The sequence below is a fragment of the Danio rerio genome, chromosome 5 (genome assembly GCF_049306965.1).
Source record: "Danio rerio strain Tuebingen ecotype United States chromosome 5, GRCz12tu, whole genome shotgun sequence".
Classification (NCBI taxonomy): domain Eukaryota; kingdom Metazoa; phylum Chordata; class Actinopteri; order Cypriniformes; family Danionidae; genus Danio; species Danio rerio.
In genome coordinates this window covers 9,728,424-9,870,877 of record NC_133180.1, presented here as the reverse complement: position 1 = coordinate 9,870,877, position 142,454 = coordinate 9,728,424, and the positions used below count along the sequence as shown (strand labels likewise).

General features: G+C 36.3%; 8 protein-coding genes and 2 long non-coding RNA genes across 17 annotated transcripts; 4 read left to right on the top strand and 6 right to left on the bottom strand.

Moving 5' to 3' along the window:
- Positions 1-9,705: 9,705 nt before the first annotated feature.
- rchy1 (ring finger and CHY zinc finger domain containing 1) lies at positions 9,706-23,689 on the bottom strand. Its single transcript, NM_212600.2, has 8 exons — positions 23,627-23,689; positions 21,805-21,924; positions 19,932-20,047; positions 17,440-17,518; positions 17,257-17,360; positions 16,957-16,986; positions 13,904-14,024; positions 9,706-9,983 (listed from the first exon to the last, which is right to left on the bottom strand). The coding sequence occupies exons 1-8, from the start codon at positions 23,678-23,680 to the stop codon at positions 9,813-9,815; spliced, it is 795 nt and encodes a 264-aa protein (NP_997765.2). The 5' UTR covers positions 23,681-23,689; the 3' UTR covers positions 9,706-9,812.
- Positions 23,690-34,264: 10,575 nt separating this feature from the next.
- pimr123 (Pim proto-oncogene, serine/threonine kinase, related 123) lies at positions 34,265-43,608 on the bottom strand. The gene is made up of 7 exons (XM_068218211.2): positions 43,205-43,608; positions 38,481-40,034; positions 36,908-37,050; positions 36,253-36,631; positions 35,506-35,682; positions 35,305-35,393; positions 34,265-34,781 (listed from the first exon to the last, which is right to left on the bottom strand). Exons 1-7 carry the CDS (start codon positions 43,344-43,346, stop codon positions 34,764-34,766), a joined length of 2,502 nt encoding a protein of 833 aa, XP_068074312.2. The 5' UTR covers positions 43,347-43,608; the 3' UTR covers positions 34,265-34,763.
- A 61-nt stretch (positions 43,609-43,669) lies between these two features.
- On the top strand, positions 43,670-64,266 carry LOC141385751 (uncharacterized). 3 transcript variants are annotated; one of them, XR_012406698.1, is made up of 6 exons: positions 43,670-43,863; positions 44,871-44,938; positions 46,838-46,960; positions 47,234-47,341; positions 54,157-54,233; positions 63,774-64,266. It is a non-coding gene; the product is annotated as an uncharacterized lncRNA (long non-coding RNA). The 3 variants fall into 3 exon arrangements; XR_012406697.1 differs by lacking the exon at positions 46,838-46,960; XR_012406699.1 differs by lacking the exons at positions 46,838-46,960; positions 54,157-54,233.
- Positions 56,139-65,768, bottom strand: pimr122 (Pim proto-oncogene, serine/threonine kinase, related 122). Its single transcript, XM_073951954.1, has 7 exons — positions 65,366-65,768; positions 60,359-61,870; positions 58,786-58,928; positions 58,123-58,501; positions 57,378-57,554; positions 57,177-57,265; positions 56,139-56,653 (listed from the first exon to the last, which is right to left on the bottom strand). The coding sequence occupies exons 1-7, from the start codon at positions 65,505-65,507 to the stop codon at positions 56,636-56,638; spliced, it is 2,460 nt and encodes an 819-aa protein (XP_073808055.1). The 5' UTR covers positions 65,508-65,768; the 3' UTR covers positions 56,139-56,635.
- Positions 65,769-65,829: 61 nt separating this feature from the next.
- On the top strand, positions 65,830-93,028 carry kcnv2b (potassium channel, subfamily V, member 2b). 3 transcript variants are annotated; one of them, XM_073950826.1, is made up of 5 exons: positions 65,830-66,024; positions 67,057-67,124; positions 70,346-70,401; positions 80,799-82,388; positions 92,456-93,028. In XM_073950826.1, exons 4-5 carry the CDS (start codon positions 81,093-81,095, stop codon positions 92,741-92,743), a joined length of 1,584 nt encoding a protein of 527 aa, XP_073806927.1. In that variant the 5' UTR covers positions 65,830-66,024; positions 67,057-67,124; positions 70,346-70,401; positions 80,799-81,092; the 3' UTR covers positions 92,744-93,028. The 3 variants fall into 3 exon arrangements, 2 of the variants coding, with proteins under 2 accessions (XP_073806927.1, NP_001122212.1); XR_012406043.1 differs by lacking the exons at positions 65,830-66,024; positions 67,057-67,124; positions 70,346-70,401; positions 92,456-93,028 and adding exons at positions 82,731-82,782; positions 83,921-85,777 and having other exon boundaries at positions 80,799-82,672; NM_001128740.1 differs by lacking the exons at positions 65,830-66,024; positions 67,057-67,124; positions 70,346-70,401 and having other exon boundaries at positions 81,068-82,388; positions 92,456-92,850.
- LOC141385752 (uncharacterized) lies at positions 86,212-93,101 on the bottom strand. The gene is made up of 3 exons (XR_012406700.1): positions 90,557-93,101; positions 88,697-89,750; positions 86,212-86,341 (listed from the first exon to the last, which is right to left on the bottom strand). It is a non-coding gene; the product is annotated as an uncharacterized lncRNA (long non-coding RNA).
- Positions 93,102-93,294: 193 nt separating this feature from the next.
- idua (alpha-L-iduronidase) lies at positions 93,295-123,780 on the bottom strand. 3 transcript variants are annotated; one of them, XR_012406683.1, is made up of 16 exons: positions 123,454-123,780; positions 121,644-121,784; positions 119,968-120,050; positions 116,992-117,099; positions 116,780-116,875; positions 114,329-114,531; positions 111,894-112,073; positions 111,560-111,776; positions 108,842-109,039; positions 108,640-108,761; positions 106,382-106,507; positions 104,036-104,112; positions 103,853-103,953; positions 103,459-103,564; positions 97,716-98,161; positions 93,295-93,600 (listed from the first exon to the last, which is right to left on the bottom strand). XR_012406683.1 is itself a non-coding variant. In XM_001923654.9 (15 exons), exons 1-14 carry the CDS (start codon positions 123,612-123,614, stop codon positions 103,464-103,466), a joined length of 1,914 nt encoding a protein of 637 aa, XP_001923689.3. In that variant the 5' UTR covers positions 123,615-123,780; the 3' UTR covers positions 96,618-98,161; positions 103,459-103,463. The 3 variants fall into 3 exon arrangements, 2 of the variants coding, with proteins under 2 accessions (XP_001923689.3, XP_073808047.1); XM_001923654.9 differs by lacking the exon at positions 93,295-93,600 and having other exon boundaries at positions 96,618-98,161; XM_073951946.1 differs by lacking the exon at positions 93,295-93,600 and having other exon boundaries at positions 97,325-98,161; positions 103,468-103,564.
- Positions 97,804-100,842, top strand: atp5meb (ATP synthase membrane subunit eb). Its single transcript, NM_001098481.1, is given in 4 exon segments — positions 97,804-97,908; positions 98,127-98,181; positions 100,294-100,392; positions 100,486-100,842. Coding segments are annotated over 4 exon segments (216 nt in total). The 5' UTR covers positions 97,804-97,872; the 3' UTR covers positions 100,512-100,842.
- A 2,542-nt stretch (positions 123,781-126,322) lies between the features above and the next one.
- si:ch211-155m12.1 lies at positions 126,323-133,567 on the bottom strand. Its single transcript, NM_001089416.1, has 4 exons — positions 133,257-133,567; positions 131,109-131,175; positions 130,969-131,025; positions 126,323-127,632 (listed from the first exon to the last, which is right to left on the bottom strand). Exons 2-4 carry the CDS (start codon positions 131,160-131,162, stop codon positions 126,955-126,957), a joined length of 789 nt encoding a protein of 262 aa, NP_001082885.1. The 5' UTR covers positions 131,163-131,175; positions 133,257-133,567; the 3' UTR covers positions 126,323-126,954.
- Positions 133,568-133,870: 303 nt separating this feature from the next.
- LOC100002472 (uncharacterized) lies at positions 133,871-140,843 on the top strand. 2 transcript variants are annotated; one of them, XM_021474007.3, is made up of 4 exons: positions 137,536-137,793; positions 137,872-137,947; positions 138,023-138,067; positions 140,289-140,843. In XM_021474007.3, exons 2-4 carry the CDS (start codon positions 137,885-137,887, stop codon positions 140,643-140,645), a joined length of 465 nt encoding a protein of 154 aa, XP_021329682.1. In that variant the 5' UTR covers positions 137,536-137,793; positions 137,872-137,884; the 3' UTR covers positions 140,646-140,843. The 2 variants fall into 2 exon arrangements, with proteins under 2 accessions (XP_073808046.1, XP_021329682.1); XM_073951945.1 differs by lacking the exons at positions 137,536-137,793; positions 137,872-137,947 and adding an exon at positions 133,871-134,546 and having other exon boundaries at positions 140,289-140,839.
- Positions 140,844-142,454: the final 1,611 nt, after the last annotated feature.

The following is a 142,454-nucleotide window of genomic DNA, read 5'->3' as shown; positions in this document are numbered from 1 at the left end:
GGGATCGACGATATTTATACTTGTTAACTTCCGGCCGCAGCTATCTCCCTTCTAGCCACAACAGTATTTGGCTTCTGTACTTGCGCTGCAGAAAAAGAGATAAAGCCGAAGTCTGGATGACAAAAATAACCATTACTGGCAGAACTGTCTTCAGTCTTTTGTTTGTGGTGTTTTATTCACTGTGCTGATTAAAAATAAAGCAGTGTTTGCGTCTGACTGGAATCTCCACTGTAGGCTGTTTCTGTGGCTCGTCTGATCCTGTTTTCGCCACACACTGATGAATGTGTTGTCTTATAAAAGCATCTGAGGCTTTTATGATTAATTCATCCTTCACACCATGACAAAAAAACAAACAAATGGAAGGTTGAGCCTCTGGGTGTGCTTTCAATTAAACCGGGGTCAAATTGATGCAAACAAAACATGTTTACTGGAATTAACCAATAAACGGCTTGTTGACCGTTGGCTCTCTCCGGTGGAGGTCTGACTTCTGTCTCAAACACAGCAAACCAAATGCCAAATTACAGAGAAAACAGCACATAAACATCTCAACGATCTAACACCAAGCGTAAATTTGTCCATGTGTGGGGAAAAATGAATTCTCATATAAATATAGCAGTGCTGTTTCACTTCCAGCATCAGACCGTAGCCTACTGCCTACTTGAAAAAATCAGACTGTTCCTGAGGAGTTTGAACAAGCAAGGTAAAAAATATGTTTAAAAGCAAAACAATTTTAAAAAGCGCATCTACTGTTAATCTTACTGTCCATTGTTGGTTGTTTTGTTATTGAGATGAGCAACTGTTCTTCTTTAACAGAGAGAGAAGTTCAATAAAAGATGGATGGTTTGAGACCAGCACTGTTTGGATTGTTTTTAGTGTCTTTCTCCAATTCTAAACCGGTAAGAACACTTCATATTCACATCCAGCCTACCTTCACAAAAACCTTTTGTTTTATTAAATAGTTCATTCAATTTTGTTGTTTTTGTTCTTATTTTAGTTTAATTAAAAATACTTTCTTTGTGTAAAACAAAGGCTAAAAACTCAATCTTATAAAGCAGACCCTATTAACTGTTTTAAATTGTTCAAGAAGCCTTGCATACTTTATAGTCAGCTTGATGAATCGACAGATGAATTTGCCATTTTTGTATGTTTTGTTAGTTAAATTGATGAACATTTTCATGAAATATTCCATTTGAAAAACAGGTCTTGAATGGCTTATTTGAACCTTTTAAAGGTTTTATCTAATTGCTGCTTAATAACATGGCCAAATGGATGATTTTCACGTTTTATTCTTCATTTTTAATGATGTTTTATCATTTAAATATGGAGGAACATATATTTTGAGTGTCATTTGTAGTTTTCTATTTTTATTTGAACTTTATAATGGGGTAACTTGTTTATATAAATTATGGCTGATTTTATTAGAGGTTTTTGCTCTTATTTTAGTTATATCAAAAATACTTTTTGTGCAAAACAAATGCTAAAATTCGTCCTAAATCATACAAAGCAGACCCTATTAAACGTTTGAAATTGTTCAAGAAGCCTTGCATACTTTATAATCAGCTTGATGAATCGACAGATGAATTTGCCATTTTTGTATATCAATTTATTTCGGCTTAATTGCTACTTAATAATAGGGGCTGAACAGATTAACTTTTTTGTTGCTTAAATGATTTTTTATAAATAGGAATGGAAAAAAAAAACATGAATTTATTGATGTTATTATAGTTAAATTGGCCTTGAATGGCTTATGTGAACCTTTTTAAGTTTTTATTTAATTGCTGCTTAATATGGTTGATTTTCAAATTTTATTTTTGATGTTTAATAATGTTTTATCATTTAACATCTATTTTAGTTTGAACTTTTATAATGGGGTAACTTGTTTATATAAATTATAGCTGATTTATTTAGTTTTTTTTTTTTTAATTGCAGCATCATAATGGTACCCCATAACAGACAAATTTGCAGTTTTATTTATTTATTTATTTTAGACCGCTTCATTCAAATGGGGTTTAAAGTTAATTTTATTTAATTTTATTTATTTAAATTTAGTTTATAAACAAGTTGAACAAATAAACTCGAAGGCTCTTTTTTGAATTTTCTTATTTTATTTATTGATTCTTTCATTCATTCATTTTCTGTTCGGCTTAGACCCTTTATTAATGAACCGCCAACTTATCCAGCATATGTTTTACGCAGCCAATGCCCTTCCAGCTGCAACCCATCTCAAGGAAACATCCATACACACTCATTCACACACATACACCACTGACAATTTAGCTTTCCCAATTCACCTGTACCGCATGTCTTTGGACTGTAGAGGTAACCGGAGCACCTAGGGGAAACCCATGAAAACATGGGGAGAACATGCAAACTCCACACAGAAACCAGCGACCTTCTTGCTGTAAGATGACAGCCCTTATTTTATTTAATTGTTACTTTATAATGAGGATTAGGGCAGCTCAGTGGTTAGCACTGTTGCCTCACAAAAAGAAAGGTGCTGGTTCGAGTCCAGGATGGGCCAGTTGGGATTTCTGAGTAGTGTGTGTCTGTGTGTGTATAAATGTGAGAGAGTATGGGTGTCCCCTAGTACTGGGTTGTGGCTGGAATGACATCCGCTGCATAAATAATTCAGTGCATCGGGAAAGTATTCATAGCGCTTCACTTTTCCCACATTTTTACAAGTTACATAAAGAATAATGTGGAAAAAAGAGTTTTTGAAATTGTTGCAAATTTATTAATAATAAAAAAAGCTGAGAAATGACATGTACAGAAGTTTTCACAGCCTTTGCTCAATACTTTGTTGATGCACCTTTGGCAGCGATTACAGCCTCAAGTCTTTTTGAATATGATGCCTTAAGCTTGGCACACCTGTTTTTGGGAATTTTTGCCCATTCCTCTTTACAGCACCTCTCAAACTCTATCATGGTTGATGAACTGTCGCCCCAGTCTGAGGTCAGGAGCACTCTGGAGCAGGTTTTTTTATTCAGGATGTCTCTGTACATTTCATCTTTCCCTCTTTCCTGACTAGTCTTCCAGTTCCTGCTGCTGAAAAACACCCTCACAGCATGATGCTGCCGCCACCATGCTTCACTGTAGAGATGGTGTTAGCCTGGTGATGAGCGAAGCCTGGTTTTCTCCAAACATAAAGCCTGGCATTCACTCCAAAGAGTTAAATTTTAGTCTCATCAGAGCAGAGAATTCTGTTTCTTATGGTTTGAGAGTCCTTCAGATGCCTTTTTGCAAATTCCAGTCATGGAGTGTCTTCCGTTTGGCCACTCTACAATACAGGCCTGATTGGTGGATTGCTGCACAGATGGTTGTCCTTCTGTAAGGTTCTCCTCTCTCCACAGAAGAACGATCACCTCTCTGACAATCCCTTCTCACCTGATCACTCAGCTTAGATGGTCCGCCAGTTCTCGGAAGAGTCCTGGTGGTTCCACACATCTTCCACTTACGGTTGATGGAGGCCGCTGTGCTCATTGGAACTCTCAGAGCAGCTGAAAATTTTCTGTAACCTTCCCCAGACTTGTGCCTCAAGACAATCCTGTCTCGGAGGTCTACGGGCAATTCCTTTGTCGTCATGCTTGGTTTGTGCTTTGACATGCACTGTCAACCCTGGGATCTTATATAGACAGGTGTGTGCCTTTTTAAATCATGTCCAATCAACTGAATTGACCACAGGTGAACTCCAATTAAGCTGCTGAAACATCTCAAGAATGATCAGTGGAAACAGAATGTACCTGAGCTCAATTTAGAGCTTCACGGCAAAGGCTGTAAATACTGATGTACATGTGATTTCTTTTTTAACTGTGATAAATTTGCGACACTTTCAAAAACTCTTTTTTCACATTGTCATTATGGGGTATTGTGTGTTGAATCTTAAGGAAATAAATTAATTTAATGTATTTTGAAATAAGACTGTAACACAAACAAATGTGGAAAAAGTGAAGCGCTATGAATACTTTCGGATGCACTGTATAATGGAGTTATTCATTTATCTAATGTACAATAATTAAACATTTAAATATATTTTTTTAATCATTTATACCAGATCAATTTGGCTTTTTTATTAGCACATGTAAAAGTGGGATAATATTTGACTTTCATTTCGAATAGTTTTATCACATCATTTACATAATTGATCCATCTGTTCATTGACATTAGTTTTATTTTCCTTTAACCTGAAATTTCAGCATCACTATGTCTACAATCAGTAGTGTATTAGCAGCACTACTACAGTTATTAACACTCAGTAATGCTTTACATATAAAAAAAACCCAAAACTGCACCTGAATCCTGTTCAGCATCCACCTCTTACTCCTAAACACATTTTGCAGTTGGACCACCTGACATTATCCAGTCAATCGTCTGAATCAAACGACTCCAGCTCTTCAGAGGAGATCTCCATCCCAAACCAATCAGTGGAGCCTCTGGAGCTGCACACCGGGATCCCTGACATCCTGGAGGATCCTCAGAACCAGACCAGCCCACAACGAGCACAACATCTATCCGCCATCCCACTGCTGGATGCCCTGAACAGCAGCAGCAGCAGCAGCGTCGTGTCTCTTCATCCAGAGGTGACTGTGGATCCGGGTGTCCAGCGGGTGGTGTTTCCAGACCTCAGCACTCCAGAGCCACGCTGCTACACACTGCCCATCACCACCGCCCCGCCAAAACCTGCCCGAGGAGACAGCATTTAATTCAAGAGGAAACTGAGCCTGAAAACATGGGGTTGTTGCAGATTTACCTTGATATTGGAGAAAAGCTTGTATCATCTCTTCACTGCTCTTCAGTATTGCAGAATTACACAACCTTCAGCATTTTCAATTGGTTTAATTACTATTGTTATTAATATTAATAGAGAAAAAGTGTGTTAAGCCTCATATTGCTTTCTAAATCTGTATATTACACTCTTAGAACAACTAAATGTACAAAACCTGACCTATAAGGACCCCTTTTTTCTTTCAAACCCTGCCTAAAGAGACGGCATTTAAATAAACAGTAAACTGAGCGCTAAAAACAGAGGCTTTGTTGCAGATTTGCTTTGACACTGAAGAAAAGCTTGAATCATCCTCACTGTTCTTAAGTAGAGTTGAATTATCTTAACTCTCATAATGCTCTCTAAATCTGTATATTACACTCTCAGAAAACAAAATGGGCACATTTTTGTTCTTTTTTCTGCAAGGCAGCATTTAGTTCAAGAAACAGAGCGCTGAAAACATGGGTTTAGTTGCAGATTTACCCTGATATTGCAGAAAAGCGGGCATCATCTTCACTGTTCTTTGGTACAGTTGAATAATCTTCAGTTTCACAAACGTTGAGCTGTTGCATTCGTTAACATTGGTTTAAATCAGTGGTGCTCAACCCTGTTCCTGGAGATCGACCTTCCTGCAAAGTTCAGCTCCAACTCTGATCAGTCACACCTGAACCAATTAATTAGGACCTGAACAGCACTTGATAATTACAGGCAGGTGTGTTTGATATGGGTTGCAACTGAAATCTGCAGGAAGGTCGATCTCCAGGAACAGGGTTGGTCACGCCTGGTTTAAATGTTATTGTTACTAGTGAGAAAAAGTGTGCACTCCAAATCTGTTTATTACACTCTCAGAAAAACAAAATGGCCAAAATTATTTATTTTTCCTGCAAGACAGCATTTAGTTCAAGTAACAGAGTGCTGAAAACATGGGTTTTGTTGCAGGTTTACCTTGATTTTAGAGAAAAACTTGTATCATCTCTTTACTGTTCTTCAGTATTGTAGAATTACACAATATTCAGCTTTTGCAATTGGTTTAAGTATTATTGTTATTAATATTAGTAGAAGTGTGCTAACTCTAATAATGCTTTCTAAATCTGCGTATTACACCCTTAGAACAAACAGAATGTCCTTTCGAAACTTGCCTGAGACAGCATTAAAATAAACAGTAAACTGAGCTCTAAAAACAGAGGCTTTTTATGTCTTCCAAAACCTGCCTGAAAGTCAACTTTTAATTTAACAAGAAATGAGCGCTAAAACATGAGCTTTGTTGCAGATTTACCCTGCTATTAGGGCAAAGTTTGTATCATATTAAACTCTCTTCAGTAGTTCACAATATATTGCATTATTGTCATTTTCAAGATATTGGCATGGTAACGCAGACGGGTGATAAATTACATTGATTTTATGTATTGGTTGATTATCTAAATTGGACCAGGATTGATCAGGCCTTATTATCTTTATCCCCACTTCCCCACTAGTTGCTGTTCTGCTATTGGCAGTAGCCCAAAGCTGAACCCAGAGCTGAAAATAAACATTATTGGCAGCAATCGAGACAACAACAACAGCCAATCAGAGTCAGAATATCTGCTCAGGTTTTTTCAGTGTTTGCACATTGATGCAGTTTTTTAGTCTAAATTAGTTCTAAAGAAGATTTTACCCCTTTATTATAATGTAATAAAATAAATGATTAAAAAACAAAACTAATAAAAACTGCATTTATTTCTAGGAAAATGTTATACCGTTAAAAAAAATCACTATCCCAACAATTAACAACAATATGGTATATTTTTTCAGTATCATGCAGCCCTTGTAAAGTTACATGTTTAATGACACGACTTTCAGCTTTTGCATTCCTAAAACTGATTTAATTAGTATTATTATTTGTGGGGGAAAGCATGTCATCCCTTATAATGCATTCTAAATCTGAAAACTACACTCTTACAAACAAATGTACCCTTCTTTTTTTAACAACATTTAATCAAACAGGAAACTGAGCATCGTGTGCTTGAAATGTATGTGATTTGTTGCAGGTTAACAATGATACTGTAGAAAGGTTACACAGTAGAGTTGTTATCTTCAGAATTACACAATGTTCAACTTTTACATTTGATAAAACGGATTTAATTGTATTATTTGTGTGAAAAACTGTGTAATTTAATAATACTAATAATGCTTTCAAACTCTGTAAATTACGCTCTCAGAAAGTCACAAAGCAGCCACTGGGGTGATAAACTGAAGGATACATTTTTGTACTTCTTCTTTAGTTCATTCATGTATTTTGGGTACAAACTGTACTCTAAAGACCCTTTTAATCTTTTTAAAACCCGTCAAAGGACATTTAATTACACAACTGCTGCTCTCGCATATAAGTTATCTCATTATTATTATTATTATTGGGGAAAATGGTTAACCCTCATCATTCATTAAAGATATGTATATGTGCAACAAAAAAAATTATAAATGAATAAAAAACATTAAGAAACCACACTGAAAAAAATCATTCAAAGATGATTCCTTGGATTTACTCAATTTTTTTACGTTAAGTGGTTGTAAACAATTTATTTGCGCTGAATTTAAACAAACAAATTAAGTTGAACATTATTAAACTTAATTTGTTTGTTTAAATTCAACACAAAAAAATAGTTTGCAACAGTTTTGCATGCAACACTTTTTTCAGTGCACACTGTATCTGATGACTGCGAACAAAACTATGTAAGCCTTTATAATGCATTCATTGAAATACTCCTTGGAAAAACCCTGGAGTGTTAAAACCCCACAATAAAGATTTCAACATTGAAACTTGTCCGAGCAGAACTCGAGGTTCTGTAATGCACTTTGAAAGCGTAATTAAATGGAAAACACCTATAATCACGGGGTATGGTCAAATTTTGATTAAGATTTACAGTAAACTGAGCTTAAGAAAAGGATCATAAAGTGTGGCTGAAAGTCATATAAAGCTGTATTTCACAACCCTGTCATCAACGGTGACCTCAACATTCACTGCTGCTGATGGAAAAAAACAAAGTGCTGCTGGTGGAAAGTTTATTAATGCCACATCTCAACATGGCGGTGCAATATAACTGTGAGTAACTGTTACAGGTGGAGACTAGAACAATTCTGCTTTAAACCCTGCAGGCAGCATAGTTCAGTTAGACTTTTATCTCACAATTCTAAAAGTTATAAATTCATAATTTCGTTTAATCTTGTAATTTTAATTTAGTAAGAAATAATTTCTCAATTTTGGGTTAATAAGCAATAATTTAAGCTTTTTTTATCTTAATATTGCTTAAGTCATAATTTTTATTTTTTATCTCGTATTATTGATCAAGTCATAATTTAAATTATCTCGTAATATTAAGTCATAATTTAAATTTTTAATCTCTCAATTTCGAGTTAAGCCATTTCAACTTTATCTCAACATATTAAGTTATAATTTAAACTTTTTATCTAGTAACTTTGACTTAGTAAGCCGTAATTTAAACTATCTCAAAAAGTTGACATTGAGTAAATCAAACATTTATCTCGTAATTTGAATTAAGTTATCATTTTGAGTAAAGGCACCATTCAAACTTTTTATCTCGTAATTTTGATTAAGTCCTAACAATAAGCAGCATTATTAATGCTGAATATATAAGTTTATGTTAGAGATTACTTCAAAAATAGAAAATATTCCTCGTACTTGAGGACTGATAAAATAAATAAAAGTAAAACATAATAGTATTTTTTTTAGACACATGCTTATCTATTACATATCTATTAGATCACAGTTGTTTTCCATTTCATTACATTGAGCTCTCTTGGCCACTGTAGATCTGAATTAAATCAAAATTATGAGAATCGAATTGGGATATAAGAATCAACACACAGCTGTAATTGCTGCTGAATGAATACAAGCTTATATAGCAGGCTTTACTTCATAAACCAGAAAGAGGACTCACAACATAAATAAATAAATAAATAAATGAAAAAAAAATGTTTTATACAAACTGCTTAAATAAATGTGTGCAATACCTAACCAGTCTTGTCGTCGATCCCAGTTGTAAGAGCATCAAATAATAACTTGACTTCTAGTTGATCATTTGGAAAAGTGGCAGAAAGTGGATTTTTCAGATGAATCATCTGTTGAACAGAATCACAATCATCACAAATACTGCAGAAGACCTACTGGAACCTGCATGGACCCAAGATCCTTAAATAAATCAGTCAAGTTTGGTGAAGGAAAAATCATGGTTTGGGGTTACATTCAGTATGGGGGAGTGCGAGATGTTCTGCAGAGTAGACGGCAACATCAACAGCCTGAGCTATCAAGACATTTAATACATTTAATAAGACAGTTGATAGCGCTCCTACTTCAGCCTCCACATCAAAGTTCCTGAAAGCAAAGGTGGCCAAGGTGCTCCAGGATTGGCCAGCCCAGTCACCAGACATGAACATTATTGAGCAAGTCTGGGGTAAGATGGAGGAAGCATTGAAGATGAATCCAAAGAATCTTGATGAACTCTGGGAGTCCTGCAAGAACGCTTTCTTTGCCATTCCAGATGACTTTATTAATCAGTGATTAGAGTCATTGCAGAGATGTGTGGATGCAGTCCTCCAAGCTCAGACACAATATTCATTCTGTTTCCACTGCAGCATGACTTCATATTCTATACTGGACATTATTTCTGTTAAGTGACAAGACTTTTGTCTAAGCAAAGTCAGGGCTTACTGTCTTAATTAAATAATTAAAAATCAACTCATGATCATATTTTTGGTAAAATACGTGTAATCTACAGGCCTTTGCCTTTCACATAAGCCACTTCTGATACTAAATGACCCACTAGAAGTCAAGTTATTATTAGTCGTTCCTAAAACCTGGAAAAGCGACAAGACTTTATTCAGGTAGTGTATTGGATCACAGTTGGTTTCCATTTCATTAATTAATCAATCAATCCAAAGTGGCTCAAATCAATAGGTTAACAATCATTTTATTCAAGCAGAACACAATGAGCCGAAGTACAGATGTGGAAGCAGTGAACGTTGTATCTCTGTGCCAGTAAAAGCTTATCTGGGAGTTTCAGTGGTGCTGCTCGGCATCGGGCTCCTCCGGAAGCGTCTGTGTGTTTGCAGCAGGAGTTCCCATTAGCCCTCCGTCCTGAGCTGTGTTATAAGAGCCACAACTGCTGCACTTCATGCCCAACACGTGAAAGGAGACGGTGCTGCGAGCCTGACAGTCATTGCATATGATCTGAAGAAAATAACACACACATGGGTCAGGAGAAAAAGGTTTTCCACTAATCAAAACAACCTAGGCCTGACACAATAATCAATATACATATGGACATTTCGCTCAACACACGGACATGACCGCAATCATTTTTGGTGATGCAATACATACAGTTGAAGTCAGAATTATTAGCCCCCCTGAATTATTAACCCTGTTTATTGTTTTCCCCAATTTCTGTTTAATGGAGAGCAGATTTTTTCAACACATTTTTTTATCATAATAGTTTTAATAACATCTCTAATAACTGATTTACTTTATCTTTGTCATGATGACAGTAAATAATATTTGACTAGATATTTTTCAAGACACTTCTATACAGCTTAAAGTGACATTTCAAGGCTTAATTAGGCTAATTAGGTGACTAGACAGGTTAGGGTAATTAGCCAAGTTATTGTATCCGCTTGTTAAGTGTGACGTCACGCGGAGCGGCTTCCGGGTCCAAGCGCTCTATTCAACTGAATGGGGAGATTCATGAAATGGTAATAATAAACGTTTACAAAGCGATTTAATACTTTCGAAAATCTCGATCGGAATATATATGTCCATGCCTAATATCCAATGGCCAGAAAGTGATTCATTGTTTTATAAATTGTTAAGATTTTGGTATTTGTTATGCAGCAAGCTCAGAGATTGTTGTGTACACTATGACTTTATGTAAAATTAACTTTAATGTGTGATAGGAATAAAACGTGATCATAAACGAATGATTTCTTCACTCAAATGAATGGCGGCTTGGACCCGGAAGCAGTATACATACGTCATAAACACATCACCACTTAACAATAACGATGGTTTGTCCTGTAGACTATCGAAAAAATATAGCTAAAAGGGGCTAATAATATTGACCTTAAAATGGTGTTTAAAAAATTAAAAACTGCTTTTATTCTAGCCGAAATAAAACAAATAAGACTTCCTCCAGAAGAAAAAATATTATCAGACATACTGTGAACATATCTTTGCTCTGTTAAACATCATTTGGAAAATATAAAAAAAGGAAAAAAAAGAAATTAAAGGGGGCTAATAATTCTGACTTCAACTGTATATATTGTCCATACATAAAATCCAATTCTAGCAACCCTTTAGCGGACTGTGCAACATCTCTCTCTCTATTGCAGGTGTCAGTTTCAGTATGGTTAAAAAAAGCACTATAGTGTTTACTACAAATTACTATAGTATATTTTGATTTGGGTGTCTGACAACTGAAAATAGATCTGGTAGCAGATATCACAGCCTCTGTGACTTTACCTTACACCGTTTGTTAACATTTATTTTTATTTATTTAGGATGTATTTTCACATTCAATGCCTAATTCCTAAACTGTTAAAATGACTAAAAGTAAATTAAATATTCTTAGGAATAAAATATGATCTTGGAAGAGTATACTCGCATTATGTTGATATTATATTGTCATTCTGGCAATCGAATTTACGAATCGTAATCGTAAATTCGAAATATATTTTGATGCTGTATATCACACAAGAAAAAAACTAGATATTGTGCCCCCTCTACACTAGTGCGTTTTAGTTTTAAAACAGCATTTTAGAATAAAAACGATCCGCATCCTCACTAGCGTTTCACCCAGCGTTTCTGAACAGCTCTCCGTCTACACCAAAACGACGGAAAACGCACATTACATGACCACACACACACACACTCTGGCATGCGCTGCAGCAAATCGAGTCAGATGAGAGCTGTGCTCGTCAGACTCATCAAGGGTCTCAAACTAGATCTAATCTCACTATATTTGTTAATCGTGATATTTCATTTATCTTGTTGTCTTTGTTTAATGACATACTCCTGACTTTGGTCTCTTGAATCTGTTACTTGTTCTCAGGTAACGTGTTTTGGCTGAGCGTAAAGATAGGTTAATAATTAATGTAATGTATTGTACATTATACTTTTATAATGGCCATTATTGATTATGAAAACTCATATTCAGCAGAAGAGAGGGAATGTTTTGTACTGAAGATGAAAGGAGGCAGAAATGTTATAGGCTCCGTTTTGTTATAAATATCCACACAGTGAAGATGAAGCTCATATATGCAGCACGACGCCTCAACATTTCTGCTGTCTGTTAAGTTGTTAATATCAAAATGAAAATAGGCAGTTCCTTAAATCATGCTTTCATTTTATTGTTGAGAAAGTGAAACAACATAGCCAGGATGATGTGAATGAGGTTATAAAGTTAACTGTTCCCATTGAAGATTTACCGGACATGTCCTCGGGAGTCTGTTTTTCATATCAAACTTGCGAAGTCTGAACTTACAACGAGAGGATGCAAGAACTGTGTGTAGGCTACTTAATATTGAGGAAAAGCCCCAATCAGATAGGTGAATGCCCACCTCCGTTTTCAGATGTCTCCATTTTCCCCCATCCACACTGAGATGGAGCAGCAGCGTTTTAGAATGAAAAGGGCCTGTCAGCGTTTTCGGCATTTGAAAACTCCGGCGTAGTGTGGACTGATGGCGTAGCCGTAGCAAAATGTATGCGTTTTAAAAAGAAAACGCATTAGTGTAAATGGGGCCTGTAACATTGACCATGCCACCCTCTCCAGCCTATTCACTTTAATATACTTTCCCTTTTCTCTCTCTCTTTTAAATTGTTCTTTTATATTTTGCGATCATTTTTTTATTTTACTTAATACACCATGCTGTCAACCTCAACTTTCAGTACTGAACTGTATATATGCTTAATCTGTCATAATTACTTTGCATGTCAAATATTCTTTGTTGTCCAATGTGTAGGTTATAATGTGGTCTATTTATTGTTTTTTTAAATAGAATTTTACTGTTATATATTTACTTTCTTGTCTATTTGTGCTGTCATTTTCCCAAGGATTCCATATCCGGGACCAGGCCATATCCTGAGCTGCTGCTGCGCTGATGGTCGTGGGGAGTGGAGAACATGAGTCTGATTCCAGCGATGCTCCAGGGACAGACGAGTCTTCGCTGAGGCCATCTTCCAGCCTCCACCGCGGTGACTGAAGCTCTGCACAAGACTTTTGGCCAGCGGAGAAATTAAAATGGTCGTGCCCAACTGAGTCTGGTTCTCTCAAGGTTTTTTTTCTTCACTCCCATCAGGTGAAGTTTTTTTCCCTCTCCGCTGTCGCCACTGGCTCGCATGGTTCAGGATTGGTAGAGCTACGCATCGATGAATTTGCTCTTCAGTGTTTGAACTCTCAGTAATGATTAAATCACACTGAACTGAGCTAAACTGAACTGAACTGAACTTAAAACACTAAAAACTGAACTACACTGTTCCAGTTACTATGACCATTTATGTGAAGCTGCTTTGACACAATCTACATTGTAAAAGCGCTATACAAATAAAGCTGAATTGAATTGAATTTTGTCACTGAAGCTCTGCACAAGACTTTTGGCCAGCGTAAAAATTAAAATGGTCGTGCCCAACTGAGTCTGGTTCTCTCAAGGTGTTTATCTTCACTCTCCTATCAGGTGAAGTTTTTCCCCTCTCCGCTGTCGCCACTGGCTTGCATGGTTCAGGATTGGTAGAGTTACGCATCGATGAATTTGCTCTTCAGTGTTTGAACTCTCAGTAATGATTTTAAATCACACTGAACTGAGCTAAACTGAACTGAACTTAAACACTAAAAACTGAACTACCCTGTTCCAGTTACTATGACCATTTATGTGAAGCAGCTGTGACACAATCTACATTGTAAAAGCGCTATACAAATAAAGCTGAATTGAATTTGTTAACTGTCATAGAAATGTAACAAATAAATCTTTAAAAAAACGAGCATAAACACAACTTTACATATTTCTTATGGAAAATCAGCTATTGACTTTGGTTGTGTCTGTGCTGCTCCTTATTTGCAAGTTGTGTTAAGATAATGAACATGTAAATGAAGGCTCGGTAACCTTGACTGTACTGTCCTGGTACTCAGTGGGCATTGGAGTCTGGGAGATTTCCTCATCCATCTGCTTCCAGTACTCCTTCATGTTGAAGGCCGAGTGCATACAGAGAGGACAGCGATACGCACTGCAGGACAGAACAACACACAGGGTCATACAACTATAAGACTGCTTTATAGAATGCAATGATTGTTTAATATGGATGCATCAAATTTTTGGACAGGAAATGGCATTTGGTTTTGACCAAAAGAAAAAAGGGAAAGTGTTTAGGGCACTGGTTTCACTCACTTTCAAACTGTAGTAACTGTGCTCAGTGTAGAGGCTTTCACACAGGACACAGAAAGCGCTGCACTATAAATCCTATTCATTGTAAAGGCTTGCATTGCGCAATGGTTATTTAATTAGCCTGTGCGTTTTAAAATCAGTAAAATTTTTCATTTAAATATACAAATTTTACATTTGAAAATTCTCAGAAAAAAAAAAGATTGTATAATCCTCAAAATGAGCCTTTCGGTAGAGGTCTGCGACCAGATTTCTGCGGCGCGGGAATAAATTTCCGAATAAATCGCGGGAGCGGTCGGTAACGGGTTTAATTTGGGACGGGAGCGGGCTGTCTAGCAATATCGCGGATATTGCGATGCGAATGAGAGAGAGAGAGAGAGCTTTGCCTGTGTGTGTGCTTGGTGCTTGTGTGTGTGTATGTTAGTGTGCGCGCACGAATGAGAGAGAGAGAGAGAGAGAGCTTTCCCAGATAGCAAAATACACTCGGGCCAGTTCCGGCTAGATTCTTGTCTGCCGGAGACTTACCACTCGGCCCGGCTCCGGCTGCCGGACTCGAATCAATTGGGCCAGATACGGCGGCCGTAAGCGAGCCGACGCTGCCGCATCCGCGCCGGAATCGGCCCGAGGGTAATGTGCGCTGCGGCCCGGAGCTGGCGCGACTCAGTATTTATATACCTTTATATAAAACCTTTTGGTATTACATTGGTACTTGATACATGGTATTACAAGCCTTCGAGTTGATATAACAGCAAACGCCTGTGTGTCTGCTTGGTGCTTGTGTGTGTGTTAGTGCGCGCGCGCATATGAGAGAGAGCTTTGTCTGTGTGTGTGTGCTTGATGCTGTGTGTGTGTGTGTTTATACAGACAGCTTGGCTGTCTGGACTGTATAGCTGGGTGATTTTCGGTTTTGTTCTCCCCCGCTCTTTAGCAGGATCGGGCGCGGCGGCCAGAAAACGGGGCGGGTCGGGCAGCGGGACAACAAATTTTTAATATAAGCGGGAGCGGTCGGGTTCGGGCTAAAACCTGGCTGGTGCGGGCGGGATTCAAAATTTAGTCCCGCGCAGATCTCTACCTTTCGGTGCATCCCTAATATTAAAAGCATGTACACATGGTTAAGATATGCTGCTAGAGCATAGCACATGGGTTTGAAATCTCTTAAATGCTATAATAATCTTTTTTGCGGCTTTATCTATCATTATATAGTTATATAGGCCTTGGCATTTGAGGATTTAAGGATATAGTTGTAAAAATAAATTACAATTGCCTAGTAGTTTTAATCTTTTATGAATGTCTTCTGTTCAACACAAAACCAGATATTCTGAAGAATCTGGGGAAAAAGCAGCCATTGTCATCTAACCAATATTTTGGAAGCCAATGGACCCTATCATATACCTGGCGCAATGTGGTGCAAGTCGCGTCACAATTGTTGTTTGCTAGTTTCAGCTTGGCGCAAGAGTTGTTTTGAAGTTTTGCACCACGCTGTTTAAATAGCAAATGCATTTGCTCTCATGTGCGCGCCCATAGGCGCTCTGGTCTAAAAAGGGAGGCGTTCTGACGTGCATTGCTGGCGCGTTGCTATTTTGAGAAACTTTAATAGATTTTTTTATTGACCAAAACAAATCCAGTCGAAAGTCCAGCGCAGAGATGTGCCTCACTTACACACTGCTTAATACACACAAGATGTAGAGCAATAGGCAAATATCTTTACATATGAAAAAGAAATAAAATATTAAGGATATATATAGGATATAATAAGAATATATATAGGATATAAATATAAAGGATTAAAATATTACAAACCATATTATTTTCTAGCCTTCCTAAATATGAAAAACCACTGCCTTCATGCCTTCTTCATCTCCGGAGGCTTTTTTAGTTCATTCAATTTGCTTTTGTATAATGTTCTTATTATTAGCAGTATTATTTATTATATCCATATTTATATTTGTTTTATTAAAAACAAGCTTAGATTTGCCCACCTGTCAGGTTTTAGACCATATGGGGCACAGCATGTGTATTAGGATGTAACTCAGGTTTTTGAACACACTTAATTATTATTGTTCATTTATTTGTTTGCTGGAAATTAGAACTGAATTTAGAAATAGTTTTGAAACAAATCTTTGCGCTTAACAAACATAATTAATTATTTTTAGGCTAATTGATGTCTGTGCGTCAAGGTTTCCCTATGCACAAGAGTGAAAGTGAAAGTTAATCAATTATCTCTCATTTTTGCACTGCAGATGCTCCGTTTAACTGTTTTCTTGCTAGTGAAATGCTCAGTTTTTCCACTTACACTTATTTTACATCATGTAAATAGCAAACACGCTATGCCGTGACACAACTGGCTCTTAAGGGAATGGGAGATGAGGCTCTGATTGGTTTATTCTCAAAACACACCTATAACTCATTAAGAAAATAAACTCAACCCTTTTAGACTATGAGCCACGGCGCAAAGTGGATTTTTCCGTCCTTATATTAGCAAAAATGGATTCTGACACGCCCTGAAAGCGTTTGCGCCCTGCTCTTTATGCATGGATCGTTAAAATAAAGCCTAATGTCTGCTCTTTCCAATATTCTTCCAAATATTTATTTTGGGAGAAACAAAAGATATAAACTCAAACATGTCTGGTCAAGTGGAGGCAGATTCCATAAATAATTCCAGAATTTTCATTTTTATGTGAAATATGCCTTTTAAATGTATGCAAAAAAAAAAGAATAAACTATGAATTATGCAAAAGATAACATTAATACAACAAGCAAATCAAATTGACACTTACCCAGTTTTCAACATGTCATCAAAGCAGGTTCTACAAGCAAAAAAGATAAAGTGTATGAGCATTAAATTACATACACCTGATAACTTTATAATAAGGGCTCATGACAATATAACGAACACACACATTATACATGCACATATACTATGTAAATACCCATTTGGGATGCAATTAGTCAAAATTAATCGTCAAACACAAAAAAACAAATACAGTACCTATTTAGTATCCAAGATCAGCGAATCAGTGCATATTCCTGAAGTGCAAGTAACTTATTTCATGCAGGGCAGAAGTTGAAGCACTCACCCGTGCAGCAGATGACCGCATGGCAGAACGTGAGCTCCAACTCTGGACGTGTGGATGTCCTCCATGCAAACGGGACAGTTCTGCCTGGAGACGTTCTCAACACACTGAAAAGCACAAACACTGCTTCACATCTCACTACTGACAGCAAGCAACGTTCAAGAATCAAAACGCTAAATTGCATACCTTGTGCTTGTCTTTTAGCTCAGTACCTAAACATAAATTACACTTCGTACAATGGAAGTATTTCTCTCTTGGACCAATCCTAAGGACAGAAAAAAAGAGGGTCGATCTGAATCTTATTAGAAGAATTTCATATGTGCTTGTTCAATAAAAACATGTAGAGTTGAAGTGAAATTATTCGTCATCCTGTGAATTGTTATTTCTCTTTGACATATTTCCCAAATGGTGTTTAACAAGGAAGGAATTTTTCACAGTATTTCCTGTAATATTTTTTTCTTCTGGAGAAAGTCTGATTTGTTTTATTTTGGCTAGAATAAAAGCTAAAGAACAATCCACAGTTATACAGTGACTTGCCTAATTACCCTAACATACCTAAATGACCTAGTTAATCATTTAAAAGTCACTTTAAGCTGAATACTAATGTCTTGAAAAACATTTAGTCAAATATTATATTCTGTCATTGTAGTGGCTCTTTTCTTTAGAGGCTCTCTCAATGGTTATGAAGACAAAGTCTTACCCAAAATGTCTTTTAAAATTTTACTCTTTGCAAAGGTCAGACAGTCATACAGCAACAGGTTTCTGCAGAGTGAGATGCAGCAGGAAGAGTGTGTTCCCTTTTTATTGAGTCCCTTCTCTCTACCTGTCCTCAGGTCTTCACACTTGCTCCCAGTTACATTCAGAATAGATTTTTAAAGTATTGCTACTCGTCTATAAATCACTAAATGGCCTCAATACAATACAGACATGCTCTCTGAATAGAAACCCAACAGATAACTCATATCTTTAGGATCATATAAACTAGAAATCCAAGAGTTCAATCAAAGCAGAGTGAATCGGCCTTCAGCTACTAACAGCGCCCTCTGCTGGAATCAGATTCCAGAAATGATCAGGGGCCTCATGTACGAAGACTTGCGTGGAAATCATACTAAAACATTGCGTACACACAAAGCTGTAAATGTGCGTACGCAGAACAAAATTCAGATGTATGAAACACTGCGTTCGCCGAATCTCACGCATATTCTTTTGTACATCTGAATGAACGTGAAACTGAGCGCAACATGCACGAGCACAAATCCCCTCCCTGCCTCCTCCCCCGTATGAATATGCTAATGACTCTACTTTGGCAAAACCCAACGAAAAAGCAACGGCAAAACGAAGCAAGAAGAGAAACTTTGAACAGAATGTGAATTGGAGGTGCTGCTTTCGGAGGTAGACCGGAGAAAAGCGGTGTTATTTGCAAGTTTGTTCTCCGGAATTAACAACAAAAGAAAAAAATATATAGTCGGAGAGTTTAGCTGATGCGGTTAACACAGTTGGATCTGAACATCGCACTGAGTGAATTAAACAAGAAATAGTGTGATTTATAGGTGTAAAATGTTGCACTACCTTTAACAGTCTCAGTGGCGCAGCTTGTAAGACGCATGTCAACATGTTTTGACACGTTCGAGCATGAACTCGGTTCGAATCCAGTGTCTGATGAACTCTTTCTTCTTTTTTTCCCCGTTACATATCAGATTTTGCCAAATATTTATCACGAGAAAGACAAGTAGGAATAATTAATAAGTTTGTGCATCATATTTTATTTGCACATTTATTGAATGGAAATGTTTCTGATTCACGCATGCAAATTCATCTTCAGATAGTGTCTTTATAGCAATGTGCGTGCAGTAGATCGCTCAGATTACATTGGGAAAACAGACGACCGCTGCAAATTGTGCTTTAATGTTTAGCTGGTTAACTGTATGGTATGGAAACCTTATATACCTGCTAGATGAACCCGTCTCATACAGCTGCCATTGCAAGGCTCAGACACTTTGTAGAGAGGAATTTAACACAACTGCCTCTAGAGTCCAGAGTCGCCAATGGAAATAAAACAGACACGCACAAAAAATGTGGGTACGCCTGCCATAAAGCTGCGCACATTCCCACGTTCAGTTCATTGTTAGTAAATCCAAACGTGAGCGATTCTGAGCGTGAAACCTGGCGTACGCAAAGTTTTTGTGTGTACGCAGCGTTGATACATGAGGCCCCAGATGTGCTCCAACATTAGGCACATTCAAATCAAGACTGAACACACATCAGTTTAGCCGTGCCTTTACTGAATAAGCACTAAGCTACATCCGACAGACTGCACAGTTGTGTCTTTCTTTTCTTTTTCATTCTTTAATAACCTGTTTTAACACATTTTCATCTGTTTTTAAATAGTTTTTAATATTAGTTTTTTTTTCTAACACTTGTCTTTTTTATTCTTGTTTATGTGAAGCACTTTGAATTGCCACTGTGTATGAAATGTGCTATATTAATAAAACTGCCTACTGCCTATAAGGTCAATCAGTAACATATGCCATGGATTAATTATCCTCTTCACATATTTCAATTTTAATTATTTTAATTCTAATTATTCAGGAAGGCTAATAATTTTGACTTCTATTGTATATATTAATTTATATTTTTCCCGGAGACGGTAGATGAAAACATTTAAATACAATGCAAACCTGCATATCCCACAGGGCTGGCAGTGGTACTGCTTCTTGTCTTTGTCAAATAGATGGCAAATGTCACAGTAATATTCTCCGAACTTCACTTCACACTCTTTACATATCTGTTGAGCCTGAAGGACAGAATATGCAAAAGCTTTAAAGGGACAGTTCACCTGAAAATTAAAATGTCCTAATTTTCTCTAAACTCAAGTGTTTCTGAATTTAATTCTTCTGTTGAACACAAGACATTGCGATAATGTTAGAAAAAGCAGCCATTGACTTCCATTTTAGGATTAAAAAACAAACAATGGCTGTTTAGGGCAGTACAATGGCTCAGTGGTTAGCACTGTCGCCTCACAGCAAGAAGGTCGCTGGTTCGAGTCCCGGCTGGACCAGTTGGCATTTCTGAGTGGAGTTTGCATGTTCTCCCCATGTTCACATGGGTTTTCTCCGGGTGCTCCGGTTTCCCCCACAGTCCAAAGACATCTGTTGTAAGTGAATTTAAGAAACTAAATTGGCTGTAGTGTAGGAGTTTGAGAGTGAAGGGGTGTTTCCCAGTAATGGTTTGCGGCTGGAAGAGCATCCGCTGCTTAAAACATATGCTGGAATAGTTGGTGGTTCATTCGACTGTTAATTTTCCAAAGAAAAATGAATGAATGAATGAATGAATGAACGAACGAACAATGGCTGTCCCGCAACATCTCCATTAGTGTTTAACAGAAAAAACTCATCAGGTTTGGAACAAGTGGAGGAGTACATGATGACACCATTTCTATGATTTGCTTTTAATTATGATCAGAGCTGAAAAAATAAGCAAAATATTGGAGCTTTTGTGAGAGATTTTTGTTTAGAACAATTAAAATTGTTGCGTTTTGACATATTGAGATCCAATATTATTACATCAGTTCTACTGCTTGTTAACAATTATCTAAACAGTCAATCAAATGGCAGCAACTCAATACATTTAGGCATGTGGACATGTCTAAGATGATCAGCTGAAGTTCAAACCGAGCATTAGAATGGGAAAGAAAAGTGACTTGTATTGTAACAGGCTGGTCTGAAAAGGAGAACATGTCCAGTGAGGGTTAGAGTTTGGTGTAAACAATGTATGGATACATCCTGCCATGCTGCTGGTGGTGGGTAAAGTCTAGTTAGGATACAGCTGCGGATCTGATAGCAACTGTATAACAATAAATAATATTTTTACAGTACTGTGACGGTTGGGTTTTGGGTTAGGGTGGGGGTTAGATGTTAAAAAATACAATTTAATTGATAATTTAATAAAAAACTATTAATAAGTAAATAATACTTGGCACAATTGGTGTTTTTACGTTGACGATTGGGTTTAGGGTAGGGGTAGATGTTAAAAAATACAATTAATGGGAAATTTAATAAGTAATATAAATCATTTACGTTAACTTCCAGCCGCAACCGTATCTGATCTAGCAACAACTGCTGGTGGTGTAATGGTAAGGAAGATATTTTCATGGCACACTTTGGGCTTAAATTACTTCGGTTTTGTTATTGACCATATCTGTTTCTTTATGATCACTGTACACTCATCTTGTGCTTAAATCACTCATCTTGTGCATGAAAATGAGATCTCCAAACTAAAATGTCCTCCACAGTCTCCAGATCTCAATTCAGTTGGGGTGTGGTGGTAAGGCATGACATGACAATAAAAACCAAATGTTTACAACTTTTCAGCACCTTCTCGACTCAATGCCATAAAGAATTAATGCAGTTCTGAAGGCAAAAGGGGCTTCAACAAAAATACCAGCAAGGTGTGCCGAATAAGTATATTTTGGTAGATATATAATGCTGTAATATTGCTCATTAATGTTTACATGTTTTGTGAGATGCTGTGCAAAAAGCTATGCTTACTCACCTCTTGAATAGTATTGCAAACTGCACATTTGACCTCTTGGACCTTAAACCGGTCCATTTGATGGGTCTCTTCTGCATCATGACAGAGTCTGCAAACATAAAATTTCCCACAGCAGGGAGCCTACAGAAAGAGAAAAATAAAACAGATCAATGCACCTTTTATTATTATGTTAATGACATAATATTTGGGGAATACAGAGTTATACACAAATCAAAGTAAAAGTAAAATAAAATAAATGCAGATAACTTAAAGTCTTTTCTTCAACAGTTCAGCAGAGATGAATTGCATTGAGGTAAATTGGTTTTATATTCGCACATTCAGACTATTGCACTTAATATATATATATATATATATATATATATATATATATATATATATATATATATATATATATATATATATATATATATATATATATATAAAGAATAAAAGAATAAATATTAAGATCCTGAAAAATCTTAATTGAATAATCAAAAATATTTTTTTAAAGTGTAAAATACTAATTAACTTCACTTCAGTTACCATCAGCAAATGGTTGAAACAGCTGAAAGCAAGAACATAAAAATAAAAAATGTTAATTGACCAATTGTTAAAGGTTGAGTGTCCAAAGTTTCCATTTTTTTACAAACAGCTTCTTGATAAATATGTGATCCAGTTTTCGAGCTGAAAAATATCTTTCACACAGGGGAGCAGATATAAGTTTTTGTTAAATTAATAAAAATGTGCAGTATGGTAAGTACAATCATTTACATGATCAGATCTATTTAGTCTGTGTTTATATCATAAGAAGATTATGGCTGTATCAATGTTCCCAAACCTTATTAATTTCATAATAATATATATTGCACATATTATCTTTACAACATTTGTACTATTTTATTGACACTGAAAACAATGTTGTACTTTGACAGTCTTTGGCTGCCAATATGATTTCCCCATTCAGAATTTGCAAAGAATACTTTTCTGATACTATATTAAGAAGATAAAAGTCTGAATGGAAAACCAACTTCACCTCAATTAAAATTACTATGCATTGAAATTAGAGAATCACAAAAGAATGTTTAGATCAGCGGTTACAATTTGGTACAGTTAGCATACATTTCGTTTTGTGAGCGTGATACTGTCCAAATAGCATCAATGTTTTGTTATTTTGTCTATTTCCAATAGTCTGGTGTCACAGTTCATACACAAGAACATTTTACCAGCTAACTTATAATATACAGAACACTTCAAGACACTTGGAAGCAAAGTAGTTTAGTGTAACTTAATACAACTGAAAAATAAATGAAGAATAGTTTAGAGCTTAGACTGGCATTTTACAAAAAAACAACACACAGGTGAGAATATTTTCTTAAACTTACTACTACTTCAGTGCGTGGATAATATATATGTAACATTTTAATGTATTTTCTTTTACTCTGTTAAGGAGTATGCAGTCAAAGCACCTACAATAGTCCAGTCAGCAGCAAAACAGGACGAAAACACAAAACCATAACACTAAACCGTCTATTTAATTTTCCCTGCCAAGCAGAACAAGTCTAAACTAACTCAAATTGTTTGTTACTTGTATGACAACAATAAATAATTGGAATTTACATTAAAGATAATTAAACAAACAACAAAAAGAGGATTAACGTTTCCCCAAACGGTGCTCAGTGATGTACGTTAGTCAGTCAGCTAGTAACGTTATGCTAATTAGACTCGTTTGAATCAAACGTTACTGCACGACCGCGGAAATTATTTTGCAAAATAACTAAGTTAACTTGTTGACAATGACAAGCATGTGTGAAGTACACGGTAAACGTAATTAAATGCCACTTACTTTTAATAAACAGCTGCGAACATAATGTTCACATCCCACTTTCGTGGCGGCCATGTTTCATTCAAAAGCTGGAAAACTTTATTTAAAAGAGTGTGAGTTAGGTGTGCACGAACCACAAACTGCCATCACTAACACACACACATAAAAAGCTTCAAAACGTGTAGCAAATTTCACATTCTTATACCCGCTCATAAAAATAAAAAGATTTTACTTAAAGTCATAGTTTTCGTGGAGGTAAACTTTGATTTATATTCGCACATTCGTTCAGCTATATTGTTTTTTTTTGTTGTTGTTGAAAGAGATGAAAATAGTAATGATAAAAGTAGATTTGGATTTTCTTCAGTAGTATTCCAGTTATCTCCTAATAAACAAACATAAGTTAAGTTATCTAAACTGGCAAAGAACATAGTGCTGCATCAGGGGAACTTGGGTCGAGCCGTCGAGCACACGAGAGGGCACTATCTCGGTTTCTCAAAAAATAAATTACCATTTATTTAATATTATTAACATAAACTGAATGTAAATAAAATATTTATTGATAACATGTTGTTAAATACATCTTAAAAATTAATTTTATGACGAACGCAAAAACAAACACGTGACGTATATTTTTCCGTGTACACCGCACAGGTCCCAGAAACACGGTCTTGAAATGCGGTCCTGAAAGGAGTAGGGTAATCCTGCACAACTGGAGTGGCTGCACTCTCAGGACCGCATTTTTAGGACCACATCTTTAGGACCCTATTTTTTTGTGACAGCGCCAACTGTCGGATTGGATCAAGGATGCGCTAATGGACGACACGGATGACAAGGAAAGTGTAAGTACCGATTTTCTATTAAGTTTTATTTTAAACTGTTAAAGTATGTGTTTATTTTGTAATGCTGCTGTTTTATACTGTAAAGTTATGCAGAAATGCCAGATTAGCCTGCATGATTTACCCCAAGGGTCTGGGGACTGGGACAAAAATGTTACGTGACGAGTTTTTTTTTCCAGAAGAACAAAATATGATAATAATAATTATGGATAATTTTACACAGCCAGAGTAAGAGCTGCTATAACTGTTAATAATTTTCTAGAGTTCGTTTTCTAGTTTGATTAAATGCTACGACGATCGTAGTTCGTGACAATGGTTTATTGAAACATTGTTGATTTAATGGCTTGTTGACTTAACAGCGGTCTAATACGCTTAGTGACACATGCATTAAACTAAGATGGTAAAAGCACGTTGATGTGAGAGTTTCAGATTTATCTATATTTTGCTATATTCGTGTAAAAACCATTACTCAACGTTGTATTACATTAGCACATTAAAAATTGTGCTGACTGCCTGTTAGCCCCACAATGTGTTATTAGCCTGATGTTTTGTCATCGTTTTACAGTGATGAATGAGATGTTTGACGGTTTTAAAAGTTAGGCTTATTCTGCAGGCCTTAACCATATAAAGTCTCATATCTTTAATGTATATCAGGTATGTTTTACCTGGCGAATAAGAAGTGATGGCCAATATGATTGGATTGCCTAGCCCCATTGTAAGAAGAAAAGAAAACAAACTACAGGAATATTTTCATTGAGGTTATTGCAAACTGTTGAGTAACACTTTATAACATCTGCATACTATAAATAATTTATTAAGCATTTAATAACTAGTTAATTTATTAATATTTTATTTGTTTAGCATTAACTCTACATTTAATAGACATTGATAAGCAGTTTATAAATACAGTTACAAATGCTAGCTGTGTTCTTGAGTTTATAGCATATCTATGATGAAGTGCAGCTTATCTGTGATGTTCATTTTCCAGAGGAATGTCTGGCCAAATAAGTATATTAACTGCATGGTGGGTGCTACTCATTTATGAACCCATGTAAAATGATTTGCTGTTCTGTGGTGGTATTTTAGTCCATATTTAAATGATTTTATTTTATTTTTTTCATAGGACATCGTACATGCTCTGGGTGTCTTGAGGAGCTTGTCTTTGGATGATGCTGAGCAGGTCTTTCTTTCTGGTAACGGTTATCATTACAGGTCAGAATATGGTTAATTTTGCACAATGCTCAAAGAGCCTTTTTGTTACTGGTATATATGTTAACTCAACAGTGATTGTTCTCTATTGCAGTGAAGTAAAAGAATTTAACAGACAGATTGACAAACAACTGACGAAAGAAGAGAGACCATTCAATAGGTGGGTATTGCTCTTATATACTAAAAAATATGGAGTTGGCAGTAAGGTTTTCTGTTTGGTTCTCCCAACAGTGCATATATATATATATATATATATATATATATATATATATATATATATATATATATATATATATATATATCTGTGTGTATATATATGTGTGTGTGTATATATATTATAGCTAACACTGTAAAGCAAATGTTTGTTATTATACCACTTATTAAATATTAATCTAAATTTAATTGCATAACAATTGATTAACCTTTTGAGTTTATATACATGATTTTACATATTCAAGAATATCTATATACATTCATTTTTCTTTTCGACTTAGTCCCTTTATTTATCAGGGGTTGCCACAGCAGAATGAACCGCCAACTTATGCAGCATATGTTTTACACAGTGGATACCCTTCCAGCCGCAACCCAGTACTGGGAAACACCCATTTACACTTATATACTTGAACATGGGGAGAACATGCAAACTCCACACAGAAATGACCACTGGCCCAGCCGGGGATTGAACCAGCAACCTTCTTGGCTAACCACTGTGCTGCCCCATGTGCTCTATGCGGGTGAGTGGGATTGACAAACCACCTGGAGGACACACTCTTGCTGTCTTAATGCACCAGACATTTTGTTATAAATAATCATGTGCGTTTCATGTTTATTTATAAAACTGCTAATTTATCTCATAGCACTTCATTTTTGTCTTGATATTTAATATCTCTTGTTTAAATACACTATGAACAGCAGCTGCGCTAATTATTTTCCTTGTTCCCTATTTCCACCTGGGGATATTTATCTAGAGGCCTCTAGAGATCGTGACCTGTGAAGAGATGATGCCACCATAGAGGACTTCTAGATGTATCCATAATCCTGGACCAGACCGTATCATGAGCAGATGCTGTGGTGGTCATGGAGAAGTGGAGAGCATGATACTGATTAATGAAAGACCCCAGCAACAGATGAGTGCCCACATTGATCCTGTGGTCCAGCCTGAAAACCCGCTGGTGCCCTACTCACACCAGCAGCTTCTCCACGATGGACGCCCAGTGTTCTTCAGCCTCCAGCGCTTAGACTGCAGCTCTGCACGTGAAGTGTGGCCAGAAGAGAAATGGTTGTGCCCAACTGAGCCTGGTTTCTCTCAAGGTTTATTCCTTCACTTTCATCAATTGGTAAAGTTTTGTTCCTCCACTGTCGCCATTGGTTTGCTTGGTTTAGGACTTGTGGAACTGTGCATCGATGGATTTGCTTTTCAGTGTTTGGACTTTCAGCAGTGAAAACTAAACCACACTGAATTTATGAAATGTTTAGCTGCTTTGACACAATCTACATTGTAAAAGTGCTTTAGAAATAAAGATGAAATGAATTGAAATTGAATTGAATATTCAACACGTTTCTATTTTTCTCAGAAAACATATTTATAAAGGTGCTGTTGACGTGAAATTTTCACCAGATGTTGATAACAATTTGTAAAGTAATTAGATTTGTTTTCTATTCATATATTTTTTTTCTTTGGTTTTCAGGTCAATAGCACCTTTAGAAATATGTTTTCTGAGACAATTGGAAACATGTTGAATACTTATTTACCCTACTGTGTGTATGTATGTATATATATATATATATGTATGTATATACATAAATATATGTATATATATATATGTTTGTGTGTGTGTATGTATATATATATATATGTATATATATATATATATATATATATATATATATATATATGTGTGTGTGTGTRTATATATATATATATATATATATATATATATATATATATATATATATATATATATATATATATATATATATATATACACACACACACACACACACACACACATATACTTTAACTCTCTTCTCTCTCATTCACAGGAATAAAAAATTGAATGCAGCACCTGAATAAACAGTGGGGTCATTTTTGTGGTTGAATTGCATTAATACAGAAAGAGTGTGTGGATATGTATATAAATGTACATTCTTGAATCATTCTTGTGTCTTGACTCTTTAAAACCTTTAAAACCTGGTTTTAAATTAGTAACTGCAAATGCTGATCCCATTTGATTTCAATTTATTTTCCCTTATACTGAGCTAATTAGTTCAATGTAATGGGGTTCATCAATATACAGTATTTTTCAAAGAATTTAAGACTTTTAAGGCACTCAACTCTATTTATTCATTTATATTTTAGGTGTAAATTCATTTATTTCATTTTAAAATTGTTACTTAAAGCAGGCGTTTTACACTTTAACCTCTGGAAAAAAGTGCCTGAAAACGGGTCCTAGAAATGCAGTTTCACTATGTCATCCAATCCGGTAGGTGGCGCTTCCGCAAAAAAACTAGGGTCCTAAAAATGCGGTCCTAAAAATGCGGTCCTGAGAGTGCAGCTACTCCAGTTGTGCAGGATCATACTATTGCCTGAAAGTGCAACCTCCGGGATTGCAGACAGATAATATTGCATGAACCAGCAAAGAAACGTCAACTGTTTGTGCCAATTTTATTTAGACAGATGTACATTCACCGGCCACTTTATTAGGTACACCTTAGTATCGTGTTGGACCCCATTTTGCCTTCAGAACTGCCTTAATCCTTCGTGGCATAGATTCAAGGTACTGGAAACATTCCCCAGGTCCATACTGATACGACAGCATCACGCAGTTGCTGCAGGTTTGTCGGCTGCACATCCATGATGCCAATCTCCCATTCACCACATCCCAAAGGGGCTCTATTGGATTGAGTTCTGGTGACTGTGGAGGATATGTGAGTACAGTGAACTCTTTGTCATGTTCAAGAAACCAGTCTGAGATGATTCATGCTTTATGACATGGTGCGTTATCCTGCTGGAAGTAGCCATCAGAAGATGAGTACACTGTGGTCATAACGACATAGACATGGTCAGCAACAGGTAGAGTGTGGCGTTGACACAATGCTCAATTGGTATGAATAAGTCCAAAGTGTGTCAAGAAAATATCCCTCACACCATTACACCAGCACCACCAGCCTGAACCGTTGATACAAGACAGGATGGGTCCATGCTTTCACTTTGTTGATGCCAAATTCTGATCCTACCATCCAAATGTTGCAGCAGAAATCAAGACTCATCAGAGCAGGCAACGTTTTTTCAATCTTCTATTGTCCAATTTTGGTGAGTCTGTGTGAATTGTAGCCTCAGTTCCCTGTTCTTAGCTGACCGGAGTGGCCCATCTGCCCCAAGGTTGGACGTGTTGTGCGTTCAGACAGAGATGCTCTTCTGCATTCCTTGGTTGTAACGAGTGCTCATTTGAGTTACTGTTGCCTTTCTATCAGCTAGAACCAGTTTGGCCATTCTCCTCTGACCTCTGCAACATTCAAAGTCACTTAAATCATCTTTCTTCCCCATTCTAATGCTCGGTTTGAACTGCAGCAGATCCTCTTAACCATGTCTACATGCCTAAATCAATGACTGTATAAAATAGGCCTAAATGCATTGAGTTGCTGCCACGGGATTGGCTGACTAGAAATTAGCGTTAACAAGCAGTTGAACAATGTACCTAATAAAGTGGCCAGTGAGTATAGTTTTCCTCATTTCTGCTTGGCTTTATTATTCGCTTGTTCATTAGAGTTTGCAACAAAGAACAAAGACATCAGCTTTTCGTGTGTGTTTACTTTCCAAACTATATATATAATAATAAACTGATAAAAACACCATTTGCCACATTTAATAAAGCATATGAATATACATTTATTAACAATAATATGAAAATAACTATTAACAAGAATGTACACAAGTGTTTGAACTATGTAAACAGTATTTTTGTGTGGTTTTAGTCAGTGTGCTGGAGTTGACTTCTAATGTATGGTGTAAAATGTGGATGAATCGACATCTTTTATTATGTCACTGTCTCTGTTTGATTTTGAGAAAAGCCTAAAAATGCTCTCAGAAATACACTATTCACTTTTTTTAAATGGGAATGAGAATTCAAACTGGACAAAAAAAGGCCCTTACCAAGAGTAGAAGCACTTAGGGTCTGTCTATCTCTGCACATGTCAGAGTGTCTGTAATGCATTTTAATAATATTAAACACGCAAAAAATAAATAAAAAAATTAAACATGCCTGTTCTTGGTTTAATAGGATGCAAAGGAAATATACATGAGAATGTGATGCGACTGAAAAACCTACAAGAACAAGTAAGCAGCGAGCGGATTCTTGCAGGTTTGTTTAACGATATTTCTGAATATTCACTGCAGAGATCATGATATGGATTAAAGGGTTCATGATTAATTTTATTTAAATATTTACCTTGGTGATTGAAAAACAAATGGCTCTAAAAATGTATAGTGCCCAGCATAAACGAGCATCCTGTTTGAAAATTAGAAATGTTTCTAATTAAATAATAACCATGTGTACTGCAGAAAACTACATAAGAGATAACTCATAACATATACAGGATAATAAAACAATACACTCAAATTCAACAAGGTATTGCAAATACAATCACACCCTCTATTCTAATCTAAAGCTCTTATTTTGTATGCATGGTGTCCATGAATTTTATTTGATGTTTTCTCTTCACACATTCAGTGGGCTGCACTCATTCATCTACTTATTTTATTAAACTAGTTCTAGTTTTGCCAATAAATCAGATTAGCAAAAATATCTATATTTATATAATCAATATAAAACAGTCAATCTGAGTTGTTTTAACTGTCTGTTTATTTCTGATGCTGGGATTCTTCTGATGTTTGACACAAATGAGCTGTTTAAAGTTTCTCTCTTTGCTCTGTTTTTTAGCAGAATCGAGCATATGGAGAACATTAGAAACTGGACACATTTACCACATCCACAGTAGACATCTTCAGTGATTTTCATCGCTTGTCTTTATTTTCAGATGAAATGCAGGGAAAAAAAAACAACAAATATTATTTATCTTACAGTGTGTTCTTGATCAACATTTCACTTTGTTAACACTCCTGATAACACTGATTGTGGCTTATAAAATGAGTACACACATCAAATCAAAAATCCGATTTCTTTGTATTTCCATTGATACTGTATGACTGAACTTTAAAACAGATGTACATTGAGCAGACGCTTTTATCCAAAGCATGAAGATAACAGAAGCACTTCAGATCACCAGAAAACAACAAGATGTAGATGCAGTGACAAGTCTGAGTTGTTTTAGCAGTGTGTCTAATTTCATTATTGTTTTGAAATAAACAAAGATGCAGGACAAACATAGGTAAAGAATGAAATGTGGAGTGCTGTTGTTGGAGGATTTAGTGCTGGAGAAACAGATCAGGGCTCAGTGGTTAGCACCGTCACCTCACAGCAAGAAGGTCGTGAGTTTGATTCCTGGCTTGACCAGTTGGCATTTCTGTAGGGAGTTTGCTTGTTCTCCCAGTGTTAGCGTGGCTTTCCTCCAGGTGCTCCAGTTTCCAGTCAAGTGTGCAGAGGTGCAATTTTAAATATTATTTAAAAATTATTTTGTTAAGTAAATTGAATCAATTTAAACAATTAGAATTTTCTGCATTGGTTTTATTTTTTAATTATTAATAAATAACATTAATTCAATAATAAATAAAGAACCCTCAAATGGTTCTAAATAGAACCATGTAACTTGAATTCAAAGAACCTTTTGGGGTTCTATTTAATGAACCCTTAAAATTGTTCTATTTAGAACCTTTTTGGGGTTCCATATATGAAGCGCTTGATAGAACCATTTTTTATAGAACCGTTTCTTTTAAGAGTGAAAGAACCATTTGGGGTTCTATTCAATGAACCCTTAAAATGGTTCTATTTAGAACCTTTTTGGGGTTCCATATTTGAAGCGCTTGATAGATACATTTTTGGTTCTTTATAAAACCGTTTCTTTTAAGAATGTGAGTCTATGGCCAGATATGTTGGCATGTCACTGCAATGAATTTGATAAACCCTTGTATCACTGCGCTTTAGATGTGCTATGGGGTGTGCTTTTTCCCTTAGTCACCTGATTGGTTGATTTTTTTCTTTATTTGAACATAAAAAAAATGTATTTTAAATGTGGGTCAAGATAGGCCAAACTTACATGGCCCACATTTCAATTATTAACATCTGGGCCAAATCTTTACATCTGGCCCAAGTTTTCTGTGCCGCCTTAAAACCAGGGCCATGTTTGGCCCTCATGCTGTATGCCAGTGCCGGATGAATGTCTGCTGCGCCAGATTTATGCCAAATCTGGGCCACAATTCTTTGCTAAACCTGGGAAGTGTCTGGTGTGGGCTGGATTTGAGTACTCCCATTTGTAATGCTTTACCTGATGAAGACCATGTCGGTCAAAACGTTGTGACATTGACATTAAAGATGTTTTGAGAGCTAAAGTGGCAGAGTGCCGATTTTCTTTGGATCTTGGGCTGGATTTGAGCCAAATTAATTTTGCTAGCTGGGAAATGTGACTTTATTTCAAACTCTAGTACAAAATTCATAATTGTCATCATTTGTGAGGCTTGTCGCCTCAGACTAATGTCAGTTTTTGTCCGTGTTCAGCTCAGCACCACCTTTAAGATGGGCAGTTTCCAGTGGCACCACGTGGAGGAACGGACCTCGCCACCTATATATACAGGGTTTGGATTATCACTCACCACAAACTACAACAAAAAATAGTAAATAAATAAATAAATAGTATAAAAATAGTAAAAAATACTTCTGAAGATGAACATGAGGATGAATAATGAATTACATAACTTACTGTTTTTAATGTTTTATTTATTATAACTTTTTTTTGTTTCAAGAAGAATTTCTGATTTGTCAATAACATGGCCAGTTATAGATTTATATTTCGATACAGGCAGTTTTTATAGTTTTATTAATTATTGATGTTTTTAATTTAATTTTATAATTTTTTACTTTTTAATTGTTTTATTTATAGTGATGTTTTTTTTATTATTATTTTTGACTTTTTTTACTGTTTTATTTATTAATTTTAAAGGTTGTATATGAGGACAATATTAAAGCAAATACTAAAGGTAGTAACTTTATTCATCTACAGAACACTGAATGAAGATATTTGAATGAAGAGAGCTCCTTAATCCTTCATAGACAGCAAGATTCCTGACTATGAGAATACTTTAATTCGCACATAAAACAAAAATAACTTGATTCAACAGTTTCTTCCCTCAGTGTCAGTATAGGGCACGCGTTCACATGTCGCGCCTCTGACATACAACTCTGGATGCGCTTGTGCATTTTTTTAAAGAGAGGAAGTCGTGCGCAGGCATCCGGTGGGGTGTATGTCACTGCACAGTGCTTGTGAACGCGTGTCCTATAATCACACTGAGGAGAAGAAACTGTGAATGAAAATGTTTGTTTTATGTGAAGGCACATGATCTGTTTTGAGTCTAGATGAGGGAGCTCTAAGATAAAAATAAAGATAGTAAAAATACTTCTGAAGATGAACATGAGGATGAGTAATGAATTACATAACTTACTTTTTATGTTTTATTTATTATTAATTTTTTGTTTCTAGAATTTCTGATTGGTCAATAGCATGGCCAGTTATATATTTATATTTTAATACAGGCAGTTTTTATTGTTTTATTTACAATGATTTTTTAAAATGTATTTTTTAAATTGTTTTATTTATTAAAGATTTAAAGCAAATACTAAAGGTAGTAACTTTATTCATCTTCAGAACACGAATGGAGATATCTGAATGAAGAGATCTCCTTAATCCTTCATAGACAGCAAGATTCCTGACTATGAGAATACTTTAATTTGCACATAAAACAAAAATAACTTGATTCAACAGTTTCTTCCCTCAGTGTCAGTATAGGGCACGCGTTCACATTTCGTGCCTCTGACATACAACTCTGGATGCGCTTGTGCATTTTTTTAAAGAGAGGAAGTCGTGCGCAGGCATCCGGAGAGGTGTATGTCACTGCACAGTGCTTGTGAACGCGTGTCCTATAATCACACTGAGGAGAAGAAACTGTGAATGAAAATGTTTGTTTTAAGTGAAGGCACATGATCTGTTTTGAGGATGTTTTGTGGACTTTGAGTCTGGATGAGGCAGAATATCTAAGATAAAAATAAAAATAGTAAAAATACTTCTGAAGATGAACATGAGGATGAATAATGAATAGCATAACTTACTTTTTTATGTTTTATTTCTTAATTTTTTTTTGTTTCTAGAAGAATTTCTGATTGGTCAATAACATAGCCAATATTATATAACACTATATTTCAATACAGGCAGTTTTTATCGTTTTATTTATTAATGATGTTTTTTATTTTATTTTAATATTTTTTTACTTTTTTATTGTTTAATTTATAATGATGTTTTTTTTATTTATTTATTTTGACTTTTTTATTGTTTTATTTATTACTGTTTTTTAATTTTTATTATTTTTACTTTTTTATTGTTTTATTTATTAATGTTTTTTAATTTTTATTATTTTTTACTTTTTTATTGTTTTATTTATTAATTTTTTACAGTTTTGTGGCCGAATTGGCTGGTGAGTGATAATGTTCATTGGAAACCCTGTATATATATCAGTTGATCCCAGTAGTCATTGGTCGGGAGTCTCTCTCTTCTGGCTCAAATTACATATTTTAGAAAGAGACACCCAAAATATGTGGACCTGGACTGGGAACGACTGAGATATATATTTTTATTTATTTTTTTATTATACATTTTATTTTAGCACATGGAAGTGTAAGAGTTAAAGCAAAAGCTGAAATTAAAGTGCGGGAAGGAGTATGTAACCTATATCAAGGTCTAGACTGTGTGCTGTAAAGTGCTTTTTTTTTTCTTTTTTTTTTCTTTACATGAAATTTAATTAGAGCCAGTGTACATGTTGAAAAATAGGAGAGATGTAACAATGCAGAACCAAATTATGTTCAGCTTTTTCTCTCTGTAATGGATGAAGTTATGTTTAGCTAAAGGACTGTGGTGGTGTGGTTGGACTGGCTAAATGCCATTTCTCCTCATTACTGCTCGTTCTCCTCCTGAAACAAAAGCAGTGATCAGGTTTACAGCTTTAATGCATTAAACAAACTACATATCATTAAAAGAAAAGCAATAAATGTCAAGTTAAAAAGGAAACTTAAGAACACAAGACTGTCATGTGACACTAGCTGGGTTTCCATCAGCCTGTGTTAATGCTTCTTGTTAAGTATCACATGAGAAACGAGTTTCAGTAAAAATCCCTTAATTCAAAAAACGTTTTAATGCTCACTTGAGGTCATTTTGGACTCGTGTGTAAAAGGGTTCATGATGGAAATGCATTTGTCAAATTAACCTTGATGTAGCGAACATTTCTCAATTACACTTGTTTACTGTTGGTTATGAGGTTACCAATACTACCGATCAGCTGCTCGACCAACTTGATGGAAATCATTAGCACAAAATCCGCATTTATAAATACTAAATATATATATTTAGTGTACTTTGAGAAGATGTGCTTCACATTAAGATGGAAACTCAGCTCATGACAGTTTAATTTCACTGACATCAAAATCTATTCATTACCTCAAACCAGGCATGGACACGGAGTGTATGCAACTTTAGCCGATCGCTGTAGGTAATCTGCAGACAACCGGTGATGAAATCGCTGCATTCTGTGTAGAAAAAGAGGAAGAGATGCATGTAATTATTACCTTAAATTGTAAACCTTTCATTGACATTCAAAATGTCCAACACCACTCTGTTTAGCTGAAGTGCAGATCTCACCTTTTGACCATCCATATTTCTGAAAATAACCGCTTTTCAACTTGAGGAGTTGACGCTTTTCTGGATACTTTCGGAACATTAGGAAATACTGGAGAATCCCGAGTGACCACACTGTCGCTGGCTCGCCGTAGTATATGCCAGTCTTTCTAAACTCTGGAGGGCAGTACTTTAATGTGCCTAAAAAAAAGAATGTGTTTCCATTAGCACAACATCTAAATTTCCATGTAAACAACAGATCAGGCGTACCCAAACCCGGTCCTGGAGGATCTGTGTCCTGCAGAGTTTAACTCTCCCCAATCAGACACACCTGAACAAGCTAATCAAGCTCTCACTAAGAATTCTAAGTGAAGTTTATTTATAAACTAATTTCGACAGGATCACGTGCTTATTGCTTGCAGCCGGCCTTACATTATTCAATTCATGATTCACCAATCAGACGATTTCTAAGCCACTATAAATACTCTAGTTCCATATAACAGCCATCTTCGATTTGAAGAATCCCCCATCCACCCCTACTCCTCTTATGAGCTTATGAGCATGTCAAACAAGCTTTATAATCAATCATCAGCTAAGTGTGAACTCTTGAAACATTTTCTGTCAGGTGTGTTGAAAGTAGTTGGAGCTAAACTCTGTAGGCCACCGGCCCTCTAGGACTGAGCCTTGGCACCTCTGGTATAGATAAACAACAACAGATGTGACCCTTGAGCCATCACAAGAGCTCCTTAGAGCTTTGAGGGATTTACTTACCCCAGTAGTCAGAGTAGAAGCCTTCATTTAGGATTTCACCACACCCGAAGTCAATCAATTTGACTTCAAAGGTTATTGGGCTAAACAGCAAGTTGTCAGGCTTGATATCGCGGTGAAACACATTGCGTTTGCAGCACGCGTGAGCTGCGGTTGTTGTCTGGAACATGATTTTCCGTAACAAGTCCTCTCCGATGTTTCCACTGTGGTTTTTTAAATATTCATCTAAGCTCATAAAGGTTATGGGCCGCTCTAGGATCATAATGTAGCGATCGGCCTCCACCTTCCATTCCAGAAGCTTAATAATTTCTTTAACCCTAATGCCTTTATTGGCAAGAAAGTGCAGAGCGATCTCCGCTGGAAGTGGCTGGTCAAATCCATCCTAGAAGAAAGACAGTTGTTAAGATCGTTTGATAAAGTTATTTCCTGTTAAAACTGTTGCTGACGTCTATCATAAAAAGCAGTGGGCAGATAATAAAGAGCAAAACAAAGACAGACACATTTATAAAGGAGAATAACTGACACATAGCACGTTTCTAAAATATCTGCAAACATATTTATGTACTTTAAAAGAGTCAAAAACGTACACACAGCACCTCTAAATTGACATGATTGAAATAGACACAGTTATTCAGAGCAAAGAGCACAGACTACTTACAACACGGATGAATCGCTTGACCTCGAACGTGGCAATTTTCACTGCAACATGTTGGCCATCTTGTAAACGGGTTCCTTCGAAAACAGTTCCAAAGCCTCCTTTGCCCAGCTTAGCGCCAATTTTATAGCTCCTTGTTTTGATCTCTGTAAAAAGAAAAATAAGAGAAGTTAATAAAACTTGTGAATTAGTGACAGCGCTACCTTTGTGTAAAACTACCTGCTCCATCAGGGGTCACCACAGCAGAATTAACCCCATCATCTAAATGCTTCTTTTTCTGTCTTCCCTATATATATGATTATGATTTATATAGATATTTCCATCTCAGTTATCAGCTATCCCTGGACAAAATGTGTATGCGCTTATTTCACGCGGCCGCCATTTTAAAGAACCAAAGCGAGGCTGCGGTGGGAAGAAACCAGGAAGTATAGGACCAGCACTGTAAACATTGCAGTAACATGCTGTGCATTATTATAAGAATTTAAAATGCAGAAATGGTGTAAACATCACTTTAATATCAATCAGTAAGTTTAATTTAAACAATTGAAAGCAATTAAGCATCAAACAACATCACAATCTCTGTAAGAGTAATATGCTCAAGTGTCCTCCTGGGCTTCAGTTCATAGCACTAGTTTAAACACTGAGGGGACGCTTTCCTGCTTCAGCCTATGTCACCCAGTGAGTGATAAAACACTGCAGTTCTCTGTAGCACATCCTCGTGTTGTCTGTAATAGTGTTGTCCCGGTATTGAAGTTTTAAAACTGTCCATTTCCGCTAACATTAAAGCGCCGCTGAGCACGGATGACTCAACTGATCTTCACGGCTGTTCCAGTCTCTGTGTATCTGTGTTTGCACTCAGCTCAGCTCAACTTCACCCAGTGCAAACACAGATACACAAAGTCTGGAGCGCGAAGCAGCCGTGAAGATCAGTCGAGTCATCAAGCAGTTTGCTCGTCTGTGTTTGTACTCGATAAACAACGGAGGTTAAACTGATTACCTTCTCGGCCAATCACAAGCATTTCTGTTGAGCACTGGTGAACACAATGGCAAATCAGCGCTGTTTTAAGAAAGGCATCTACAGTGCCTTAAATGTTAACAGGAAATTGACGTTTTTTCTTTAAATTCAGTATCGTGACAAGTCTAATATGGTGAAAGAATCAGTTCATTAACTCGAGTTTGATAAATGGCATCTAAAACGTGTGTTTGGGAAAGAAAACATTAGATAACTAGTGCCATTTTCCTTAACTTAGCTGAAAATGAGCTCTGATATCCCTTTTTATTTTCACCATTCATTCAGAACGGACCTTCGGGTCACTGGGAAGACGGTGAAATGATAAATTTGTTCCACTTTCTCTTCGCTGATAAGATACACAGCCAGCTACACAACGTTACTATGTAACTCCCAACCATACTGTACTTCCGGGTTTCTTCCCACCGCAGTCTCGATTTCGCTTTTAAAAATGGCAGCCGCGTGAAATCAGTCTATTACAGCCAGTTTAAAGCATAAAAGTGATGAAAACACTATTAAAATATGCATGTGTGTTGGGTGACTAGGGTGTCATGCTAGTAAACTTACCAATGATGTTTGTGTCTTTATCCTTCTGCTTCATTGGCTGAGGTGGATCAGCGTCCTTTGTCTTACAGGTTGCACCTTTAGCGACATCTTTACAGCCGGGCTTAGCAGGTACCACATTTGGAGATTTGAAATGAACGCCGCGCTTAGCAGGTACCACATTTGGAGATTTGATATTACTACAGCCGGGCTTAGCAGGTACCACATTTGGAGATTTGATATTACTACAGCCGGGCTTAGCAGGTACCACATTTGGATATTTGAAATGAACGCCGGGCTTAGCAGGGACCACATTTGGAGATTTGGTAGTACTACAGCCGGGCTTAGCAGGGACCACATTTGGAGATTTGGTAGTACTACAGCCGGGCTTAGCAGGTAGCACATTTGGAGATTTGATATTACTACAGCCGGGCTTAGCAGGTACCACATTTGGAGATTTGATATTACTACAGCCGGGCTTAGCAGGTACCACATTTGGATATTTGAAATGAACGCCGGGCTTAGCAGGGACCACATTTGGACATTTGATATTACTACAGCCGGGCTTAGCAGGTACCACATTTGGATATTTGATATTACTACAGCCGGGCTTAGCAGGTACCACATTTGGAGATTTGATATTACTACAGCCGGGCTTAGCAGGGACCACATTTGGAGGGGGGTCATCCCCACAGCCGGACTCAGCAGACAGAAAATCTGTGGAGGGGTCATCACCACAGCCCGACTCAGCAGACAGAAAATCTGTGTAGGGGTCATCACCACAGCCCGACTCAGCAGACAGAAAATCTGTGGAGGGGTCATCACCACAGCCCGACTCAGCAGACAGAAAATCTGTGGAGGGGTCATCACCACAGCCCGACTCAGCAGTGAAGAAGCTGCTGTAGGAGCTGGCAGTGAGCTCACTACTACAGTTGAATCCGGCTGAGGAAAACTCTTGAGGGAAGTCATCACTACTGCTGGACTTAGCGTAGGAAATGTTTGGAGGAGCATCATTACTGCTGGAGGAGCTGGCCGAGTCCTCACTGTGATCATCGACAGGCTCTACCAGTGATGGTTCTTCACCGTGAACACTGTCAGGCTCTACCAGTGATGGTTCTTCACCGTGAACACTGTCAGGCTCTACCAGTGATGGTTCTTCACCGTGAACACTGTCAGGCTCTACCAGTGATGGTTCTTCACCGTGAACACTGTCAGGCTCTACCAGTGATGGTTCTTCACCGTGAACACTGTCAGGCTCTACCAGTGATGGTTCTTCACCGTGAACACTGTCAGGCTCTACCAGTGATGGTTCTTCACCGTGAACACTGTCAGGCTCTACCAGTGATGGTTCTTCACCGTGAACACTGTCAGGCTCTACTAGTGATTGTTCTTCACCGTGAACACTGTCAGGCTCTACTAGTGATTGTTCTTCACCGTGAACACTGTCAGGCTCTACCAGTGATTGTTCCACACTCTGACCATCAACAGGTTCCTCCAGTGATGGTTCCTCAATCTGAACATCGATCTGTTGCTCCAGATGCAAAGATGATTCTTCACACCAGTCACCGACTTCTCGACCTAAAAGAAGGAATAATATGAAACAAAAGATTTTAGTTTTAGTTAAATAACATTTATCCAGTGTTTACAATTGATATAATCAAATGCTGGTAATTGTGAAGTGACTTTTAGGGTCATTTATTTCTACTTTTAGTTGTTGGTTAGTGCACATGCAGGGATGTTTTTGCTGTGACCAGCATCGTGATTTTAATCGAGTTGCTGAATGTATATATAATCAGGTCATCCAAATATTTATTGTTAAAGGGCACCTATTTGACCCCTTTTACAAGATGTAAGATAAGCCTTTGGTGTCTCCAGAAGGTGTCTGTAAAAGTTCAGCTCAACATACCCATCAGATAATAGACCATTCGCTAAGTCCCGCCCTCCTTAGTAACTGTTGCTACGCCTGTCAAGCTTTCGTGCCTGGCACGTCTATTGTAATGTGTATGCGCCGGTGTCAGACATTCCCATGGATATAATTAGTCATTTTTGGCAAACAGGTGAGATATCCGAGAAAGCCAGACAAAACAGGACTGCAGTATGCATTACAGGAGTATATTCACCACATAATAGGCAACCGATTAGAAAATAACTTAATCAAAATTGAAGCTAGGTTAGCCTAGCCGCCTCATACACTGACCATTCAACAGCTTAGTTCATGCACAGCAGGAGAGGTGACATTTTAAAATAACCAAAATAACCCAATAATAACTGATTAAACCGTGATTTCTCTATTTTTAGCCAAAAAGCCTGATTATGTTGTGCATGAAATATAGCATTACTAACCGACGAGAAAACACACATGAACAGTGCTTCTCCATAATTCAGTCATAGAAAGAACAGCCAGAAAGGGGAAATTGATGGATTTGTGCTAATTATTAACATTATTGACCCATAACAATGTACAGTATCTATTACTGTCAGTATGTTTGTGCTTTTTATACAGTTTCTATTCTAACTTGCAGTTAAGTGGAAAAAAATTTACTAATTAAAACGCAAATCAGAGTATAAATAGCAGAAGTGAACAAACAGATATTCAGCAAATATTAATCCGACACCAAATATAAAACCAGACACTAACCCGCTATAACATCATCACCAATGACTAATGTTAAATCTCTGAAAACATCAGTGAATTGTAGCTCTGACATTGGCATGAGGGTTATAAATGACTGAAAAGCAGCTGCGGGTGAAGTATATTGATCGCAAATGCTCAGATTGTGATCACATCTCGCTTTTGTTGTGTTGATATGTAATTTCAAATATTCTTAGCTTGAAACAGATGGAAATATGATTGCTATTAGTATGACTACTATGGCGAGGGCATAAACGGAGCAGCGCTCATAATGTCCAGCAAAAAAAAAAGAAAAGAGACAGCTGGGAAACAGAACCTGCTTTGTATTTTAACGTCAGAAAAAAAAGAGATTTATTGGGTTTATATCACTCTAATATGACAGTGGACACACTATACCTACACACAGTTGTGTCGTAACAGCTTACAAAAGATGATTTTCATTATAGGTGCCCTTTAAGTTCATGGTTAGACACTGGATATTAGGCTTCTGGATATTGAGATCTTCATTTCAGCCATTAAATTAGGCCTATTATGCCTAAATTAAAAATGTCACATGATGAATTTACTGTTCATAATCAAATTCACTTTGAATTTAATGATTTGTTTTGTATAAATACATGTCAATATGAACTTGTATGTTATATTTTGTGTCATATAACAATAAATCAAATAAGCCTAAGCTTGGCAAAAACAACTACATGTAAAAACTATAAGAATAGGTTTCATGTTTTTCACTACAAATACAGTTAAAATCTTCAATATCAGCATTTGTTATCCATTAAACCACTGCATTGTGTTTTAGCATATATTCCCAAAGGATTTAGTGGTGTTAAGATGCCACCAGTAGATGACAGCAAATTACAAGTAGAGACAAGGAATCTAACAGGGGTGTCGAACTCAAATCTACATTTTGTTTTATTGTTTTGTTTCAGGACACCTGTGGGGAAACAGACCAGCAGGACATTGGAGGGCACATGGGAAAATTGTGACCATACGCGCACATTCACTACACAACTATAAGAGCAACAATGAATAAGTGCTATAGGCAAGTTTCAGGTCTGTAAAGTCTAAGAAGGAAAGTATTAGTATTATTATTATTTTATTTATTTATTTTTTTTGGGTACAGTTAGTGTGATATTCAGAGAAGCAATTGCAGATTAGGAAGTGAAGTGGAGCCTAAATAGTTGAGTTTAACAAAAACTGCTTAAAATATTGGGTTACACCAACCAATAAATTTGAGTAAAACCATTTACTAGGATACTCATAAAGAGGCATGCAAAAGTGATGCACTATATTCTTAAGGAAATCTAGCATATTATTTTCCCTGTGCACATTGAGATTTTATTTATTCATTTTGCATGGCAGTAGACAACATTTTTGTGTTCATTTTATAACACAAATTAGGATGTTAAAAAATCTTCATTTGTGTTCAGAGGACGATAGAAGGTCTTAGGTGTTTGGAGTGACGTTAGGGTGAGTAATTAATAACAGTGTTTGCATTTTTGGGTGAACTAACCCTTCCATCTTGAAGCAGAGAAAATGATTTTGTCTTTACAGATTACCAATGCATAAGTGAAAAACTTAATGCAAAGCAAAAATACTTTACTTAGTTTTTGTCTTGTTTTTAGTCCAAATATAAAACATTAAATCAAGAAGCATTTTAGTAAGTAAAAATATTTTCTTGTTTCAGAATTATATCAAAACAAGCGTTCGTTAAAACAAGCTAAATAATCTGCCAGAGGGCAAGTAAAATGTATTTCAAAGCATTATTTTGCTTGTTTTAAGGAAAAAATTACTTAATTTTGACTCATTATTTCTAAAAACCAGGAAATATTTTCGCTCGTCTAGAACAAAGATTCTTGATTTAAGAATTTTGAGATATCTGGGCTAGAAACAAGACAAAACTATTATTTTATATCATTGTTGGCACCATATTAGACACATTTGTGAGACGTTTGACACCCTGTGTAGAGCGGTTTTCATTAGGCCTGTGTTAATATTCACTTTGTTTTTTAGTAAATAATATTTACAGTAGGGTAAAACAGGTGTAGAGCCCTACACAGACTCTAGTGTACAAAATGAGGTACATGTTCTTTAAACACAAAACATTATTTACCATCAGTGTTGGTCACAGGTGGTGGTACCGTGACCAGTCCTTCTTCTTGATGGTCCAGTGTTTCATCTTGACCTGAGACGGTGGTACTGATGTTTCTTTCTCTCAGGAAGAGAGCAATAGCTCCGAGTACGGTAAATAACATTAGGATTAGTTTCCGTACACTTAAATATGAGAAATGTTAAATACACCTACAATAAACACTGAAATTTACTGTAAGTAAGGCTAGTTTATCAGAGTAAGCCTCAATAAACCGTACGCTATCAATTGACAATGTAAGAAAAGCAAATTATTTAAAGCAAACTTCGTACAAACTCACTAGTTACTTGTCAAATAAGAGCAATGGCGGAATTTGGTTTGTAAGAGGCTATGTGTCTCCTACTGCGTCATAAATTCGAACGCGTTCCAACATTCCACAGTCACCTGTTAGGTTATTGGTCAGTTTTGCGCGGTGGGCGGAGCTTCTCCGAGTTGAAAAATACGCTAGTTAACGTTAGCCGTTGTTTATTTCCTTCACGGCTGTGTTTGAAGCGAAATAAAACGGATTTTTCAGGAAATCTTTGTTTGACTCGTTAATATTTCCTGTTTGATGAAGCATTACAGGTGTTTTGGTGAACCAGAGATTCGTTTTTTAATCAGAGTCGATTTAAATACGTTTACAGGTAAGATTTGTCTTAGTATTTATTTTGTACCTCAAATGTAAGTTATTAGCACTGTATAAGCGCTTGTTTAAACATGAAACACGATATATAATAGTGTATATCCATTAAAAGCAGCAGATCTGCCTTATCAAACTCCATTTACACTCCAAATACAGAAGTAATGTGATGCTGAGATTCATAAAATGGCGGCGTGTCTTACTGATTCCTGTTTGGCTTTATAAATTACCTGTCCATTAGAATTTGTTCTGTTATTTGACAACAAGGAGAAGAAATATATATGATTTATTTTAATTAATGTTCAAAATTGAATATAGGCACTCTTATTTTCGCATCTATTTGTTAAAGATTGATTATAATTGTATTTATTAACACTATTATAAGAATAACAATTAATGAAGTGTTTGAATTATGTAAACTTTATATCTGTATGGTTTGGGTCAGTGTCCTAGATTTGGTCAGTGTCCTGGAGCATCACTTTCTCATGTTGGATTTTGAGACATGGCACTTAAAAATGTTCTCAAAATACACTTAAAAAAGTATTGAAAATGTATGTAATGAGAGTTCATAAAAAGGTCATAAAAGACACTTATCTAGTAAGACAGGGGTAAAATGTTGGCTGAAAACGTAGAGGGGACAGAGCTCTCTCTGTGGCGGGTGGTTGTGGAACACCTTGCCCCTTGAGATTAGAATGGCTCCATCATTTTCTGTTTTTAAATCACTTCTTAAAACTTACCTTTTTAGCTTGGCTTTTTAAGATTAATTTAATAGTCCTTTTTACTGCTACATTTTCACAGACATTTCTCTTTTTTATTTCTATGTTTTATATTCTGTCTTTTTATTTTTACCTTGTCTTATGTACAGCACTTTGGTCAGTCTTCTTGTGCTTTTAAATGTGCTTTATAAATAAATGAACTTGAACTTGAGCAGGACCACTAGTGTCTACCTGCACTTGTCTGAATATCTGTAAATCATTATAATATTAAACACGGCTGTTCTTGGTTTAATAGGATGCAGAGGAGATATACACGGAGAATGTGATGCGACTGAGAGAAGAACAAACCTTCAAGTACCACAAGTATGTAGAGAGCAGATTATTGTATTGTTCAGAATTGTTTCTGAATATTCATTAAGGGATCATGATGTGATTAAAGACAGATTTATTTTAATATGTTCTTAGATGTTCACATTTAAAAAAAAATGGGTTTACAAACTTATTGTCCAGCATAAATGAGGATAGTGTGTCCCCTTCTGTATTGTAAAAACATTTACTAACACTTTTATTAAAGCAGTTAAAGAGTATGTTCACAACAGTTTTTAGGATGATAAATAAATCATATATTTAATTTCAGTGAGATATAAACATACAGGTAGTTCTTTCGTCTGTCGTGCCTTTAGTTTGTAAACCGTATTTTGGTGCATTTCTGTCTTTAACCCACTGCAAAGTGCCCATGCACGAGAATACCTATATATATATATATATATATATATATATATATATATATATATATATATATATATATATATATATATATATATATATAATGATGTACTGGGGAGTTTTAAATAGCGCATGATAAGAGAATACATATATTCAAATACACATGATTACAACTGTCTGAAAGTGCATGTGCAGCCGAAATTGTCTTAGATTGCATCACGTCTGCATCCAGACTCTGTTGGACCTCAGTAGAAGAGAGATTAACAGTAAGACTGCAAACACCCAAAGACTGGAATAATTATGCAGAAAACAAATTCACTTTAAAGATTAATTCACACAGAAAACAGTCATTGTAAATTGAAATATATATATTTGGCAATTCACCTGTTTTTATTGTATTTTTGACCTAATAAACGCAGCCTAATGGTGTGCAGAAAATACTTTTCCCCCAGAAACATTAAACAAAATATGAATGTTTCCAAACCATTATCTTACTTATTTGTCTGACAAATACAACAGACATAAGACTCTCATGGTGTTACAAGCCAAAAGTAGAGATGAGTTTTAAGACTAAAAATAGAAAGGGTTTTGGCCTGCCTAACATGAAGAGGCAAATTATTTCCAAAGATTTGGGGCAACCACTGCAAAAGCACAGTTCCTCTTGGTTTTTAAGCTTGTGCGTGCAGACAAAAGTAACCCATCAACACATTTAAGTGCCCCTGATGGAGCGTTCAATAGGGCAGGGGAGAGCGGGGCACAAAGTGACACTTTTTGGTTTTGGTCAAATAATGAAGAAAGTAATGAGGTAGGACAAATCCTGTTTATTTTACCAAATAAAACACAAGCCTCTCCCACAAATGAGCACTGAAATTATGATCGCTGGACCGCTGGTTTCTGTGCAGTATTGCCAAAAGTACTAGGAGTAGAAATGTTTCTATTTACCCTACCTGCTGGGCAAGTTGTAACAGATAGAGGGTTAGTTGTAACACATACAAAGGCAAATTTTACACAGTAGATTAAAATCCAGTTTACTTTAAATAGTAGCTATATTTCCTCAGTTCTTTGTTAAATTGTTTTCATTTATTGTACATAGTACAGCATTGTTAATTTATTCATTTATCCATTGTATAAACACATTGGATTTATTTGCATTAATATCCATTTATTTATTATTATACGATGCATTTATTTGCATTATTAGCAATAAGTTTTTGTCTATTTAAACATATAAATTCTATTAAAAAAACATTTTAATATAAAAAGCTCTCAACATTACACTCAAAATTAAAAAAATATTGGTGTCCAACAGTGTGTAGCTTAATTTTAACACCCTGTTACAACTAACCCCGCTGTGTCGCGTTTTCCTCAAAACATGAAAAGAAAAATCTTTCAAAATGGTTCCATCTTTTAGCCTAGTAGACGGTGATCAAAACAGTTTAAGATTTTACTTACTTTCACAGACATTTAAAAATAAAAAACATTGAGCATAATAATAAATACTTTTATTATAATAATAATAATACATTTTATTTATAGCGCTTTTTCAGACGCAGTGGCATAGTAGGTAGTGCTGTCGCCTCACAGCAAGTGGGTCGCTGGTTCAAACCTCGGCTCAGTTGGTGTTTCTTTGTGGAGTTTGCATGTTCTCCCTGCATTCGCGTGGGTTTCCTCCGGGTGCTCCGGTTTCCCCCACAGTCCGAAGACATGCGGTACAGGTGAAATGGGAAGGCTAAATTGTCCGTAGTGTGTGTGTGTGTGTGTGTAAGTTCTAGTTTTGCCAATAAATCAGCAAAAGTATCTATATTTATATAATCAATATAAAACTGTCAATCTGAGTTGTTTTAACCGTCTGTTTATTTCTGATGCTGGGATTCTTCTGATGTTTGACACAAATGAGCTGTTTAAAGTTTCTCTCTTTGCTCTGTTTTTTAGCAGAATCGAGCATATGGAGAACATTAGAAACTGGACACATTTACCACATCCACAGTAGACATCTTCAGTGATTTTCATCGCTTGTATTTATTTTCAGAGGAAATGCAGGTAAAAAAAAACAACAACAAATATTATTTATCTTACAGTGTGTTCTTGATCAACATTTCACTCCTGATAACACTGACTGTGGCTAATGAAATGAGTACACACATCAAATCAAAAATCCGATTTCTTTGTATTTCCATTGATACTGTATGACTGAACTTTAAAACGGATGTACATTGAGCAGACGCTTTTATCCAAAGCATGAAGATAACAGAAGCACTTCAGATCACCAGAAAACAACAAGATGTAGATGCAGTGACAAGTCTTATATTAGCAGTGTGTCTATTTTCATCATTGTTTTGAAATAAACAAAGATGCAGGACAAACATAGGTAAAGAATGAAATGTGGAGTGCTGTTGTTGGAGGATTAAGTGCTGGAGAAACAGATCAGGGCTCAATGGTTAGCACCGTCACCTCACAGGAAGAAGGTCGTGAGTTTGATTCCTGGCTGGACCAGTTGGCATTTTTGTGTGGAGTTTGCTTGTTCTCTCAGTGTTAGCGTGGCTTTCCTCCAGGTGCTCCAGTTTCCAGTCACATGCAGTATAAGTGAATTGAATAAACTAAATTGGCTGTAGTGAATGAGTGAGTGTTAATGAGAGTGTATGGGTGTTTTCCAGCCTGGTGCTGGGTTGCGGCTGGAAGGGAAGCATTTTTTACAGTGCATTAGTTCTCATGCTAAAAACTCCATCAGATGTATGCTTGTACATCAAACACATTCAGCTCAGTAATGATGAATTCAGCTAATCTTTGTTAAATCTACAAACATTTTCATTTCTTGTGTCTGAATGGTCTCATTTGAAATCAGCAGTAATCTGCCTTTAAGAAATAGAAATACGTTTTTTGACAACCCAGATAGCATACGAATGTGGGCCACTTTAGGCAGTTTTGCGGCACTGGTGGTCTTCCTTCGGCCCAGACAAAATGAATGTGAGCCTGAAGTGGCCCACCTGTACAATAGCAAAAGGGGGCCAAAGATTCAAATTCATATATGGGCCATTTAAGGCAAAGATTTGGCACTTATGGCAAAATGTAATCTGAATGTGAGCCCAATGTGGCCCGTTTGGAAAATGGTAAATTTGACCCAAATGACGGAGGACAAAAGTGGGCCACAGATGGCAAGAATATGACATAGTCATTTAAGGGTGATCTGGGTCTAAACCTAAAGTGGCTCACATGTGTAAGTGCAAACGTGGCCCAATTATCTTAAAACATATGTGGGCCACTATTGGAAAATATTTAGCACAATGTGGCTAATGTGGCTGTGAGCCTAGTGTGGCCCAGAGAAGATATGGCAAATAGCCGCGTTTACACTATCGCGCCTAAAGCGAGCGAGCCAGAGCGAGCCAAGGCCAGTGGCGTTTCCACTGCCACTTCCGGGGCCGAATCGGGCCAAAGCGGGGCTTTCTTGGGGCCAGCGGCTGGCCTTTTTCGGCCCGCCGAATACCTTGGGCCAAGGAGGGCCAGCTGGGGCTTCGGGGTGGAGTGAAAGAAGAGGCGGGCAGTTTTCTGATCGCACATGAGTACATGCGCCGAACAAATAAAGAAATAAGGGAAAGAAAACATCTAGCCTTATAGTCTGGGGTCTTTTTGCCTATGATCGCCCTTATGTTTTCCTTTTAAATGTAAGGCTGCTGCATAAAATAATAAAGTAGTTTTAATTTATTGTGACATTGCTGCGTCCTCCTTTATGTTTCAACAACGCATAATAATCTTTACACCATATTAAAGACACAGCAGACAATAAATGGTTTCGAGAGTTATTGTCAAGTTTAAAAGGTGTGTTTGTGCGCGTTTAAATGCCTGTATGTGTGTGTGAGACCGGGCAAGAGCGCTCCTTCACAGCTCTGTTGATGCTGCGAGCAGCTTTTTTCTTTATTTATTTTGAAGATAATACACAATATAAATACAACAGAAAGACATAAAACTTAATAAATTACGTGCCCACTTTCATAGACTTTAAACAATATAGTGTTATATCTTGATATAATAGCCTAAGCCAGGGGTCTCAAACTCAATTTACCTGGGGGCCGCAGGAGGCAAAGTCTGGGTGAGGCTGGGCCGCATAAGGGATTTCACAAAAAAAAAAGTCCTCAAATGTCATTATTAGCAGTTTTAATTATTTCTTCTGAACATGAAGTGTCCTGAACATTAATAGAACATTGAGTGAAGATTATGAACAGTTCTTCTGAACATGGCATCTTTTGCCTACTCCTTGCTGCCAGAGACTTGACAGCGCTTCTTCTCACAAATCTGAACCACATTTGGCTTTAGAGCGGAAGCAGTTGAGACCCTCAGTATGGCTTGGGGGAACTCACTCAAAACTTCCATTCCCTCACCTAAAAAAAAGGCGTATATATGTATAAATAAAACACCCCCACCCCACTCCAGTCACATCAGTCTGTACCAGTCTGTATCTACCTATAGCTAAGCTATAGCTGCTGTAGCTAAGTGGCAGGCAGGGGCGGGAACAGCTTACCTTGGTTCTGGCCGGCGCGAGTTCCCTCCTAACACTTCCCGCCCATCACATGCGTCTAACAAAGGGGCGGGGTGCGTGGTGACGTCACCGGCATCCCCGCCCCTTTGTTTACATGGCGGGCGGGGAATGCCAGTGACCGCTGTGTACGGATAGAATCAGCGGAGCGGGGAGCGCTCTCTCTCCCCGCTCCGCTGATTCGGTCAGTGTACAGCGGTTGGCGCGGGCCACAAAATATTGCACTGAGGGCCGCAAATGGCCCGCGGGCCACGAGTTTGAGACCCCTGGCCTAAGCTATATTGAAATATAATTTAAAGAATTACAAATATCAGATATATATAAAATCACATTAAATAAATAAACCAATATAAAATAAACATAAGCTAGCTAGAACAATGTAGGTAGCCTATATACAATAAATAAATCAAACCGTTTTAAAGCCACATATAGCCTAACTTTTATTTTACAAAGACCTATCTGAAAAAAAAAGATTTTAGATATTTTCTAAAAATAATAAACACCGGAGAAGATTTGAAATATTATTTAAAAAGTATTTGGATACGATGAAATTAATCAAAAAGTGTTTGTGTTTTTATATGATGAGGTTAAATTTATAAATGAAACTTTAAATGTAGAGCTTTAGTGAATAGCTGCTGAGCGCAACAAATATGGCTATATTTTTATAGGCTACTCGCTCTTGTGCTGAAACACTTAACACGACGTCTATCAAAACGAGGATGTTATAAAATACATGCCATATCGAGTTATAAAGGAGAATTTCTGTGGCTTTAGATTATGGACGGGTGCGCTCACTGTAATGGGTCCCTGCGTTAGTGGCGAGAGCACTCAATGCACACGGCCAACAGTCAGTCGGCGAGTAAACAAATGTAATGAATGTAAATAAACAGGTCTGTGCGTATAGACATATAATGTACTGCTGTACAGTAACGTGTCATTTGTTTGTTTCGGTTGTCTTCATTTTAATGGTTTCGTTTCATGATGATTCTATGGTGTGCTTTATCTGCTTGATTCCCGCTGAAGTGGGCGGGTTGTGTGACGTTTGATTCGGGGACGTTCGGTGGGCGGTGTTTGCGTGACGCGCTGTGAGCTACTAGCTCGACAGTGGAAACGCGACATGATTTTGGCCGCATTTCTCAACCTCTCGGGCTATTGGCCCGGCCCGATTAAAGCCCTGGCTCGCACTGGCCCGATAGTGGAAATGCGGCAAATGTGGCCCAGTTATCTTAAAACATATGTGGATCCCATAGACTAAAGTCACCATCATGGAGAATAGTGTTTAGCTGCGTCCCATATCGCATACTTATGCACTATTCTACGGCATTTTGTAGTATGAGTAAATAGTGTAAGTAGTGCGTTCACACTGAAAACTCTAAAAATAATAAGTGCACTTTAATTACCCGGATGATGCACTCATTCAGCTGGTAAAATGAAGTGTGGAATGATGGACACTTCACGCACTCAACGACCGCAGTTTTGCTCACGTAGCGAAAAGGGCAGAGTTAGCGGGCGCACATGTTGGATAACTTTATTTATTTTGGATGGTGAAAATAAAGTTCTTCTACAAGAGGGATTATATCGCCTCCCGATGGTGAATGTGGTTATGCTCATGGCAGGTATTATTTGATAGTTTGGTCATTTAATTCACTGATTTGGCCACCGTCAAACGTCATCAGGGAAACGGTTTGAATTTCTGCTTAGTAAAAAACATTAGTGCTCAATTTGGGACGACACTACAGTCATATACAGATGTCACTACTTTAATATGTTCTCTTTGCCGCCGTTCATACCGCAGTGGTGGCGGTAGTTGGTGCGCCAGCAGCTTTTGACCGCTGGGTGGCGCTTTAACCTCAGATTTTCAGCTTTGCCTTTTCACAATACTAGATAGACAGTTCTGTATGTGTACCTTATGTGATGTGATGTGTTCAATTAAAATATAATGTTGTTTTAGTTTTCTTAGTAATAAACATGCTCTTACACTAGACTGTATGTTTTAGAAAAGATACATGGTGAGAAGTATAGCCCTAGGCTGCAAAAAGCAAATATAAGAATTAAGTTCTTTAGCTTTTATAGTGCCCTATTTAGTAAAGTTTTATTTTAAACTAATTTTGAGAGGAGCATGAGCTCATGATTGACCCAGCTGGTCCACATTAGCTAATCATGATCCTCCAATCAAAGGATCCCAAGTCACTATATATATCCTCATTTCCTCTCCACAACTATCTTTGTCTGGAAGAACCCCCCCCCCCCCCTCCCCTCCTCCCACCTTTATCCAGAAAGGGCGGCACAGTGGCTCAGTGACTAGCACTGTTGCCTCACAGCAAGAATACCAATAGCGTTGGGTCCTCACTGGGCCATCTGATATGTCTGTGCAGAGTTTGCATGTTCTCCCCTTGTCCGCGTGGGTTTTCCCCGGTTTCCTTCCACCATTCAAATGTGCTCTATTTTATAGATAAAATAAGCCTAAATCTTTTTTCTAATGTTTTACTCTCAGGAAGTTCGCCTTGGCCTCAGCAGCAGGGGAGTTTGAGATCGACCTGAGCTCAATCTCCCCTCGCCCTGCGAAAAGGGGGAGCCCTGGGCTCAAGGATCCCTTGAGCTCAGGGCTCTCTCCCGGAACAGCATTCCAAACAAGCTATGTATAAATCGTGAGCTAAGTGTGAACTCTTGAAATTGCGAATTTCGGGGCGATTTTTATTATCTCAAATCTTAAACGTGCGCATATGAAAACCACGGCACAGCACATACTACAAATAATATTAAGATTATCGCGCTGTTGAGTGTGTTAGTGCAAAAGTACATAGTGCATGAGTGCATAGTGTGCCATTTGAGACGCAGCTATAGCTTTAGTTGGGCTCGTAGCCCTGAACCTCTCAATGTAAATTTTCTTTTGGGCTGCTGTAACTTTTAAGAACTTTGCTTGAAAAGTTTATTTATTAAACAAACAAGCCAAGTAAAAAAAACTATAAAAATAAGTGAGGCACAACCTGTGATGAAATAATATAATTCACTGATGTTAACCAATGTGTAATCCATTATTAGAGGTACGTAATAACATGCTTGCACATGCCACAGGTTTAGGAAAGTTTACAAGCTAAAAAAATTCTATGGTTCAACTTCTGCTCACAGAGACATCAATAATCAGCGTATGAACCTCAACAACGGTGACAATTAACAAAATGAACAAAACTCACAAACATAACAAAAAGGTTACTAAAAGTGACAAAATCAACAGCGTCAACATAAACAGCAGAATCAACAGCAAATAATGAAAACTGGAGCATCAATAAGCTGTATAATGTATTCATACTGCTATGCATGCTGGGATTTTTGTTCTTTGTCACACCCAGCAAGTGTAATGTGTTGGCCAGATCTGGGCCAGAATAGAAGCAAACTGTGGCCCAGAATAGAGTTCTGGTTCATTTGGTCGAATTCTGGCTGATATGTGATATTGATATGGCTTAATTGTGGCCCAGGTCTGGCATACAGAAGCGGACCGCCCAAGTGCCATCATTCCATCCGGATGTAACCCACATAGCAAAATATCTCTGGCTCAGATCTGGCCCACACAACTAGCTTTCACTTGGCCCACATGCCGCAGTGAATTACGATACATGACTGGACCAAATCTGGCTTCCAGACAAGGGCCAAACATAGACCATGTCTGGGCCAAGTCTCAGCCAAGTTAATATCCCATAACTGAGTCTATGGCCAGATATGTTGGTGTGTCACTGCAATGAATTTGATAAACCCTTGTATCACTGCGCTTTAGATGTGCTATGGGGTGTGCTTTTTCTCTTAGCCATCTGATTGGTAGATTTTCTTACTTTATTTGAAAATAATAAAAATGTATTTTAAATGTGGGTCAAGATAGGCCAAACTTCCATGGCCCACATCTGGGCCAAATCTTTACATCTGGCCCAAGTTTTCTGTGCCGCCTTAAAACCAGGGCCATGTTTGGCCCTCATGCTGTATGCCAGTGCCGGATGAATGTCTGCTGCGCCAGATTAATGCCAAATCTGGGCCACAATTCTTTGCTAAACCTGGGAAGTGTCTGGTGTGGGCTGGATTTGAGTACTCCCATTTGTAATGCTTTACCTGATGAAGACCATGTCGGTCAAAACGTTGTGACATTGACATTAAAGATTTTTGAGAGCTAAAGTGGCAGAGTGCCGATTTTCTTTGGATCTTGGGCTGGATTTGAGCCACATTAATTTTGCTAGCTGGGAAATGTGACTTTATTTCAAACTCTAGTACAAAATTCATAATTGTCATCATTTGTGAGGCTTGTCGCCTCAGACTAATGTCAGTTTTTGTCCGTGTTCAGCTCAGCACCACCTTTAAGATGGGCAGTTTCCAGTGGCACCACGTGGAGGAACGGACCTCGCCACCTATATATACAGGGTTTGGATTATCACTCACCATAAACTACAACAAAAAATAGTAAATAAATAAATAGTACAAAAATAGTAAAAAATACTTCTGAAGATGAACATGAGGATGAGTAATGAATTACATAACTTACTGTTTTTAATGTTTTATTTATTATAACTTTTTTTTGTTTCAAGAAGAATTTCTGATTTGTCAATAACATGGCCAGTTATAGATTTATATTTCGATACAGGCAGTTTTTATAGTTTTATTAATTATTGATGTTTTTAATTTAATTTTATATTTTTTTACTTTTTAATTGTTTTATTTATAGTGATGTTTTTTTTTTTTTTACTTTTTTATTGTTTTATTTATAATGATGTTTTTTTTTTTTACTATTTTTGACTTTTTTTACTGTTTTATTTATTAATTTTAAAGGTTGTATATGAAGACAATATTAAAGCAAATACTAAAGGTAGTAACTTTATTCATCTACAAAACACGAATGAAGATATTTGAATGAAGAGATTTCCTTAATCCTTCATAGACAGCAAGATTTCTGACTATGAGAATACTTTAATTTGCACATAAAACAAAAATAACTTGATTCAACAGTTTTTTCCCTCAGTGTCAGTATAGGGCACGCGTTCCCATGTCGCGCCTCTGACATACAACTCTGGATGCGCTTGTGCATTTTTTTAAAGAGAGGAAGTCGTGCGCAGGCATCCGGTGGGGTGTATGTCACTGCACAGTGCTTGTGAACGCGTGTCCTATAATCACACTGAGGAGAAGAAACTGTGAATGAAAATGTTTGTTTTATGTGAAGGCACATAATCTGTTTTGAGGATGTTTTTGTGGACTTCTGGATGAAGGAGAATATCTAAGATAAAAATAAAAATAGTAAAAATACTTCTGAAGATGAACATGAGGATGAGTAATGAATAACATAACTTACTTTTTTTGTTTTATTTATTATTAATTTTTCGTTTCTAGAATTTCTGATTGGTCAATAGCATGGCCAGTTATAGATTTATATTTTAATACAGGCAGTTTTTATTGTTTTATTTACAATGATGTTTTTAAATTTATTTTTAAAATTGTTTTATTTATTAAAGATTTAAAGCAAATACTAAAGGTAGGAACTTTATTCATCTTCAGAACACGAATGAAGATATCTGAATGAAGAGATCTCCTTAATCCTTCATAGACAGCAAGATTCCTGACTATGAGAATACTTTTATTTGCACATAAAACAAAATAACTTGATTCAACAGTTTCTTCCCTCAGTGTCAGTATAGGGCACGCGTTCACATTTCGTGCCTCTGACATACAACTCTGGATGCGCTTGTGCATTTTTTTAAAGAGAGGAAGTCGTGCGCAGGCATCCGGAGAGGTGTATGTCACTGCACAGTGCTTGTGAACGCGTGTCCTATAATCACACTGAGGAGAAGAAACTGTGAATGAAAATGTTTGTTTTATGTGAAGGCATATTGTCTGTTTTGAGGATGTTTTGTGGACTTTGAGTCTGGATGAGGGAGCTCTAAGATAAAAATAAAAATAGTAAAAATACTTCTGAAGATGAACATGAGGATGAGTAATGAATAGCATAACTTACTTTTTATGTTTTATTTATTAAAATTTTTTTTTTGTTTCTAGAAGAATTTCTGATTGGTCGATAAAATGGCCAACATTATATAACACTATACTTCAATACAGGCCGTTTTTATCGTTTTATTTATTAATGATGTTTTTTATTTTAATATTTTTTTACTTTTTTATTGTTTAATTTATAATGATGTTTTTTTTATTTATTTATTTTGACTTTTTTATTGTTTTATTTATTAATGTTTTTAAATTTTTATTATTTTGACTTTTTTATTGTTTTATTTATTAATGTTTTTTAATTTTTATTATTTTTACTTTTTTATTGTTTTATTTAATAATTTTTTACAGTTTTGTGGCCGAATTGGCTGGTGAGTGATAATGTTCATTGGAAACCCTGTATATATATCAGTTGATCCCAGTAGTCATTGGTCGGGAGTCTCTCTCTTCTGGCTCAAATTACATATTTTAGAAAAAGACACCCAAAATATATGGACCTGGACTGGGAACGACTGAGATATATATTTTTATTTATTTTTTTTATTATACATTTTATTTTAGCACATGGAAGTGTAAGAGTTAAAGCAAAAGCTGAATTTAAAGTGCGGGAAGGAGTATGTACACTATATGAAGGTCTACTCTAGACTGTTAAGTGCTTTTTTTTTCTTTATATGAAATTTCATTAGAGCCAGTGTACATGTTGAAAAATAGGTGAGATGTAACAATGCAGAACCAAATTATGTTCAGCTTTTTCTCTCTGTAATGGATGAAGTTATGTTTAGCTAAAGGACTGTGTTGGTGTGGTTGGACTGGCTAAATGCCATTTCTCCTCATTACTGCTCGTTCTCCTCCTGAAACAAAAGCAGTGATCAGGTTTACAGCTTTAATGCATTAAACAAACGACATATCATTAAAAGAAAAGGAATAAATGTCAAGTAAAAAAGGAAACTTAAGAACACAAGACTGTCATCTGACACTAGCTGGGTTTCCATCAGCCTGTGTTAATGCTTCTTCTTAAGTATCACATGAGAAACGAGTTTCAGTAAAAATCCCTTAATTCACAAAACGTTTTAATGCTCACTTGAGGTCATTTTGGACTCGTGTGTAAAAGGGTTCATGATGGAAATACATTTGTCAAATTAACCTTGATGTAGCGAACATTTCTCAATTACACTTGTTTACTGTTGGTTATGAGGTTACCAATACTACAGATCAGCTGCTCGACCAACTTGATGGAAATCATTAGCACATAATCCGCATTTATAAATACTAAATATATATATTTAGTGCACTTTGAGAAGATGTGCTTCACATTAGGATGGAAACTCAGCTCATGACTGTTTAATTTCACTGACATCAAAATCTATTCATTACCTCAAACCAGGCATGGACACGGAGTGTATGCAGCTTTAGCCGATTGCTGTAGGTAATCTGCAGACAACCGGTGATGAAATCGCTGCATTCTGTGTAGAAAAAGAGGAAGAGATGCATGTAATTATTACCTTAAATTGTAAACCTTTCATTGACATTCAAAATGTCCATCACCACTCTCTTTAGCTGAAGTGCAGATCTCACCTTTTGACCATCCATATTTCTGAAAATAACCGCTTTTCAACTTGAGGAGTTGACGGTTTTCTGGATACTTTCGGAACATTAGGAAATACTGGAGAATCCCGAGTGACCACACTGTCGCTGGCTCGCCGTAGTATATGCCAGTCTTTCTAAACTCTGGAGGGCAGTACTTTAATGTGCCTAAAAAAAGAATGTGTTTCCATTAGCACAACATCTAAATTTCCATGTAAACAACAGATCAGGCGTACCCAAACCCGGTCCTGGAGGATCTGTGTCCTGCAGAGTTTAACTCCCCCCAATCAGACACACCTGAACAAGCTAATCAAGCTCTTACTAAGAATTCTAAGTGAAGTTTATTTATAAACTAATTTCGACAGGATCATGTGCTTATTCCTTGCAGCCGGCCTTACATTATTCAATTCATGATTCACCAATCAGACGATTCCTAAGCCACTATAGATACTCTAGTTCCATATAACAGCCATCTTCGATTTGAAGAATCCCCCCATCCACCCCTACTCCTCTTTTGAGCTTATGAGCATGCCAAACAAGCTTTATAATCAATCACTCTTTTTGTGAACTCTTGAAACATTTTCTGTCAGGTGTGTTGAAAGTAGTTGGAGCTAAACTCTGTAGGCCACCGGCCCTCTAGGACTGAGCCTTGGCACCTCTGGTATAGATAAACAACAACAGATGTGACCCTTGAGCCATCACAAGAGCTCCTTAGAGCTTTGAGGGATTTACTTACCCCAATAGTCAGAGTAGAAGCCTTCAGTTAGGAGTTCACCACACCCGAAGTCAATCAATTTGACTTCAAAGGTCAGTGGGCTAAACAGCAAGTTGTCAGGCTTGATATCGCGGTGAAACACATTGCGTTTGCAGCACGCGTGAGCTGCGGTTGTTGTCTGGAACATGATTTTCCGTAACAAGTCCTCTCCGATGTTTCCACTGTGGTTTTTTAAATATTCATCTAAGCTCATAAAGGTTATGGGCCGCTCTAGGATCATAATGTAGCGATCGGCCTCCACCTTCCATTCCAGAAGCTTAATAATTTCTTTAACCCTAATGCCTTTATTGGCAAGAAAGTGCAGAGCGATCTCCGCTGGAAGTGGCTGGTCAAATCCATCCTAGAAGAAAGACAGTTGTTAAGATCGTTTGATAAAGTTGTTTCCTGTTAAAACTGTTGCTGACGTCTATCATAAAAAGCAGTGGGCAGATCATAAAGAGCAAAACAAAGACAGACACATTTATAAAGGAGAATAACTGACACATAGCACATTTCTAAAATATCTGCAAACATATTATGGTATTTATGTACTTTAAAAGAGTCAAAAACGTACACACAGCACCTCTAAATTGACATGTTTGAAATAGACACAGTTATTCAGAGCAAAGAGCACAGACTACTTACAACACGGATGAATCGCTTGACCTCGAACGTGGCAATTTTCACTGCAACATGTTGGCCATCTTGTAAACGGGTTCCTTCGAAAACAGTTCCAAAGCCTCCTTTGCCCAGCTTAGCTCCAATTTTATAGCTCCTTGTTTTGATCTCTGTAAAAAGAAAAATAAGAGAAGTTAATAAAACTTGTGAATTAGTGACAGTGCTACCTTTGTGTAAAACTACCTGCTCCATCAGGGGTTACCACAGCAGAATTAACCCCATCATCTAAATCCTTCTTTTTCTGTCTTCCCTATATATTTGATTATGATTTATATAGATATTTCCATCTCAGTTATCAGCTATCCCTGGACAAAATGTGTATGCGCTTATTTCACGCGGCCGCCATTTTAAAGAACCAAAGTGAGGCTGCGGTGGGAAGAAACCAGGAAGTATAGGACCAGCACTGTAAACATTGCAGTAACATGCTGTGTATTATTATAAGAATTTAAAGTGCAGAAATGGTGTAAACATCACTTTAATATCAATCAGTAAGTTTAATTGAAACAATTGAAAGCAATTAAGCATCAAACAACATCACAATCTCTGTAAGAGTAATATGCTCAAGTGTCCTCCTGGGCTTCAGTTCATAGCACTAGTTTAAACACTGAGGGGACGCTTTCCTGCTTCAGCCTATGTCACCCAGTGAGTGATAAAACACTGCAGTCCTCTGTAGCACATCCTCGTGTTGTCTGTAATAGTGTTGTCCCGGTATTGAAGTTTTAAAACTGTCCATTTCCGCTAACATTAAAGCGCCGCTGAGCACGGATGACTCAACTGATCTTCACGGCTGCTCCAGTCTCTGTGTATCTGTGTTTGCACTCAGCTCAGCTCAACTTCACCCAGTGCAAACACAGATACACGAAGTCTGGAGCGCGAAGCAGCCGTGAAGATCAGTCGAGTCATCAAGCAGTTCGCTCGTCTGTGTTTGTACTCGATAAACAACGGAGGTTAAACTGATGACCTTCTCGGCCAATCACAAGCATTTCTGTTGAGCACTGGTGAACACAATGGCAAATCAGCGCTGTTTTAAGAAAGGCATCTACAGTGCCTTAAATGTTAACAGGAAATTGACGTTTTTTCTTTAAATTCAGTATCGTGACAAGTCTAATATGGTGAAAGAATCAGTTCATTAACTTGAGTTTGATAAAGGGCATCTAAAACGTGTGTTTGGGAAAGAAAACATTAGATAACTAGTGCCATTTTCCTTAACTTAGCTGAAAATGAGCTGTGATATCCCTTTTTATTTTCACCATTCATTCAGAACGGACCTTCGGGTCACTGGGAAGACGGTGAAATGATAAATTTGTGCCACTTTCTCTTCGCTGATAAGATATACAGCCAGCTACACAACGTTCCTATGTAACTCCCAACCATACTGTACTTCCGGGTTTCTTTCCACCGCAGTCTCGATTTCGCTTTTAAAAATGGCAGCCACGTGAAATCAGTCTATTACAGCCAGTTTAAAGCATAAAAGTGATGAAAACACTATTAAAATATGCATGTGTGTTGGGTGACTAGGGTGTCATGCTAGTAAACTTACCAATGATGTTTGTGTCTTTATCCTTCTGCTTCATTGGCTGAGGTGGATCAGCGTCCTTTGTCTTACAGGTTGCACCTTTAGCGACATCTTTACAGCCGGGCTTAGCAGGTACCACATTTGGAGATTTGAAATGAACGCCGGGCTTAGCAGGTACCACATTTGGAGATTTGAAATGAACGCCGGGCTTAGCAGGTACCACATTTGGAGATTTGATATTACTACAGCCGGGCTTAGCAGGTACAACATTTGGATATTTGAAATGAATGCCAGGCTTAGCAGGGACCACATTTGGAGATTTGATATTACTACAGCCGGGCTTAGCAGGGACCACATTTGGATATTTGAAATGAATGCCAGGCTTAGCAGGGACCACATTTGGAGATTTGGTAGTACTACAGCCGGGCTTAGCAGGGACCACATTTGGAGATTTGATATTACTACAGCCGGGCTTAGCAGGGACCACATTTGGATATTTGAAATGAATGCCAGGCTTAGCAGGGACCACATTTGGAGATTTGGTAGTACTACAGCCGGGTTTAGCAGGTACCACATTTGGATATTTGAAATGAATGCCAGGCTTAGCAGGTACCACATTTGGAGATTTGATATTACTACAGCCAGGCTTAGCAGGGACCACATTTGGAGGGGGGTCATCCCCACAGCCGGACTCAGCAGACAGAAAATCTGTGGAGGGGTCATCACCACAGCCCGACTCAGCTGACAGAAAATCTGTGGAGGGGTCATCACCACAGCCCGACTCAGCTGACAGAAAATCTGTGGAGGGGTCATCACCACAGCCCGACTCAGCTGACAGAAAATCTGTGGAGGGGTCATCACCACAGCCCGACTCAGCTGACAGAAAATCTGTGGAGGGGTCATCACCACAGCCCGACTCAGCAGAGAAGAAGCTGCTGTAGGAGCTGGCAGTGAGCTCACTACTACAGTTGAATCCGGCTGAGGAAAACTCTTGAGGGAAGTCATCACTACTGCTGGACTCAGCGTAGGAAATGTTTGGAGGAACATCATTACTGCTGGAGGAGCTGGCCGAGTCCTCACTGTGATCATCGACAGGCTCTACCAGTGATTGTTCTTCACCGTGAACACTGTCAGGCTCTATCAGTGATGGTTCTTCACCGTGAACACTGTCAGGCTCTATCAGTGATGGTTCTTCACCGTGAACACTGTCAGGCTCTACCAGTGATGGTTCTTCACCGTGAACACTGTCAGGCTCTACCAGTGATGGTTCTTCACCGTGAACACTGTCAGGCTCTACCAGTGATGGTTCTTCACCGTGAACACTGTCAGGCTCTATCAGTGATGGTTCTTCACCGTGAACACTGTCAGGCTCTATCAGTGATGGTTCTTCACCGTGAACACTGTCAGGCTCTACCAGTGATTGTTCCACACTCTGACCATCAACAGGTTCCTCCAGTGATGGTTCCTCAATCTGAACATCGATCTGTTCCTCCAGATGCAAAGATGATTCTTCACACCAGTCACCGATTTCTGGACCTAAAGGAAGGAATAATATGAAACAAAAGATTTTAGTTTTAGTTAAATAACATTTATCCAGTGTTTACAATTGATATAATCAAATGCTGTCAATTATGAAGTGACTTTTAGGGTCATTTCTTTCTACTTTTAGTTGTGGGTTAGTGTGTGTACATGCAGGGATGTTTTTGCTGTGACCAGCATCGTGATTTTAATCGAGTTGCTGAATGTATATATAATCAGGTCATCCAAATATTTGTTGTTAAAGGGCACCTATTTGACCCCTTTTACAAGATGTAAGATAAGCCTTTGGTGTCTCCAGAAGGTGTCTGTAAAAGTTCAGCTCAACATACCCATCAGATAATAGACCATTCGCTAGGTCCCGCCCTCCTTAGTAACTGTTGCTACGCCTGTCAAGCTTTCGTGCCTGGCATGTCTATTGTGATGTGTATGCGCCGGTGTCAGACATTCCCATGGATATAATTGGTCATTTTTGGCAAACAGGTGAGATATCCGAGAAAGCCAGACAAAACAGGACTGCATTATGCATTACAGGAGTATATTCACCACATAATAGGCAACCGATTAGAAAATAACTTAATCACAATTGAAGCTAGGTTAGCCTAGCCGCCTCATACACTGACCATTCAACAGCTTAGTTCATGCACAGCAGGAGAGGTGACATTTTAAAATAACCAAAATAACTCAATAATAACTGATTAAACCGTGATTTCTCTATTTTTAGCCAAAAAGCCTGATTATGTTGTGCATGAAATATAGCATTACTAACCGACGAGGAAACACACATGAACAGTGCTTCTCCATAATTCAGTCATAGAAAGAACAGCTAGAAAGGGGAAATTGATGGATTTGTGCTAATTATTAACATTATTGACCCATAACAATGTACAGTATCTATTACTGTCAGTATGTTTGCGCTTTTTATACAGTTTCTATTCTAATTTGCAGTTAAGCAGAAAAAAATTTACTTATTAAAACGCAAATCAGAGTATAAATAGCAGAAGTGAACAAACAGATATTCAGCAAATATTAATCCGACACCAAATATAAAAGCAGACACTAACCCGCTATAACATCATCACCAATGACTAATGTTAAATCTCTGAAAACATCAGTGAATTGTAGCTCTGACATTGGCATGAGGGTTATAAATGACTGAAAAGCAGCTGCGGGTGAAGTATATTGATCGCAAATGCTCAGATTGTGATCACATCTCGGTTTTGTTGTGTTGATATGTAATTTCAAATATTTTTAGCTTGAAACAGATGGAAATGATTGCTATTAGTATGACTACTATGGCGAGGGCATAAACGGAGCAGCGCTCATAATGTCCAGCAAAAAAAAAAGAAAAGAGACAGCTGGGAAACAGAACCTGCTTTGTATTTTAACTTCAGAAAAAAAAGAGATTTATTGGGTTTATATCACTCTTAATATGACAGTGGACACACTATACCTACACACAGTTGTGTCGTAACAGCTTACAAAAGATGATTTTCATTATAGGTGCTCTTTACGTTCATGGTTAGACACTGGATATTAGTCTTCTGGATATTGAGATCTTCCTTTCAGTCATTAAATTAGGCCTATTATGCCTAAATTAAAAATGTCACATGATGAATTTACTGTTCATAATCTAATTCACTTTGAAATCAATGATTTGTTTTGTATAAATACATGTCAGTATGAACTTATAGCTGTTACATTTTGTGTCATATAACAATGAATAAAATAACCCTAAGCTTGGCAAAAACAACTACATGTAAAAACTATAAAGGACATATTCCTAAAGGATTTAGTGGTGTTGAGATGCCACCAGTAGATGACAGTAAATTACAAGTAGAGACGAGGAATCTAACAGGGGTGTCGAATCAAATCTACATTTTGTTTTATTGTTTTATTTCAGGACACCTGTGGGGAAACAGGCCAGCAGGACATTGAAGAGCACATACCGAAAATTGTGACCATACACGCACATGCACTACGGACAATTTAGCCTACCCAGTTCACCTATACTTTGTCTTTGGACTTGTGGAGGAAACCGGAGCACCCGGAGGAAACCCACGCGAATGCAGGGAAAACATGCAAACTCCATACAGAAACACCAACTGAGTCGAGAACTTCTTGCTGTGAGGCGATTGTGCTACCCACTGTGCCACCATGACACCCAGTAATGTATATTATCGTATTTAAATGATCTTTTTGTTTTCTTTTTGGTGCCCATTGAATGTTTGACAAGCACAGCTTTTAAAATACTCTTGAAACCGTTTTTGAACAATTGTTTATATTAAAGCAGTACATTTTTTTTTTTTACATTTTTGCAATTTTTTGGACAACTAAAAATGCTTTAAGAAATGTTTTAAGATGCATTTGCTTAATAAAGAAGTTCTTTACTTGAATACTCTCCTGTTATCTGTTGCTTCTTCCACCTTTTGTAATGTATATAATTGTACGTTAACTGATAAGTGACTTGGTATTTTAAAGTTAAGAACTAAACATTTTTAATTAAAATGAGCTTAAGATTTTATAATTGGGTAAACAAAACTTTAATGGTAGAAATAACTTAAATTTGTAAACAAAAACTGCTTAAAACATTGGGTTACACCAACCAATAAATTTGAGCAAAACCATTTACTAGGATACTCATAAAGAGGCATGCAAAAGTGATGCACTATATTCTTAAGGAAATCTAGCATATTATTTTCCCTGTGCACATTGAGATTTTATTTATTAATTTTGCATGGCAGTAGACAACATTTTTCTGTTCATTTTATAACACAAATTAGGATGTTAAAAAATCTTCATTTGTGTTCAGAAGACGATAGAAGGTCTTAGGTGTTTGGAGTGACGTGAAGGTGAGTAATTAATAACAGCGTTTGCATTTTTGGGTGAACTAACCCTTCCATCTTGAAGCAGAGAAAATGATTTTGTCTTTACAGATTACCAATGCATAATTAAAAAACTTAATGCAAAGCAAAAATACTTTACTTAGTTTTTGTCTTGTTTTTAGTCCAAATATAAAACATTAAATCAAGAAGCATTTTAGTAAGTAAAAATATTTTCTTGTTTCAGAATTATATCAAAACAAGCGTTCGTTAAAACAAGCTAAATAATCTGCCAGAGGGCAAGTAAAATGTATTTCAAAGCATTATTTTGCTTGTTTTAAGGAAAAAATTACTTAATTTTGACTCATTATTTCTAAAAACCAGGAAATATTTTCGCTCGTCTAGAACAAAGATTCTTGATTTAAGAATTTTGAGATATCTGGGCTAGAAACAAGACAAAACTATTATTTTATATCATTGTTGGCACCATATTAGACACATTTGTGAGACGTTTGACACCCTGTGTAGAGCGGTTTTCATTAGGCCTGTGTTAATATTCACTTTGTTTTTTAGTAAATAATATTTACAGTAGGGTAAAACAGGTGTAGAGCCCTACACAGACTCTAGTGTACAAAATGAGGTACATGTTCTTTAAACACACAACATTATTTACCATCAGTGTTGGTCACAGGTGGTGGTACCGTGACCAGTCCTTCTTCTTGATGGTCCAGTGTTTCATCTTGACCTGAGACGGTGGTACTGATGTTTCTTTCTCTCAGGAAGAGAGCAATAGCTCCGAGTACGGTAAATAACATTAGGATTAGTTTCCGTACACTTAAATATGAGAAATGTTAAATACACCTACAATAAACACTGAAATTTACTGTAAGTAAGGCTAGTTTATCAGAGTAAGCCTCAATAAACCGTACGCTATCAATTGACAATGTAAGAAAAGCAAATTATTTAAAGCAAACTTTGTGCAACTCACTAGTTACTTGTCAAATAAGAGCAATGGCGGAATTTGGTTTGTAAAAGGCTATGTGTCTCCTACTCCGTCATAAATTCGAACGCGTTCCAACATTCTACAGTCAGCTGTTAGGTTATTGGTCAGTTTTGCGCGGTGGGCGGAGCTTCTCCGAGTTGAAAAATACGCTAGTTAACGTTAGCCGTTGTTTATTTCCTTCACGGCTGTGTTAGAAGCGAAATAAAACGGATTTTTCAGGAAATCTTTGTTTGACTCGTTAATATTTCCTGTTTGATGAAGCATTACAGGTGTTTTGGTGAACCAGAGATTTGTTTTTTTAATCAGAGTCGATTTAAATACGTTTACAGGTAAGATTTGTCTTAGTATTTATTTTGTACCTCAAATGTAAGTTATTAGCACTGTATAAGCGCTTGTTTAAACATGAAACACGATATATATTAGTGTATATCCATTAAAAGCAGCAGATCTGCCTTATCAAACTCCATTTACACTCCAAATACAGAAGTAATGTGATGCTGAGATTCATAAAATGGCGGCGTGTCTTACTGACTCCTGTTTGGCTTTATAAATTACCTGTTCATTAGAATTTGTTCTGTTATTTGACAACAAGGAGAAGAAATATATATGATTTATCTTAATTAATGTTCAAAATTGAATATAGGCACTCTTATGTTCGCATCTATTTGTTAAAGAATGATTATAATTGTATTTATTAACACTATTATAAGAATAGCAATTAATTATTGTTTGTATTGTTTGAAGTGTTTGAATTATGTAACTTTATATCTGTATGGTTTCGGTCAGTGTCCTGGATTCGGTCAGTGTCCTGGAGCATCACTTTCTCATGTTGGATTTTGAGACATGACACTTAAAAATGTTCTCAAAATACACTTAAAAAATATTGAAAATGTATGTAATGAGAGTTCATAAAAAGGTCATAAAAGACACTTATCTAGTAAGACAGGGGTAAAATGTTGGCTGAAAACGTAGAGGGGACAGAGCTCTCTCTGTGGCGGGTCCTTTGGTTGTGGAACACCTTGCCCCTTGAGATTAGAATGGCTCCATCATTATCTATTGTTAAATCACTTCTTAAAACTTTCCTTTTTAGCTTGGCTTTTTAAGATTAATTTAATAGTCCTTTTTACTGCTTCATTTTCACAGATATTTCTCTTTTTTATTTCTATGTTTTAGATTCTGTCTTTTTATTTTTTACCCTGTCTTATGTACAGCACTTTGGTCAGTCTTCTTGTGACTGCTTTTAAATGTGCTTTATAAATAAATGAACTTGAACTTGAGCAGGACCACTAGTGTCTATCTGCACTTGTCTGAGTGTCTGTAAATCATTATAATATTAAACACGGCTGTTCTTGGTTTAATAGGATGCAGAGGAGATATACACGGAGAATGTGATGCGACTGAGAGAAGAACAAACCTTCAAGTACCACAAGTATGTAGAGAGCAGATTATTGTATTGTTCAGAATTGTTTCTGAATATTCATTACAGGAATCATGATGTGATTAAAGACAGATTTATTTTAATATGTTCTTAGATGTTCACATTTTTAAAAAAAATGGGTTTACAAACTTAATGTCCAATATAAATGAGGATAGTGTGTCCCCTTCTGTATTGTAAAAACATTTGCTAACACTTTTATTAAAGCAGTTAAAGCAGTAAAAGAGTATGCTCACAACAGCTCACAATTATATTTTTAATTTCAGTGAGATATATACATACAGGTAGTTCTTTCGTCTGTCGTGCCTTTAGTTTGTAAACCGTATTTTGGTGTATTTCTGTCTTTAACCCACTGCAAAGTGCCCATGCACGAGAATACCTATATATATATATATATAATGATGTTCTGGGGAGTTTTAAATATGACATGATAAGAGAATACATATATTCAAATACACATGATTACAACTGTCTGAATGTGCATGCGCAGCCGAAATTGTCTTAGATTGCATCACGTCTGCATCCAGACTTTGTTGGGCCTGAGTAGGAGAGAGATTAACAGTAAGACTGCAAACACCCAAAGACTGGAATAATTATGCAGAAAACAAATTCACTTTAAAGATTAATTCAAACAGAAAACAGCCATTGTAAATTGACATTTTATGTATACATTTTATATATGTATATATATATACACACACACACACACACACATAAATTGACATATATATAAAATTGACATATATATATATATATATATATATATATATATATATATATATATATATATATATATATATATTTTTTTTTTTTTTTTTTTTTTTTTTTTACCAATCAAAACACAAGCCTCTCTTACAAATGAGCACTGAAGTTATGATCGCCGGACAGCTGGTTTCTGTGCAGTATTGCCAACAGTGCCAGGAGTAGAAATGTTTCTCTTTACCCCACCTGCTGGGCAAGTTGTAACAGACAGAGGGTTAGTTGTAACACATGCTTACAAAGGCAAATTTCACACAGTAGATTAAAATACAGTTTACTTTAAATAGTAGCTATATTTTTTATTTATTCTACATAGTACAGCATGTTTATTTATTTATCTATTGTATAAACACATTTGGATTTATTTGCATTAATATCCATTTATTCATTATTATACGATGCGTTTATTTGCATTTTTAGCAATAAAATATATATTTTTGTCTATTTAAAAAATATATTCTAGTAAAAAACATTTTAATATAAAAAGTTCTCAACGTTACACTCAAAATTAAAATAAAATATTTTGCTAGTTTAATTGGTTGTCCAAAAGTGTGTGGCTTAATTGTAACACCCTGTCACAACCAAGTGTGCCGCAAGCCTACGTTTGAGTGAAGGTTTCGGCCGTTAGATCACCCCCTGGGGGCTGGCTGCAGTACAAGTCATAAAGCCCGCCTCCTCCGTGTTAATGAAGGAGACTTGAGCCCAAATAAAAAAAAATATTACACTTGCAATAAAATGTCCCGAAAGATAGTTCTGGTCGATTAAGGCACTGGTTATTGTGCTGAAATAGGTGCAGATCTTCACTTTTGTTAACAGTTTGTTTTTAGCAGTAATTTAATGCTGGGCGTGTCATCGTGATTGACAGCTGTGATTGACAGTTTCTCAAAGCGCGGCGTCTGAGCTTCGGCAGGAGACTGAAGTAGACTGAAATGTTATTATTCGATTTCTGTGTTATTTTACCATGACAAAATGAGTTCAGCAGTAAACTATAGTTTCTGACATACATGATCCTGGTGGAACACTGTTTATTCGCTAAGTTCAGGGCTTTTTTCGGGCTTTATTAGTTTGCTGATACACGCCTAGCCACCCAGATGGCAAAACACAGTTCCGGCTAGATTCTCGCCTGCCGGAGACTTATCTCTTAGAGCTCAGACTGACTAATGTTACCTCTGCTGGACCTACTCCGGATGCCTGGACTCACTGCCCGATTCCAGTCCGAGTCAATCGAGCCAGATGCGGCGGCCGAGCGAGCAGGCGCTGCCGCATGCGAGCCGGAATCAGCCCGCGACGCCGCGAGTAAGTTGTGCGCTGCGGCCTGGAGCTGGCGCGATTGAATATATAAAACCCTCATATTTGTTAACGTTATTACATCCATTTGTGTTGATATAACAGCAAACGCATGCTGAGAAGTTCGGGGGGCGTAGTTGATTTTACATAAAGCGTTTGATTGGAAGCTCGACTCTGCTCATTTTCGCGGCTCCTCCTCTGGCTCCATCAGACAGTCCTTCTGCGCATGTCTGGCTCCAATTTCAGCAGTCTTTTGCGACAGTTTGTGCCCGTCAAGCAGGCGTTTTGCCCTCAAGGCGTTCAATGGGAAAAAGGGCTGTCGCGTCGTCCATATTTTTTACAGTCATTGGTCACAACTAACCCTGCTGTGTTGTGTTTCCTCAAAACTGGCGAGCAGTCACTGTGTTTTTTTAATCTTTTAAAATGGTTCCATCTTTAAGCCTAGAAGACGGTAATCACAACAATATAAGATTTTACGTACATACTAAAATAAAAAATATTGAGTATAATAAAAAATACTTTTATAATAATAATAATAATAATGATAGCTTTTATTTATAGAGCGCTTTACTCAGACCCAAAGCGCTACAAGGCATACAAGGCAAACAGTAACAAAGCAGAACAATAAAAACAGTAAAAAAAGACCACAATAAAACTATAAAATATGAACAATTCAGTACATTTGGATGATTAAATTAACAAAAATAATCAATCTAAGTTAAAAGCAACAGTAAAAAGGTGAGTCTTGAGAAGTTTCTTAAAACAGTGAGTCCGGAGAAGCAGCATTCCTGATGCTGAGGGCCATTCCATAGCTTACTCTGTTAAAATAGTTGGGTTAAAAATACCCCAACACAGGGAGGCGATTTCAATTGTGTTATGGAGCCAAGGCTTGATCGGTCGAATTCTAAAACTTTAGAGCAAACTGCTATGGCTAAGGCAGTGTCTTTTTTCGTGGATCAGGTTGGATGTGTTAACCCATGGCGCTTTCTCGACCCATTAAAAAAAGATTTTTTGCTTTTTTTCCAAGTGTTCATCAATCTCATTCACGCATTGATTTTTTTTTTCTTTTATAAAGCTCCCTTACCTTTAGTTAGCACTTCTGATTATTCTGCTATTGTCATCTCCGATCATGCTCTACATTCACTTAACCTAAATCTTTCTTATTCTAGAGGCCGAGTAAATCAGTGGAGGTTTGATTCAGGATTTTTATCAGACAAACAATTTTGTGAGTATACAAGCAAAAACACCACAACATATAACCCAACTATAGGTTATTATAGCACCTTCCCAAGTATAAGTTATTTTAACCTAATGCATTGGGTTATATTATTTAACCCAATGCATTGGGTTATTTTGATTAAATGTTATTTTTTCCATTCTGCTATTACTATTGCTACTATTACTATAACTACTATTAACTTTATAATTATGGCTGTGTAAATAAATAACATGCAGTTTACAAAAATATTGAAAAGGCTTTATTTCCATTACATTTTGTTTCCAGACACTTTTGTTAAATTAAATCAAGAATAACAAACAATGAAGAAACAGAACAAAGCAGACAGTTGTAAGCAGTAAATCATGTGTTGATGGAGCAGAACATGGAGCTCTGTGTGCTGCAAAGCCTACAGCAGCTGCAGCAGGCTTCACTCAGTGTCAACAATGTACAATACATTTTAACCACATCCAAACGCTTTTAAAAGATGGTCTTTAATGGATTCAAAATGGTGTAACGGATATAAAAAAACACGACACAGAGAGAGAGTTTGATAAAAAATAACAAATGATTGCGTTAGAGCTTAAATAAACTTTATAACGCAAAAACAACATTTCGCATGCATATTAATTATGGTTGGGTATCGTTTGGGTGTTATTTCGATACCGGTGCCAAACCGATACTTTTAAAACAATACCAGTGCCAAATCGATACTTTTAAAACGATACCGGTGCCAAAACGGTGCCTGAACCGATACCTTTTAGCCCGAAAATGATGGTAGATGACTCTACAAAAATATTTTATTTGACAAAATCTTTTAAAAAATCATTTTAATAGAACAATATAATTAAAGTTTAAAGTAAACATCAATTCATATTGTATTACATTAATACATTTCCTTTGATCATTTGTTGGTTAGCATGAATTTAAGATTTGCATCATGAAATTACATTAGCTTACTATTAACCTGTGGAAGGCGGGCAGGGGCCACGCACTTTTAGGAGCACATTTTAACATGTACATCACAAAATACTTAAAACATTATTTGAAGCCATTTTTCTTCACGCATCACTCTGCAGTCTTCATAAACAAAATAATTAAATGACTTAAACTCAAAATAATCTTCCTTGTTCATTTATTTGACAAGTAACCTTATACTGTTGTAGGATAACACATTTCTAGCATTCAAGTACATCAAGGCACATTGCTGCACCTGTAAACTTTAACAGGCCTACAGTTGAAGTCAATTTACTTTGCCCTCCCATTCATTTAAAATAATCTTTCTGAAAATTGTCACAAAAGGTTCACACACCCCTAGTGGTGCGCAGTCTGACCACCTGTGGTGCGCGAGAGAATGTTTATAATGGCAGAAAATTCAATCTTTTATTATTTTTATGGATTTATGTTGAGTAAACACACCTGCATCACAATAGCCCTGCCCTTTCACATTAGGCGCTAAGTGATAGTAACGTTACATTAGTAATTTTATTTCACTTACTATGTTTATCAAAGTGACGCAGTGGGTAGTGCTGTCGCCTCACAGCAAGAAGGTCGCTGGTTCGAACCTTGGCTCAGTTGGCGTTTCTGTGTGGAGTTTGCATGTTCTCCTTGCATTCGCATGGGTTTCCTTCGGGTGCTCCAGTTTTCCCCCACAGTCCAAAGAAATGCGGTACTGGTGAATTGGGTAGGCTAAATTGTCCGTAGTGTATGAGTGTGTGTGTGTGTGTGGATGTTTCCCAGAGATGTGTTGTGGCTGGAAGAGCATCTGCTGCGTTAAAAAAACCTGCTGGATAAGTTACCGGTTCATTCCACTGTGGCGACCACGGATTAATAAATGGACTGAGCCGACAAGAAAATAAATGAATATTTATCAAAATGGACACTTGGTTAAAAACGGTCACTTTACAGAAGTCAAGTGAGAGTAGGGATGAACTATCTTCATCTGCCTCTTGTATGGAGACGTGCAGCAGCCTTGAACATATGGACTCGGAGGATAACGAACGAGGTGAAGAGGGGCAGGCGGGAACAGAGAAATCCAGCAGAGATGTACTGATGTATGTGAGGCAGGCTTTTCTGCACTGACATAGATAAAAACCAAACATTGACAAAGATTAGATGCCGAGAATGATTTTCAGAGTAAAGCTGTCATCCATTGGACCAAATTTTGATGAACTGTGGAAAAAAACAGGCCCATCCATCTCACTAAAAAGGTAGAAGCAAGTTTTTTATTCATAATAACAGAAATTTTGATATATTTTCTAATATACAGAAAATATGTGTATTCAGTTATTGTAGTGTGGAGTTTAATCGGAGAAAGGGGTGCTTGATATTAGAAGGGGGTGCACACAGCAAAATGTTTAGGAACCAATGTTGTAATGGAATTAAAATACATTCAGTTAAACAGACTTAGTTGTTAAAGCGTAAAACGAGATGAAAGACCATGTAAACGCTAACGCCGTCAGTATCAGCAGGCAATCACAAAAACTCCCATTAAAAATACTGTGGTAAAATAAACTCTTATTTTAAAGAGATGGCTGGGGGAAATAGAATTTAATGCAGTGCTTCTTGTCCGATCTGAGACCCACTTCATATCATATATCTACCAGGCAGTGAAGATCAATGATTTTTAAAGAAATCAGGGGTCCGTTCTTCGTACCTCGCTTAAATGATCTAAGATGATTTGGCAGATCCTGGATCTTTTAGTCTTGATAACTGATCTCTCGCTAATTTGGTTCGCTAAGTTCGCGAATCAGATTAGAATGTCTGAATAAACTGATCTGAGATCGCTGCGTGTGTTGTGAAGGACAGATCTATCGATCCTCGAAATCATGATCAGCAATGCAACGATTGGCTGACGGCACAGCAGCGTAATGACATCATCTGATTAATATTTAATTATCCATGTGAGCAAAATTACATCAAATTAGCAGTAAACGGCTTGTTAAATATGACACGCAATAAATTTACACATTTGTTGTGAGCTGCAGGCTTTACACTTTCATGTGTCAAGAGTATTCATCATGTATTTCAATGCAAATCAGTGTATTTAGTTCAACATTTAGAAAAGATTTTCTTTATTATAGCAGCCGTTTTTTAATCGGTGTAAAAAATAACTGGTTGTTTACAAAAGCATTTTGATATTGGTAAAGGCGTCTGCAACTTTTGTGAAGCATCAAATCACTGGCATATTAAACATGTTTATGACAGCATAAATGTATTATTGCTTTTAAAAAGTCACATATTGTGCATTTCTATTACACACAATTTGTACTAAAGCGATCTAAAAAGTTCATATCAATAAGCTTTCTCTTTGCACCACCAGGTGGCAGTCTTTGTACTTTCATTTCGAGGGTGCAGATTGCATAATTTTTTATTATAGTTTTATTAATATGTATAACTTTATTTTATTCATAACTGTAACTTTATATATAGTTGAAAAATATTTACCATTTTCCCAAGTGTAACTACTACTGTACGAAAATATCAGAATTCGGAACATACTTTCTGTATTATCTTTGCTTGAACTGAGCCGATCTAATCCTGTTTATATGAATTGAACCCGCTCCCGATCAGGTTTGACCTAGCAGAACTGTTGCTATGACAACAACTCTCGGATCAGCTTTGAAGAACGAAACGATCCTGAAACATGTCAAATCATCAACATCCAAATACAGCTAACTGAGTAATCCACGTATGAAAAACGGACCCCAGACCTTAAACGTGGCAATTTTATAATGAAAATAGTTTACCGGAAGTGCTGAAGCTGGCTTGCTGAAATTAAAAGTCCATGTGCATATGCCACATTAAATTAACGCAGAAAAGTATCTTGGTGCTAGCCCGTATCAGGATTTTAACAACAAAACAAAAAAAAATCTTTAAATGTACTCTAAAATAAACAGGCAATTTAAGTAAAACAAATGTCCTATGATACTATGTAAAGTTTATTTATAAACTATTTTCGAGAGGATCACATCAGTATGATTGAACATGGCTGGTTCTGCATTAACTATGTAAGATCCAACAATCCTATCCCAATTCCTAACCCCCTATAAACAATATACATGAGCTCAAAGCTCCCCTCTCACCCTGCAAATGGGAGGAAGCCCAGGGCTCAAGGACCCTTTGAGCTCAGGACTCTCTCCCAGGACAGCATGCCAAACTTGCTTATAATCAATCATCAGCTAAATGTGAACTCTTGAAACTTAATAATTGAATCGTATTATATCTTTGTCTGGTTAAACAAGTGTTGTGAATAATATTTGCTGGACAAATCCACTTCCAGATCAACTAAAAACTCATGTGTGTGTCTGAGCGTTGCGACAGACGGTGGCATCATCTGCGCCTCTGAGATTAACAACTTGTCCATTGTCTCTCATGCAGTTGTTACTTGATCTGATCTACTGTGAGTTTAAGCCCTTAAGAGTCTATAAGCCACTGAACAGAGTTAGAGTTGAAAGCATCATTTATTAAGCTTGTTGTAAAACTCACTAAAATGCTGCGTTTGATCATTTTCAGACGTCCTTTGCCATGTTAAATAGATTTGGAGGTGTTAGATAACATTAATTATTGCTGTTTACAGGGTAATCTTTTTGATTATTGCCAGTGGTGTAAATGAATAAATTACAAATACTCAAATGAAATGACTGTATAGTGAATAGTTTTTCTCAGGAATTGTACTGTACTAAGTAGTTTTAAAAATGTAAACTTTTATTAAGTAGGGATGCAATGATTGAGGCTGTTAACTAAGGCAAGCTCGTGCAAGTTCATTATTTCCACTGGAGGGACCATGAACTGTAAAATATAGGGAGCGACGTGCACACGACGCAACGCGCTCACGCTTTTCAGGCGCACCTCGTTGGGATGACAGGGCTTTTGTGGCTGAAGTCTGAGGAAGAAGCAGTACATAAAAAGTACACAGCTTTGCAAACCCACTTAGAGTTATTATTAATGGTGCCGATAAGAGTAATCATGTCGTGAATGGTAATCCACCAGCCGAGAGCGCTGAAAGAGTCGGAGTGGAGCAGCTGTTTAATGCCCTGAATCTAGATGCTTTGCATTCACTGCGCGAACATCGCAAATGCCCACTAAATGTAAAACCCTTTACACATCATCGCCAAAGAAGCTCACATTTACTAAGTTTAAACTGAAACTGCAGCTCATAACAAAAGTATTGCGCTGGTGGTCATCGCGACAATACTGCTTTGCCCCGCTTATATGGGCTGGCTGACTCGCCGGCTTTTTTTCACAAACACAGAAAGATGAAAATCAGTGCATAACGAGACTGAGCATTTACAATGACCGAACCAAAACCAAAACTTTTAAAGAGGTGCAGAAGTGAGACTTCTCTTCCTTTCTTTTGTCCATTCGTTATGTTTATTAAATTGACATGCGTAAAAAAACATTTATACAATAGTATAAATTGCAAAATAAACATTTATTACTGCAATGTTTTCTTTTCGTTTTTTTGACGCATAGAATTATTTTTCACAAAGCAACAGTTGGACTTTTTATAGCAGATAAAAAGTCACACATTCAAGGCAGAATGATAATGAGAAATGTCATTCATTGTTAGTGTTATTGTCATCCTCGTCATTATTAATATTTTTAAATTATTAGACATTCATTTTGGAATTATTGCGCAAATATCAATAGTTCATCACAGCATTAGTTAGATAGTTGTTTCTGGTTTTTGTTGGTTGTAATTTATGTTGTTTTCAAATACAATAAATCTGTTGATATACAATTTGCAATGGTGCTGATTAAATTTTGGTGGTGCTCCTACATTTTTTCTGATGCTCCTAAATTTGTGAAGTTGGGAGCACCGGCAATTTCAAGCCCTGCATTAGACAAATACTGTGTTTTTATTTATTCTTATTTTCATTTATTTATTGTTCTGTCATTTATTTACAGTGTCAAATTATTTCTGTTTAAATGTCAAAAACATTCACTTATTTTAAAGCACAAAGAAAGAAATTGACTATTGTTTGTTTTTTATATTATTTTGTGCTGTATTAGTTTAGTTACTGAGCAGCAATAGATAACACTGTAAAATAAAAGGAGTTTTCATTATTTTTTTAAACTAGTGGGGTTTGAAATTAATGAATGCATAATAATCGTGATAACCGTGAAACCGTGATTATTTCTCAGACTATAATTGTACAACCCAAATCTATAATCATTGCATCCCTACTGGTAAGATGCATGTCACTGATGAGAATATGACTGATGTTTACTGTATGATGACCAAAATGGCCTTAAACACCCAGCAGGTACAAGACGTCAACATGACGCCAGATTGAAGTTGTATTCCCAGCGTCATGTGGACGTTGGGTTTTGTTTGGGAATGAAAATCGGGTTGACGTCAGAACTAAACGTCAGGCCGACAATGTCAGTGTCCAACATCGAACCTAAAAGCAACCAAATATCAACATCTAATGATGTTACAACTTGATGTTGTGTGGATGTTACCACTATGACCTCAATCAGATGCTGGATTTTAGTTGCCATACCTGATGAATAAATACCAGTGTTTGACGTCACTATGAGGTTGGTTTAAGACAGGAGTGACCAACCCTTTTCCTGGAGATCGACCTTCCTGCAGATTTCAGTTGCAAACCATATTAAACACACCTGCCTGTAATTATCAAGAGCTGTTCAGGTCCTAATTAATTGGTTCAGGTGTGTTTGATCAGGGTTGGAGCTGAACTTTGCAGGAAGGTCGATCTCCAGGAACAGGGTTGAGCCCACTGGTTTACGATGTTGGCTCGACGTTGGATTTTGGTCACTTCCAATCCAAAATTAACCAAATATCAGCATCATTTGAAATTTTTATTGGACGTCATAATAACGTACTTAGACGCTGGCTAGACATTGAATTTTGGTCACCTGACATCACAACCTAAATCTAACCTAATATTAACGTCTTATGACATTGTGTCCCTGCTGGGCAATAACTAAATGCACTACAGAATGTTACGTTTACACACACACACACACACATCCACAAATTACATGTAAATGCATCAACTTTTAACTGTGTAATACTCGCTACTCTTGAGTACTTTTGAAAGGGCTACTTTTAAAACATAGTTTGAGTAATATTTACAACAGATACTTTTACTCTACTCGCACTACATTTTTAGGCAAGTAATGATACTTTTACTTAAGTATAATTTTTCACTACTCTTTCCACCACTGCACATTGCATTAAATGAGGCTTTTGTAAGGGAATTTTAATTGTATTATAAAAAATCAAGAGGTGGCTCAGTGGTTAGCACTGTTGCCTCACAGCAAGAAGGTCACTGGTTCGAGTCACGGCTGGACCAGTTGGCACTTCTGTTTGGAGTTTGTATGTTTTCCCCATGTTGGTGTGGGTTTACTCTGGGTGCTCCGGTTTCCCCCACAGTCCAAACACATGCGTTATAGGTGAAATGAATAAACTGAAGTGGCTGTAGTGTATGTGTGTGAATGAGTGTGTATGGATGTTTTCCAGTACTGGGTTGCAGCTGGAAAAGCATCTGCTGTGTAAAACATATGCTGGAATAGTTGGCGGTTCATTCTACAGTGGTGACCCCAGATTAATAAAGAGACTAAGCCGAAGGAAAATGAATGATAATGAAGAGATAATGCACAGAAAAAAATCTTGCTGTCTTGTTTTCTTTAAGTTCAATCAGATTACTATGATTTTTTTTACTCATATTATTTTACATCAGTTAAACTGACTAAAAATATTACAGTAAGTTGAAAGCTGATTAACTGATTAAAATGACATTTTTTGTTATATTATTTAGTGTATTAATAGAATATAAAGGTTTAGTAGATCATTTGAAAGAGTCAATCAGATGTAAAGTTGAAAACAAAATTATTTGCCTATTAATCTGTCAATTTGATATTATTTTTCAAATATTTCCCAAATGATGTTTACCAGAGCGAGGAAGTGTTCACAGTATGTCTAAAAATATTTTTTCTTCTGGAGAAAGTCTTATTTGTTTTATTTCAGCTAGAATAAAAGCAGTTTTCATTTTTTTTAAAAACCATTTTAAAGTCAAAATTATTAGCCCCTTTAAGCCAAGTTTTTTTCAGATAGTCTACAGAACAAGCCACTGTTATTTAATGACTTGTCTAATTATCCTAACCTGCCTAGTTCACCTAATTAACCTAGTTAAGCCTTTAAATGTCACTTTAAGCTGAATAGAAGTGTCGAAAAATATCTGATCAAATATTATGTACTGTCATCATGGCAAAGATAAACTAAATCAGTTATTAGAAATGAGTTATTAAAACTATTATGTTTAGAAATGTGCTGAAAAAACCTTCTCTCCATTAAACAGAAATTGGGGAAAAAAATAAACAAGGGGGCTAATAATTCTGATTTATTTATCTTTATAGAAAGACGTAGTTTATAGAAAAGAAACTAACTTCTCTCAGTTCTTCTCTAACTTCTCTCATTTAAACAGACATTGGGGTAAAAGTATAAAAGAAATATAATTGAACATGAGGACTAACAATTTGACCTCGACTGCATAGTCAAGATTTCAATTATCAAGGTTTAAAAAAACTTTGAGACTTCATTCTCAAATATATAGACTTTAATCTTGTATAACTCCGACTTTATTCTTGTAATATTTAAACTTTATTCTTGACATTTTTAAACTATTCTCAAAATATTATTAGTTTAATCTCATAACTTTAGATTTTATTGTATCTTTTAACGTGGCACTAAAATGCCATCATAAATCATAAACCTAAAGGAATTATTCCTAGGACCTGAAGCAACCATGTTCGGAATTATTAACATTATCTACACACTCTTACAGACATTCTAATTTACAAAAAGAAATGCAAATTTCTTAATGAATCACATGTAGGAATTGATATGAATTTGCTTCCTCGTAAATTGGTAAAGCATAGGTGCATTCTCTAATGAGATCAGGCTGCAACTCAAAGCTTTAAACAAGGACTTAGTGACCCGATTACCCTGAATGACCTCATTATCGGCCCTGCTTTTTCCAGTGTTTAGATTCATTGCTCTGTTTTCCAAAGCTGATAAACACTGCATCTGTTATTAAACCCAGTGAATCAACTGTCATCAAATTATACACAACTTCAGTCCAAACCTAAACACAATTAAAGGGATAGTTCATTCATTTATTTCATTTTACTTTGGCTTAGTCCCTGATTTATCAGGGGTCGCCACAACAGAATGAATCACCAACTATTCCAGCCTTTGTTTTACACAGTGGATGCCCTTCCAGCTGCAACCCAGTACTGGGAAACACCCATACACTCTCACATTCACACTCATACACTACAGCCAATTTAGTTAATAATTTAATTCATCTATAGCACATGTGTTTGGACTGTGGGGGAAACCCACGCGAACAAGGGGACAACATGCAAACTCCACATAGAAATGCCAAGTGACCCAGTTGCGGCTCGACCCAGCGACCTTCTTGCTGTGGGGTGACAGTGCTAACCACTGAGCCACCGTGACACCCTAAAGGGAATGTTCACCATTCGGTAATTTTTTACTCACCCTTGACTTTTTGTTTCTGGTATATACTGAGACATATATATATATATATATATATATATATATATATATATATATATATATATATATATATATATGTGGTGGCACAGTAGGTAGTGCTGTCGCCTCACAGCAAGAAGGTTGCTGGTTCGAGCTTCGGCTGGGTCAGTTGGCGTTTCTGTGTGGAGTTTGCATGTTCTCCGCGTGTTCGCGGTAGGTTTCCTCCGGGTGCTCCGGTTTCCCCCACAGTCCGAAGACATGCCCTACAGGTGAATTGGGTAAGCTAAATTGTCCAAATTGTATAAGTGTGTATGGATGTTTCCCAGAGATGGGTTGCAGCTGGAAGGGCATCCGCTGCGTAAATCATATGCTGGATAAGTTGGCGGTTCATTCTGCTGTGCTGTGGCGACCCCAGATTAATAAAGAGACTAAACCGAAACGAAAATGAATATATATATATATATATATATATATATATATATATATATATATATATAGTTTTTTTGTAATATGTTGACTATTGCAGATGAATGTATGAGAGCATTTATGCTGTTTTAGTAAATAGTTGTTTTTTTTTTTGTAAAAGCAATAAAATAGTTAAATTAATGATCAATCTAGACGATGTAGTAAGCAGTTCTGTTTGGTTAACTTGCTAAAAAGAGCCTTCATTCACTGACATTGACCTGCTCCATTTCAAGAGGACGTCACCATCGTTTTTTTTTTGTAGCTAGTTGTTTTTGATTGTGAAAGGTAAAAGTAATAAAATAATTAAAAATATAAAGGAAGTAAATATAAAGGAATAAATAAAAAAAAATGTAAATAAAATAATAAAATATCAAACAAGCAACTAAAAATAAACAAACAATTAATCTAGATGATGAAGAAAGCAGTTCCGTCTGGTCAACTTGCTAAAAAGAGCCTTCATTCACTGACATTGACATTTCAAGCAGACGTCACCATCAAGCAAAAGCTTAGCGGATGATGGCATTTAAGTTCAACTGTTAGCTCCTTATAGACAGCATTACAGCCTTGGCGCTGCCTCCCGCCTGGCTCATTAAGCCCAAATACAGCAGACTTAACTTTTAGCAAAGCCTTCGAGATTTCCAAGCTGCACAGTTGCAGCTATCCTCCCATAGGAGGAGGAGGAGGATAGCGGAGCGTTGAGAGAATGTTCACCTACCAGAAAAACCGTAGCCAGAGCCTCTTCCCGAACTGCAAACTAGCAAACTCCGAATCCACCGACGACATCCTTCCGTTCGCCAAAAAGGGTCTGCTGAAACACTGGAGATCTTTAAACGAACTGCAGGAGGATATCTACAACGTGTTTGATGATGTCTACGAAGAGGAGGTTCAAAGACACGCAGAGCCTACATTATGGTTTACCAGCACATCGCCCAGTAGAAACTGCACATTAAATCTCAACGTTGGAGGAAAGTCCTACAGGATCACCTATAAGATGGCAGCCAGATACCCGCAAACCAGACTTGGTCGATTGGCGATGTCCACAGACCTCAACATGAAGATGGATCTCTGCGATGACTATGTGGTGAAGGATAATGAGTATTTCTTCGACCGAGATCCAGACGTCTTCAACAGCATCTTCAACTTTTACAGGACCGGCGTGCTTTGGATTAAAGACGAACTCTGTCCGAGGAATTTCCTGGAGGAGATCAGCTATTGGGGCGTCCGTATCAAATACTCACAAAGATGCTGTCGGATCCTGCTGGAGGAAAAAAACGACGAATTGTGCGAGCAACTCAAGGTTCAGAAGGAGCTGGAACGAGAGCTGGAGATCGAGGAGAACGAAGAAGCGTTTGATGATATGATTCTAGGCGAGAGCAGACGGTCGCTTTGGGACTTCATGGAGAAACCGTTTTCTTCGATTCCAGCGAAGCTAATGGCGGTCACATCAAGTATGTTCGTGCTGATTTCGTTGGTCACAATGACATTGAGCACTGTTGAAGAAATGGAGAACATTGAATCTGAAGGAAAGAATTATGGAGAGTTTGTTGAGAATCTATGCATCACCTTCTTCACAATTGAGTATCTTCTGCGTGTAATTTCGACGCCAGATATCTGTCGCTTCTTTAAGAGCATGCTGAACGCTGTTGACCTCATGGCCATACTACCACAAATTCTCCAGTTCATGCTTGAGAACTTTGAAACCTTCGGATCTAGGAATCAAAGTGCTGATATGGAGACTGTGGGGCAGGTGGGAAAGGTGGGACAGGTGCTGCGGATCATGCGCCTCTTGCGAATCTTTCGGGTCTTGAAATTGGCACGTCACTCTACGGGACTGCGGGCATTTGGGTTTACATTGAAGCAGTGCTATCAGCAGGTGGGATGTCTGTTTCTCTTCATTGCGATGGGGATCTTCACGTTCTCAGCCATGGTTTATTCGGTCGAATATGACGTCCCTAAAACCAACTTTACCAGTATTCCTCATTCCTGGTGGTGGGCTTCTGTAAGTAAACTTTCTACTTATGTAAATCATAGAAATGTGATACTGTTACTGTTGATTTGTTGAAATGCTTCTTCTTGGAGATTATGGAGGACTTACTCAAGCTGATGTCCTCTGAAAGCACTTTCCTATTTCTGTGGACAACACAATAGAAGATTTTTAAGCCAGTAATATTCAGGTTACAGTAGTAGAAGTAATTGAGTGGGTAGCATGATTGCCTTACAGCAAGAAGGTCACTGGTTCGAGCCTCAGCTGGGTCAGTTGGTATTTCTGTGTTTAGTTTGCATGTTCTCCCCGTGTTCACCTGAGTTTCCACCAGGTGCTCCGGTTTCCCCCACTGTCCAGACACATGTGATATAGGTGAATTGAATAAGCTAAATTGTCCGTAGTGTATGAGGCCCCGTTTACACTAGTGCGTTTTAGTTTTAAAACGGCGTTTTAGAATGAAAACGATCCGCATCCACACTCGCGTTTTACCCAGCGTTTCTGAACTGCTCTCCGTCCACACCAAAACGCTGAAAACGCACATCACGTGACCACACAGACACTCTCGGGCAAGCGCTGCAGCTTATCTACCCAGATGAGAGCTCTGCTGGTCGGACTTCTCATCAAGCATCTCCCGCTGGATCTAATCTCACTATATTTATTAAACGGGATATTTCATTCATCTTGTTGTCTTTATCTAACGACATATTCCCTGACTTTGGTCATTGGAATCTATTACTTTTTCTCAGGTAACGTGTTTTGGCTGAGTGCAAAAGATAAGCTAATGATTAATGTAACCATGTAGCCTATTCTGTATATTGACTGATCGCTTGCCTTTAATTCCTATAATGTATAAACTTATTGTATGTTATACTTTTATAATGGCCATTATCGATTATTAAAACTGATATTCAGCAAAAGAGAGGGTGTGTTTCGTATTTTCACTGAAATTGAAAGGAGGCAGTAATGTTATCGGCTCTGTTTTGTTATAAATATCCATACAGTGAAGATGACGCTCATATATGCAGCACGGCGCCTCAACATTTCTGCTGTCTGTTAAGTTGCTAATATTAAAATGAAAATAGGCAGTTCCTTAAATCATGTTTACATTTTATTGTTGAGAAAGTGAAACAACGCAGCCAGGGTGATGTGAATGAAGTTATAAAGTACACTGTTCCCTTTGAAGATTTACCCGTGTCCTCGGTATAGTCTGTTTTCCATATCAAACTGAGAAGAAGAGATGCAGCCTTGATCAAACTTGTGAAGTCTGAACTTACAAGGAGAGGATGCAGGACTGAACTGTGTGTGTTAGGCTACTTAATATTGAGGAAAAGCCCCAATCAGAGAGGCGAATGTCTGCAGCCCCGCCTCCGTTTTCAGATGTCTCTGTTTTCCATCATCCACACTGAGACGGAGCTGCAGCGTTTCAGAATGAAAACGGCCTCTCCAGCGTTTTCGAAACGCTCCGTTTTCGGCGCTCGAGAACTCCGGCGTAGTGTGGACGGTTGGCGTAACCGTAGCAAAACTTATTTTTTTAAACGGGGCCTGAGTGTGAATGAGTGTGTATAGATGTTTTCCAGTGATGGGTTGCAGCTGGAAGGGTATCCGCTGCATAAAACATATGCTGAATAAGTTGGAAGTTCATTCCGCTGTTGCAACCCCAGATTAATAAAGGGACTAAGGCGAAAAGAGAAAGAATGAATGAATGAACCATAACATCTTACTACATTCATGCCTTTTGGTTGCATTTAGAAGACTAGAGCTGGACATTAATATACATTTTTAGATGCTACAATTATTTAAGCTATTAAAAAACTTAAAAACATAAAATCAACCAATGCTGGAGCTGTATTAATGCTAAAAACTACATTACTCAGTATCCTGCAGAGAATTCAAAAATGCTATATCTCCACAAAGCAGTGCCAAAATAACTTTTTAATGCCAACCTACTCCAATGATGCATTGCAAATAACATAATTGAAACATTATTCTTTGATTGGAAAGATGTGTTAAACTGTTGATCTGTATAATATTTACAGTTATGTTTAATATTAATAAGAAGATTATTTTCTGGATCAATATTATCCTCCATGTCTTGCAGAGCATTTTATGTTCTGTATATACAAAGTTATCTCGTTCTGTCATAAATTCTCATTAATAGTATTTATCCAACTCGAACAAGAACAATAATCCTTGTAGATTGAATCAATTTAAATTAAGTTTCACTGTATACCACCAGAGCATATCACCAAAGTTTTATTGATACACTATAATACCGTGATACTTTTGACATGAAACATTATTATTGCTGTTTAAACATTATACAATATTCTGCAATATATTGTAATTTATCACCTTTACAACTTTAAATTATGTCCTCGAATAAAACATTTTGGCAACACTTGTTTTAACTTAACAGAAACATTTGTCAGTTTTGTTTTTCTCAATTCAGTGTTATTGCTGCAGTGCAAAATTGGATTGTCAAGCAAATTATTTTACTATCTTAAGGTGACCCCACTGACCTCACTAGAACTACCACCACTATCATTTCTCTTCATTTTCTTGTGGGCTTAGTCCCTTTATTAATCTGGGATCGCCACAGCGGAATTAACTGCCAACCTATCCAGCACATTTTTACACAGCGGATGCCCTTCCAGCCGCAACCCATCTCTGGGAAAAATTCACACACTACGGACAATTTAGCGTACCCAATTCATCTTTACCGCATGTCTTTGGACTGTGGGGGAAACCGGAGCACCCTGAGGAAACCCTGCGTTCGCGAGGAACATGCAAACTCCACACAGAAATGCCAACTGACCCAGCCGAGGCTTGAACCTATGACCCAGCGACCTTTTTGCTGTGAGGCGACAGCACTACTGCGTCGCCTATCACCACTATATTTTGTGAAATTTATTCAGTGGAAGGAACCACCTAAGGGGAAACTGGAGCACCTGGAGGAAACCCATGCCAAGACAGAGAGAACATGCAAACCCCACACAGAAATGCCAACTGGCCTAGCTGGGACTCGAACCATCGACCTTCTGACTGTGAGGCGACAGTGCTAATTATTGAGCCACTGTGCCGCCCTATCTGTGAAATAGATTTTATTATTAAAATAAATAGTATTATATTATATTACCAATGTATTGACACGGGTGCCAGGCTGGATCAGTTGGCATTTCTGTGTGGAGTTTGCATGTTCTCCCTGTGTTGACGCGGGTTTTCTCTGGGTTCTCTGGTTTCCCCCACAGGTCCATGTGGTATAGGTGAATAGGGTAGGCTAAATTGTCTGCAGCAGATGTGTGAATGAGAGTGTATGGATGTTCCCCAGTGATGGGTTGCAGCTGGAAAGGCATCCGCTGCGTAAAACATATTCTGGATAAGTTGTCGGTTCATTAACAGCGGTTAATTCCCCTAATTAATAAAGGGGACTAAGTTGAAAGGAAAATGAATGAATGATATAGTTTGAGTAAATAATGGCAGAATTATTATTTATATATATATATATATATATATATATATATATATATATATATATATATATATATATATATATATATAAAATTATAATCCTTGTACCAATATCTAAAGTGGCCGAAAGAGCTTAACATGCTGCAGTTAAAGAAAACACATGCAATTACAACTAACACCAACAAATCAAGATAATATCCTCATCGGTTTGACAGCATACGTTTTGCAAATCCTCAAAATGCAAACAAATTAAGAAAACACAACGCATTTTCTCACAACACATGGAAATAGTAGGAACATACTTTAGCGGAGTCTCAAGGGGACCCAAAAATGTGACAGACCTGGCTAGGATTTGCATATTGTGCTGTGACTATTTCTCAGTGAAGTAGTAGGTGATCGTTTTTTTGTTTATTTTAACATCCGGATTGCATCGTTGCCTTGTGTTTTGTATATTAACAGCCTAATGAACCAAAAACCTAAATAGCGGGGTCCATCAAGAACTGGACGATATTGCAAAAATTTATATTTTTGTTTAGTATTTATAAGTTGCCTCTTGGCCAGATTATGAGTAAATATGGCTTGGGGTACCACTGCTATGCTCATGACACTCAAATCTATGTTAGTGCTCGCCCTAATCTTAACGCTGCTACGTCAGTTCAATCTGCCTGTCTTTTAGAAATTAAATCTTGGATGAGTCAAAACTTACTTAAATTAAACAGTTTCAAAACTGAGGTCTTTTTAATTGGCACCCCTACTAAGGTTAGCCAGCACAAGGATTTTACACTATCGTTTGATAATGTTCAACTGTCTCCATCTACCCAGGTGCGTAATCTTGGGCTTCTCTTTGATGCACAGCTCAGTTTCAACTCCCACTTCAAACACTTAACAAAAACCGCCTTCTTTCATCTCCGCAACATTGCACAAATCAGACCATTTCTCTCACGACCTGATGCAGAGAGGCTTATCCAAACCATCATCACATCACGTCTTGATTTTTGTAATTCACTTTTTGGGGGTTTACCTATAAGTTCTCTCAGAAGACTACAGTATATACAAAATTCCGCTGCACGGGTTCTGACACACACATCATCAAGCCACCATATTACTCCTGTGCTACAACAATTACACTGGCTTCCTTTTCGATCACGGATTGTTTTTAAGACCTTGGGCTCTATTTTGACGGTCCATGCGCAGAGCGCAAACGCAGGGCGCAAACGCTTTCAGGGCGTGTCAGAACGCATTATTGCTAATTTACGGATGGGAAAATCCGCTTTGCGCCGTGGCGCATGGTCTAAAAGGGTTGAGTTTATTTTCTTAATGAGTTATAGGTGTGTTTTGAGAATAAACCAATTAGAGTCTCATCTCCCATTCCCTTTAAGAGTCAGCTGCGTCGCGCCAAGAGCACATTCGCTATTTACAGGACGCAAAGTAAGTCTAAGTGGAAAAAATGAGCATTTCACAAGCAAACAGTTAACAGTTTTTTAACAGAAAACTGTTAAACAGAGCATCTACTGCATGAGAATGAGAGATAATGGATCACTTTCGCTCTTGGATAGGGAAACCTTTTCGCACAGACATCAATTAGTATATAAAAAAATAATTTAGTTTGTTAAGAGCAAATATTCATCTCAAAACTATTTCTAAATTCAGTTCTAATTTCCAGCAAACGAATAAATGAACAACAATAATGAAGTGTGGTCAAAAACCTGAGTTATATCCTAAAACACATGCTGTGCTCCATATGGTCTAAAACCTGACAGGTGGGCAAATCTAAGCTTGTTTTTAATAAAACAAATATAAATATGGATATAATAAATAATACTGCTAATAATAATAACATTATACAAAAGCAAATTGTTATGAATGAACTGAAAAAGCCCCCGAGATAAGGAAGACAGTGATTTTTCATATTTATGTAGGCTAGAAAATAATATGTTTTGTAATATTTTAATCCTTTATATTTATATCCTATATCTATCCTTATTATATCCTTAATATTTAAATTGTTTCATATGTAAAGATATTTGCCTATTGCTCTCTTGTGCGTATTAAGCATTAAGCCACGGTGTAAACGCAAGACCATGGGTGGGAGGGCTTTCTCACACAGTGCGCCTAAGCTTTGGAATGCACTACCCATCAGCATTAGGAATGCCGCATCTCTGGACTGTTTTAAGAAACTTCTTAAGACTCACCTTTTTAGCATTGCTTTTAACTTAGGATGATAATTTCGTTAACTTTTTATTCTATTATATGGTTCATATTTTTATTGTTTTATTGCATCTTTTATTGTGGTGTTGTTTTGCTTGCCTTGTGTTGCTAGTATTTTGTCTGTAGCGCTTTGAGTTTAAGAAAAGCCCATTACAAATGAAATGTATTATTACTATTATTATATCACGATATATTTCTTAATTTCGGTCGATACAATATAATTCCGATATCGATATGGACAATAATAACAAGCCAGGAAAAAACTGGCAAGACTGCACACAATGGATGTCAGTACCCATAAATGTCTGCAGACAGAATTAGCAAAGTCTATAATAACATCCAGGCTCTTATAACTTTTTTTAACTTTAAATAAAAACATTACAAAAAAATGAATGTTCACTTTTTATTTGTATTTAGTCTTTACGAACAAGAAATGTGAAATAAACTATCAAATAAATAAAACTCTCAGACTCCAAAATGAATGTCTAATAACTATAGAATATTAATGATGATGAAAATGACAATAATACTAACAATGAATTACATTTCTCATTATCATGCTGCTTTGAATGTGCTTGATTGTGAGATATCTGCTATAAAAAGTCTGTTACTTTATAAAAAATAAATTGAGGGTTTGCATCAAACACAAATGAAGCATTGCATTAAGAAATATTTATTTTATACTATTGTTAATGGAAAATAGATATAAATAGAAAACAACCACATACTGTATGTTGGGCATGATTATCACGAAGAGGGCCGAGTTTTCTACTGAACTAAGATATATTTGCCTGTCATCGAGGCGGTATATACTGTATAAGCTATTGTGTTACATGAAAAATACTATGTACTATAGTGTTTGGAAGCATCCTATATAGATAATTACTTGAATTAAACTGTCGTGGTAATTATATTTTTGCTGTGGGATGACAAAACTGTAGTAATAAACAAATTATTCAGTAAGCTAGTTTACATTACAGTATTTATTACAGTTTATCAGTTTACTATTAACAAAGAGTTGTACACATTAAACACTTTACTTTGTGGTTCAAAAATATGTTTATTATAAATACTATATTTTTTCCCCTATGCGGATATCTTCCAGACATCACAAAATAACAGATAAAAGCATACAAAAGCGTGGACGCATAGTCTACATTATAAATCATTTATTTTTGTAAGGGGGAAAAGTGCTGCACAATAATAACCGTCTAGTTTTGTCGCAAGGGTTGCTTTTCTTTTTTGTTCAGTCAATGAACTTATCAATAACAAACATTCACCGCTGCTGCACATCTCCATGTTAACGTTACAGTTGTTTATTCCACCAAAACGCCAGTAAAGACTATTATTGCAAAACGAGACAGATATTTCATTACAGCAATTACATGGCAGGGTATTTATATTCTCCTGGAAGTGTGGTGGTGCTTGCATCTGGTTTTTAATATAACACATTAACATATTTATACACATAGCTGGGCCTCTATAATCTTTATTGGTGCTGAAAAAATTGTGTACACATGGATGTATTGAATGAATGTTTATAAAATGCTGCCTTTTCTTCGGTTTTTCAGCCAGTTTTTTTAACTTTACCCCCTTTATGAGCGAATTTATTTCGGCCGATTTCAACAATTATAAACAACATGAAACAGAAACATTTTTGATGTTCTGATAGCGATTCCTATGTAGAAGAATCTAAGCCCTCTATTTAATGCCTAGTTCAGACTGCGTGATTTTAGCCCCGATTTTGGCTCGCCGACAGGTTTTGAGAAATCGCCGACAAATGCCTGAAATCACAGGCAAATCGCTGCTCGTGCACGTGAGTGACAATCACATAGTATGAACGATTAAAGACGCGATCTGAGAGAATCGCCGATGAGTCGCCGATGCCTGTGAGATATTTGGCGTGCTAAATATCTGGAGCTGTCGGCGATGCAAATCATGCCGTGTGAATTGAGTTTTGACTGAAAATAACATCAGCGATCGCCTACAGCCAATGAGAGAGCAGCTTTCACTTGTGTGTGCGTGTGTGTATACCTGCTGCAGGCCAGCGGGAGGCTGGGGGAGAAGTTAAAAGCGCTCTTTTTCGGTTTATTTGGACCCACGAAATGGAGGGAAAACTAGTGGAGGTTTGACAGGACTCAGGAGCAACCGTGTCTGTTTGACGTTTCATACAGAAAGAAATTAGTTTATTATCAACGTTGAGGAGAAATGGCTAATTCCCTTTAAACCCAGGTGAGCAAACATGTACATGTTCTACATCAAAGGCTTCTTTCTTATTATGTAGTTAATAACAAAAGATAGGCTATACTACGTGTTTTTGGCTGTGAGACGTAGTTTGGACGAAGTTGTCGGCGATTCTCCCTATAGTAAAGTCATTCAATGTGAATGTCTATGTGGCCGAACCATCTTGCAGTGTAAACAAAGCAGCGACGAAACACTAACCCAGATAGTCAAGCAGTGTGAAAACATCTGTGACACGACTAGTTGGAAAATCATGCAGTCTGAACTCGGCATAAGTCTCGCACGTCTTCAATGACGTTATGTGAAAACACTCGATTACTACATATGTACGTTCTGTATTTTATTTATAATTACCCCCTGGCATGTGTATTTTTGTACAGTTTAATTTGTATATACTGTTCTTTAATTTGAAAAATAATGATAACAAAAAATAGCTGGGTCTGTTACGTTTTTGGGTCCCCTTAAAACATTGCATGCTATTTGCATGTGTTGTAAGAAAATGCAGCATGTTTCCTTAAATTGTTTGCGTTGTGCGAAAATGCAGTGCTTTTTTATCTTTATTTAATTTGCATTGTGAGCAGTGGTGTAAAGTAACTAATTACAAATACTTAAATGACTGTAATTGAGTAGTTTTTCTCAGGAATTGTAATTTGCTGAGTAGTTTTAAAAATGTGTACTTTTACTTTATCTTGAGTACATTTTCAGTGCAGTATCAGTACTTTTACTCCACTACTTTCCTTCAACCTGCAGTCACTACTTTAATTTTTCTTGTCTATGGGGATTAGAAAAATCAGTCCTGTGATTCCTGTCCAATCAAATCACACATTGACGGTAAATCACATCATATTGAGCTACCTCAAGACATGCGCACTTTACATTGCAGCAAACTGTTTGGAAGCATTAAAAGTGTCCAAGAAGATGTTCAAAATCTTTACACGCATTGACCCAGAGACTGTTTAGATCATGGATGCCCAAACACAGTCCTGGAGGGCCGATGTCCTTCAGATTTGAGCTCCAACTTTCATCAACACACCTGCACGGATGTTTCTAGAAAGCCTAGTATGAGATTGATAAGCTAGCCCAGGTGCGTCTAATTGAGATTGGAACTAAACCTTGCAGGATACCGGCCCTCCAGGACCGAGTATGGGCACCCCTGGTTAAAATGCATGTCACTGATGAGAAGATGATGGATATTTACTGTATGATGACCGTAATGGCCTTAAACACCCAGCAGGCACAAGACGTCAACATGCCGTTAGATTGAAATTGTACCTTAATGTCGTGGAGACGCTGCATTTTGTTTGTAAAAGGAAATCGGATTTACATCAGAACTCAACTTCTGCCCGATATCAATGTCTAACCTAAAACCAACCAAATATCAACGTCTAATGATGCTACAGCTTGACATTGTGTCGAATTTACCACTATGATGTCTATCAGATGTTGGATTATGATTGCCATACCTGACGAATAAATGTCAGTATTTGACGTCAATATGATGTTGGTTTAAGATGTTGGCTCGACATTGGATTTTGGTCACTTTCTAACAACCTAAAATCAACCAAATATTAAGGTCATTTGATGTCATTATTGGACAGTAAAATAATGTTGTCTGTAGACGCTGGCTAGACAATGGATTTTGATCACCTGACATTACAACCTAAATCTAACCTAATCTAATGTCTTATGACATTGTGTGCCTGCTGGGCAATAACTAAATGCACTACGGAATGTTACGTTTACACACACACATCCACAAATTACATGTAAATGCATCAACTTTTAAAAGCGTAATACTCACTACTCTTGAGTACTTTTAAAAGGGCTAATTTTCACTCTTACTTTGAGTAATATTTACAACAGATACTTTTACTCTACTCACGCTACATTTTTAGGCAAGTAGTGGTGCTTTTAGTAAAGGATGCTTTTTCACTACTCTTTCCACCACTGATTTTGAGGATTTACAACACATATGCTGCCAAACTGATGAGGATCTTTTCTTAATTTGCAGGCGTTTAATGTCATTTCCATGGTATCCTGCTATCGTTTTTCGCTTTTCTACAGAAGAATGAAAGTCATATGGATTTGCAAAAACATGCGATTAAGTAAATAACGACAGAATTATAATTCTGCATCCTTGTACCTTCAATATCTTGTGTTCACAGGTCAGCATCTCGACAGTGGGCTATGGTGACATGTATCCAGAGACCCTTCTTGGCCGGATATTTGCCTTTGGCTGCATTTCCTTCGGGATCATTTTAAACGGCCTTCCGATCTCCATCCTCTTTAATAAGTTTTCCGATTACTACGCCAAACTGAAGTCCCACGAATGCCCTTCACACATGAAGAACAGAGGGAATGTTAACTTCATCCCGAGAGCCAAGAAGAAGCTGAGAGAGTGTGGCTGCATTGAAACTAATGATGATACTAATGATGACACTAATGTTTCATAGACACTAGTGAATTGAGTTTCATTGTTTAACTTTACTGAATCCTGCTGAATGAGATCATTTAAAAAAAAAATGCATCTCATTTAAAAGTGCCAAATGATGTGGTTTGATTACACGAGTGATAAGTAACACTGATTTAAATGTAAAATTAAAACAAAACATTAATTCTGTTACTCCTCATCTACTCTTCCTTGTGCATTATATTATTGATTATGTAGATTTTTTTGGCAAGAACAAGTCTTTGGTAGTGATGTTGTGCTACATCAATAAAGCATATTTTAGCCTTTCGACACTTTCAAAATTTCTTTGTTGTCGTGTTTAACTACTGATGCTTTTATTACGATGTAAGATGACAAGATGCAAAATAGATTACTTTAACAGGCATAATAATAACTAACAGATCTTTTTGTGTATTGCTTTGTTGTGTGTGTGTGTGTGTATATATATATATATATATATATATATATATATATATATATATATATATATATATATATATATATATATATATATATATATTATACTCACCGGCCACTTTATTAGGTGCACCTTACTAGTACTGGGTTGGACCCTCTTTTGCCATCAGAACTGCCTTAATCCTTCATGGCAACAGATTTTGCTCCATATTGACATGATATCATCAAGCAGTTGCTGCAGATTTGTCGGCTGCATATATATGATGCAAATCTCCCGTTCCACCACATCCTGAAGGTGCTCTATTGAATTGAGTTCTGGAGACTGTGGAGGCCATTTGAGCACAGTGAACTCATTGTCATATTCAAGAAAGCAGTCTGAGATGATTCGTGCTTTATGACATGGCACATTATCCTGCTGGAAGTAGCCATCAGAAGATGAGTACACTGTGGTCATAAAGGGATGGACATGGTTAGCTTAGTACTCATGTAGGCTGTGGTGTTAACACAATACTTAATTGGAACTAATGTGCCCAACGTGTGCCAAGAAAATATCCCCCACACTATTACACCACCACCACCAACCTGAACCGTTGATACAAGGCAGGATGGATCCGTGCTTTCATGTTGTTGATTCCAGACTCTGGCCCCACCATCCATATGTCACAGCAGAAATGGAGACTCATCAGACCAGGCAACGTTTTTCCAATCTTCTATTCCAATCTGTAGAATAAAGTCTCATTAATTAATGAAAAGTAAACAAATGCTTTAATCTAATTAAATATTTGATAAAGTACAATAGGTAACACTTTAAAAAGTAGGTTTAATTAATGCATTACAATCAACCGTGAGACATAACTACATTATAGTTAACAAGTTAATTTAAAAAATATAACAAAATATCATTAGTTATTAACTATTTAATAAAATGATTATGACTTCTAATATTTATGAGTTATTAGGTGTTGATTAACATCAAGATTAATAATTTATTTTCGAGTTGTCATTACAGTGACTTTAATGAAATAAACTGATATTAACGATGAGTCTTACTTTACAGAGTTAATAAACTTAAGGCCCATAAATAGTCACAGGATTTACAATGTCGAAGGCCAGATTAAAATGTGAAAATATTAATGTTTTTAAATAAATTGCCTATTAACTCTTCATCATTTTGGAGCTTACCAACACCATTAATTATTCTTTAAAGGCCATTTTAAGTTTAAATAATAAATAATCATTTATTAATTTATTTTACTTTTTTGTAAATATATTTATTCAGTTCTGAAAAATGACAGACAACAACAACAAACAGGTGGACAAGACAAAGGGGGGAGAAGAAAAAAAAAAACTCACCAAAATAATTCCATATTCATTCAAAAAAAATCATTAAAAAAATGCTTGGTTCTTTTAGCTCAATGTTGGGTCAAATATAGACAAACTCAAGGTTGAGTTAATATTAACACTTAGATTTAAACTAGGCTATATAACCCAACAGTTTGCCATGTCCATATTTGACCCAACGTTGGTTTACAACAGCCTAGCATTTTTTAGAGTGTTTCAAGCTCAGGCCTCATTAAGCCAGCCCTCTGATAAGTACAGTGCTTAGTATATATGGGTCCACCCCCCCACAAATCTCTCATTTAAATTCACATTTCCTATAGGAAGCTTTACAATATTAAATTTGTGCATATACATTCGTTTTCCCAGGTTGTGGCTGGAAGGGCATCCGCTGCGTAAAACGTGCTAGATAAGTTGGCGGTTCATTCCGCTGTGGTGACCCCTTATTAATAAAAGGACTAAGGTGAAAAGAAAATGAATGATTGTATGTACATTAGTTTCGTCAGTGCTGAAGCCAAATCTTTAGCTAACCCAACAATAATCACTTAGGACAGTGGTTTTCAAACTGTGGTACGCAGAGGAATCAAATATTTTTATATATATTATATATTTATCACAGATGATTTATATATATACATGATGACATATAGCCTATATTTATGTGGTCCAAGCAACATTTCCAGGTTTTGAGGAATCGGCCACTATATGTTAATACTTTACATTAAAGCGCAGGAGTTTTTATTTATTTATTTATTTATTTAGAACAGCAGTCTACCATTTTTAATTAACTTTTAAAAGCACATTTTAATTAAAACATTGACATTTTATTTTGTTTGTTTGTTTTTTACCTGTAAGCACAGTACAGTGTTAATGTTCAAACAATTTATAATGTTTAAATTGGCTGACAATAATAAATATTCTTAATAATAGGAATTAATCTGTCTCATTTTTTAACTGTGCAGAGCTGGAGCTGCTTAATTACGCAACTTACCACACTACTATATTCTAATACTGGTCATTATGATGGTACTTGGAAAGACAATTTTGTTCTGAGGTGGTACTTGATAAAAAAAGTTTGAGAACCACTGACTTAGGATAATGGTTAAGAAATTAGTAGCCCAAATTGATGTTAGAGAAAAATATTAAATAAAATTTTCAATAAAATAAATTAAAAAAAAAAAAAAAATCAATATCTTGCATTAATTTAAATGTATAATCTTTCCATTTCTAAAGATGTTCTGTGACTAAAATATTATTTTAATAAATATATCTGTTTAATAAATCTGTTCTGTTCAAATGCACCAACATATATAACCCATGTTTAATGAGAAATGGATAAAAATATTCATTTTCAAAATGGGGTGTACTCAATTATGCTGAAGACTGTATATGTTCTGTTTAATGACATGTATTTCTACAACGGACCCCATTTATCTCATTTACTGTATTATTAAGTGCCCACGATATCAATATTGTGCATCATTATCACAATATATTGAATATTGACAGTATTCTTTAATGTTTGGACATGGTGTTTTTGCATTTGTCCTGTTCTTTCGCCTGATTACAGGAGCACATTTAGCTACGTAACACTCTGACCCGCGTTATCCTCATCTTACCTTGGCCCTTTAAACTAGTCATGGCTCAGGTTAAACTAATTTACAAATAGCATTAATCTAATTTACAAAGTTCCCATGACGTGGCCATTGAACTGATTTAGCACTGAATTTAGCCTTCAGAGACACAGTACTTTCTTATTTTATTAACTTATCTATTTTTTCTTCTTTTATTTTTTTGTTTTCTGAGACCAGATAAGCCCAGATTTGTGCTCAGTGGGTCAAATGTTCAACACTTATTTTTCCTAAAGAGCTTATAATAGTGATCTTAGATACTGATAAAATGACATGCTATTTTCCTGTAAAGCTACTTAAAATAGCACATATAGTACATAAATAGTAACTGCTTACCCAAATAGTAACTGCTTAAGTAAAGCGCAGAACTGAACATACAATAAAAATGAGGGGAAACCGGGAAAGGGGTCTGGATGCTGTGCAATCTGAGCTGCATCCAATGCTTGGGCTCACCAAACCCCACCCCTCACAATGACGTCACTCACTCCATTTGAGTCCATTGTGTGATCTTATTGTAAACATTTATGTGTTACACTGTACATTTTTTATACACAAAAATAAGTTCCTAAAAACAATACCTTTATTTAATACTTTCCTTTTTTGAAATTTCATACAATGTTGAATCTCTTAAGCTTATTAATAGTAAGAATAACCAGCCTGATCTCACGAGAAAACGTAAGTATTGCCAGTTTAGTGGCTAATTCGTACGATTTCAGTCGTACGAAATGGGACGATTTTAAAAAGGAGGCGTGTCGCCTAACCCCACCCCTAACTCCAACCGTCATTGGGGGATAAGCAAATCGTACTAAATTGTATGAATTAGATCGTACGAATTCATACAAATTAGCCACTAAATGAAAAAGTTACGAATTGCCGTGAGATTGTGTTGGAATAACACGCTTCTTAAAGCTTAAGAAAATCTTTTTCCTTAATGATTGAGGCTTTGTCATTTTTTTCTCTCTCTTCTTTCTTCTTTTTTGTTATGGTATTTTTTTTTCATTGCATTGATGTTATTATTCTTGTATTCATGTATTGAGTGATGCAATCTCAGCTTGCATGATAAAGGCTGCATCCAGATCCTATAGGAGGACACCCACGCCAACATGGGGAGAACATGCAAACTCCACACTTAAATGCCAACTTGCTGTTAAATGCCGACAGCAAGTCAACCAACGAATAATAATAAACAATAAACAGGTGACAATGACAAAACTCCTCCAGATTTAATGAAATTAATTAATCAATTACCAAATAATGACATACATAAACAATAAGAGGAAACATAAATGAATACAAATGGAAACAAGTTACCATTTATAAGCAATTTTAGACCTACTAAAATTGGGGACGTTAGTTAAATACAGTCACAACCTTTGGAAAGGCACACAGAAAAATAATAGATATTTCCCAGACATATTTCCAGCAGCAACGTTCCATATAATTGAGTCATCTCTTTTAAATCCATAAAGAACATAAGAATGTACATATAGTAATGTAAACATTTAACGAGTAATAAAACATAGACCATATCTATGAACATCTAAACATTAGGCTACTATATCTATGGTAAAAAAAAAACGTATGATTAACCTGTTTTTCTGACCCGTCGACGACAACGCGTTTTCGCGCCAGTCCTCTAGGTGGCGGTGTGACGTCAGCGCGCTCATATAAGTGCCACTTCTTCTTCTTTGTGCTCTTGCGCGTTTCTGACCTCTGCAGACTGAAAGCGGTCCTCAAGTGCAGCGAAATGGTTCCTCCAGTGCAAGTGTCGCCACTGATTAAGGTTTGTCTTCTCAAACACATTATTTAAGTGGTTTATTACTTGTTTGATCGAAGGAAAGCGTGTATGTGGCTCCCGCTGTCGTGTTTCCCCTCAGAGGACAGTGAAGCGTTGCTGTCTGTTGGAACGGCCTTCGTGCTGAATGTCATGGTGTTTCTTTCCTTTTTCTGTTCATACACGCATGATTATTGATATTAATGATGATTTATTTTCATTTTCAGACTGCCAGGTGGTCTGCGTTGCTCGTTGGCATTATCTATGGAAAGCGCAGATATGGTAAGGAGCAGAAAGTTTGTCAGAAACAGTTTGACAGGCGCTCAGATGACAGTCTGTAGATTGAAAGACTTTTCATACGTTAATAAATCATCAACACACATTCATTTGATAAATAATAACAATTATTTTAAGCTGTACCATGTTTTCCTCATGAGTCCCTGATACTGCACATTAATACCCCAGGGTTTGACAACATTAATACAGCTTCATTTGAACCATCAACCCTCAAACAAATGTAAACACCACCAAATATCTTATTACAGCTAAGGACCAGACCTTTTTTTTTTTTTTGTGAAAAAAAAATTAATTGTGTTAAAAATTTGCGGATTTATGTGGAATTATTTTGGGGATATCATTACTAAAACTTTAATATATAAAATAAAAAGTAATACCTTTTTAACTTCTATTTAATGTTTACAATGCAAAAATATAATTAGATCCACTTTATTTGGTAAACAAAGCAAGTCTCTCGTATAATATATCTACTAAAGGACAGAAGATATTACTTTACAAACTGTATTGCAAATAAATCAAATGAATATTTTCATATTAGTCAATAATATTACTGTCATTAAAAACTGAATAAATATGAATTTACACACAAATACATAAGTAAATAAACAGTATCAATGGTGGGCTAAAAATCTGTGAAATTCTGACTTTGAAAAAAAACTTTGTGGCCGACTTGTAAGTCACTTGCACTATACTTTTTCATTGAGGTAAAGTTGGTTTTATATTCGCGTATTCCTTCATTTATCATAGCGCTACTATGCTAATTTAAATATAGGTTCTGAAATCAAATGTAAATATGACTTGAAAATAACATTAGCACTATTTATTTGACTGTGAACAGTGCTGTACTTTGATATTCGTTGGCTGCTAATATGATTTCACTGTTTAGAATTTGCAAATAATACCTTTCTGAAGTGATATTATTAAGCAGAAAGTCTGAATGTGTGATTATAAAACCAACTTTACCTCAGTTTTACCATGTTTTCCTCATATATGACTGATATACTGCACAACAACCTCAGGGTTTGACAACATTACAGTTTTTTATTTTAACTAAAAACTACAGTTCAATCGTTTTACAGCTGAATAAGATATAGAGCAGAATTCTCAGACAAAAAGGTTTTCTAATTTGTTGGTTGTCTTGTTTCTAGTCCAAACGTTTATAAATTAAATCAAGTGGCATTTCCACGATGAATAAAAAGTTTTGTCAAAATTGAGTTTCTCCTTCAAACAAGCAAAATAAGCTGCCATGAGCATCTTAAATCTGTTATTATATTTTAAATTCAGTTAAGCTGTTATCACTCTCACAGAAGGTTGTGAAAACACCATCATGGAGTTTTTCCTTTTGTTATTTCAGCAAATTGCAATGCAAAAAATAATATGAATACCAAATCATCATCATCTTACATCTGATGATTATCAACAATACATCATCTTGCATCTGATTATCAACAATACATCCAGTTTTTATTAATTTGTTGTCAGAGTTAACCAAGTTCACCATATACACATTCTTAGTGATAATTAGGGCCAGACGGAATCTGCAGACATTTTTTGCTATTTTGCGGAGAATTTTGGTAAAAATCTGCGGATTTCTGCGGAATTACTTTGGGAGTATCCAGTGGAGTATCATAACTAAAACCTTAATATATTAAATTAAAATGAATAAATTACTGAATAAAAACTGAATAAATTCAGATTTACACATTTAATCAAGTAAATAAACAGAATTAATAATGGGCTAAAAAATCTGCAGGAATTCTGCGTGCGCAGATTCCGTGTGGGCCTAGTAATAATCTATGGACAAAAGTCTAACCAATTAAAGTCGGCATAAAACGGATGTTAAAATTGTCCTTTTAAAGGGGAAGAGAAGGTTATAGTATTTGATTAAAGTTTATAGGCCAATTCATTTTTACAAAATAAATAGGTGCATGGATGCATGGTTTATAACAAAAACAACAACATTCATATAAATATTAGATAAGTACATTTGATTTCAGGGCATAAATGTTACTGTATCGGATGCTGAATGTTTCAAAATGTTTACACACTCTGTAAAGATCTTGCATTTTAGTTAAATTCCTCTTCCTTTATCCCCAGATAACCTGAAACCAATTGCAGAGGAGGAGAGGAGAATAGAAGAGGAGGAGAAGAAGGTGCGAGAGGAGCAGGAGCGCATCGCTAAACAGCTAGCAGAAGGTATTAAGATGTATAAAGTGACTCCTCATCAGTTAAACTCTGAATACTCTGCTCATTCGGTCCCAATGACTCCTATTTTTGCTTATTCATCAGCTAATGAGGACACAATCCTGAAATGAGCTGCCCAAAATGAAGTTTCCATCATAATCGATTCCTGTCTGGATAAAGGACGGTGCTTGTAATCAACCGTTTTGGTTTTACGGTGCCCTTTTCACACCACCCACAGATATTTAATGTCAGATTAATGTTCCTTTTTGTGAAATAGTCTCTGAATACATGCAAATATATGAGCTTGACCTTGTATACAGTTACTCTGATCTGGTTTGTTCTTTTCCCGAATACCTTCAATTACAGAAGAGACAGATGTTGTACATGATTAATACACACTGAATAAGACTTTCACTTTGGTAATCATCCACACCAATATTTATTAATAAAATGGTAATCCGTTATGTCGTGTATATTTTGATCTATAAACTATTTGATAATGTCCAGGTTATCAAACTCTGAATTAAAACAGTCGTAGTTGATTTTAAACTTTTTCTCTTGTAAAAAAAATTCATAGATAGCAGGAATTGGGTGTATGGCCATACACAATAAATGTGCTATATAAATACACATTACATATAGAGCAATTTGAGAGATGTAAACAAAAACAATGGTCCCAGCGTATTTCCGGGTTTACATATTTTAAATTCCTGTAGCGTCTGAAAATCCAAAAACAGCCTCATGTTGATTAATGTTATGATAGCTGTTTTAACATTAAGATATTATTGAATTGCCTCTTGTTACAGTTATGAAATAGTTTGAAAAGTAGGAAATGTTCACGGGCCAATGACATGACCACATTGAAATGGTCTAAATAACGATTAATATGACTGTTTGGTTTGAGCAACTAGTGAGTGACTGTACAAAGACTTATAAAAGGCTGCTAGTTAAAACAATATTGACAATAGCCCCTTTCACACATACAGACCTTTCCGGAAAATTGCCGGCAATTTTCCGGAAAGGTCTGTATGTGTGAACAGGTCCTTTTTGAAAATACCGGTAAATCGTTCTGGCTATTTTCCGGAAAGAAAAGTTGTAACATTACCGGCAATTTGCCGGAATGCTGCGCTGTGTGAATGCAGAAGGAAGATTCCCGTAATAAGCGCGTGCACGTCTAGAACGTGCTGACGTGAGACGTCTGCTTTAGCCAATCACAACAGTCAGATGCATTTACGTCCGCGTGGTTTGTGAGAATAAAAGCCTTTGAATATTTTTCCAGACACATTTAGCTGCTAGAAGTTAGTCAGATCACGTTTATATGTTCTTCTTAATGCCAACTGTGTAAATAATCATCGATGAGATGCTTATGATAAACCGTTGTTTGTTTACCTTCAAGCTTTGCATGTGCCTGTGAAAAAGCCTGTGAGCGCCTGCACACGCACATATTATGAACATCTCGACATGCGAAAGTGATCCTGCGAAAGTTGTTCACAATATTGATCATTCACAGAGTCTGTAATTTAGTCAAATGTTTACAAATACAAGTGCAGTCGTTTAAAGCTCATTTGTGGTGAATGATGTCAGAATTTACCGGTATTTTGGAATGGATGTATGAATGCTCTTTTCCAGAAAATTTCCGTAACGTCCTCGCCTGTGTGAACAGCGCTTTTTTGAATATACCGGTAAAGTCGTTCCGGAAATTTTCCAGATATTTACCGGTATCTCTGTGTGAAAGGGGCTAATGTTAAGGTAATGGGTTGGAAACAAATTTATAATACTACATTGTTATTATTTAGTTTTTACAAATATTAATGTTTTGAGAGACATTATGATGGATTTCTTTGCAATTTTAAGGTAGCGGGCAGCAAATGTATAATATTATTATATTTTAATATGTAATTATAAAAATTACTGGACAAATAATATTTTGAGTCAAATGTTGGGTTTATATATATATATATATATATATATATATATATATATATATATATATATATATATATATATTTTTTTTTTTTTTTTTTGTGAGTTTTGTCTAATACAACTTATAAATGTCATTTCCCACAGTCCATAATTCTTGAATCAGAATAAAACTGATGCATTCGACGTAAATCCAAAAGTACAAGATGGAAATGTTACAGTGCTCAGCATATAGGAGTACAAACTTAAATCCTTAATTTCATATTGTACTATAGGATGCGTTCCAATATTATATTTGTGCATTAGTTTGGTCAGTAATGAAGAAGATTTTTATTTTCTAAAAGAGTGGAGGGCTTTATCAATTTGCCATTATATGTCTTAGGTCATAATAGAGTAAAAGCTTAGAGAGGGCTGGTGAACCACCTTTGTGTTTTTGCAGCTGGGAGTAGGGAAGGATAGAAAGTACAGCAACTTTGAGGGACATTAGATTGTCCTGAGGAAACACTGTTGATGGGTTTGCTCTGGACAATCATGGAATATCCAATAAAGTCTATTCTGATATTAATAACCTCCAGAAGAAGTTTGATTGACTAATCGAACGGCTGGAAACTATGACAGTACTGAAGCCAAATCTGGAGCTAATCTATTAATGGAACAGCCGGAAACTACAACAGTACTGATGCCAAATCTGGAGCTAATCTGACATGACATTAAAAAAAAAAAAAAAAAACGTTAACACAGATCAAAAATTAGTATTCCAAATTTGTTGGGGACAATTTTTAAATTAAAATTTAAAACAAGAGGAAAAAAATCAATTGTAGCTAAAAATATATAAAATTTTGTAGTTTGTAAAAAAAAATTGTTGCAACATTTTGCTTGACATTTAAATGTATTATCTTTCTATTTCCATCTATAAAGATGTTTGGTGACTAAAATATTATTTTAATAAATATATCTGTTTTGTTTAAATGCACCAAAATATATGACCTTATTCACTGGGAAATGGATAAAAGATTCATTTTCAAAATGGGGTGTACTCTATTATGCTGAGCACTGTTCCTTGTTATTCAAGCCATTATGTACTAACTAGTGCGATTTAAGTAAAATAAGATACCAAGTTAACTAACTATAGTGTGTGTGGAAAGTCAAAAGCCTAACTGTGACTACCGGTTCTCTGAATATTCCTCTGTGACAGAATATTCTCCATTTCGTCCCCAGTAATCCACAGCTCTCGCTCTGTAAAAACCGCTCACCTCCAGACTCTCTACAGAGGGAAAAACACAGGCAGTCAATAAATGCATCAATGCTTTAAGTCAAAATACAAAACTCAAACTTTAGGCCAGGGGTGTCCAAACTCAGTCCTGGGGGGCTGGTGTCCTGATTAGTTTAGCTCTAACTTCAACACACTAGCCTGAAAGTTTCTAGTATACCTAGAAAGTGCTTTATTTGCAGGTTCAGGTGTGTTTGATTGGGGTAGGAACTAAAATATGCAGGACACCAGCCCTTCAGGACCGAGTTTGGACACCCCTGCTCTAAGCAAAAGTATGTATACCTGGAGAGTAAGTGAAGTATGTGAAAATAGTGTCTCTGTGATTAATCCTCAGGAATGTGGACTCATCTCTGGAGAATTCCACTTCATATGTTTTTATACACCTAAAACGGCAGGCAAAAATAAATCTAGCCCATTTATAAATGAATTATGTTGGTGATCTGCTGAACTTCCAATAGTTCTCACTTGGTGCCGACGCAGTGATCCTTCCAGATGATCAGAACTTGTCCTTTGGTGATGCTGATGAAACGCAGCCCGTTCACCTGCAGAACAATTACTGCATTATTAAAACCAAACCACACGCTTTCACAATATCTGCATGGAAATAACCTGGAAGGCAGAGGTTTTGTAATCACACTCTTTAATTAATGTCATGCCCAGACAGACACATTAATTAGAGTAACAGTGTTTTGGGCGTTGAGTTGCAGGTCATTTCACCACACAATGTGATTTCTTCATCACACCATATTAAATTCATTAGCGGGTTCAATAATGCCTTAAAGCAGGGGTGTCAAACTCAATTCCTGGAGGGCCGCAGACCTGCTTCAACACACCTATATGTAGGTATCAAACAAGCCTAAAGCACTCATTTAGTTTGATCAGGTTAGCTAAACTGCAAAGCTGCAGCCTTCCATGAACTGAGTTTGACACTTGTGGTTTATGACAGGTCTCACTATTTACCATTTAGGGCACACTCACACTATGCTATCCGAACTGTGCCCAGGCCCGTTTCCTGGATCATTTGAGAAGTGTGAGTGCTCTGAATCAGGCCCAGGCACGGTTCAGCTGGCCGGCCCTGGCCTGGTTGGAAGAGGTGCGCCAGAGCACGATTCACTTGGGCTTAGGTCCGACTTTTAAGGGACTGTTTCATATGTTTTTTAAAATCATTCTTACTGTTTAATGAACACAAACTGTCATAGATTATTAAAGAGGTAAACCCCTCACTGCACGACAGCTGCACCTTCAGCAAACCTCCTAATTCCTGCAGCAGGTGGACTTTAAGACTGTTTATGAGCTTTAAAAGTGGCTGATCTGTTCGGCGAAATATTTGACTGCGTGTCACTGCATCTCAAACAACTAAAACTTTATAACTAAAGAAATCTCCACTGTGCTGAGAGAGGGCTTCTTACTGAACAGCACATCATTGATGACGTAAGTGTGCCCAGGCCCGAATGTAATGCGAGTGCGAGCTGTCGGGGGAGACGGGAGGGGAGATAAGTGTGCTTCAGATCGGTTCTAGGCACTTTAAACAATCATATAAACCATAATCAGCACTAATAAATAAATACAAAATTATTCTGGTGTACAAACACTATTTTGAAGGTTTCTATGCAAATTTTCTAAATCAACAGCAATCAATGTCAGAGGTCTGGAAGAATTGGTTGTAAAAACAACATGGTAAATCAACAATAAAAAAAAAAGAATATAAATATATTATTAAGTGCTAATAGTATATTAAAATGCATGAATAAGTGCCCAAACAACAAGCAACACTTACTTTAAGGTATTCTTACGAACAAAACAAACAGAGAGAGGACAAAAGTAGCAAAGTCATGGGTGTGTGATGTTATTAGCCACACAAAGGACAGTTAAAAGAACACTCCAGCTTTTTAGGGAAAAACGGCTTAATTTTACAAGCCTAGAGTTGAACAATTGACTTCATTTTTAAAACTATTCAGCCGATTTCTTGCATTGGTGGGGTCACTTTTAGCTTAGCTTAGCATAATGAGTTGAATCGGATTAGACCATTAGCATTTTAATAAAAAAAAAAAATAATAATTCCTTACATTTCTATAGCTTTTTCTAGACACTTCAAGCGCTTTACACATTGGGGGGAATCCACAAATGATGACTCGATGGCAGACCTATTGCGCCAGACAGCACAACAGCTGATTGGTGAAGAGGAGACAGTGTGATGAAGCCAATTATGATATGGGAATAGTTAGGAGGCCATGATGGACAAATTTGGTTAAACCCCTGCTCTTTTTCGAAGGACATCCTGGGATTTATCATGACCACAGAGGGTCAACACCTCGGTTTAACGTCTAAATGAAAGACGGTGCTCAGTATAGAGTACCCTTCACTATACTGGGGCATTAGAACCCACACAGACCGCAGGTTGAGTGCCCCCTGCTGGCCTTACTAACACCACTTCCGTTAGCAACCTAGCTTTCCCATTTGGTCTCCCATCCAGGTTCTGACTAGGCGCAGCCCTGCTTAGCTTTAGTAGACTACCATGTGAGAGTTGCAGAGAGCTAGTGGCCGGCAAAAAAAAAGGAGTTGATCATTTCCCAATTTAAAGCTCAAGTCTTCTGTAGTTACAGGTACAGTGTGCAATATTACACAAAATGCTAATGGTCAGATCCAGATAAATAAACCATTTTAAAGGAACACTCCACCTTTTTATGAAAAAGTTTTGTTTGTATTTGACAGTGGACCTGAACCGTATTTGAATCCATTTAGTCGATTTCTTGTATTGGCGGGGTCACTTTTAGCATAATCTTAGCATAATGAATTGAATTGGATTCAAACCTGGTTGGGCATTTCTTCAGACTGAGCACATATGTGTACGAGCAGCACTGAAGGGATGGGAAGGCTTTTCTTCAGCATCAGAGAGCCATCAGATGGGACTGGCAGAGGCCCATCAGTCTGCGGGTCCTGCAGCAAGGTGAATTTCTTTATTTTATTTACTCTGACATACAGTGTTCATGTGTTATAAAGATCGGTCCAAAGCTAGACATCACATTGTGGTGTAGACATCAAATTGAAAATACAAAAGTGATTTGCATACACAGGAAGCATGTTGCGTCTACTTTAATGTTTCATTTAACTTTTGTCAAATCTATAAAGATAATGTAGCACTCTTACGCAGGTTTGAATGATTGTGGTATGAGGATATGATTAAAAACGATAAAGATAAAAAAAGACGTGTATTGTAGGGCTACACAGCGATCCTTAAATAGATTCTTTAATATGTCGTCAAATGATTCTTGTGCTAAATATAACTGACAAGATTTTGGTTTTATAAAATAATTACCTAGTTCTAATTTGTTTTTGATTAAGTAGGGCACATTGTAACATATATATATATATATATATATATATATATATATATATATATATATATATATATATATATATATATATTTAAAGCATACACTCACCGGCCACTTTATTAGGTACACCTTACTACCTTCAGAGCTGGCTTAATCCTTCGTGGCTTAAATTCAACAAGATACTGGAAATGTTACTTAGACATTCTGCTCCATATTGACATGATAGCATCACGTAGTTGATGCAGATTTGTCGGCTGCACATACATGATGTGAATCTCCCATTCCACCACATCCTAAAGGTGCTCTATTGGATTGAGACCTGGTGACTTTGGAGGCTATTTAAGTAAATGCATTGTCATGTTCAAGAAACCAGTCTGAGATGATTCACGCTTTATGACATGGCGGGTTATCCTGCTGGAAGTCACCATCAGAAGATGGGTACACTGTGGTCATAAAGGGATGGTCATGGTCAGCAGCAATACTCATGTAGGCTGTGGCGTTGACACCATGCTCAATTGGTACTAATGGGCCCAAAGTGTGCCAAGAAAATATCCCCCACACCATTACACCAGCACCACCAGCCTGAACTGTTGATTCAAGGCAGGATGGATCCATGCTTTTATGTTGTCGACGGCAAATTCTGACCCGACCATCCGAATGTTGCAGCAGAAATGGAGACTCATCAGACCAGGCAACAATTTCAACATTTCAATCTTCTATTGTCCAATTTTGGTGAGCATGTGTGAATTGTAGCCTGTTTCCTGTTCTTAGCTGACAGGAGTGACACACGGTGTGGTCTTCTGCTGCTGTAGCCCATCTGCCTCAAGGTTGGATGTGTTGTGTGTTCAGAGATGCTCTTCTGCAGACCTCAGTTGTATCGAGTGCTTATTTGAGTAACTTTTGCCTTTCTATAAGCTGGAAGCAGTCTGGCCATTCTCCTCTTGCATTTGCGCCCACAGAACTGCCGCTCACTGGATATTTTCTCTTTTTCAGACCATTCTCTGTAAATCCTAAAGATGGTTGTGCATGCATATCCCAGTAGATCACCAGTTTCTGAAATACTCATACCACCCTGTCTGGCACCAACAACCATGCCACATTCAAAGTCACTTAAATCTAATTGTCCCCCATTCTGATGCTCGGTCTGGACTGCAGCAGATGGTCTTGACCATGTCTACATGCCTAAATGCATTCAGTTGCTGACATGTGATTGGGAAATTTGCGTTAATGAGCAGTTGGACAGGTGTACCTAATAAAGTGGCCGGTGAGTGTGTATTAAATACTTTAAAAGCACTGCACTTTTATCGTTCACTTTTAATCTTTGACCCAAATACGTGTTTAAGCTTCAAGAATGGCTCATTATAAACACCATGTTACAACCATGAGCTCATTAACACAAGTAAACTAGCAAGAAAATAGTATGTAGGTTTTTCTACACAAATTCATATTCGATACACTGCATCTGATGCCATATCCTTGTAATTATTTGTATAATTTACTAGTATTTTTGTTTTACACAAAGATTTACACCAATAATTTTTTGTGCATATGAAAAACAGAAGTCTTAAAGCTACAGCAGCGAAAAAAAGCTGTTCTGTAAATGTTTACAGTCAAAAAAACTAAATTATGAGTGTTTTGTGTGCATTCAAATATGACTTACTCTTATAAAAAAGATGTAAAACGCTACAATGACCTCAGTAAGTGTGTGTCATGGAGTGTGTGTGTGTGTTGTACCTCCTGATTCCGCATCTGCGTGAACTGTTGTGCAGTGGGATAGTCCGGTCTGCTCATGCTCTCCCACAGTTTAAATGGGTTTGTCACATTATTGTCCATGTAGTGCGTCACATACATCAGACCTGCACAAACACAGGACAGCAGAGAACTGTAAACACGAGCAGGTCGTTTTATCAAGGGCTGCTCAGTCGTGTTTTCTGACCCTGGCGCTGAGGTAATCCAGTGATGCGAAGACTGATGACATCATCGGAGGTGGAGGTCTGGTTGTCTCTGCTGTTATAGATCAGGACGCTGCTCTGCCAGCTGTCTGCGCTGAACGGCACCTGAGGAACGTGAACGCTGGCCAACAAACCCACCGACGCATTCACATCAGACACCTCGGCCTGCACCTGAGTCTCGCCTGAGGAACAAGATGAGAATGATCCCATAATGAGTGCATTGGATTTCCGTTTTCAGCATTGCAGGTTTCTGTCATATGATAGCTGCAATGTGAATGAATAAAAAATGAGTATATCACCATTCATTCATTTTCTTTTCGGTTTAGTCCCTTTATTATTCCGGGGTCACCACAGCAGAATGAACCGCCAACTTATCCAGCACGTCTTACACAGCGGATGCCCTTCCATCTTTGGGAAACAACCATACACACTCATTCACTACGGAAAATTTAGCCAACCCAATTCACCTGTTCCACATGTCCTTGGACTGTGGGGGAAACCAGAGCACCTAGAGGAAACCCACACAAACGTGGTGAGAACATGCAAACTCCACACAGAAACGCCAACTCATTCAGCTGAGGCTCAAACCAGCGACCTTCTTGCTGTGAGGCGACAGCACTACCTACTACCTAAAGGCCACTGCGTTAATCTTTAAATAATTGCAATATTTTGAATATATCATATAGTGTATGGGCGCATATGGTGGCTCAGTGGTTAGCACTGTGGCCTCATAGCATGAAGGTCGCTGGTTCGAGTACCAGTTGGGCCAGTTGTCATTTCTGTGTGGAGTATCCATGCTCTCCCTGTGTTGGCATGGGTGTGCTCTGGGTGCTTCAGTCTCCCCCACAGTCCAAAAACCTGAGCTACAGGTGAATTGGATTAACTAAATTTGTCGTAGTGTGTGTGTGTGAATGAGTGTGTATGAATGTTTCCTAGTACTGGAAGGGCATCTGCTGGGTAAAACATATGCTGGATAAATTGGCGGTTCATTCCACTGTGGAAACCCCTGATAAACAAGGGACTAAGCCAGGGGTCACCAAACTTGTTCCTGGAGGGCCGGTGTCCTGCACATTTTAGTTCCAACCCTAATCAAGCACACCTGAACAAGCTAATCAAGGTCTTGCTAGGTATACTTGAAACATCCAGGCAGGTGTGTTGAGACAAGTTGGAGCTAAACCCTGCAGGGACACCGGCCCTCCAGGACTAAGATTGGACTAAGCTAAAGGAAAGTGAAAAAATGAATGATGCTGGTTAATATATCACTAAATATGACAAAATAGTATTTCATGTTGAATGTGAATTATTATTTGCTTCCTTACTTTCGGCTAATATTATATTATATTTAATTATTTAATATATCATTAACGTGATATAATTAAATCATTAATGATGTACTAAATTAGTTGATTCTATTATTTAATTTCACTAAATAAAATAGGCGACGAAGTGGCGCAGTAGGTAGTGCTGTCGCCTCACAGCAAGAAGGTCACTGGTTCGAGCCTCTGTGCTCTGAGCTTTCTGTGTGGAGTTTGCATGTTCTCCCTGCTTACGTGTGGGTTTCTTCCGGGTGCTCCGGTTTCCCCCACAGTCCAAAGACATGCGGTACAGGTGAATTGGGTAGGCTAAATTGTCTGTAGTGTATTGAGTGTGAATGGGTATGTATGGATGTTTCCCAAGATGGGTTGCGGCATTCCGCTGTGGCGACCCCGGATTAATAAAGGGACTAAGCCAAAAAGACACTTTATTAGTAGTAAAATTAGTAGTAAAAAAGTAATTCAAGCTAGATTCATTTGACTTATATTAAATAAAAAACTAAAATAGCAATATTATAACAACAAAAAATACTGATTCATTTCTCATGTTTGCATGCATTTATATCACAGTATGTTTTTTAAATGACTGTAATGCATTAGAAAAATGCAGAATTATATGACATTTTATTGTATTATATATTTAAATAGAGTTTCTAAAACTACAATATTTTTCTGTTTCAAAAATAACAACATATAACAAAAAACTACATCATATAAAATAACTTAATATGTGTATACACACAAATGATATGAATAAATATTAACTGCACTACACTAAATACAATATTTGGCTCAATCCATAAAAAAAATATGAATCATTTTATATGAATAAATTGAATAATGTTGATAATAATTTATTTTATATATTTTTTATTTGAGTTATTATACATTTAATTACAAATTTGATGAAACCAATTTATTTATTATTAGCCTACCTTTTAATTTTTTTTCTTTTTAAATTTTTTCCCAAATGATGTTTAACAGAGCAAGGGAATTTTCACAGTATGTCTGATAATAATTTTTGTTCTGGGGAAATTCTTATTAGTTTCATTTTAGTTAGAAGGTCAAAATTATTAGCCCCTTTAAGCTATATAGTTTGTAACAAAAAGAACAAACCATCTTTATACAATAACTTGCCTAATTACCCTAACCTGCCTAATTAACCTAGTTAGGCCTTTAAATGTCACTTTAAGCTGTATAGAAGTGTCTTGAAAAATATCCAGGAAAATATTATTTACTGTCATCATGACAAAGATAAAATAAATCAGTTATTAGAGATGAGTTACTAAAACTATTATGTTTAGAAATGTGTTGAAAACATCTCACCGTTAAACAGAAATTAGGGGAAATACAGTGTTTGAATAGAAATAAACTTTGATTATTCTGTACCTAACAGTGCCAGCAGGCCCATGACAGTGAGGACTGGTTTTCTCAGTATCTGCACGTGTGGAGGGTTTGTGCTGTTGATCTGAAAGCGTGCGGTGAGGGTGCGCTGGCTGAACGGGTGCGGATGGTAACTCAGGAAAGCGTTATCATTGCTCAGCAGAGTGTAGTTAACAGTACTGTTCCGATCGGCGATAAGCAGGTCCTGATGCTGTGAGATCACCTGAAACACACCAAAGAGACTGTAATACAACAATAGAATACTATATATATATATATATATATATATATATATATATATATATATATATATATATATATGCAACAGCACAATCCTCACCTTAAGCACCATGGCTGCATAGGTGACGTCTGCCCTCCAGGTGAGCGGTTTGTTCCAGCCCACCAGCGGATCCGCTTCGTCATTGTATATCGGCAGCGAGCAAAAGTCTGGAAAAAGCTGCTGGATCTCCTGCACAGTGGACACCTCCTGTTGCAGGATGGGTAATGAGCCTCCCCCGCCCTGAAACACAACATACATAGCACAATAATCACAAATACGAGTAATCTTTTGTCATTTATCAGTAAGATACAGTGTTTTAAAGTTGCAATATGTTTTCCACTTCTCTTTTTTTTTTTGAGTGTTTTAAGATCTACCAGTCCAGGCACTGCAGGAGAATATAGCAGTTTTTGTTAAGCCTGCCACAAAACGTATTTCTTTTTTAAGGTCTATCAATGTATTGTTGTGCATGTGACTGTCAAATACAGCGGGGAAAATAGGTATTAACACGTCATGTTTTTCCCTTTGAATAATATCTATTGCGACTTCCTGATGCCTCCTATAAGTCGCTCGAGAGGCAGTGAGGGTCCTTTGAATTTGTATCACGCTGGTGGCTTTAGACAGACACACTGAGCCCAAGATGTTGTAAGGAAAACTTTATGTAAACTTGAAGCATGACAAATAATATAGCAGTTTGTGAGTTGAATACCTGTTTTGTGTGGAGCCGATTATTGCGTTGTAGTGATGGTTATTGCGTGTGTCGTTGCGTTGCGATGCGTTTGCGATGCCGTTTTGCGTTGCTGTTTGCGATGCCGTTTTGCGTGGCTGTTTTGCGGTCAACAAAACATACGGCTACCCCACTCTCCTTCTCTCCTCCTAACACCTGTGTGATTGTGCACGCGCTTTATATGTTTTAGCAGGTGCCAGTTATGCCCACGTGACCAAAACATAAAACGTCACTGTGAAACCCAAACTAATCAGTATACAAATAAACATTATAAGTAAATGAAAAGTAATATGGCTCCTATAATATCTTTACAGGAGCTGTTGGCATGGAATTTAACCAAATTTTAGTAAAAACTCAAACAATACAAACATAAAAATAAACCAAAACAATCTGAAAAATCTGAGAAAGTGCTGAACTACTGAAACATGTTTGGTAATGGCAGCTTAAAGACGCCTCTCATGTGGAGAATGCCTCTCATGCATTGCTCAGATGTGAGTTTTTGTGTCAAAGTGAGAGTGTCAGTGATTTTGACAGAGTTTCAAAATCTTAATGTTTCTGTGGGTCTCTTCTATCAAATCTGATCTCAAATTTGTATGTTCTATTGAATTTGAGTCAGGTGATTGGCTGGGTCATTCTACAGCTTGATTTTCTTTCTCTGAAAGCATTTGAGAGTTTCCTTGGCTGTATTTTGGATCATCGTCTTGCTGAAATGCCCACCTTGTGTTCATCTTCATCCTCCTGATAATCAAGGCTCGACAACTTTTTTGATCAACAGCCACTATGGCTAGTCATTTTTCAACATTTTCACTAGCCACAATTTTGTTGTTGGGAAAATCTGTTTTTATGCATGAATTGACTTTTGCATGCTAAAATGACTTAATTTAGATATTGTGATATGTCCACATGACTTCATTTTACTGTTTTGTATGTTGTGTGTGACTTTGCTCAATGCGCATAAACAAAGCGGTAATGGTTTCATGTTGTTGTAACACATTTTCCTCTGGCTACACTGAGAAAAAAATCTTAGCCACAAATTTTAAATAGCTTAAAAAATTCAAAAACTAGCAAGATAAAGCAATGCTTTCCTTAAAAACAAACAACTGACATTTAAAAAAAACCTGTCATGTGTCTAAAACTGTGCACTATAGTCTGTCCAGGCTAAAGGTCTCAGATCATCAGTTCACCACATGAATAAGAAGTTAATCTCATATTAAAGCAATGTTACTCTAAAAAATGATAATTTAAGCATATTAACAATCGTGATCGCAAAGTGAAGAGCGAGGGGAGTGGGGGTCAGGGGGTTCATCAAAAAGTGAACGGACACTAAAAAGGCAAGAGAAAATTTGAGGCATGTGCACCGCAAAGCCCTACCATTGTGTATAACGATGGTTTGTTCTGTAGACTATTGGAAAAATATATAGCTTAAAGAGGGTAATAATTTTGTCCCTAAAATGGTTTGTAAAAAAAATAAAACTGCTTTTATTCTAGTCAACATAAAACAAATAAGACTTTCTCCAGAAGAAAAAATATTATCAGACATATTGTGCAAATTTCCTTGCTCTGTTAAACATAATTTGGGAAATATTTAGCAAAGAAAAAAAATCAAAGGGGGGCTAATAATTCTGACTTCAACTGTATGTATTTCTTTGTTACCAACATCTGGTAAAAATTTCCAGTCAAAGGCACCTAAAATGTTTTCTGAAAAAAATGGTGAAGTGTTCAATACTTATTTCCCAGCTGAAATTAAAACTAATTTAAAAAATAAATGTACCTTCTTGTGTAGTGCAATGTAGTCGAGCCGTACGCCGCTCTCTCCGGTGAAGTAGTTTGTGCCATTGTAACAGTGTTTCAGCATCTCCCAGCAGTATGGGGAGCGTGGCTGTGAGTGACAGGAGTCTCCCGGACCCCCAAATTTCAACAAAGGACTCGCTGCACGAAGGCCCTCAGAACACGCATCATAATAGTTCAGAAACCCTGGAGCCGGAAAAAATAATCCTGACAATGAAGCCGGTATTCTGTCCTCAGCAGAACCACTAATTCTTCCATGTGGCAGCATTAAATTAAAACCTGACAGACACTTTCTTGTTTGTAAACACCACAAAAAAGCACAATTTCAGTGTTTGAGGACAGCATGTGCAGAGATGCCACACAAAAACAGCTCTGGGGACACAGATGCTGCTATAGTTACTTAAAATATGTTCTTTAGTAAAACACAAAAAACTGTGGTCTTCTGTAGTGAATAAAGTACAAGACAATACTTACCAGCACTTTTAGAGTAAGAAAATGACCCAATGTACAATAATGTGTTTTACTGTTAAATAGATTTTATTAGTTGGTTTTATTAGATATTAATCATTCATTTATTTTCTTTTCGGCTTAGTCCCTTTATTAATCTGGGGTCCCCAAAGCGGAATGAATCGCCAACTTATCCAGAAAGTTTTTTACGCAGCAAATGCCCTTCCAGCTGCAACCCACCACTGGGAAAATTAGATATTTTTAGTATTATTATTATTATTTTCAACTATTTATTGTTATTATTATTAGTGTTATTTTTATTACTTTTTAAATTATTCAATATGATTATTATTAGTGATATTTTATTATTATTATTATTATTATTGTTATTATTATTATTACTAGTGTTATTTTTACTATTTAAAAAACATTTACTATCATTATTTTTAGTATTATTTTATTATTATTTTTATTTTATTATTATTATTAGTGTTATTTTTTATTATTTAAAAAATATTCACTATGATTATTATTAGCATTATTTTATTATTATAATTAAATTTTTTATTATTATTCATTATTATTCATCAATATTTTTTATTAGTGATATTTTTATTATTTTATTTATTATTATTGTGTTATTAGTTCTATTTTATAATTATGAGTTCACTATTTGAATTATTATGTATTATTATTATTGGTGTTATTTTTATTTTTTATAATATTATATTTTTTTGCTATTTTGGTTGTTTATTTATCCTACAGAAGAGTTGGTTTATTTGTTTTTATTTGTTTAGAAACGGTGGTCTTCGATAGGTCATAAAGTACAAGTCAATGGTTACCAGCACTTCAAAATAACAAAAAACGCAATTATGTTTGTTTTACTGTTATAAAAATAAAATTTTTTGTCAAAAAAAAAAAAAAAATAGTACCAGTATTATTATTATTTGATTTAATTAATTATTTATTATTATTAGTGTTATTTTTATTATTTAATATGATTATAATTAGTGTTATTTTATTATCATAATTACTATTATTATTATTATATTTATTATTAAGATTATTAGTTTATTATTTTAATTATTTATTAATTATTATTATTTTAATTATTAATTAATTATTATTATTGGTGTTGTTTTTATTTTTTATTATTATTATTTTTTTGCTATTTTGGTTGTTTATTTATCCTACAGAAGAGTTGGTTTATTTGTTTTTATTTGTTTAGAAACGGTGGTCTTCGGTAGGTCATAAAGTACAAGTCAATAGTTACCAGCACTTCGAGAAAAACAAAAAATGCAATTATGTCTGTTTTACTGTTATAAAAATACACATTTTTGTCAACAACAAAAAATAGTACCAGTATTATTATTATTTGATTTTATTAATTATTTATTATTATTATTTTATTATTTATGCATTCATTTTCCTTTGGCTTAGTCTCTTTATTAATCAGTGGTCTCCACAGCGGAATGAACCGCCAACTTATCCAGCATATGTTTTACACAGCGGATACCCTTCCAGCTGCACCCCATTACTGAGAAACACCCAAAAAGGCTACTTTTATGTAATTTCACAATTTCCAAACGTAAAGACATGGACTCTGGTTCAGTTTGGTGCACATGCATCATTCCTCCTCTCTACATGGTACAATAAAAATGCAGACACCACACAAATACAGATGCTATTACAGGGTCTGAGGTTAGGTTACCCACATGACACACAGGCTCATGGACTCTCAAGACATTTCTTTTTAATTTGACAACTATTATTAACTTGACACAACAACAACAAAAAACGCAGCACTCATGATGAGGAGTCAAAGAAAAGAGTCATATTGTTATAAGGATTCCTGTCAGGATACAAATAAAATGAAATGCTGCTAATGCTGACAGGCTTTTGGCACAGTCAATGGAAAGTTCTAGCAGATTGTGTCCGACAGACAGACTGATTGACAGAAAATTTGATGCCATCATAATAAGCCTACCTTGAATTGACACAGTGATGTTGTCAAAATCATGATTGTTCGGTTCATTCCACGTCTCAAAGTTCCACTGAGAAACAAAGCCCAGGCCGTATTTCCCTGTTTACAAACACAACAGCAAAAACAAAATGTCTAGAGCTTTGTGGTTAAAGGTCAAGCTTATAGTAAATAAGAGGTTAACATCATTCATAACTCATCACTGCTCTGAGACTCACAGATGTATCGTTTGGCGATCAGATAGACCAAATTTCTCCATTCAGTAATTTGTTGCTTATCTTCAAAGTTGCTGAAGGTGTTGGAGACGCTGCCCATCAGTTCAAAGCCTTTATTAACACACAGGCAGAAAATAATATTTTTTGTAATATTTTAATTCTTTATATTTATATCCTATATATATATATATATATTCTCATTATATCCTATATATATCCTTAATATTTGATTTTTTTTCATATGTAAAGATATTTGCGTATTGCTCTACATCTTGTGTGTTAAGCAGTGTGTAAGCGAGGCGCACAACTAACGTGCTCTGAGCTGGACTTTAGATCGGCTTTGTTTTGGTCTATTGAAAAATCCCTTATGTATTTTCTCAAAATAGCAACGCACCAGCAATACACCTCAAAACGCCTCCCTTTTTAGACCACAACACCTATGGGCGCACATATGAGCGCAAATGCATTTGTTATTTAAACAGCGTAGCGGAAACATAAAAACAATTAGTGTGTCAAGCTGAAACTAAAAAAAAACAATTGCGTCTCGCCTTGCGCCACATTGCGCCGGGTGTATGATCGGGCCCATTGTTCGTTTTTGTGGTTAAAAGGGATTTGACACTATTTACATAAGCCACTTATACACACAAGAAAGGAGGGGAAGTGTTTTACTATTATTGAGAGAAGAGTGTTTCTATGGTTGGTTCACTCACCTGTGTTAAGCACACTTCATAAGTGCACAATGTTTTTTTTTTTTAAGAGATATGGGGTGATATGGGTGCAAATGTCGATTATAATGTCAGAGAGATGAGAGAGGTTTCTACAGGAGGTTTGTCAAGCCCACTCACCTGTGTGAAGCACACTCAAAATTGCGTAATGTTAAATAATATTCAGAACCAGCCAAATAATCAGGAACCAGTCAAATAATCTAGACATTAATTATAGGATTCTCCAAGGCAGTGCCGGCTCTAGGCATGGTCAACGGCCGGCTCTAGGCCCACCCAATCAAAAAGAAAGTAGTATACAAATATGTTTTTATTTTCTTTTGTACGATTTGTGATTTTAGAAAATCAGTAAGGCGAGCTCTGTGTTGAAAAAGAGGCATTGAAAGCTCTGACCAATCATAACGAAACACCGCACAATTTGATTGGCTGTGAGTAATAGCACGCTCCACATGCGTGAGGCGAGGCTGCTTGGCTTCAGTCTGTTACAGCCATAGATTACATCGAGTCACGCAATTCATAAATTCTTTGCTTTCAATTGCAATGCATGAATATTTTGTGCCTTTAAAAAGCCTGTCAGGTTCCAACCACAGTGAAGATAAAGTGGCCCAGGAGTGTCGCTAGATCCCATTCTGAGGCATATGCCCCGGTAAAAACTTGGCAGTGCACCAGTAAATATTTTGAGATACGATTTACATTTTATGCCAGTGTATTTATACAGAGCCGTAATCCCAGAATAACCACGTTTTTCTCTATGTACAACCCAACCAACGCTGATAAAATCGATGTAGTTTAATCAAAAACAAACTTACACATGCGCACAGAAAAGTATAACACGCAGAAGCTCTTGCTCCTGGGGTGAATTTCTATTGTTAACTTGCATGCCAAAAAAAAAAAGCTGCTCATACAGTGTGCAACTGGTGCAAAAGTCTTTCATACAGGTGTCGGCACACAGTGAGTTTTGTAAGTCGACAAAACTAAAGTTAAATAAAATGATGATGATCTTAATTCGACTAAGCATGGCTATGGAGCAGAAAGGAGGCATGATGAGTCAGGGAGGTAAGACTAAAAGTTCTCTGTGAGTCAGATAACAGATAATTCTATAAAATATACCAGTTTTTTTGTATTCTATATTATTCTATAGAAATTCCTGCAAAAGATTTCATAAATTGTCTTAGCATATCACTCCAGTTGTGTCTTTACATTGTTTTTCAGTTACATTTAGAACTGATTTCTGTGATTAATTTAGAATATTATTTGTATCATAAGAATAATAATATCAATAATAATAATACTTGTATTTATTTAAAATAAATATAAATATATGGTTTTAAATATTTATTTATAATAAATATTATAAATAAGTGGGAGTGGGGGGGCGTTTGAGGAGGGGCTATGGTCCTGGTCCTCAATGCAAAAGACAGGGATGATATCAGAATACAACTATGCATAATTCTGAATTTCCCTTATCAAAATATTACCTGAATATAATTCTTTTACACAAACTTCATTCTATCTTTAAAACAATTAGAATATTGCTTGATTTCCCAGAGATGCGTTGCGGCTGGAGGGGCATCCGCTGTGTAAAAACGTGCTGGATATGTTGGCTTGGTTCACTCCACTATGGCAACCCCGGATTAATAAAGGGACTAAGCCGACAAGAAAATGAATGAATGAATGGATAATATTGCTTGAATTTGTGGACGACTTAGTCTAGTAATCATCCATTCTGCATGTTGACTGGATTTCAAAATAACTCTTCATTGAAACCATCTTTGTGCTTATATTGATTTAATATAATATGCATCTCCAATCAAGAACATTATTACCTCAATATTTTTGCTATTCCGTCTCCTAGCCCCACCCCCAAAAATTGCCCACCGGGGTTTTCTGACAGCCCTCCCTTCTGTGGTTGTTAATAACCGGGCCGGCTCCAAGGTGCAAAATTTGTCTCAAAATCAGCTTGATTATCTTCTAGTGTGTGTCCAGCATGGACTATATTAATGAAATAATGTAGGGACTAGTGAATAAGGGTGTGGTGAGATTTGAGACACTGCATCATTTCTTGAAAAACAAAGGATAGATCAGTTACATTTATTTTCTGTATTTTATCTGGAAATTGGTTGTTATTATTTAAAAGGTTTTCACTGTAGATTGTACAAACGATTACTGGTAAAAATCACAGCAAGTTTTTACAGTGTAGTAAACAAATAAAAAGTGAATTCAGCACAACACAAAAACTGTTTGTTGCTTTGCATACCTGGCTGCAGTCCATTCTGCCACAGAAGGTCAATCAGCTGGTCTAGGTGAGTGAAGTTGTAGTGATATTCTCCGCCATAAACCCTATGTGAAAGTCAGAGACAAAATATCTATACCAGAACAATTATAACAGTGATGCATGGAGAATCGGCAGAAACTAGATGTATATAATATATAATTTATTTGTGTGTGTGTATATATATATATATATATATATATATATATATATATATATATATATATATATATATATATATATATATATATATACACACACACACACACAGTTGAAGTCAGAATTATTAGCCCGCCTTTGATTTTTAATTTCTTTTTTTAAATATTTCTTAAATGATGTTTAACAGAGCAAGGAAATTTTCACAGTATGTCTGATAATATTTTTTCTTCTGGAAAAAATCTTACTTGTCATATTTCGGCAACAATAAAAGCAGTTTATAATTTTTTAATAGCCATTTTAAGGACAAAATTATTAGCCCCTTTAAGCAATATTTTTTCCTGATAGTCTACAGAACAAACCATCATTATACAGTAACTTGCCTAATTACCCTAACCTGCCTAGTTAACCTTATTAACCTAGTTAAGCCTTTAAATGTCACTTTAAGCTGTATTGAAGTGTCGTGAAAAATATCTAGTAAAATGTTATTTACTTTGATCAAGGAAAAGATAAAATAAATCTGTTATTAGAGATAAGTTATTAAAACTATTATGATTAGAAATGTGTTGAAGAAATCTTCTCTCCGTTAAACAGAAATTGGGGGGAAAAAATAAACAGGGGTGCTAATAATTCTGACTATATATATATATATATATACACCAGTTAAAATTTAATATATCAGTTACAATTTTACAGGTACACTACAGACCAAAGGTTTGGACACACACCTTCTCATTCAAAGAGTTCTCTTTATGTTCATGACTATGAAAATTGTAGATTCACTGAAGGCATCAAAACTATGATTGAACACATGTGGAATTATATACATAACAAAAAAGTGTGAAACAACTGAAAATGTCATATTCTAGGTTCTTCAAAGTAGCCAGCTTTTGCTTTGATTGCTGCTTTGCACACTCTTGGCATTCTCTATATGAGCTTCAAGAGGTAGTCACATGAAATGGTCTTCACTTCACAGGTGTGCCCTGTCAGGTTTAATAATGGTCTGTACTGTGTGTATCGGGTTTAGATTTTATGCATCTATGCATGTACATGAGCTTGTTTTCCGAGGGGTCTTAAATGCACAAATGTAAATGTAGTCAACCATTGAAATGAAGCTTACTATTTAATTGCCAATATAACAAGCTACTTATTAGCGAATACCTTTATATAAATATTTTTATTTCCTTAATAACTTTATATAAATACTTTTAGCATACATATTTCTCTTGTTTACTTTGTTTTCCAATTATTTAAATGTCTTTCTGTCCCCTTGTGTTGATATGTATCTGTACCCTGAGCTCCTGTACAGAACCACGAAAAAAACATATCCTTGCATGTTTGCACAGACTTAGCAAGCAAAGATGAGCCTATAACGGCACTTCACGGGACCTTTATTATCTATGTATTCATATATTATATGCCACACATATTTTATATTCTAGCAAGTATGTAAATTGTATAACATTTTATTCATTCAAATTCAGAATCAGTCTGGTGTAACTGACCGTGCAGACACCAGCTCCAGCATCCAGTGTATTCGCACCTGCTGGATTCCTCTGTGTGGCACTGAGCCGATCAAGGCCAGATTCATCTGCTGGTCTGGACTGAGATCATACAGGTGTGCATCCGTGTGCGGCTGCGGAGGACTGCAAAAACAGGACACAAACATGAGCAGATTTAACAGGTAATGCTGTTTGTTAGTCACCCAAAAAACACTCTCCAGTCGTTCTAAATATTTATGAGTTTCTTTATAAGAACCCAAAAGAAAATATTTTGAAGAATGTTGGAAACTGGTTACCATTGACATGCATAGTAGGAAAAACAAATGCCTGCTGCCTTTCAGCATTTTTCAAAATATCTCCTTTTGTGTTTAACAGAAGAAAAAAAAAACTCAAACAGGTAAATGATAAAGTAGTAAATGATGACAATATTTATTTTGGGGTGAACTTCTTTTGAACTAGGTAACTTCATCCTATTTCCCAGAGATGGGTTGCGGCTGGAAGGGCATCCGCTGCGTAAAAACTTGCTGGATAAGTTGGTGGTTCATTCCACTGTGGCGACCCTGGATTAATAAAGGGACTAAGCCGACAAGAAAATGAATGAATGAATGAATTAATGAATTTCATCCTAGTATCTCCTATAGTACTGTGTGCTTTTGGAATACACGCGTAAACAATGTGATATTTCAGTACATAATCATTGTTAGGATCATCCTAAAATTGCAGTAATAAAAGTTTATTAAACAGTCATGAAATCCACCAACCAAATTTGAGATTTTAAGATGTAAATAAATATTGATTAGGCATTGCTAAAAACGGTAATATGAATCATAATTGAAAGTTGTTGTTTTTTTTTTTTACTTTTTCCTAAGCAGTTTTGTTCTTTTTATTTGAATAGGTAAGCTGATGAACGTCACGTAACATGAGGTCACTGTGAGGTATCAGTGTCATTTCACCACAACACTGTAATGTCGCTTTAAAAAGTTTGTGTGAAAGATTATTTAGGTGGTTTCTATGAAAATTAATAGTGCCATGTAAGAACATCTAGATAGAGGACATTTAAATTTTGATCAAAAACACTTGAAGAAAAATCAAGGTAAAGATTGCTTGATAAGGAAATACATTTATTCTACTTCATTTCCAAACATGTTGTACCTTCAAAGATGTTATTAAAAACCAAACAAATTTCAGATAAATAAGAGAGTTTTGTATACATGAAAGGCTTGTATCAATTCAAAGCTAATCGGTGAAGCTATTTTTCATTTTATCACAATAAACTGTTGAAATGTCATTTCCACCACCACACACATTTTAAAGAAACATTTAAACAGTTCTTGTGACACATTAAAAGTGTATTCACAATGTATATGTTCATGCTTTATTTAATATACAAATTAAGTTTATTTATTTTCTAATAAGCTCTTTCCCAAATTAATATTAAACTGTCGAGTGTGACAGGTGTACAATTCAGCATACAGCTCATTTATTTCATTGACAAATTAATAATTATTATATAAATTGTGGAAAGATTGGTTAAACTAGATACAAAAATGATCTTAGACAATGTTTGACTGCCATAATTTATTTGATATTTAATAAAAGCTGTATATTGAGATGAATTGACATTTGTTCAGTTCACGATGGAAAGATGTTTCTCTTTTAATCTAAGTCTGTCCTCTTACAGATCTCAAAATTAGACAAACTGTTTAAACTTATGAGGCTGTTACGTTAATTTTGAACAAGTAAAAAAACTCAACTTCACATGGCTAATAGTGAGCGCCCGTAGATGAAGAATGTTACACATTACACATCTTACCAGAATCCAGTGCTTCTCCAAAAGTGCTCCAATTTTCGTAGTGGTTTGTCAACATTCACTCGAACCTCCACAGATGAAGAAATTACAGACTGCTGCTGTTTTATCATCAGGACTGTCATAAATACGGTCCATGTCAATGAACGGAGTTTACATTTGCACATGCTGCCGACGTCACTTATAAACAATCAATATACATGTCTTACAGATAAAATAATAAGGCTTTCGAGGTCCGGAAATCGCATTTGGAAACATTAAACGTATTTTCACTAACTTCTGTTCTCATGTAAAGCATCTATTCAGCTTTCTTCGGAAAGTTGGTGCACTGACGTCATCGACTGGCGACTTGTGGTTATCGCAGCTGAGCTGAATGATGTCGCAGCCTGCTGGTCTAAACATGAAAATTACTCTTTTCTCAAGCACATTATTCATTTTTATTCCTTTATTTTTTAGTTGTTTAATGCTAGTACTGCTTTTCTTTTTTTTTTCTTTTTTACTAAATGCAGACTCGAGTCATAGGTACACGGTTGTCAAATAAACCTTTCCCAGCTGAAAAAAACAGCATAGGCTGGTTGACCAGCCTGGTTTTAGAGGGGTTTTGGCCATTTCCAGGCTGGTTTCTAGCCTGGTCTTAGCTGGGAGATGACCAGCTAAAACCAGCTTGACCAGCCTAACCAGGCTGGAGCCCAGCTAAAACCAGCTTTGTCCATCTTAAACCAGGCTGGTCAAGCTGGTCATTTTCCAGCCTGACCAGCTAAGACCAGGCTGGAAACCAGCCTGGAAATGGCCAAACCCCCTCTAAAACCAAGCTGGTCAACCAGCCAACCAGCCTATGCTGTTTTTTTCAGCTGGGAAAGCCTAGGCTGGTTTAAGCTGGATTTTTTAGCAGGGTTATTACATGTTTTTAGCCTATATTCATTATATATATAATAAGTTTATCTGACAACAGTGTCATAATGTTTTATATAAAGAATATAAATTAATTATAATTAATATTTAAAAGTACAATATTAGGGTGTGTGTGTGCATGTGATTGAGAGTGTATGGGTGTTTCCCAGTTCTGGATTGCATGGCATCTGCTGTGTAAAACATATGCTGGAATAGTTAGCAGTTCATTCTGCTGTGGCGACCCCAGATTAATAAAGGGACTACGCTTAAAATAAAATGAATGAATTAATGAATGTACAAAATTAGGGTGGCAAGGTGGCTCAGTGATTAGCACTGTCACCTCACAGGAAGAAGATTGCTGGTTCGAGTCCCGGCTGGGTCAGTTGGCATTTCTGTGTGGAATTTGCATGTTGTCTCCCCATGTTCGGATGAGTTTCCTCCGGATGCTCCGGTTTTCCCCACAAGTCTAAAAACATGCGGTACAGGTGAATTGGATAGGCTAAATTGTCCGTAGTGAATGAGTGTGAATGAGTATGAATGGATGTTTCCCAGTAAAGGGTTGGAGCTAGAGGGGCATCCGCTGCGAAAAATACATGGTGGATAAGTTGGCGGTTCATTCCACTGTGGCTACCCAAGAGTAATAAAAGGACTAAGCCGAAAAAAAAATGAACGAAGGAATAAAATTGGCCGTAGTGTATGAGTGTTTGTGAATACGAGTGTATGGGTGTTTTCCAATACTGGCTTGCGGCTAGAAGGGCATCTGCAGGGTAAAACATTTGCTAGAATAGTTGTCGATTCATTCCACGGTGGCAAGCTCTGAAATAGAGACTAAGCCGTAGAAAAATGAATGAATGAATGTACAAAATTATCCAAAAAATTACTTAAAAAAACTAAATTAAATAAATTCAAATAAATAAATAAAAAAACTTTTTTGATTAGAATAAATGAATGGGGGGGGGGGAAAGCAAAGCAAAAAACAAATTAATAAGAACACAAATATTTTCTAAATATTCATTTAAATAGGTTGTTTATACAGGAAATTGTGATATTTTAGGATCTGTTTTATGCACAAGTAAAACATATTATGCATAATTAAAACATAATTTTAGGATGTAAAAAAGGGATTTCAAAGACTTTTAAATTAATTTAATTTCATTTTTATTGAGTTTTATATTGGCAAACATTACATGGAGAGGCCAGGCTGAAATATTTATATACTGCAGCACATTTCATGCAAAGTGCACAACAGAAAATGAAACAGAAAATGACATAGATTTAAAAGATTTGTTGATACAATTGAACTAAATGAAAAAATACAAAATAATACTTGCATAAATGCTGATAAAAGACCATAAAGGTGTTAGGAAGAACCAAACCTGGGGTTTTCACAGTGAGGCCACTTTATTTGCACCCGAAAATAATCTAAATAACCATCAAAGCACCATTTGTTTCATACTGCGAAGAATGTTTAAATATAATAAAACCCTATTTAGAATAATTAAAACATTTTTCTTTTTATAGGCTAGATTGCAACCACTTTACAGCTGCAGAATATAGATCCAATAACACACTAAAACAAAAACAAAAGTCCCATCTTTTTGTTTGAAATCTTTCCATCTACTGAATTTCTCATTCAATGTTGCACTCTTAAAAATACAGGTTTTTACATTGATGAATCTTTCAGTGAACAATTCTTTACCGTTTATTGGCTAAGGAGACATATGGTGAACTTGACATTGATTACAATATAATTGTTTATTTATTGAGTTTAGTTACTTTATTTATTTATTTATTAGTCAGTCATAAAAGTTCAAAAGTCTTGTAATAACCCTCAGTAACATAATCTCCACTGAAGCATCAATGCGAAAAATGTAAAAACAGCAACAAAAAAAGAGAATATTTAAAATGCATTTTTAATTTATTTATTTATTTGTCTATCATCTTATTTTAAACACACACACACACACACACACAAACACATATATATATATACATATATGTGTGTGTGTGTGTGTGTATTTAAAATAAGATGATAGACAAATATAATATATATTATATATAATATTAAATATAAATTAAATTAAGAATCTTTTATTTATTTATTTTTGGACCAGACCATACTCTCCACGATAACCGTTTTCAAGGTATATCGCGGTTTGGAAAAGTCAAGGTTTCAAAACTGCCAAAATTTTCTCCTATACCCTTCGTAACATATGTGTACGATTTTAAAAATAATTTTAAGGACAAAAATATTTGCGGCAGAAAAGATATCCAAATTAAACTGTAAAGAAATCAGTGTTTTTGAAACTAATGATGACAGCAGAAGTCAATGATTCATCTTAATTAATTAGCCTGGCATGTTTACTGCTCCAAAATATTATAAATGTCTCTAAAAATAAAATATAATGTGTTCAAAGGAGAAAAAAAGTTGTTGTTTTTTATCCAGACACTTAAAAAGAATCTATTTTAGGGCAGTAATCACAAAATCGTGAAACAGTGATATTTTAATTCAAGGTTATCATACCGTCAGAATCTTATACCAGCCCATGCCTAATCTATACTGAAGCATCAACGCTAATAAAGCACCTTTAATATTTTGAATCGGGGTTTAAAAAACTACCCCTGTGTGGTAGCAGGCTGCCCACGCTCCCGAAATATAATAGGAGGTGTAATGGCCACATTAGGCATGCCGTAGTTTGGGAAGTAGGGATTGTGATGATGATGATGATAATACGTCGGTGGAGGATAAAAAGGGTAAGAACCAAAACCTTGAGAACCCAGGAGAGGATTTAAGTGCTGAAAGTTGAAAGGCTGAAAATATGGGCTGACATGAGGACCGAGTAATGCAGAACTCTGAAGAGGACGCCCTATATTTGGATATGCCTGAGGAAGATTATTAGCTGGCATAACCATTGCATTCTGGGGCAGGACGGGGCCATATTGGGCTGGAAGAGTCATGACCTGAGCTGGGTTTTGGATGGCGGGGACTGGCTCTGCATTAGCAAGCATTAACTGCTGCAGAGGCGCTGGTTTGGGAGTTTCTGCAGCCGCCGGTCTGTCCTGCTGGGGAGCACCAGAGATAAAAAGGTTAATCTGTGGGACGGGGGCCTGCGGGGCTGGTTTGGGGTCTGCAGGAGGGCTGGGGTTGAACGGTAGAGGATTGAGCACGTATGAAGTCTGGACCTGCGGAGGAAGCTCTTGCAGACCTGTTGGTTTTGTGGTCGGGTTAGTGATTGGAGGTTTGTTGACGTTCGCTAGAGTGTCTCTCATCTCAGTTAGCAAGGCTTGCAATGCCTATAGAGGGAAAAGGGAATGCATTCGAGTCAATTCATATTCATTTCTTGAGCGCTTTTACAATGTAGATTCTGTCAAAGCAGCTTAACATACATTTAAAGTCCAAATACAGTTAAAGTCAAAATTATTCGCCCCCTTGTTTATTCTTTTACACCAATTTCTGTTTAACGGAGAGAAGATATCGTCAAACATAATAGTTTTAATAACTCATCCCTAATAACTGATTTATTTTATCTTTGCCATGATGACAGTAAATAATATTTGACTAGATATTTTTCAAGACACTTCTATACAGCTTAAAGTGACATTTAAAGGGTTAACTAGGTTGATTAGGTCAGAGGTTTTCAAACTGTGGTTCTCTAGTGGGTCGCACAGTGAACAAAGTTCGGTCGCGCAACGTCACATAGCTGCAGCTACATTGCGGTGAATCAAAACCAGTACGATTGATGGCAATAACTCAAAAACCTCTTACCCTAAAAAGATCTAAAGTGTGTTTCCTACAAAAAGACAAAGCTGGTTATATTTCACAGCTGTCTTTTTCTTTTTTTAGCTTGACATTACAAGCACTGCTCCGTTTGAGCCCTCGCAATCTGCGTTTAGCCGACAGAGCTCGCGCTGAGCGGAGCTCTCAGTAAAGGACCGTCGGAAAAGTGCTTATTTTATTTATTTTTTTAGTTTTTTGCTCCGTCATGCGTGCTTTATTTTAAACACAACTAATTTTCTCTTAAATGAGCACAAACAGTTACTAAAGTAGTGGAATGCTTCATTATAGATCTGTGCATTCTTACATTAACACCTGTTATAAAGCCAAACACAATGAGAAGTTCATTTGCTTCTCTTCACTAAATAACTATGGTAACTTTAATTAATATGCAAATACAATTAAAAGTGAAGTAGATTTTATAGCTTTATTTAATTTCTGGATAGGCCATTGATTTTAATAGGCTAAACCTTTTATGTTATTGTCAATATTTTCTAATGTTTGCTATGTATTCTATCATTTGAAGCTATTTGTTGTCCAATATTTTTTACATCCCAACGTTGACAGATTGCTAATCAATAAATAGCTATAGTGCTATCTGTTAGGTTTAACGTCACCTAATGTTATGGAAGGGTATAGATGTTATGGAAAATCGTAATAGTAATGTAACTACCCCCATCATTCCTTCCACAAGCAAATGTGTAAATATTAGATCTATTCAGCTATAATATTAATTGCATTGGCATATTCATCTGACGTTTTCCCAGCTTGTAGTCGATCAAAAAACTATTTAGTTTCTTATGACTATACACTAGCAGTGGAATTTACTGCGATGTGACAGGGCTTGATCATAATCAAGTGGCTTGATCATCATATTCTCTTCTGAAAAAAAGAGGAGTATCTTTTTCAACAAAAAATGATCACAGTTACAGCCAGCATCCCACAAAAAGCACTTTGTGCCTCATCTTGTGCATATCAAATCGCAAAATCCAAAAAGCCACACACCATAGATTTTTGACTGCTTTGAATGGATACATTTTTTTTTACCCATTTTTCCATATAAAAATATTATGGTGGGTCTTGAGATTGAATTACTTGCCTAGGTGGGTCCTGGAATAAAAACGTTTGGGAATCCCTGAATTAAGTTAACATTTGATTTGCAGGCTATAACAGCACATTCTGCATTCAACTCTTGATGAAGCTGCCAAAGATCAGCTGATTAGGTCAGAATTTCAGTTTTTAAGTGCAAAAAGTAAATTATTGTAATTGTTTTTTCCTTATTACAAGTTGTGTTTCTCTTTTCATTTGTCACACTAATGATCAATCTACAGGTTATTTAGTGTAATAACACATTCTTGAGTCTGAAATGTCTGAGTTTTTCAGTTTAAAAGTGAATCAGGTTTAAATGGCAAGAGTTCCTGTGGAGACGAAAGTAACATTGTTATTTATGCGCCACTGCTAATATTCATGCCTTATTCCTCATTTCCACATTAGAGTTTGCAGCGATTTGACTCAGATGTTTTATAAGATTAAAGCAAATTGCCAATAATAACAAAAAATATTTGAAAATTTTGGAAAATGTTATCATTTTGCTTTGTTGGATTGCTTTAAAAACAGTTGATGGAGCTAAAATTTTAAATGAAAATGCCACTATCATCTTGTAAAGGTATTTTCCCGTATTTCTCCCGTATTTTCAGTCTTTCTGGCAAATAGACATTAAAGAGCCAAGCCTCCCTATACGCATCCTACACTGCCAAACAGTCTGTTCTGTGCTTTTGCTTTGTTTAGGCGAGAAAACACTTTGAAATGAATATAAAAACGGCGCGATTCCCTTCCTTTTTAATACAAGTGCCGTCACCCCTCCTTTGCAGTCCTCAAAACAGTCATATAATGGTGCATGACTGTCAGCTGACGCGCTCCATAGTGTTAAATAGACGCTGTTTCCCAAACGGATTCTGTACACTCGATTTGAAGCGGAGCAAAAGTCTGGCTTTTGGGTGCGTTTTTAAACAGATATATACACATAATTAATAATAATAACATCTAATAATGTCGATAATGGTGTTTTTTTTTTTTTCAAACACAAGTTAGGAAAGCAGTCGAATGCTTTCATTATAACATTAGATGTGTGCATTTTTAAAGTGACACCTGTTATTTAATGTAATCACGCAAAAAAAATAAATCTAAATCAATAAGAGATTCATTCGTTGCTCTTTAATCAAAATGTGAGAGTTATACAGTGAAGAAACGGCTAATGATAATAATAATAATAAAAATAAAACATAATACTGAGCATTTAACTATTTATTTTCAAAGATACAGCTCCAAATGAATAATTTGGGGATTTTTATAAAGGAGCCGGGGGGTGGGGGGGGGGGGGGGGGGGGGGGGGGGCATATCCCTTATTTTCACATCCCAATGTTGACAGGTATGACAAGTGCGCCATTTGGGACGCAGCTATTATCTTCAGCATGTATGGTGAAAACTCTAATGGCAGACAGTTGCTTCTCACTCAGGGCTGTTTATGCTAATGAAGGAGAGACTGTCACTAATGGGCGGGGCTTTCCCCCTCTGATGACACGGACAAGGAGAGAATGTCAATCAAAGTGTTTCTGCAGTTTTTATTGAGTGTGATTATAAAAAATACATTTATTGATTTCTTTACTATTAGAGGCTGGTTATATTCACACACTGTTGCCACACAACTGTTTAAACCCTTATAAAAGTAATTTTTTGCGTAATACGTCTATTTTAATGAATTTGACTGTTCGGTTTTAGAGTGTTTTCATTATTTCATTTGCACATGATCAATTTCAGGGTTATGAGGTCAAATGTATGCACAAATAAACACTCACCCCCTGTCCGTCCTCTTCACTGGCAGATCTGGCTTCTATCTCATGGTGCTGATCCACCTGTGAGACAAACACATGCTCTTAAAAAACCCTTATTAGCATTCCTGTATGCTGAATATGAACGCAATCAAATATACACTTACTGGTGCCGCAGTTATCAACAATAAGTTGCTTATTAACAGCACTGTTATCTTCATGATGCAAGTATATCTGCAATGAATATGCATTTGAAAAACTTGAAATGCAAATAAAAAGCATGCAATTTACATTAATACCAGCTTATTTTAAATACTTTAAATAGGCTTACACTATCCTTATAAATAATCTGTCCTAATATATAAACTGCATAGTTGCAATCTAAACAATTACATTCTTGCTTAAAAAAAAGCCTTAAAAGTACATGATGTTTTCCAACAGCTGCAAGATTTGTCCATCTGTAATGAGTCTATTGATCTGCTGTCACTCTATGTGGGTGGAGTAATACACAAGGGTGAAGAGGCTGTATGAGTGCTGTGTAAGAGGCTGAATTATCATGTGCATTTGTTTATTTGACAAAACATGTCTTTTTGACTCAAGAAGGTCCACACTGACTCCAAAGGCATATACTGATAAGATCAGGGCCTGTTGTGTGGACTTTGGGGGTTTTATGATGTGGTCACATGTTGATTGGTCCGTTTGAATGTCTCAGCATTTGGGCTTTAGTCACATGGTCAAGAAAGATACAAAATAGGTGGCAAACTCTGCTCTGTCTCTTTTCCTGCCCTCTCTTTTCCGTCTCTGTCTTTTCCTCCTCTGCTCCTCTCCTCCTCTGGAGTCTATCTTCTCTGACTCTACTGCAATCAGGCTAACTTCTGGGCCTGCTCTCTTTGTCTCTCTCTCCCTCCCCCTGTGTCTCTCCTTCTACCTCTGGTAACTTTAATTTTACATTTAGGCTGGGTCCTATTAATATCATATGTTTTATCATTTCATATTTGATCATTTTATACAGTTATTTGTAATTAATTCAGCTGTATCCATAAATAATTATTGTCATTAAATCATCTCATTTTCAAGAATTTGTGAATTACTTTTAATTTAACATCAACATTTAATTGTTCCATATTGCAATACAACACAATCACATAACATCAACGCTCTCCCACATTTATAGCTATTAATACTGCCCTTATTTCTGTTTTTGGTATGAGATTGCAGAAGAATGGTTTGACTAGAAATGTACAGTTTTTTTTACCATCATGCTTTTTAGTCATTTGGCAGAACTACAGTTCAAACCGCTGTGGTTAAAACCCATTCTTACAGCTGTTATTGCAGAACATCAAAGGCTATCAGCCTAATCAGAATCAAGAACCAGACAGAACTGTTGTATAAATATATATACAGTTGAAATCAGAAATATTAGCCCTCGTTTATTTATTTCCCCAATTTCTGTTTGACAGAGAGAAGATGTTTTCAACACATTTCTAAACATAACAGTTTTAAAAACTCATTTCTACTAACTGATTTATTTGATCTTTGTCATGATGACAGTAAATAATATTTGACTAGACATTTTTCCAGACACTTCTATAACGCTTAAAGTGACATTTAAAGCCTTAACTAGGTTAACTAGGCAGATTAGGGTAATTAGGCAAGTAACGATAACGATGGTTTGTTCTGTAGACTATATATCAAAATAATATATAGTTCTAAAGGGGCTAATAATATTGACCTTAAAATGGTTCTTAAAAATTTAAAAACTGCTTTTTTTTCTAGTTGAAATAAAACAAATAAGACTTATTCCAGAAGAAAAAATATTATCAGACATACTGTGAAAATGTCCTTGCTAAACATCATCTGGGAAATATTGAAAAGGAAAAAATTCAAAGGGGAGCTAATAATTCTGACTTCAACTGTATATATTAATAATGCAAAAATAATTTCTAAACGCAAAGGTTGCTATTAAAAAAGCACCTTAATTTATTTACATTATTATAAATGTGTTAATTTTTCCTTTTTATTAAAAGTATTTATTAAATTAATTTTGTTTGTAACTGATCTGATTAATAACATATTTTTCATTCATTTATTGAATGTTTCCATCTGATTATCAAACTATCGTCTGCAATAAAATATCGATATTATGCATGTGAAAGCTTTTAAATACAGAAGCTATTTAACAAACAAAACACACATTTTGCATTAATATTTTGACCTTAAATGCCAATTAAACTCTATTGTTAAATAAATTTTATTTTTCCCAATGTGATCAGCAACATTATAATAACATGCATAGAAAATGATAAATACCTTACCTCAAAATCTCTTGTAAAAAGCTGAAGCGAAGCTCCCTAAGATTTGTGTATTGATGGTGCTGAAGATGCTTTTAAGGCCTTTGAGCATTGTAGAAATTGGGATTCATCCAATCAGCGGTGCTGTTTGTTTTTCAAATGTCCCCTAAAATTGCAGAATGTCTCAATATTAAACACATTTACCACTAAAAACTGCTATACCTTATAATTAAACCCCGGTTATGGGTTTCCAAATGTGTTTTAATATCATTATTACATGATGCAATGTGTGTGTAGCGCAATACTACATGTCTCGGTATGTTACGCAAGTGTCTTGTCCTTTAGATATATTGAGCAGAGATATAAACGACACACAAACAAGTCGACTGACTCACTGTGGGAGGAGAATTAGAGGAAAACACCCTGGAAACACACCTGAAATCAAACATTAAACATGATCATCGGTTAATAATAGCTATTTTATTAGGTTTTGATGCTCTTTAAAGTGATAATTCACCCAGAAATTAAAGTCCTTGTTATTTACTTACACACACTCACTTGGTTGTACACATTTAGGAATTTATTTCTTCTGTTAACAAGGAAACAAGATATTACAAGGGAGGAGGGGGCGCTGCTCTAGTGGCGACCAGCAGAAGGTGTTGCAGCACGAGTTGTTCCATGTATTCTCCTTTATACAAGCTTATACAAGTTTAAAGTTTTGCTTAGTTTAGTGATTTTAAGGATTAATTTTAATGACTCTTAAACCCTTGGGAAGAGACATCCCTATGTAGGAAGATGGATGTGTATTTTATGATCATCTGGCTGTATACTATTGGCGTAGTGTTGTGTCAATGGCCTCACACAACAAACAGGCTGAGGTATTCTCGAGAGTTCCTGCTCGGACTCAGAGGGATGCAGCGCAATTTGGTTGAGCCAGTGGATTATAGTTTGGACTGTCTACTTGATCACCCCGGGCTGGACTTGGGCTCACAAAGACGGATGAATAGCCTTGTTGAGAAGAGGCCCTCGAGGAAACCACGGCTTAAAAAACGAGGAAAAAAGGGAGGTGTACGAGTGCGAATTAAAAACCTGCTGAAAAAGAATCGCATTCCACTTCCAACTATACTTCTGGCGAACGTGCAATCCCTGAAAAATAAGATCGATGAATTACAGGCTAACATTCGTCATCTTCGAGAGTATAAAAATGCTTGCATCTTGGCACTGACCGAGACATGGCTTACTACAAAGGATACGGACTCCTCACTGGCATTAGACGGGTTTGATGCGCCGGTTCGGCTGGATCGGGACTGTGAGGTAACGGGTAAAAATCGGGGCGGTGGTGTCTGTCTCTACATCAATCGAGGATGGTGCACAAACGTGACAGTGAGAGAAAGAGTATGCTCTCCAGATATAGAACTGCTGTCTGTGTCATTAAGACCTTTTTATCTGCCAAGGGAATTCCCACAGGTTTTTATTACTGTGGTTTATATACCTCCGAAAGCAAATAGTATAAATGTCGCAGGTACTCTTAGTAAAGTCTTATCAAACTTGAAACAAATTTCACCGGATGCTCCGAACTTTGTTCTTGGGGATTTTAATAACTGTGATCTCAGGAAAACTTTGTGTGACTTTTATCAGTATGTAAATTGTCATACAAGATATGATAAGATATTGGACCTCTGTTATGGATCGATTAAAGGGGCAATGAAAGCTGTAGCGGGTCCACCAGTCGGCTTCTCTGATCATAACGTGGTACACCTCCTCCCAGTATATAAATCTGTGCTGAGGAGGGAGAAGGTGCGGAAGAGGGAAATTAAAGTATGGTCAGAGGACAATTCACTGGCCCTTCAGGGTTGTTTCGATTGTACAGACTGGTCCGTTTTTAAAGAGACATCTGAAAGTATTGATGAACTTACAGAAGTAGTGTGTGATTACATATCTTTTTGCACAGATATGATTATCCCTCACAAAACTGTTATTGACTTTCCAAATAACAAACCTTGGCTGTCAAATGACACAAAATCTCTCCTGCAAAGTAAACATAAATATTTTAAACAGGGTGATATGAGCTCAGTTAAGCAATTAAAAAAGGCAGTGAGAGTGCAAATAAACAAGGATAAAATTAGGTATAAGGACAAAATTGAGAATCAGCTGAGCAGTAATAATTTAAGATCAGCCTGGCAAGGGGTGAAGGCAATGGCTGGGTGTAAAGAAGATAGAGGGGGCAGTGAAATCAATTTAAATGGTTTTAGTTCTGCGAGAGAGTTTGCTGAGGAACTAAATACATTTTACTTAAGGTTTGATGAGGATGATTTTAAGTCAGAAAATGACAATTTAAAACAACATCTGTCATGTAGTAACTCCGTAAACATTAGTAGAATTCAGGTCAAAGGCCTCCTTCAGAGAACTAATACTAAAAAAAGCCCGGGTCCTGACAATATTGGTGGTAGGGTGCTACATACGTGTGCGGAACAGCTTTCTGAAATATTTCATTACATTTTTTCACAGTCTCTTATGCTACAAAGGGTCCCTGAAATCTGGAAGAAATCTGTTATTGTTCCTATAGCTAAAACCAAGTTTCCCCGAGAGTTAAATGATTTTAGACCTGTTGCTCTTACTTCATTAGTCATGAAGTGTTTTGAGAGATTTATTAAAGGTGAGATTTTATTGCAGTCAAAGGATAAATTTGATCCATTGCAGTTTGCTTTTAGACAGAGCAGGGGAGTTGAAGATGCCAATCTTACAATGTTAAATTACCTGTTTAATCACCTGGAAAAGCCTAAGACTCATGCCAGATTGTTGTTTATTGATTTCTCTTCTGCTTTTAATACTATGAAGCCACATTTGTTGGTGGAGAAATTAATTTCTCTTTTTAACTTGGATCTTAATATTTGTGGATGGATTCTTGATTTTTTAGTTGGACGTCAACAGTGTGTCAGAGTTAATGGTGCTCTTTCTGACTTCCAGTTTTGTTCCACTGGGTCACCTCAAGGTTGCTGCCTCTCACCTCTTTTGTTCATCATGTATACTAATGACTGTCGTAGTATTCACAGGGATTGTCATATCATTAAATATGCAGATGATTCTGTGATTGTAAGTCTCCTCCACGATCAGGATTTGGGGCATGGTCCTGCTGTGCAGGAGTTTACTTCCTGGTGTGATAGATTTTCTCTCCAGTTGAATGCAAGTAAAACAAAAGATATGGTGATAGATTACAGGAAGGCTTCTCCAACCCCAAACATAACTAATATTAAAGGCTTGGACATTGAAATTGTTGACACACATAAATATCTAGGGGTTGTTATTGATAATATGTTGACATTTCAACCTAACACCCAGGCTGTATATAAAAAAGTCCAACAAAGACTGTTTTTTCTGAGGAAACTTAGATCATTTCAGGTTTCTACCTCTATGATGACGCTGTTTTATAAACAATTTATCGAATCTGTTTTATCTTTTTGCATTGTAGCTTGGTACGGCAATCTGAGTGTGTCAAGCAAGAACAGGTTGAGCAGCCTGGTGAAGGTGGCAGGCAAGATCATTGGTTTTAATCAGACTGGTCTAATGGTAATCTACCAAAATCATGTAATAAGGAGAGCTCAGGGTATCCTATGCACCCCGGATCACCCACTGTACTCTGTATTTCAGCTGTTGCCATCAGGACGTCGTTTTAGGGTTCCTATTTGCAGGACAAATAGAACCAGAAATTCTTTTATAATGGTGGCCATTAGGTCATTAAATGAGTCCAGGGGGGAGGGGGATGTTTCTATATATTGATGTATGGATGTTGTATAGTAGTATTTTTTTATTTTTATTTTTTAATGTGTACATGGAACTTCGCCTGTGTATGGTACCTTGTTGCAATTTAGTTTCCCTAACGGGATAATAAAGCTGAGTCTGAGTCTGAGTCTGAGTCTGAAACAAGATATTCTGACAAAATGGCGGGAAAATGCACCTATTGATATTCACAGGATACATTTATTATGGAAGTCGATATTAATGTATCTTCATTTATTATATATAACTTCAAGTATATCTCAATCTGTGTTATAGTAACCTCAAACAGGTATGTAGGAGTAATTTATGACAGATTTCGTATTTTGAGGTGAACTGCCCCTTTAAGGAAAATATAATGGCGTCGCGGTTTGATAATAAGCGGTTTTGGTAGAAAATACACCCATAAACATGTTATTTTAAGCCATTTTTGAGCGTTTTGTATAGATATATCACTCTGTTTTGTACTATATTCAATCTGCTAAGCCTTATACAAAGTTTGTTCATCAAAAAATGATTGTGAAATGTTGCAGATACTTGAGGGAGGTGTCACAGATCAGTGTGGCGAGGGATTTCTCCAGCTCTCAAACTCTTTAATTAATTTAAAACCATCTAGAGCGATTTAAAAGATTAAAAGCCAAATTATCAAATCCACAGCACGCAATTATGGGTAATTACCACAAGTTTTATTGGGTGAATGACAAAAGGTTGCCGTATAAAAACTAAAGCTTGTGGAATAGCATAGTATTAACAGCAGAAGTTGTTGGGATGTGAAAACGAGAATCAGGTAAGTGAAAATAGTAATCTATATGTGAAAACATTTATATGTTTACTTGCCTTCGGGATCACGGATCAAATTTTGCAGGGCAGAATCAGCTATGGCAACTTTAATCTTCGTTTACTATCTCCTGACTGCAGTCTGTCTCAATCTGGCTGCTCCAGTGAGTTAATAAAATATTATATAACGCAAAAATAACGTATATAAGACTGAATGGATTATGTCTGTTTTTATATAGGTGAAGGAAACCAGGAGCAGGAGGACTAGAGATATGAGTATAGAGGTAATCACTTCCAAATCTAGGCTTGTTCAGGGAAAATGCAAAGGAAATAAATATTATCAAAGAATCATTTTTATGTATAAATCGCTTTTTGAAAATCGACACCCCACCTCATAGGCTGTCTGTTAAATTTGACAATTTCCATATTAAAACCGTGTTTGAAATGAGAAATCCAAACGATGTAGTTGAATTTTAATTCTGCACCAAACATTGCAGATATGTCTTGGAAAATGCAAATTGAAATGCAGGAATACATCACCATTTAACATATTGCATTGCCATTTTGCATATTACATTTCGAAATGAATTATGCTAGTCACATGCCTCCATAAATTCTAGCCAACTACTTCGTAGTCAAACTTTTAATAAATGTGGTTTAATTACCTCAACGCTTGTGATTTAAAGACTGTTCAAAAATGTTGCTATGATTAGATGATGTTTCTCACCTCTGTCATCCCTGCTGAGGTAAAAAAAAAACATTGAAATGGTGTTTTAATTGAACCAATGTATTTGTTGTTTTTGTTTTTTTGCTATTAGTGGCATGTAACCAACTAATCTTAATAGAATTCCTGCTGGAAAAAAAGCTGGTCGACCAGCCTGTTTTTAGAGTGGTTGTGGCCATTTCAGCCTGGTTTTAGCTGGTCAGGCTTGGAAATGACCAACTAGCTTGACCAGCATAGCTAGGCTGGGAGCATATCCAAAACCAGCTATGTCCAGCTTAAACAAGGCTCCTTTGTTTAACGGCTCCCAAAACCCCTCGACCGGCTAAAACCAGCCAACCAGCTTAGGCTAGTTTAAGCAGATTTTTTTTTAAACAGGGATGTGTGCCAAAACCAATGCAATCTCACGGCAATTCGTAACTTTTGTACTTAGTGGCTAATTCGTATGAATTCAATCTAATTTGTACAATTTAGTACGATTTGCTCTTCCCCCAAAGACGTTTGGGTTTAGGGGTGGGGTTAGGTGCCACGCCTCCTTTTTAAAATCGTACAATTTTATACGACTAAACTCATACAGATTCATACTTATTAGCCACTAAACTGACAAAACGTAAATTACTTACGATTTCTTGTGGGATCAGGCTGGCTAAAACACACACTCAAAAAAAAAAACTCTTAAAAAAAACGTTGGAGTTATTTTTTTAGCCCAATGGTTGAGTTAAAAATATTTGGTTATTTGTTGTTGTTTTTTTTTTTTACCTTTTTAGATTATTTGTTTAATAACTCAACCAGTTGGGTTACAAACTTTAAATTTCAACAAACTTAACTGATTAACATTCATACGTAATGTTGTTTTTGCATTATAAAGTTATTAAGCTATAACGCAAAAATATTGTTATTTTTTTATCCAATGACCTCTCTGTGTCGTGTTTTTTCTATTTATTTCACCAGCACTCTTATTACTGATGATGCACGCGCACGCTTCATAGCCGATCTATATTAAACGGATAAAAACCCTCAAGTATCTTGAACTAAAATGTAATGGAAATAAAGCCTTTTCAATATTTTTAAAAACTGCATGTTATTTATTTACACAGCCATAATTATAAAATTATTAGTAGTACTAGTCATAGTAGCGATAGTACCAGATCGGAAAAAATTACATTTATTCAAAATGACCTAATGCATTGGGTTAATTATATAACCTAATCCCTTTGGGTTACAATAACCCATAGTTGGGAAGGTGTTATAATAACCTATAGTTGGGTTTTATGTTGGAGTATTTTTAACCCAACTATTTGAACAGGGAAGTATGTAAAATCTATTGGTTTTGATGGCTCAGATTTGATTGTGCAGTTGGAATGGTAATTGCAATGGAAACCATTAGCACTAATGTCTGGTTTCTGTGATTTCAAGAAGGATTTGTCTTGATTAGCTATAATAAACAGTTAATATGGTTTTGTTGAAGTAATAATTCACCTAAAAATGAAAATTCTGTCATCATTTACTCACCCTCCACTAGTTCCAAACCTGTTTACATTTCTTTCTACTGTTGAACACAAAAAAACATTTTGATCAGTGATGAAAAAATTTACTTGCTTAGTACATTTTGGTTTTTAAAATGAAAGCCAGTGGAGTTTTCTTTTCCTATGCATGATATGTTGTTTTGCCTGAGTGTGAAAAAATAGGCAAACTTAATTTAATACACTTTATATACACCTGTATGTAAAATATACATTGGTTTACCTAAACTCTGTTAATCAGTCAATATATTGTGTTTTCAGGACTTATATCAACCAATGCGTCCAGGTCAATCAGGCTTTCCATTTGTTTTCCTCATGCCTACGGATCAGTTTCCTGGAATGCAACTTACGCCCAACATTTCTCCAAGTATCATACGCCCATATTCACCTGATTTCTACCCATTTCGGTATCCAAATCCCTATCTACCCCCATATCTGCATCCACATCTACATCGATATCCATATCTACATCGATATCCACACCCTGGTCCACGCTTATTCCCCTTCAGGCCATCTGTGGCAGTGCAACCCCCCATTATCGTAGTGGACAGAGTCCCGAGTCCCACCACAGTCTCCCCGACAGCCAGACCCCAAACCACAGCCATTGCTGTTGGATGAGGAGCATCTTTCTGGAGCCCAATCATCACTTTCAGCTATCACATAAAACATGACTTGATTGTGAATCAAACTTGAATTTAATAGATTGTTTAATGTTTTTATAATATTTTAAATGTATGCTTTTTTTGTTCTCAAACTAATGTTTGGACTGGTGTTGAGTGAAAAAATCATGGAAATATTAAATATTAGTAATCAAGTTTCTGTCTTATCATTTAGAGCAGGGGTTTGGGGTCCGGGAGGCACAGAAAGCCTAGGGGGTCTGTGAAAACGAATAATAATAATTATTATTATTATTAATAATAATAATAAATAAATATAAACTTAAATTAAGAAATGTTAATAAAAACAGAAATAATATTCAATTATTAAAGCAAACAAAAACTAAAATAAAACAAATGAAGCATAATTAATAAATATAAAATAAACAAATGTAAATAAATATACATATTTAATTAATAAAGTAAACAAAAAAACAAGCATTTTATTAAAATAAATAAATAAACATTAGTTTGAAAAAAAAATACAAATAAAAACTGCATTAAAATAATTATTCATATGAATTTGGATTAAATATAAATTAAAATTAATGAACGTGTAAATACATTAACAGAAGAAAATAAATCTTAGAAATATTAATATATACTTTAAAATGAAATGATAAAAAAAATTAGAATAATATATATACAGGGGTTTGGGGTCCAGGAGGCACAGAAAGCCTAGGAGGTCTGTGAAAATGTTTAAAGTAAAAAAAAAAAATAAAAAATAAAAAATAATAATAAATAAATAAAAACTAAAATAGATAAATGCTAATAAAAACAGAAATAATATTCAATTAATAAAGTAAACGAAAACTAAAATAAACCAAATCAAGCATCATTAATAATAATAACAATAATAAATCTAAATGTCTGTCTGAATTTGGATTAAATATAAATTAAAATTAATGAATGTGTAAATACATTAACAGTAGAAAAAAAATCTTTAAAAAAATATTTTAAAAAAAAATTTAATTTTTTTATATATATAAATAAATAAAAATATATATACATACATACATACATACACACACACACACAGGGGTTTGGGGTCCAGGAGGCACAGAAACCCTATCGAGTTCATGGAAATACGTAAATAATAATAATAATAAACAAATAAATATAAAATAAATAAATGTAACTAAAAATAGAAATAATATTTAATAAGCGTGCATCTTTTACATTTTATGTCTGTAGTGTCTGCTTTTTGCTGGCTGAATGTCGGCGGAGTAATACACAAAGGGTAAAGAGGCTGTAGGAGTTCTGATATTGCAGAATATCGCACGGCTATCAGCCAATCAGATTTGAGAACCAGACAGAACTGTTGTGTATATATATATATATATATATATATATATATATATATATATATATATATATATATATAGCATTTTCCACAGTATAAATTGGGTCTTTATAGCTATTATTTAAATTTGGATCTTTCTCTATTGGCTATTTATATATTTATATTATATAATAATCTCCAAAGCATGGTTTAAAATTTTGGAAAAAAGAACTGAAAATAAGCGTGAAAGAATATGAAAATTCAGTTTTGTGATCACGTCGACTCTTTAAACCATAATAATAATGCAAAATATGACCGTTTTACAGCAATGAAATAGCTGCAGCCTTGGTGAGAATAACAGCTAAATATAACCAAGTGGAAGAAGATAGATGATAAATAGAAGCGGACCCAAAACTGAACCCTGGGGCACACCGGTAGTGACGAGGACTGATGAAACCCCCAAGAAAGCAGAAACCCCAGAGACCCAGA

What these genes read in the sequence shown, in the direction of transcription:
- rchy1 (NM_212600.2), bottom strand. Translation starts at nt 23,680, where the DNA reads ATGGCCGCCACGAAAGTGGGATGTGAACATTATGTTCGCAGCTGTTTA. An exon ending in CAGCCCTGTGGGATATGCAG is followed by an intron (nt 17,519 to 19,931) that starts GTTTGCATTGTA and finishes TTCTGTCCTTAG; the next exon opens with GATTGGTCCAAGAGAGAAAT. An exon ending in AGCTAAAAGACAAGCACAAG is followed by an intron (nt 17,361 to 17,439) that starts GTATGCAATTTA and finishes TGTGCTTTTCAG; the next exon opens with TGTGTTGAGAACGTCTCCAG.
- pimr123 (XM_068218211.2), bottom strand. Translation starts at nt 43,346, where the DNA reads ATGTTATTTACCGTACTCGGAGCTATTGCTCTCTTCCTGAGAGAAAGA. An exon ending in ACCTGTGACCAACACTGATG is followed by an intron (nt 40,035 to 43,204) that starts GTAAATAATGTT and finishes TCCTTCTTTTAG; the next exon opens with GTCGAGAAGTCGGTGACTGG. An exon ending in GAAATATGGATGGTCAAAAG is followed by an intron (nt 35,394 to 35,505) that starts GTGAGATCTGCA and finishes TTTTCTACACAG; the next exon opens with AATGCAGCGATTTCATCACC.
- pimr122 (XM_073951954.1), bottom strand. Translation starts at nt 65,507, where the DNA reads ATGTTATTTACCGTACTCGGAGCTATTGCTCTCTTCCTGAGAGAAAGA. An exon ending in TAAAGACACAAACATCATTG is followed by an intron (nt 58,929 to 60,358) that starts GTAAGTTTACTA and finishes TTCTTTTTACAG; the next exon opens with AGATCAAAACAAGGAGCTAT. An exon ending in CTTCTACTCTGACTATTGGG is followed by an intron (nt 57,555 to 58,122) that starts GTAAGTAAATCC and finishes TTCTTTTTTTAG; the next exon opens with GCACATTAAAGTACTGCCCT.
- kcnv2b (XM_073950826.1), top strand. Translation starts at nt 81,093, where the DNA reads ATGTTCACCTACCAGAAAAACCGTAGCCAGAGCCTCTTCCCGAACTGC. An exon ending in ATTCCTGGTGGTGGGCTTCT is followed by an intron (nt 82,389 to 92,455) that starts GTAAGTAAACTT and finishes TTGTGTTCACAG; the next exon opens with GTCAGCATCTCGACAGTGGG.
- idua (XM_001923654.9), bottom strand. Translation starts at nt 123,614, where the DNA reads ATGTGCAAATGTAAACTCCGTTCATTGACATGGACCGTATTTATGACA. An exon ending in CTGGAGCTGGTGTCTGCACG is followed by an intron (nt 120,051 to 121,643) that starts GTCAGTTACACC and finishes ACTTTCACATAG; the next exon opens with GGTTTATGGCGGAGAATATC. An exon ending in GATCGCCAAACGATACATCT is followed by an intron (nt 116,876 to 116,991) that starts GTGAGTCTCAGA and finishes GTTTGTAAACAG; the next exon opens with GGAAATACGGCCTGGGCTTT.
- si:ch211-155m12.1 (NM_001089416.1), bottom strand. Translation starts at nt 131,162, where the DNA reads ATGAAGATAACAGTGCTGTTAATAAGCAACTTATTGTTGATAACTGCG. An exon ending in TGTTGATAACTGCGGCACCA is followed by an intron (nt 131,026 to 131,108) that starts GTAAGTGTATAT and finishes TTTGTCTCACAG; the next exon opens with GTGGATCAGCACCATGAGAT. An exon ending in GTGAAGAGGACGGACAGGGG is followed by an intron (nt 127,633 to 130,968) that starts GTGAGTGTTTAT and finishes TTCCCTCTATAG; the next exon opens with GCATTGCAAGCCTTGCTAAC.
- LOC100002472 (XM_073951945.1), top strand. Translation starts at nt 134,028, where the DNA reads ATGGATGTGTATTTTATGATCATCTGGCTGTATACTATTGGCGTAGTG. An exon ending in GGCTGGATCGGGACTGTGAG is followed by an intron (nt 134,547 to 138,022) that starts GTAACGGGTAAA and finishes GTTTTTATATAG; the next exon opens with GTGAAGGAAACCAGGAGCAG. An exon ending in CTAGAGATATGAGTATAGAG is followed by an intron (nt 138,068 to 140,288) that starts GTAATCACTTCC and finishes TTGTGTTTTCAG; the next exon opens with GACTTATATCAACCAATGCG.